General features: G+C 35.3%; 3 protein-coding genes across 10 annotated transcripts in view; 2 read left to right on the forward strand and 1 right to left on the reverse strand.

Annotated features, from left to right (window-relative positions):
* Dhit (regulator of G protein signaling double hit) overlaps positions 1-3,936 on the reverse strand; it is a 12,952-nt gene extending 9,016 nt beyond the window's left edge. For all 6 annotated transcript variants that reach the window (XM_018511664.1, XM_018511662.1, XM_018511661.1 and 3 more), the window contains exon 1: positions 1,425-3,936. In XM_018511664.1, coding sequence (XP_018367166.1) covers positions 1,425-1,433 — 9 coding nt within the window. In that variant the 5' untranslated portion in view covers positions 1,434-3,936. The remainder of the gene's footprint in view (positions 1-1,424) is intronic.
* Positions 3,937-12,359: 8,423 nt separating this feature from the next.
* Positions 12,360-23,444, forward strand: chn (zinc finger transcriptional factor charlatan). Of its 3 annotated transcripts, none has more exons than XM_018511652.1 (7): positions 12,360-12,518; positions 14,837-15,022; positions 16,961-17,283; positions 18,788-19,383; positions 20,545-20,847; positions 21,758-21,862; positions 22,841-23,444. In XM_018511652.1, exons 1-7 carry the CDS (start codon positions 12,431-12,433, stop codon positions 23,361-23,363), a joined length of 2,124 nt encoding a protein of 707 aa, XP_018367154.1. In that variant the 5' UTR covers positions 12,360-12,430; the 3' UTR covers positions 23,364-23,444. The 3 variants fall into 3 exon arrangements, with proteins under 3 accessions (XP_018367154.1, XP_018367155.1, XP_018367156.1); XM_018511653.1 differs by having other exon boundaries at positions 16,979-17,283; positions 21,749-21,862; XM_018511654.1 differs by having other exon boundaries at positions 16,979-17,283; positions 18,818-19,383.
* Positions 23,445-30,927: 7,483 nt separating this feature from the next.
* LOC108763784 (tetraspanin-4) lies at positions 30,928-88,993 on the forward strand. Its single transcript, XM_018511655.1, has 6 exons — positions 30,928-31,026; positions 53,406-53,669; positions 72,316-72,423; positions 76,874-77,011; positions 78,490-78,581; positions 88,665-88,993. The coding sequence occupies exons 1-6, from the start codon at positions 30,928-30,930 to the stop codon at positions 88,852-88,854; spliced, it is 891 nt and encodes a 296-aa protein (XP_018367157.1). The 3' UTR covers positions 88,855-88,993.
* Positions 88,994-127,671: the final 38,678 nt, after the last annotated feature.

A 127,671-nucleotide genomic window follows, 5' to 3' on the forward strand; every position in this document is an offset into this window, starting at 1 on the left:
GCGGTTTATACACGAAGCGAATTCCGTATTTCGTATCTCGCGGGTCGTCTTTCCCGAAAACGAGACTTCGGTTACGAGAGATAATATAACGATCTAAATTTCAATAATCTCTCGGCGATTTGTTTTGGCAGGCATTATGGAAACAAGAGCCGTTGTTTACGGAGAACGCTGCGAAATTTAGGAAACACTTCGTATTAGGTGATTAATTGTGATCTATAGATTTTGCATAAGTTAGTTTCAAGATAGCTGTGTGTAGCTTGAATATAATAATATCTTATATTACCAAGCCACATATCCGTAAACGCGTGCGTTACGGGAGACTAGTTTTTAATAAAAGTATAATTAAATAAAAACAATTACATGTAAAAATACTATTGTTAATTAATTCATATTGATTTTATAATGCTTGCTAAAGAGATTAAATTGGTAATTAATAATTAATTAATTAATTTGATAATTAATAATGCAAATGAGAATAATAAATAAATTATTTGCGTTCGTTAATTATTATCGGGTCATTTTCAATAATAGTTAATAAACAGAGTAGTACTTGGATAGGAATGTGTATTTTGGCACGGAAGATTATTGACATTTTTAATACAATTATGAACATTAGTTTCTTCTCATCGCGCGTATTCTCAGATGCAAATACTGTCGCTGTGTTTACAACGGTTCTGAAACGGCGATAGTGTTTACGCATAGCTGCGTGTCAACATGTCAATGGCCCAATGGTGTGTTGGCTACATGCAGCACGCAATCACGGAGCACGTGCAAGCTGCAACCCCCGTTTCTCTCTCTTCTCGCAAGCTCCGATAATCCCATGAATTTATTTCGATCCGCACAAGAGTGTATGCGTATGTCCATACAAATGAATTTGTTATGTCCCTACGTGAACATTGGAAAGAATGGCAAGCTGCAGATATTTCGAGCGAAATTCTAACCAGCGATAACAGAGTCCTTGTTCATGTTATTACAACACACTATTTCAGAATTAATTTGCAATAATTCAATTCTATACTGGGATAATTTAAACACGGTCGAATGCAATCGGTTTTCAATATTCAATCCAGCCACATTGTTTATTTGCATGTTATTAAATTAGAAAAGGTTTCGTAAACACCGAAAATATGACCGTTAATTAAGTTACAAATTACGTAGGAAATTTTTATATTGTTATATAGTTTTGTAAACTTTCTGTTTCACGGAAATTAACTATTTATCATGTATACTGCACATTTGTACGAGGAATATCATTGTATATAATGTGATAAGTCATAATCGAACTGGCTGCCGCAGTCATACAGCTTGCAGGGGAAGATGATAAGTGCGACTCCATTACTGTTCCGCGTGCTGAGTCTTTAATCCTTTCTTTAAGACAGACGGTAACGTAGATTAGAAGTACGTTCACGTCTCGACTCTCTTACCTCTATCATGTTCCATGCGTTCGAAAGCGAGCTGCGCTCGCTTTCCGCGTCTTCAGGATGAACCTAATCGGCGCGGCGCGGCGCCGAGACGAGACGCGGGGGTGCGGGTGCGGGCACGGCCGCGGGCGCACCGTGCCCGCGTTCGCGAGTGTCCCTTCCGATATGCGGTCGTTCCTTTAGCCCGGTCCTCCCGCGGAGCCGCCTCGCCGGGCCTCGCCCGAAACCCGCATGCTCCCAGCGCGCACCAGTGCCCCTCAGCCGAAACCGCGTAACAGCCCAGCGTACGAACCCTTCACGGACTCGCGGACGGACACATAGGTACGCGCACTACCAAACGATCAGCCGCAGGAAACGGTTTCCTCGCCTCGAGATCGGGCGAGGCGTTACTACGCCGACGATGATGGCGACGTCGCGCGACGACACTGAACAACGGCGGACCCCAACAAGCGGAGGGTTACGTCGATGTCGATGTCGCGCATGATATTTCATCCATTTCCCACCGTCTTCCACTTTCCGCTGCTGCCGATCGTCCGTCGTTTTTCTCTCGACAATCCTCTTCGTTAATACCACCCGCGCCACGATACCACTCCACCACCGTCACCCTCTCGCGGCACCCTCCACCCTTCTCTCTTAACGGGACAGCCGCGCGCGCGGATCGACTGGTCGGTCGGCCGAGTCGGAAAGGTAGGAGAGAAAGGGGAAGAGAGAGAGAGAGAGAGAGAGAGAGAGAGAAAGAGAGAGGCGAGAGTGCGCGGATGCGAGACCCGCTATTGAAAGGAACAGGAAGTGGAGATCCTTCGCTACCGATGGCGTTTGCTCTCAAGGATGAATGCGATACGATCGAACGAATTCGTCGCGTTTCATTGAAATACGCGGTTGCGTATCGTGGACTCGAAAAATTCGGTCAACCAACCCAAACCGAGACCCAAATCCTTGAACTTTAGGGCGACGACGACGTTGATGACAGTGAGGACGTCGCACGCGATCGACTCATCACATCCTTCAATTACACAGTTTTAAAAGAGCGGCTATGTCGCGCCGTGCCACGCTCTCGGATTAACGCCAACTTCACGTCGGCATCTCTCTTCTTCGCGGCTGACCTAGGTAGCCGTACACGATGCTGCAGTTTTCGTTCCCCGTTGCGTTTGACGGAATTATAAATAGATACTCGCGCCTGTTAAAGATGTTGCGCGAGACGCTGGCACGACCAGGTTTAAATGCCTGCGCTGCTGTCGCTGGCACGGACCGCTGCTGACGCTACCGCTGTGTCTGCTTATGTTCCTGATGCTGTTGATCGCGTTGACAGGTGCCCGTCCCGCGTATCCCGCACACGAGAGTGCGGAAGAAGACGCAGGGAAGAGAGAGAGAGAGAGAGAGGTAGACAGGGAAAAGAAAAAGGTAGGGAGAAAAGGGAAGATGATGAAAGGAATCGGAGAATGTTAGCGTGTTTGATTAAGCAGAAAGAGAGGAGCGTTGAAAGTAAGAGCGTGAGATAGTGGGAAGACAGATGAGGCAGAGAGACGGAGAGAGAGAGAGAGAGAGCGAGAGAGAGAGAGAGAGAGAGAGAGAGAAAAAGGAGCGTAAGCGAACCGATACGCCGGTTATTGATTGGCAGCAGTGGAGACCAGAGGGAGAGACGAACTCGCGCACTGTCACGCCGGCAAGGTAGACTGCTGAAGGCTATCTTCGTGCCAGCTTCTCGTCGATTGACCGCTTGGTATCCTGTCGGAAGACTTCCGATCGAGCGTTAATCCTTGCCTCCGCGAAATCGGTTGGATGGAAAAACTTCTTAGGAAGATTAGTTTCAGGAAGAGATTTGAATTTATTGATAATTATATTGGAAGTCGCCGATCTTTCCTTGCATGATTTCAAACGAGATGCAGTCCGTGCCGTTTTCGGAGCACACGTTATTTTGTAGAAATCTCGTCGGAAGTGAGAACCGAGAAATGTGATACAATGGAAGCGACGCAGAATCCGACGCGGAAGTTTGCGGACGAAATTGACGAAAGTAATCTTTGAAGGATACAGATCTGAGAGAGATATATACTCAGAATATAGGAAGATCGATATTGATATTTGAATGCACCGCCGCGATTGATCGCTGCGATTCTCCCTTGCCTTGGTTTATGTCACGCGTATCCGTATAACACTTGTCACTGCTATGCCGCGTGTTATATCTTATCCTTATCTTTCTCTCTCCTTTTCTCTCTCTCTCTCTCTCTCTCTCTCTCTCTAGCTCTTTTTCGCTGTTCGATGCGGCGTTCGAAGGCGTATCCGGTATTATCGCGTGTCCTTTCCTCGCCGCCTCTTTTTCCGCACAGGAACCGCTCGCCCTCGCTCCACTTTATGTGCTTCCCCCGTTATTATGACCGTACCGACGCGGGCAATGGTCGGAAGAGCAGCAACCGCGGAAGCTTTAAAGCTCCACGACCCGCGAGGTGCTATCGTCCGGAGTTCGGCCAATATGGCGATTACACGCGCTTACACGGTGCCTTGGCCACCACTGTCTGCCCGTTTCGCGGACGATTCCAGCGACGCCGACGCGAAGCGCCGCGACGCGAAGCTACCTAGAGCTCCGCGGACGCCGCGCCGACGCCGATGCTGTTACCATCACAGAACGCCGACTCCGAAGCTGATGCGATAGTCATCGGCCGATGTATACGAGTACCGCGGTGACGGCAGCGGTGCTCGTACTCGTGATCCTTGAGTGCGAATGACCCGCCGATACTCTCGTGATCCTTCATTATTACGAAACGTTTCCAGACAACACGTATGTTCAAAAACAAGACATAAGACGTCTCAAAGACATTTTTTAAAGATGTCTTAAAGATAACTTTAAGATGTCTTATGTCTTGATTTTGGACTTTTCTGGATTTTGTCTGGATTATTACATAATTCACCACGATCGCAATTGTATAAAGGATCGTGATGAAGGAAAAATCTGTGTACATCATCCGCCCCCGCGTGTCACTGAAAAAAAAAAACTTAAAAATTTATTTGTGAGATATTATATTTATTTTATTGAAATAAATCCTTATTTCAGTAAAACGATGAAATGAAACTTTAGCGAACATAAATTTCCTAGTAAATAAATCATCTATTTTGTTTTTTACAATTAATGATATATTTCACAGAAATGTATTTCGTTATCACAGTAGAATTTTTTTATAATTAATATCGCAGAAAACGTCACATGTAATATTTATTATTGCGAATATTTCGACTTTTTTTCTTAGTGTGTAATTTGATAGAAAAAAATGAAGGATACAGAATAAAGCGGGAGCATCAAATAAATCGGAAATATTCCAAAACGTTATGGTAAAATGATACCTTAATGATAAGTGATAACAGTAATAGATATGATGGGATTATCAACAGATAAATGTATTTTTATTGTAAGCACAGAGAGCTATAAAATGAAAACTATAACAAAATATTTGTTTAATAGTAAACAAGTACATACGTATCCAGCTAACGCTAAATTTTCACAGAAAGTTTGATTTGTATTATCAATGTACCGAATGTTCCGGAACAGTAAAAGAATCGTCACAGAATGTGTAAATGTCGATGAAATGTTCAGAATATTAAATACTCCTTGTATATTTCACGAAAATTGCGAGCGAGCGAGCAGTACACATTTTTGCTGACAGAGGGCCGCGACGAAGAGCATTTATTCGTCTGACAAGAATCACCTGCGAGAAAATATAAGTCTGTGAAATTTGGAAGATCTTCCTTTCTCATATTAAATGTCGCTTACTTAAATTTTTTACTCCGCTGCCTCCATAAGCTAGTGTTCTCTTCAGCTTGTATTATTCGTTGCTGTTTTACGTTTCATTCTGCCTGTTTTTTTCTTCGTATGCTGATCCACCTTCATTTCCTACATGGTATGTAACAATTACCTTGCTTTATTTTTATTTTTACAATTGTCGGGGTTTCTTTTACAAATTTTCCCCTTTTTCAAAGTAAAATTTTGTTTAAAAACTGATTCATGGACAAACTGACCTGGAATTCTTGGAAAAATTAAAATTTTGCGGAATATATATGGAACATTCTCGGAAAATGTAACGACCTACAAATAAATTTTTTAATTGACATTTGAATATTTCTTTTACATATCGTAAATATTCGAAATATTTTGGAGTATTCTTGAAATGTTTTTTGGGATTTTAGAAACATTTCAAGAATATTTAGCGTTTGCTGCGTATACAGTAACATTGAGAGAGAGAGAGAGAGAGAGAGAGAGAGAGAGAGAGAGAGAGAGAGAGAGAATTGCCCTACTGGATATCTGACCGAATTTTGGATATCCAGTGCCACATTCTTTTTGGATATCCGATATCCATAAGTAATTTTACGATTCGGTGCATCTTTAATAATTATGTTATTGCTATATTCATTGCTATATAGTTATATTATTGTTTATTTGTGGCATTGTAACTTTTAAGATAGAAAGATTCGCGATATTGAAAATTATCATTGTTTTTTTCTCCCCGTCGGAGAAATCAAATTCTTTCTCATTGGAAATTGTTTGGATTTAATAGGTAATTTTACGATTCGGTGCATCTTTAATAATTATGTTATTGCTAAATTCATTGCTATAATTATATTATTGTTTATTTGTGGCATTGTAACTTTTAAGATAGAAAGATTCGCGGTATTGAAAATTATCATTGTTTTTTTCTCCCCGTCGGAGAAATCAAATTCTTTCTCATTGGAAATTCTTTGGATTTAATATTAATCTTTTATAATTTCTCTCTCTCTCTCAAGTCATTATTAATGCTAAACCAAGAGTCCTTTTAATACATGACATAGTAATGAAAACGTAATTCTATTTTTTTAAATTATTCAATCTTTCTTGTTTCATTTACTCAGTAAAAATTAGTTTGGATTTAATATTAATCTTTTATAATTTCTCTCTCTCTCTCTCAAGTCATTTTTATGCTAAACCAAGAGTCCTTTTAATACATGACATAGTAATGAAAACGTAATTCTATTTTTTAAAATTATTCAATCTTTCTTGTTTCATTTACTCAGTAAAAATTTCGGTGAAAATTAATATTAAACAAGCGGAAAATTAAAACTGTCAGTTCTTAATAGGAAATTATCTTTCTCTCGATGAACTTTAAATCTTATATAAAGCACAGTTAATAATAGATTAATAAACAGCTAATAATAAAAGTGATATAAGAGAACTAGAAGAAAGCGAAAGCAAAACGCATTTGTGTTAACGACGATGTGAGGATATTTTTGCAAAATATGGATATAAGGCACTTTTATAATTATAAATATCATCACATTCTGAAAGGAGGCGCCTGTACGCAAAAATAAATAGACGCAAGCATTGTCGTGGTGGTCGCAAACCCGTGCTTAGATTTTTATGGAAATCCCCTGTCATATATATTTTAGGGATATAACGTTTTCATGGAAAATCTCATTTTCCTTCCCCTTCCCCAAACCGCCGCGGCCGTCCTTGGCACATCGCCGTTTTAGCGGCTTTTAAGTTAAGTAGTTCCGCGTTTGTGGTGCGAGAGCGGAAATTTCTCTCGCGCTAAAGTACCATCCTCCTCCTTCCGACCGCGGTGCGGCATCCGATCGATCACGCGACCGCGGCCAATACCTGACATCATCATCCCTCCGTCAGTTCTTTTTTCCACCTCGTGTCTACGTAAGGAAGAGACGGGCGACGCGCGAGCGTAAGGGAATGTCTGAACAGAGGTAGAGATCAATACGGGCGACACGTCGGCAGTGGCCCGATGCACCCCATCGTTCCTAAATTGCGACTCGGATGCAGATGCAGATGTATCTCCGGTTGCTCCCGTTGAATGATCCGCGCTCGTTCGTGTGCGAGGCGGCCTCCAGCTGCATGATAACGAAGTGACGGGGGCGCTGTGGAAGTTAATTTCAGACCCGCGTCACGGAACGTTACACATGGTAACGCCGGGCGGAATGTAAATGAAGGTTGCCGTAGTGGCGAATGCCGCTGCGCGCTGGTAGTGCTGGTACAACATCTCTCGTACTCTCGGTAGGGAACCAAGAATGCCGACCCAGAACCGAAACTGGTTCTAGGAACAGTCGGTTTGGTCGACTGCTTGCTTATCGGCTGAAGTAGACTTCTAACTGATATCAGTGTTCTTGCCTTGGGTATACTAGCTCTGCATTTACGCATATCCCGGCGGTGCTTCTAAAGACACAGAGCTATTAATGACATTAAAAATCTTCTATTCATATATATTAGTATCATTCGTCTATCTTGGAATAAAATATTATTTAAAATGTTACAAAAATTTTAATTTTTAGAATAATTTTTATTTGTATTCTTTATATAAAGGTGATAAAAAATTCGATTAACATGGCCTTGTTTAAAATCAATATAATCTTGTCTAGAATCAATACAGCCTTGTTCAATATTCTTTAGAGGTCAAATATAACAAACGATTGTATTAGCTGTACGGTTAAAATGCATTTTGTTTTTAATATCTACTACAAACTTAAAGATATCAAAATTTACGACCGCATCACGCGTGACTAATCCATTCAATCTTTTTTTCCTTTGTCAAGAAGTTCCCTGGCGTCTAAAGATTTTTGAACGCATAACTTTCTCTTCAGAAATACAGTAAAGTTTAAAAAAAGTTAAGGGCTACTAGCTCAGGTAAAGAGACCTTCAAAAACATACATCTATTAAATCTCTTTAAAGATTTCAAAGAAGGGATTTGAAAACCCCTCATAGAGATTCCCTCCTTCTCCGTGCTTTTTCCAACTCCACCTTTCTTACGAACCAAGTCGCCTCTAGAATAGCGTTGTGAACACGTGTAGGGAGGGAGGTGCCACCTTCTGGGACGTCGAGGGCGCGTATGCTCCTTGTGTAGGCATATCTATGTAAGACAGACTCTACACACACACGTAGAAACGGGTCTATCGTCGCCAGCTGTTGGTGTGTAGTGGGCTGTTGGGAGTATGGTGGGAGGGAGGGGAGTGAAAACAGGCTCGACTGCTCCCCCTAATACTGGAGGATTGAATGGGCGAGGAGGGTGGTATTGGGTTCCCTCACGCTACCACCCACACACCACTGCTCCCAACCCGCCTGAGCCACCCACTTCTGCCCGCCACCCCGCCTGCCACCCACTCGCCACCCGACAGCCGTCGAGGAAACAACCTGCAACCGAACCAGCATAACGTTTCCTCGAACAACGATTTTCGTTAGTGTCTTGCACTTAGTCTGGATCAACGACACAAAAAGGTGAGTGATTTAACGTAGTATTTCCAAACGTCTTTCTTCATCCGAGATCCGTGTTTACCCGTGTATATCTTGACGCGTCGTGTACTGTGGGCTGTCCATCGTGTTCGCGTCATCATCGTCCATCCAGCGTCAATACGACAACAGATCTCCCCATCAGTGTCTTCCCCGAGGATGTTCCTCCTGAGTCCGTACGTTGCTTCACTTCTTCTGTCGGATTAGTACCGAGTTGCGCGCCGAAAACGAACGATCGAGTGGAAGTACAAAGTGAGACGATGAGAAAGGAGACAGCGAGTGAATGAAAAAAGTAACAGCGAGTGAAGAACCGAATGTGAGTTACGACTACGAGTGTTAACGAGCTGTGGCCGCGAACGAGAGCAAGAGGATCGAGACCGCCGCCGTGGCCGACGTATTGTGTATCGCGAATAGGCCGCACGCGAATACCCATCGAGACGCGCGGAGCGCGCGGCTATATGTGCGACGTCTCGACATCCGTGTGTTCGTCGGTGTTTCGACGGGTAGCGCGCAGTGAGGCAGACGGAGAGAGGTGCCGGGACACCCGTCCATGTGTGTTCTCGAGGCGCGCGTGTGCGCGCGGGGGCGGCCATTCGCGCGGGTGCTCCGCGATATCGTACGCGATGTTGAGGTTGAGGGCGGCCAACGGGCCGCCGGCGGCGTTCGCCGCGACGTTTTCCGCGACGTGTACTAATACCAACGCCGATTTTGCGCGTACCGCCGCGTCTAGGAAACGTCCAGAGAGCGGAGACGAAAGAGCGAAGAGAAAAGAAGGGATCTTTCAACTCCACACTAACGATCGTGCACAACGTCTGTGCAATGCCATTACGTACGTGTGCACGATTGTACATGTGCACACGCGGACGCGGAGAAGACCTGCCTGACGTCCTTGGTTAGCCGGCAATAATTTCCGGATGGATTTGAATGGAGCACTGCGCGTGCCTTTTCTCTCTCTCTCTCTCTCTCTCTCTCTCTCCTACTTTATTTTCTTGATTATTTTTGTTTTCTCGTTCTCTCTTTCTTCGTCTATCTTCTGATATTCTCTCTCTCTCTCTCTCTCTCTCTCTCTCTCTCTCTCGGACTGTGAGTCTTTGCCTTTATTCCGACCGACCATGTCCCCGCCGCTGTGTCATCTCTCTTTCTTTTCCCTTCGGGTTTCTTTATTCCTTCTCTCTGCGCCATAAAGTAGAGGTTCTCAACCAGCGCAGAAATGTTAAGTTTCAATAGTACGTTCTAGAACACCCTCCACGTTCCACCATCTGTCGTTTCTAGAGGATGTGGCCCCGATCAGTAGAGGGGCATATTGATTTATTCTTCACAGTAACCCCTTCCAACGTTCTGGCTTCCCCTTCTATATACATGTACGCGACTGATCTTCGTATATGCGCACGCACACATAGTACAGGGTTACTAGCAGGGTTGCTGGTCATCCCCTCTCAGTTCTGCGAGCAGCAATCGTGACGATCAATAGACGTTCGTTCCTTCCTCTTTCCGGATGCTGCCGCCACCCCAACAGAACATAGTGTTAAATAATTGTGTATGCTCGACTCGATCGAAATCAATAGAAATACGGTATTTATAAAAGTAACGGATGATACCAATTACAAGACATGGAGAGGTACACATATTAATAAATCCGATATAAAAGTTATAAATATAAAGTTATATATATATATACAAATATATAAGATAAAATTTGAAAAATATAAAATGTATAATATTTCTCTTAAATAATTCTTATTTTTAAAAATTTTAACATAATAATAAAAATAATTATCTTATTGAAGGCAAAGGTATAATTCAAAGAGATAATTTTTTACGATTTTTACTAGAATTGATAAACATTATAAAAAATTTAAAAATAATTAACAAACAATAGCATGCATTATTCTTTTAAGAGAAATTACAAATTGCTTTTATTTATTTATGTATTATAATGCATAATAATTGTAAGTAAGCAGAAAACTTTTTTTATATCATATGAGATATCATTTAGAATTAAAAAAAAATTTACAACTAATGAAATCAGTTGACTAATGTAAAGAAAACATCTAATTGCAATTTCACGTTATAAATACGCATTTACGAAGAAACTAATGTTAACAAAAAGTTAGACATCATTATGCTTCTAAACTTTTTCCCGTGTCATATTTCTCTATTATCGATCGTAAGAGAGATATGGTCTGATATGGGGAGATATGGTTCGAATCGCGTGACTCACTTTATATATATATATATTCCAACTGCTCTAAATCTAATCTTGTAGCAACATATAAAAGTTATTAAGATACCCGTTATAAAATTTTGTACATTATTTTCATTTTCTCTACTATACTTCTTTTTCACATTTACATTTTATAAAACACAACTTCGATAATTCAAATATATTTATTTTCTATTTATGATATGCACGAAGAGAATGTACTCAAATAATGGCATAATGAAGTTTTTACGTTCTTATTCTCTTGTTATTATAATTTTTATTCAACTACTCGCCAAACGTAGCGTTTCATTTCAAATCTATATTTTAAAACATTTTACATCTTAATAATTGCATACTAATGTATAATCATATTTATATTAATTATTAAAATCTGTCATATTTAAAATTGCTATAATTTTTATAATTTTTTAATAATTTTACACTTCACGCTTCACCAAACACGCTTTATAATTGTATTAGATGTATAAGAGAAAAGTCGTTGAGTAATTTCTTGTATTTAGTCTCCTATACTCTCATTTGAACACATAAAAATAAACGAAGGAAAATAATATATATACACAGGTTCTATTTTCATCGAAGTTATTTGCCAAAATCAACCAATAAATATTTAAACTTGTTATCCAGGGACACGATAGTGTCCCAGCGCTAAGAAATTAAGTTTACCTGTAATTGTGAAAATTATAATAATGTAATATTCAAAGAGAATTACGAATAGTTAGAATATACAACTTTGAGAATTAGCATGTTCCACGATAATCCTTCGCAGTCTTTTCGCATTCGTCGGTTGCTGGTGAAATATAGAAATTTGCCCATACAATATACTAATATAGTATTATAAAGATTAATTTAAACAAAACACAAATACATGAAAAAATTTATATATTTATTATTTATAATTATACATATACAAAAGGAATGTTCGTTGATAAATGATGAAAAGCGATCAATATCTTTAAATATTGAAAAAAAGAAGAATAACATCGCATTTACAGAAAATATTTCTAGCGATAGTATTCAACAAAATTTGATTCGTAGTCATATATCGTACAAAGGTATTCAGTATAATCAAATAATCGCGTTATCACAGCTGAGAATTTTTCCGGATTTAGATCCAATATAACGCTTGTGAGCAATTTGTAAAAGAAGATTGTTATAATTGGATTATTTTATCGTATTAGGATAATAAATTTCACGATTACATTGAGGATAAAAAAACGGCTCCGATGAAAAAAAAAATTTTTTTTAATGTATCGAAGACTTGTAAAATTGTGTAAATAAATCAAATTAATAATTCTCCGAAAATAATATTCTCGGAAAATTATAAAACGTAAAAATCGTAAATTTCTGAGCTATGAGCTCCAGTGTTCATATTCATGAATCATGCGAAAAAATGATATTGTTAGCAAAGAAAAGAATGGGAAAGAAAAATTTTTTTGTTCAAAGGTCTATGGTGCCTCAACACGAAGGTCTGTTTTGAGGAACAAAGAAAAAGGTTCTTATTCTACGGACGGTGAGTGACCATTGTAGAACTTGAAAATGGAAGGAAACGGCACCAGAATAGACTATGAGGATATGTTTAGAGAAATTACAAAGAAACTGTATGGCGATGATCCTGATCATAGAAGTAAGATTTTATGTTGAATTTTCTAGAATATATATATATATAAGTTGAAAATAATATCGTTTTACTGATTGTCGATATATTATCAATTATTGATTGTATTTGTTAAGGCAAAATAATATCGGAAAATCTGCAATAGAAATAATTAAAAAATTTATTTATCTATAATATATTCAGTAAGTTTTCAATAAACTTTTTTTTACGCAACATGTATGCATCATATGAATGCAATTGAAATTGTGTGCATATTTTTTCTATTGATCATTCATAATTTGATTAACTCATTATCTAATTATTTAATTGTTTAGCGTTAACTGTGTTCAGCAATAAAAAAATTTCATTTATAATTGGCCATTTAATTAAACGTTTACGAAATTATATTTTTTCTCACTAGTTATTCTCGCATGATAATTAATTATTGACTATGGGATAGCGAGCCTGAAAAAGTAATCAAAATTCGATTTTGGAAAATAGCATGAGAAAGTATTCTGTAATAAAATGTAGCTTTTCTTACAACTTTTTTCAAATGATAATTAAATAATTACCGTTCATATAACAATTATTTGAATTTTTTAAAAGTGATTTTTATATAATTAATTTTCTTTGCAAAGAAAATTTTTAAGTTTGTTATATATTCAAGAATAAAATGCTGTTAATTTAATTTAATTTATTTTTATTTTTTTTATTTTAAGATATAAATTACTTTAAAATTACATTAGAACTTTAACAATAAATCGATAGTCAAATAATACTTCACTATTTTCGAATATATTGTAGAGAGTTTTACAATTATGGAAGCTCTTTCGAAACTTGATAACAAGCGATTGAAAATTTTGATGAATATTTCTGAAGAAGTAAAAGGAATCGTCAAAAAACCAAACAATATTTTCTTCTAAATAACAAAGTTATTAAGTTTTAAAGTTTTAAATAGAAATTTTTTTTTCAGTGTATTTTAATCGTTCACAATCCTAAAGAGTGTTTAAAATTTAATTAAACCATTCTCTCACTCCGATTTTTATTTTAATTTGTCTAAATTTCTTTTTCTGAAAATTCATTTTTCGCCACTTTTTTCCTATAAATTATGTAAATATTTTCTTTAGCGTTATTATTATTTATTTTTAAAATATTGTTATAGGATTTTGAAATAGTATAGACAAAAATATTTTTTTTAGTAAAGATGATGCACGAACGAAACAGGCACGTTCGTACAATAGCGTGCCGCTATGTTTCTTTAAGGGTGTATTCTACATCCGCTCATAACGATTACAAGCATCATTTGATAAATTTTAGATGTGCTATATTGGAACTTGCTATAGTTTTTGATATTTTCATCTTAAGTTTATAAGTAATCCAAAAACCTGGCAGAAACAAAATAAAGCAATATTAAAATAAAACTACTTTTTACACCTTCAGCAATATTAGATGCTCCATTGTTATTTTTGTAATTTTAACCTTGGATTTGTGTTCAGCAACCTTAAAAATCCATAAAAACAAATTAATATTAAAGTAAGACTATTTTTTGTATTTCGGTCCGATATTTTAAGTTTTGCATATCTATTTGACTTCAGATTTGCGAGCCAAACGGTTACTAAATTGTCTTTTGATAACAATTTAATTAATTTTCGAATTATGACTACTTTTTCCGACGTCTTAGCTAACTATGGAATGTTTTGTTTCATAAAAGAATGATGAGTTTCTTTCATCATTAAAGGGATTCTAAAGTCGTTCGTTTTACCGATGAAACATAATAATTTTCTCTGATGATATCGCATATATTACTTTCACAAATTTGAAAATTCTTTTCCAAAATTATATGTATTATTCTAGTTTGTAGCGCGGAATTTATGTTGAGAGGAACAAAAATTTTTGAAACTGAGATCTTTACTATTTTTTAGTCCAATATGATGTTAAAGCAGCCACGCCAAAATTTGCTTAATATAAAATCTCTGGAATTTGTATTTACAAAATATGAGCATCTAATTTTATACGATATCATTCTACGAAAATTTATGCATGTGTGAAATATTGTAGTAGCAAGTAGTGATGTGTCGATAACATGTAAATCATAGATAAACTAGGATGGTTATAAGGAAAAGATGGCCCTAGGCTGTAATTTCTTCAATAATTGCTAAATAGAGCATTTTTTTAGTCATTCTAAAAACCTATGGTTATCTTCCCCGTATGGCCGTCTTATCCGAGTTTACCTTATGTGTGAAAGTTGTAAGTCCTATTGAATCGGTAAAATACCGATTCCATCGAGTTTACTTTAAAATCTCTTTAAGAAGAGTTTAATATAATTTATCATAATTTCGTCGTTACAGCATCGAACGTGCAAAACGAGTTCGAAGCATCAGTTTCTTATAAAACCGAAGAAGATACGGGAAATGGTACCGACGGTAGTGACGATGGAAATTGGACGTACGAGGACGAACCACTAAAAGGAACCGACGGAAGTAGAATTGCAGCTTACCACGCCGGAAAAGCCATGTGGCGATGTGATGAGTGTGGTAAGTACACATGATTTACATACATTGTTAAAAATATTCTTACAATAATGTGCAGCGAATGAATTTAAAGACACGGATGTATCTAATGAACGTTGCATAAACCTACCTGAAAAATTTTTTGCGAGGCTAACTTGTTTACAATCTCACGCTTAAAGGTCTAGATCGATAGAGTATACAGAGTATAGTTGAGTAATTTTCTATCCAATAGTGTAAAAAGTTTAGCTGATGCAAGATAAAAATAAGTTGATTAGCAAGGGTAGATAGTGAGAAAGGTCCCCTTTCTAATTACTGATCGTACCGTTTTGAAGGAACAGTACATTTTTCGCTTGCATTTCTTCAATTTATACTGCTAGAAAAGATAGTTTATTAATTTTTCTTGAATACTGTTATATATTTACTCTTAAAAAACGAAAAATGAAGTGAAAAATTTATGTTTACACGTATCAAATAAGTAATACTGTCCGACACGAATTTTAAACCATGAACGGGACTAAATGATTCTTACAGATTTTTTGTCACTGAAAATAAATCTATAAATGAAATTGCTCTGTCACATCATGTTTTTGAGATTTATCTTAATTGAACTTAAAGATACTGAAATTGGCATTTTTGGGTACTTTTGAGATAAAATATCTTAAAAACGTGACATAATAGAACAATTTCATTTATAGATAAGTTATCAACGACAAAAAATTTGTAAATATCACCTACATTTATTGATTGCTTTATGCAAAAAGTATTATTTACAATGAGAAGAAGGAGCTTAAATCCGTAAATAAATATAATTCTTTGAGGATCGGTTATACAATTTGAATCACTTGCATGTAATGGTTTGTGAAATCGCTGATTATGAATCTGAAATTGTTTAAACAAATTTTCATATAATTTGTTTAAGCAATTGTTTAAACAATTAATAAATTTTAATTTGAATGAAAATAGCTATTAGATTCTATTGAAAAAAAGTGCATTATTTTTCCGCTATTCCATTTGTTGTAAAAAAAACGACAAATAATACACATACGTGGCTCATACCATTTTTTTTCCCTTGAAATACTACAAACATCTGGCTAAATAATGATCTATATTCTTTTCCTGAAAAACTTTGGCATCTAGAGAACTGTGCATTGCCGGCTTCTGTTCTTGCGAATCCTTTGATCAGGATAATTCAGAAGATAGAGTGTCGACTTTTTTTAAAATGAAAAAAATTTTTTTTTCTTTATTTTTAATTAATTCTCGTTTCTATTGCAGAAATATTTCGCGAATTATAAAAAAAAATTTAACCATGAGTCTGTTCGTGTTGATCAAATCTCCCAAAATTTTTGCATTTAAAACGAGATAAATATTTATTCGGACATTGAAGAAAAAGTGTCAGTAATATATACATATATAGCTTCAATTTATATCTACTCATGTATAAAAAAAACGTCATTTTACTAAATAATTAAACGTTTTAAATAGCTGTCACACTTGAATTATTTTTTTTTAGGCATTTATTTCCTATTGGTTGTATTCTCACATGTACGGTTCTATAGATTTAATATAATTTTTTTAGTTTGGAAATGTCAATTTTAAGATATTGAAACATATTTTTTTCTTTAAACATTTCTGTTTCAGAGTTTTACATTTTTATACGAATATTTTTAAATAAATATACAACTTTACAAATACACTTTCTAAAGATATTAAAATACATGTAAGAATCATTTAACGATTTTTATATACTTGTAAAAATGATAGAATAACTCAGATAGATAAAATTAACGCGAGAGACTCATCGTGTGTAGTAAAAGTGCCAAAAATTATCGTGTGTATTAAGGGTTAATTGTAATTAATTTAATTATTTTATTTCTATATTATATTTTATTTATATATTAATTTGATTTGTAATATACGGATAGTCTTATAAAAATTGAACTGACTTTATTCGCATGAATAAAGACTCTCTGATTTTCACAGGAGACATCCTAACGAGTGGTCCGCGAGAAATTGCCGAACACTTCATGGAGCATCATGCATCGAGAATCCTAGCTGATAGCAGGAATAGGCATCACTCACCACGCAAAGATTATTTGCAAACGGATTTTAAAATCGAAGATGTAGTCATGTATTTAGAAAGACTTCGTGAACGCGCTGAACGAGCGGCTCCTCCTACCCGAAGAACCCAAGAAACGCAAACTGTACCTGCGACTTTATTGACAACTACATCGAGCTTTCATTTGCAAGAACTGCCATCTGCCCCTGCGCTACAGCATTTGCAACAGGTATTATATATTCGCATTACGTAATAAAAAATATTATGTAATAATATACATATGTATGCCAACGTTTCGTGAACCTTGCCATTCACTTCATCAGGGTAAGGAGCGCACTGTATCAGTGCGATACTGTATCAGTGCGTTCCTCGCCCTGATGAAGTGAACGGAAAAGTTCACGAAACGTTGGCATTAGCAATGGATCACAACACGGCAACAACCCGTAAACTCTTTGGCACCTCTGAAAAGACATACCCGTGAAAGCCTCAAAAGTAATATACATATGTGGTATCATATACAAGGTGTTACAAAAACCATTTAGCATTTGTATGATAGATAGTACACACCATGAGTAAAAAAGTCTTAGTAAATATAGATCGAAAGCTCAACCGTTTCTAGAGAGATCAACAATTTTGTATGTTAGTATCTTAACTGATTTATTGGTATTCTACGTGTCGCATGCGACATGAAGATTTATCTCAGTATTTACAAACCGCTTCTGAATGTTCATATTCAACTTCCATACACACTTTATAATGAAAAATTTCACCGGGAATCAGTAAGTTGACATCAACTGATTACGATTGGATAGGCGTTATGAGAGATCACCTCATTGGACCTGTAATTTTTGCAAATAGGCTATCAGTGATTATTTCAATTTCTCTCTTTTCACATCGTATGTGACACTAGAGAAGAAGACAATAAAGTTAGTTATGACACTAATATACAAAATTATTAGATAGATAGAGATACGTATAGGTATCTCAAAAATTTCGATTGAAATTTCGATCTATATTTATTAAAATTAAATTAAACAAGAACAAAGGACTTTTAATGTACAAAAACAATCGAAATTAGAAAGGATATGTAAGAGTCAAATATTAAATTTAATATAATGATCTAAGATATAAAATGTATTATGCTCTGTAAATTGTACACAAAATCGTATTACATATTTTGGCATCTAGATTGAGCCATCTTCAAATAAAAAAAATTCATACAGTAGTTAGTAAAATGGTGAAGACAATAATGTGAAAATATACAAGTGTAAGATGAGGCCCGATGAATGTCTCTTATACTTGTATATTTTTACATTATTATCTTCATCATTTTACCAATACTACATTGTGTGAATTTTTTTTTATCTGAAGATGGCTCAATATAGACGCCGAAACATGTAATATGGTTTTAATTACAATTTACAGAGCATAATACATTTTATATATTAGACTACTATATTGAATTTAATATTTGACTCTTACATACCCTTTCTAATTTCGATTGTTTTTACTAAAATTCTTTTACTTATTATGGTATGTACCATCTATTACATAAATATGGAATTATTTTTAGGTCCTGTATATGTATATAATATTATATAATATAGCATCTTTTGGAATCACATTCCAATATAAAATTACTGCGGCAAATATTTCTACTAATTTTACCTACTCTTTTATAATATAACTGATAATACAAAAAAAAAATAATTTTATTTAATTCTGTTTTAAAGCCTAGTTTAAAAAGGCGTAAACTTTCACAGAATACGACCACGATGTCTACTACTGTTGCGGCCTCCACGAGTAATAAACGTTATAACTGTCCATGCTGTCCTTATGGCACGGACAGACGAGATCTTTACACACGACATGAGAATATCCATCGCGAACAAAAACCATTTCATTGCTACATGTGCTACAAACCATTTAATCGTGCGGATCACGTAAAGAAGCATTTCATGAGAATGCACCGCGATCACGTGTACGATGTATCGAAGATACGGAAACCAGTGGATACAAACGCTCCCAAGTCGTTACAACAGGATACGACGGCAACCGTCAACGTGAGCAGCCAGCAACAACCGCAACAACAACATATGAGCAATCAGTTCGGTTTCGCTAGCAATAAGGGCTATCAACTACAGCCGAACACTGTCGCATCGAACGCCAATGTAGGCACTACCGGTATCCATCAAGCGATAATCATGCCTTCTCCGTCGGGTATTGTGCAATCTGATAATAATTGCAATACAGGAAGACGAGTGCAAAACGGTGGGTGCAATAGTAAGAGTCATCTTAAGGGTGGCTCCAAAAACACACAGGAAAAAAGGTACGTTTCTGAAAATTGTTTCTCGAGTTTCATCACGCTTTGACGGTTATTTTTAATTTATATAATTCTTTTAATATGTATGTTTGAATATCAAAATTGTGCAATTAAAAATTCTCATATTTATATGCAAATAAACGAAACATGACGTTTTCTTATAAGAAATTCTTCATATACTCATAGTATTGTAAGTTGAATTTAGCGAAATTATTGTTGTTCGAAAAATTCGTTTCAAATTTTGTTAGCCTAAAATTGTATGTACAACATCTTTGTTAAAAACAAACAAAAGTTTTATAAATTTAAAAAAGGGGTTTTAAAGCTTGAAATCTGTTTCAAAAGCTTTCTAAAGCTTGAAATCTGTTTCAAAAACTTTCAAAAGCTAACTAAATTTTTTTAGTTTATGTGAGTTTTATAATTTTTACATGTAGAAAACTACGAGCTGAAAAAAAATGAAGAAACAATTTTCTCTTTGTAGGTTTGTCACATGCCTAACAGAATTTACGAAAATTTTCGATCGAAATTATCTATCGTGAAAATTTGAAATTTTCCCTACAAAAAATCGTTTTTTTGAAAATGTTCCTACGATTTTTTGTTCTTGAGTTAAATAATAAGGAGCATTTGGACTTTAATTGCTCATAACTCCGTTAAAAATCATCGTGTTACAATTAAAAAACCAGATTTGTAAGATTAAAACGTTGCTTTATCGAGTGATATAAATTAAAAAAAAAATAGAATATATGTATATGCATTTGAACTAAAAATATGATATTATTTTTCTTCTAACCATTGCGCAATGATTACAAGGAAAGTAATGTCATATTTTTAAATTTATATATATTCTATTTTTTAATAAAATTGGCAATATTGTATACCACTCGATAGAGCAAAGTTTTAGTTTTAAAAATTTGTATCTTTAATTGTGGTACGCTGGTGTGTTTAACTGAGCAATAATAGTCAGAATGTTCCTTTTTATTTAACTCGCGAATAATTCAGTAAAAAATTGAAGGAACATTTTTTGAAAACGAATTTTTAGAGAAAACTTTAGACTTTCAACGTCAGATAGTCGGAAACTTCGCAATGACTATATTTTGTATATCATTTTGAGCTAACAAAATTTGAAATGAATTTTCCGAACATTCTATGTATTGAAGCATTTCTGTCAAGATACAGCTGCATATACTGTCCATGGACCGGAGTTGATAACTGGTGTCTAAAACGACATATGAATACCCATACAAAACCCTTTGCTTGTACCCTGTGCGAGTACAAAGCAGCGCGCGCCGAGCGACTTGCAACACACGTTCTAAAGGTCCACAATAGGAGACAATGTTCGAGGTGCCCGTTTCTTGCAGAAGATGCCAATCAATTGCAAATGCATCAGGTTCATGTTCATCGTGCGAGTGTACCGTCGACATCGACTACTCAGAACACAGTACCGTCAAATAATCGACATCAGCAACCCCTACAGTAAGTTTTACATTTGGTGTATGATTTAGTAAAAGGAATTTGCACAAATCGAATTGGTTAAAATTTTACTATAATGTAGATCAGGTCCTGATCAAAAGTCCTCATGAGCATAAGGTCTAAAAATGAACAGTTTCCGAGATATTGGAGGTCAAATGCTGAAATTTATACGGTCATAATAAATCGTTTATTATTGTTTATAATAAACGATTGCTGCCTAAAAGATACTAAAAGATACTACATATTGGTTATTAACGAGAGGTCAAAGAAACTGCATTTAAAATAAGATTGCCAGTATTTTGGACTGTCAGTAATTGGGTCTTTTATATTTCTTTAGAAATATATTGCCGCAGTGTAATAATAAAATAGGCAATATTGAGTTAAAAGATCTAATTACTGACAGTGTCCAAAATACTGGCAATCTTATTTTAAATGCTTTTTTAAATATGAATTATATGATAAAAAATTGTATATAATTTTACTTAAATTTAAATTTACCAAATAGTGCCAATGAAATTTTCGGCACGAAGTTTAAAATGACTACAAATATGGTATATATGTATGTACATATATAGTATATATATATATATACATAATTCACATTGAATTATTTAAACATTAAACATCCAGCTTTGATCGTTATGAGCGTTTAATTCCTATTTCTTATTGGTTGTGTTCTCACATATGTCTAATAAGATTTTTATTATTTAAAAATTACAATCTTAATTATGCAAATATTAGAAATCTTTTTTTTTTATTCCTTTGCTTAGAGGTTGTAAATAAATAAATAAATTTTTCGTATAATTTCGCAAAAATATTCGTAAATTTGAATCTTTTTGTAATAGTCTAGAACACCTTCATTCTCAACCAAATAATTTACACGATTATCTATTACTCATTATTGGATTTACAGTCCCGTGGGAGGAGGACGACCGCCACCTGGGCCACCAGTTTTTCCAGCACCGGCTCCAACGATTGCACCTGCTACTACTGTGATACCACCAAGTACTATACTCGGGTAAGCATTATAACGTTTATCGTTGCTGCACGTTGACACTCGGCTTCCATTTATTTATTCAATTAATTGCATTTTGTTGCGTTTTCCCTACTTTTTTATTTACCATTAATTGCGCAATGAATACCGCACGACATTAAATGGCGAGCTCTTTCGAATTTTATGTTCGCTCATTTGGCTAATGTTGGCGCGCTCGACGACGGATCACGATTTGTATGCATTAACTTTTTGTCATAAGTTCTGATCGTCAGTCTGTTATCGTACGGATGATTCATGGAACGTCCAATGCTATCACATTTTCAATATTTAATGCGAAATCGATATACATCAATCGTTACCCGTTCATGATGCGATCCGGCGATTCGTCATCTCGCGCATCATTGTCCACTCCTCCTCCTATATTTTGTTACGTTCTAGCGTCATTTTTTTATATTATTTTTAGTTAAAAAAACAATATCTCTTCATCTCGTATGCTATCACGTGCACGCTTCAATTTGCTTTTTCGATGTCGTAGGCCGCGCGATTCTGATTGCGTACGCGTTGTTGTTGCTGAATGTGTTCTTGTCCAGTTACACACAGTTTTGTTTCTCTCACGTCGTGTTACGACGAACACTCGTACGTTGGTAGAAAAATGACGCGAACGTAACTTATGGAACAGTGCCGCGGTGGTTGCAGCCACGAGATGGTAAAGTCCCCTGCAACTGCAACGACTATGGCATACCCTACGGAGGAGGAGAAGCGGTCGCACCGTCACATAGGCGACACCATTGGTGACGACGACGACGATGACGACGACGATGATGATGATATCGTCCGAAGCAATGGTAACGGCCGCGAGGCACGCAGTCGTGACTTCGTCATATGTCGCGTCTGCGATTTCAAGAGCGATAGAGATGATGATCTTGAGTCATATTTAAATGATCACAATAACGGGAGTAGAAACGGCGCTATCGATACATCTAATAATGATTTTACATGTAGTTGGCAGCTACCATCGACGTCAAGAGCCGCTGATGAACTTTCGGAATCATCATCTTCGCAGGAATATGTAAGTATCCTAAATGAAAAGGAAAATCTAGGGATTGAAAATGGGAGCTCGCGATGTACAACATCGAGGCGGAAACAAAGTCGGCCTCGACAAGTTATACGGCAACCTGATTATCAAATGAGATATTTGATACCCGCTTTAGGTTTGCAAAATATAAGACAAAAGTTCAAAATTACTAAAACTACTAAAAGTGTTCAATCTCAAAAGAGATCGACAGCGCAGAGGATGTTTAAGTGTCATTTGTGCCCGAAATATGCACCCGCAAGAGGAAAGATTCATCGGCCATACCACACCAAAGCGTCATTGACATTACATATGTTGTGGCGACACAAGCGAAAATTTTGGCCAGCCAAGAACCTTGTAATAAGAAGATCTTGTAAAGAAGAGTCGTCACCGACTGTCTCTTCAGTTACGGTTACGGTTTTTACTAACAAGAATTATAGATATAACAGATAACAGCAAATCAGGCTGTTATCTACCATCACAAAAACTATAGTAAGTTATAATTTTTAACTAATTGTAAGTCTTCGAGTAAAATTCAGACAAATAATTTTTCATTAAAAAACTTGATAAATTTTACATTATTCTACTTGATAAAATTTGAATATTGATATTTTTAGTAATATTTTCTGACCTTCTCATTGCAGAAGATTAATGTAAGAATTTGTGATTCAAACTGTTTTCTCAATGCAGAAAAAATGATTTTAATTTTTGCAAGTTAAATTTTTGTACGTATACTTGCACAAAATATATCTGTAACATAATAATTTGCGTTAATGAAGTTTGAAAATAAATTTTATTGTTTTAAAATAACGTAATCTGTTTTGTAGAGTTGAAAGAACGAAAAAATATAAAAAGATGTACGAGGTCTATCTCATTTGTAGAACATTATCAAGAGTGATAAAATCATTGTGAACGGTAGATACGTTCCTAAGAAAGATATTCTGAAAGAGATTGTATATTTCCTTTATTGTGTATAAATTCAATAATAATTTTCTTAATAAAATACTCTTGTTACGTATGAGACAGATATCGTACATATAATTGAAAGTATTTTAATGTAACTTATATAAGAATATGTAAATATGTTTTTTCCACAATAATCTTAACTGCTTCAATATTAGATAAGATGTTCAGATTGATTATAAATGTTATATAAATAATTTTTTCGGAATATCGGTTGGACATGTGAAGTGTAAAGTGTAAGATTTCATGTAAAATTAAAGGGAAGGAAGTGAAAAATCGTTTTTGGTAACTGATATGTTAACCTTAAGTCCAAATTATCGAGTTGAATTTCGAGTTTTGAGTCAAACTTCATAAGCATTTCTATGATTCACATTATGATTTCAATTTTGTGTTTTATGCAATTAAATATACATGTGAGAGTTTGATTCTCTTGGAGCTCGTCTTTAAATTTGATTTGAGATTCGACTCGAGGTCTTCCAGACAATCTGGACCCATCTTTATACATACAACCCTCCTTCGAAACGCATTTCATAAAGGAAAAAGGTTAATAAAGTCGTTTTGAACGCCTTACAGATTTCCAGTAGATAATTTTTTTTTATTGTGCGTTCGTTAGGAATGTCAAAAATAATCATTGTACAAAGTGTCTGGAATTTAAATGTCAAAACTTCGGGAGCGTGTAGGAAATCGATAAACTAAGAAAAAAAGTCCTAGAAATATATAAAAAAACGTAGTTTTCATGTTTGTACTTTCATGGAAGACAGGACGTTCGAATGTAAAATAAGTTAAATACAACTTAGCTACACATTTAATCAATGTTTATGTACTAAGTACCGCACTAAATTCTCATTTTCCTGAATTTTCTATATTATCTCAATTTCGAAAATCTATAACTAGCATTTTTTGTTTATAAAAGTGTGTCTTAAATACATATTTTGTAGTTAAATTTTAGTCAACAACCAGAATGAATTTGGCCAAAGCAATATGATGACAGACTGATTCCAAACATAGACCAGACTGACCAAACGTAGACCAGATCTAGAGTTGGGTATCTGAAGTAAGTTAAATAAACTGCCTTGAAAACTTAAATTACTTAAGATATAAGTTAATCCATAATGAAATTAATTAAATTTAAAGTTAAGTTAATAAAAAAAGTAATTGAAAAGTTAAAAGTTAAATTTGGTTCAAATAATCACTCATAAGAAAAGAAAAAAAAACAATTTGACCGTTTTAGATAATTTTTTATACTTTTCCTTTCTCACAACATATTTATTAAAAAATCACTAGTTATTTTTTTACAACCAACGATTATACAATATAAAGATAAAATTACTAAATTATATACTCATCCCTTCGCACTGGTCTTACAATTAGAGTTAACTTCAAAAAAGTAAAATTAAAAGTTAATAGTTACCGATAAAATATTAAATTAACAAATCAATTTTAATTTAACTTAGCTACATTTAATTAACTATTTAACTTAATTTTTAACTTTTTTACTTAGAGCACTACCCAACCCTGATCAGATCTGTCGCCAAATACGTCGACAGATTGACGCTATATAAATATTATGTTTTTGAATTTTGTATAGAATATAATTGTATCAAAAATTGTATCGTTAATGTACATGTCACTTGCTTTCACCATGAAACTCTTTTTTAGGGACTTCACTTCGAAAAATTATTTTATTAGAATACGGATGAAAATTTTCATAATGGAGAGTTTTTATGTATCCAGATACGATGAACGCTAAAGTCACGTTAGTGGACATGCGCATTTCGACTCCCTAATACTGCATCTTTGATCACGTTCAGCAGAATGTTTATTTTGCAACTGTTGCAACTTTCCTTCTCATCCTGAATTATATTTTCAGATCTAAAAGTATAATCCAATCAGCACGAATAAAACTTACAGTTGCAAAATAAACATTCTGCTAAACGCAACCTTTTATCTTATTAAGTCCGCAAACACAATAGTATAGTAAACCTTAAGCCTTACCCCGCAAACACAATAGAGTAGTAAGCCTTAAGCCTTAAGAAATTGATCAATCACAGTCGAATGTAAGAAAAATAATTGACTATGATTGTCAATTCCTTAAGAGGCTTACTACTCTATTGTGTTTGCAGGCTTATGGAATTGATCAATTACAGTCGATTGTTCTTTTCATATTCGATTGTGATTGGACAATTTCTTAAGGCTTAAGGCTTATTACACATATTGTGTTTGCGGACTTACCCATATAGTTTTTTCAATTGACTGTGTTCAGCAAAACATTATTTTGCAACTGTTGGAAGTTTTCTTCGCGCTGAATTGAATTATACTTTTAGATCTAGTAGAATGGTCTTATTTTAATAGACAATCATAAAATGATTGCAAAACTGTTGTGTTGCTGAACGCAGCCATTTACGAGAAGTTGGACGTGGCACCGCAACGTTCACTCGCGGCGGTGCTGCGTACTGCTCACGAGTGTTTTGTTCAATCACATTTAAATTTTGACATTTGGGCAAATTTTTTTGATTTCTGCTGTCAATCTGTCGTCAACACGTTCGATAGACCTATTACCCTATTCTGTAAGTCTTAACGACAGTGTCGATATCGTTACACTGTCGTGGAGCAGGTATTTTATATGGTAAAAAACTGCGTAACGACATATAATGATATCGACATTGTCATTAAAAATTACAGAATAGGGCCAATCTGCTCACTGCCAATCTGTCGTGTATTTTGACTAATAAATACGTTCCTATGTGCTAATTGCTGCAACTCTCGCAAAACTGCTTGCTGTTAATCGCCATTAACCGTAACTCTCTGATATATAAGTACACATATATTGCCGACTGAAGTTGTTGCACGTTTGTTGGAAATGCAATGAATAACAAAGTATATGTTTCCTATTTGCGGGCTTTCAGCAAACATAATTTTGCGATTGTAGAAAATGTATTTGTAGGGGAACATCTTGTTTACTTAACTAATAAAATATGTCTATTATTAAAAGATAATTAATAAAAAAAGAGGACTTAAAAATGCAATTGCTTATATTCTTCTCCAAGTATTTTTACAAAGTTTTTTTTACAAGGTCCTCTCATTAAACTAATTTTTAATATTACTTTCAAAGCTTAATTTATAAAGTATAATAAAACATAATTATAATTATATTTTTAATTAATGCAATACGATAAAAAAATTATTAAAATAACAATAAAGGATATAATTTACATCTAATAATTTTTTTAGTAATTTATAAATTAATAAAAGAAATCGTATATCGAATGTCGGTACATAGTATATGAATACGAACGTACAAGGTTTACGTATGAACCAAAGGCTGTCGCCACGGTTCTTACATTTCTACATATAATTTATTGCATAAATCAATGACATTTTATTGGAACGTAATACAACAATAAATTCAATTATCAAGATAATTCAAAGAACTTTTAGTTCTTATTTTTTGTTTTATCTGAAATGATCAATATTTTATAGGTTTTGTAAAATAAATATTTATCTTACAAAAACTATAAAATATTGATCATTTCAGATAAAACAAAAAAATAAGAGAAAAAAGTATTTTTAATGTAATAATTATATATGATATATATACGTTCTATGATAAAGAAGTATGGTGACTGGTTTCTTAATGATAACCATTAATGATTAGGACTCAATCAGCATACAATATTAAAAAAATATTTTTTAATATTTATTTAAAGTAAAAATATTAAATAAATATTAAAAAAATATTTTTTAATATTTATTTAAAGTAAAAATATTAAATAAATATTTAAAAAATATTTTTTAAATGTGTGCTGATTGGGGAGCAATGATATTATTGATCAATAGTAACTGTTGGTCAACTGTAATTTGGCAAAAGTAACTATTGACGTGTAATAAAAAATGTTTCCTTCTGAATTCGGGAATTTCATAATGCTCCCAAGTGATCACTCATATATCCTAAACTGTACTCTGGCTAACGTTGGTTTACGCGGCGTTTACAATGAGATTTTAAGATGTAAATCTTAAGCCTTAAATCTTAAGTCGTAAGAAATTGACCAATCCAATCACAATTGAATGTGAAGAAAATAATCGACTATAGCCTAGTTTACATCGTGCACTTGATACGGGTTACTAACTAGTAACTTTCTATTGAATGATCTTAATTTCGGCGATACGTGTAAACATATATACGATATGTGTATTTAATTAATCATTTTGATGCATATTGTACCAATTTAGATATCATTCTTTGAATACATCGCTGAAATTAAAATAATTTAATAGAAAGTTACTACTTAGTACGTGTATCAAGTGCACGATGTAAACTAGGTATATGATTGGTCAATGTTTTACGACTTAGAGCTTAAAACTTAAAATTTTTGCCTTAAAATCTCATTGTAAACGCCGCTTTAAACTTTGCGATCGTACGGAATTGAGACTTTGATGATCCACGAATACTGTGATATTAATATATGTGTAACTGGAACATATCTGAATCAGTAGGTGTTAATACTTACAGACACACATTACAAGCAAAGAAGAATTATTTGGTTAAACTAACTGTTTCTGCTAGATATTATCGCATCAGGATTTATTTAATCCGCTTTTATCACGCAGAATAAGCAGCTATCTTTTATCGAAAATAATTTCGCCGTTGAATGATTATCCTAACGAACCTCCTGTTCAGTAACGTAAAACCTTGAGAGCATAGCTAAAAGAGAGAACGTCGACCTGATGTTGACAATCCGTAATTGGATGAAATTTAAAACCGTTCAATACCACATTCTTCGCTTTTCATTACAGAATAACGTTGTCTCGAAATTATCAACAAACTTCAACAAATTGATTCAATTTGCCAAATAAACAATACGAAAGAAATAATTATAAAGGTGTCTTGTATACAATGCAGCTGCAAAGCGAGTTTATCGAGTTTTTTGTCTTCTAAATTGAGTCAATTGCCATGGATTTACATAAATTGTTTATAAACATCTTATTTGGTTTTATACATTTCGAATTATACAAAGTTAAACAATAACATGGCATTTTATTAATGTGGCTTCCTAAGTTAGCTGATAGTTGATAGCTTCTTTTACAAGGTTTTATATTGAAATAATTATTACATGAATTGTAGTTCTGCTGTTAATCTATAATTTATGTTACATGTATTATAGATTTTTAATACTAAGTTGCTTATATGCGGAAGAACTAATGTATATACATTTGCATACATTTTATAATATTTTACTTTTTTTGTTAATTTTATAACCAAATACTATTTTTTAAACAAAATCAATTTTTAAAATTTATTTTTGTAGAAGGCCACATTATCATTCTTAGTTTTCTTCGAATTATTATGCAATATAGTCACATTTTTATAGTGTTCTAAGTAATAAATATTTCGTAACTTTGAATTTATAATCAATTGGACAATATTTTCACGAATGGAATTGTTAAGTTTTAAATTTAAATATTAATTATTAACGAAGTTATTGAAAAAATATAAATAGCCACAATATTACTTTTTTCTCTTACGATACATGGATGCACTAATAAAAGTAATCTCTGTTTCTCACAGAGATTAATTTTATTAGTGTTAATTTCAAATATATGCACAATTCACACACTCTTTAGCCGATAGACGTCCTGGGAATGTCCTAGGACGTTAAAAAACACAGAGATATTTGTCCTAAAGACATCCAAAAAGACATCTCTGAGGATGTTCCCCGGACATCCTCATATAAACTACACAATATTAAAATAAGTTATATTCATTTTAAAATGTAGTATATTTTTCATACCGCTTAGATACTTGAAAAGCAAAAAAAAAAAAATACTTTTAGCTTGATAACATATTGTACTTCCAAAAACATTTCACAATTTTAATAAGTAATTAAATTTCTGTATTTTTCTATATCTCAGTAACGTGTGAATTTTTACAAGGACTTTTATCACCCACTAATCTTTGTTTAAAAAATGATTAATTACTAAATATTTATAACATTAAAAAAAGAACAAAGTATTAAGGGGTTATTTCATCCTGAAACTTTCAAAAAATCGAAATTTTTTTTGCTTAAATCGGTAGTTTAGAATCTAAGAATATAAAATTTTTTATCTGAAAATGAAATACAATTGATTACGACTATGTTCCAAAATTCACTGCTAATGCTGAAAATGTATAATATACAGAACGGTAAACAAAGCAATCATTGTTTCTAGCAGTAGGTGTTCGATCTTGCAAGAGAGATGGCGTTGCAATATATTAGATAAGGACAGATGTATGCGTTTAAGTAAGATAGAACGATAATATAAGAAATGAATCAAAGACGTACATGATTGTACATAAGTTTTATATATTTATAAATGATATTATTATTAAATAAATAATAATACATATAATATATATACGTGTTGGGGCGGAAAAATTAACGGAGCCTATTTGAACTCGGGATCTCTCATTTTCAATCCTAATATTCAGTGTGCTCTCTTTATTTTCTTACATAATTATATTTTACTATATTATATATCTTTTTATTTATCTATTTTTGTTTTTTATTAATTAATTTTTTGATTGTGATTTATTTTGTAATTTGACTCTGTATATTTTATAAAATTATGAATAACCATACACTCATCGATTTTAATCGAAATTATCTGGGCAATCAAAAGGTTAATTTGTTGTAAGAGTTTTTCATACATAAATAGCTAGTGAAAGAAAGTTTTCGAATCTTCGGAAATTTTTTTATTTTTTCGCAAATCAACATATATGAAAAATACTTATCGTATATACAAATAAAATATGTTCTAAAAATTTTTTTTAATATTAATTAAAATTATTACTTGAATACATGCAGGTTAGAAGTATATGCAGCATATCGAGATATCAGAGACAGCTAGAGGGCTTTAGATTGCTCTCTTTTCTTACACAGTCAAGCAGAAAGATGTACAGCTTGCCGGATGCTATGATAGAGCTTGCTAAGAGAGACTATCCAATAACATACAATCGGTATCTCCAATCCTACAAATCTTTACTTTGATTTGGGTAACAGTAAATTGACCACGCGACATGGAAGCAACTTTGGCGAAGAAGACTTCACGTCAACATAGTGAAAATCGCGTTCTATCAAATCGAGCACGAAGCGAGCTAATCGTCAGAGCAAATCAGGTTAAAAAAATTAATTTACACAAGTAAATAAGGATAAAGTACACAAATATTCGTATCATTCGTATTCATATCATTTCATATGAATATAAATGATACGATTATTTGTGTACCTTATTTTAATTCATTTCCAAAATACGTGATTTATTGATTTATTATTAGTGTGTACGTATATATAATAAAATACAATATATACATCTACTTTTAGATGTATATATTGTATTTTATTGTAGTATGAGTCACATTTAGTACAATAATAATATATTTATTATTTTTCTTGAGGTATACATATAGGGTAGGATCGGATATTAAGAAGTATTGCAGGTAATATGAGTACCCTTTATATTTGTGTAACTGTTGGTACTAGTAGTGCCAACTGTTGTAAAAAGATGCATCTGTCTTCGCGATATTCCAATATGCTGCGAAGTTTTATCTAAATTTATGTACTTTGGATATTTATCATATTAAAATAGGTATGTTATTTTTTCATTTCGTACGTTTTTTCCTCTAGCTTCATAAGGTCCCCAATCTACATTGAGATAAGATATTTTGTTCTGCATATTAATATTTGTAAAGTAAACAATATTGAGCCATTCTAACTTCATAAAGTCCCGAAACCATTATTGATTTATTAGATACGGGAGTTTTTCGGATAGGTATGCATGATCGTGTATTATGAGCATCTTCATTATTCCTTATCGTACACTGAAAAAAGAATCTGGCGAGGGGTCAACCATTATTGCAATCAGTATACATTTCTTTAGAAATATATTGCGACAGTACAGTAATAAAACAGGCAATGCTAGCAGTAACAATACTAGCAATACGCTAGCAATATACTAGCAATAGTAGTACATAGCAATACATTAACAATATTTGGCAATATTGCGCGTAATAGGTGGCAATACATAGGATAACAATATTAATAATACAATAGCAATGCTAGAATAAAGTGTATTGTATCGCCATAATTAGCAATCACTGTACATTTGTGTACATTTTTTTAGCACTGGCCCCCCTTAGAGTTTGGTACCCAGGTAGCAAGGGTCGTCTATTTAACATCATTAATTAGTCATTCTTATGACGAATGTGATGTTTAAAATGACGTCCAAACATCGTAAAAACGACGTGGATTTGTCACAGGTACATAGCGTCATAAGTCGACGTCAAAAATACGTTATTTTTTTCGTATTATTGACGGTAGGAACGTGTTATCCATTTGGCGTCACTAATTGTTATTCTTATGACGAATTTATACGTCCTGAGACGAAGTAAAAATTACAAAAATATACAAATTTGCTAGGTGTTGAAGTTATAAATATCCTAGTAAATTCAATTACTTTTGTAATTTCCACCTAATTTTAAGAACCGTAACAAGTTCCTTGATGTCTAAACATCGTTTAGACGTAAAAATGACGTAAATTTTTATATTTCTATCACTCACACAACGTCATAAACTGACATAAAAAATACATAATTATTTTCGTGTTATTAACGAAATAAATGTATGACGTTATTAACTGATCACTAATAATGTTGCTAGTACGTCCACAATTGGCCATTTATTCGACGTCGTTAAGTATGACATTGTAAAGACGTCATAAATAAGTGACATTATTAATTGGTCAAAAAGATTACGTCATTATTATATCTTAAATAGGTCACATGACGTCAATTTAAAATGACTAACTATCGACGTTAAAATAACGACAGCTTGCTACCTGGGTAATAGCTATTAAATGTATGGTGAAATAATGACAATTAAATGTTTGGTTAATATAAAAATAATGTTACTTTTACAAATAATAAGTATTACTATTTGGTAATACTTAGTAAATATTTGTAAATGTGTGTGTAACATTATTTTTTGGTTATATTAACCAAACATTTGATTAGCATTTGTTCTAATAAAATTTTTCATACATATTGTATATACATATAATGTATATATATATATATATATTCATGTATGTATATATATCTATATGTATATATATATTATCATGTATATACACACATATATATATGTATCTCAATCTTTCATTTCTGTATAATTTCTTACAAAAAACTTTCTGTGCTTATATTATCCCTAAGGATGGTCATATTAGCCTATCCAGAGAGTAATATGAGCATTGAGCGGGTAATAAGAGCACTCGCCACCATTTCAACATTTACATTAAAATAATCAATTTCAATATTAAAATACATGAAACATCAACAAATCTATCAAATGGTATGCATAAGATTTTTTTATCCTTAGACTAAAAAATATTTAAATCTTTTATATTTTTGTAAGCAGCAATTACGTAGATAACAATTCATTTAATTGATTAAGCCTATAATTGTTTGTTGGATATTGGACTGATTAATCCATTCAACAAAAGTAAAAGCATTATGATGATTGAACTTTCATATTCGTATGAAGGTTGGAAAAAAATCTGATTGTCTTAATTAAAATTCAATAATTTCAGCTTAAACAATGCAATTACAAATGCATTAGGCATCCAATAGTTAAATCTATCATTCTAGTTGAATTATCAAAAATTCAATTATGATGACCAGATTTCTGATTTATATGATCAGAATGTATTTGTTTTATAATCTTCTTGTTAGTATAATTAGAATATTTTTCTCATAGTGATAACACAACGGATTAATAAACAGACGTAACACACTTTTCAATATCTTATATCATTCACTAAGTTCGAGGATGAGTAGATGTGGAGTTAAAAAATATCGCCATGACCTTGTTTTATCACACAACTGACCCTGGATATAGAAATCGATAGGTAAATAAATTATAAACATTTTTATCGTTCGCGCGTGAAAAAAGGCCGAGCGTACAGGTATATTCGTGAGAAAAAGCCAGACGTTTACACGACATGTTGAAACGCAAAAAATAAGAAATGGGCGCGCACGTTCATTATGATTTGCATCACATTTCGTTGCACGTCGATAATCAAACATTTGTTCATTCATGAGAACAACAGTAAAATATTCCCACGCTATTCATAATCTGCGAGATTAACGCGCACCGTTGCGCATTTTCTTCTCGGTTAACTTTTATCGATATTTAAATGCGATTATAAGGGCATTATTCAATTCGTTTAATCGCGATTTAGTCGCTCTTTAGAAACTATCAAAGCATGTGCGCGAAATAGAAAATCGATTAAATTATAATATTCCAATAATTAGGCATATTTAATGATAATAAATAGCTATTACAATATCTGTATACGTATAGAGAATATCGCATAATTTTGATAAAATTCATGCGGTGTTTGATTTTTGAGAAAAATTCTATATAATTGAATGAATAAATAAATCGGCCTATATAAATATAAGGCCGAAACATGTAATTTGTAGTCTGCGGTGTTTAATTTTCTTATTTTCTTCTGTTTTTTTATATTTTATTAAACTTTTGTTAAACGAACAATGTAGACTTTATATAGTTTATTGACTCTTATTAGTCTTTTATATCACATTTCGTATTTTTCTATATAATTGATATATCATTGAAAATTACTGAAATTTTTTTTCTCAATAATTTTCCTCGATTGAGATACTATGCTTTGTCATTTGTGCCTGGTACACAAACAAATATTTCAATCTTTCGACATCGGATTTGTTGTTACTAACATACATATATGTATACGTTCGGATCAAAACGAATCTGTTTCACGATAAAATATTGGCAATTACTTCATTTTTGCGCTTATTTGCTTGCAATATCCATTTGTGTATGACAAATAGTGCATTAATCGATTGATAAATCTGCCGTCCGAGTCTTTCTAATTTGTCATCGTAGAGGATGGTAATAGGGAATCGCGCTGTCAAAATCATGCAGTGTAATGCGTTTTAATTGCACGCGTTTAATCAATCATTAAAACTTGCGCTTTCAAATGTCTTACAACCGCTGTTGAGCGTTTCCAACATCGTGTTTAACATCTCGCTAAAACTGACCCACTTCAACTTTAAAGCAGGCTCAGGTCACCAAGTATAACGGAGTTGCGCACCTTCGAGCACATAATTAATCGCTTCCCACCCAGTAAATGAAAGGCAGCCGGGTCACGAGAGGGCCATTTTGGCCTTCTTTTTTTTTTTTCTCTTCACTTCATGCTCGCGCGTCGCTATGTCGTCGGCGCGATACAACGTAGATTTTTTCAGGTGATACTCCGCGGTGCTGCTCGCGGCAGTCGATTGCAACAGTGATAAATAATTACCTCGGTAATCGCGCAATCAGTTTGAAACACGCGCATGCTGGCACAGCGCTCGAGTATGTTCGTGATTTTCTCGGGGATTCCGCACGTTCTAGCGTGTGCCAACAGAGGATTAATCAAGTACATGTCACTGAAAAAGTTTTTCACTTTCCCCTTTTTATCTTTTGCAAAGTTTATACGTATTTCAACTAATCGAATTTCACACTTTTACGTTCAAAAAATCATGATTACGGATGAATTAGTATATGAATTGTTATGTAAAGAGATTGCGATTAGCTCTCCCTTTTTTTATGAGAAAATTCTTTTAGGGGGAAATTATATGACAAATCATCCACAACGCTCGCTTTTCCGCAATTGAGTTTTGATGTCATATAAAAGTAATCATGAAGCTTTGTAAAGTGTCGTTAATTCGGAGATGCAAGAAGCATACGCGGTCCAATGTGTATGCTGGGCAATTATTTTGCGAAAATTATGTACCTACGTTACGGTACACCGCAATAACCTCGTTGCGAGAGTTGCTATTTTATGAGAGAAGAAATTTGATCGCGTCTACGCAAGTCAGCACGTGTGAAGTTAACTTTATGTTGACGTAGCGTTATGCATCAACGTGGCAACTCGGCAGACCGTTGGGGATTTGCGACCGACGCTCCGCGAGAATCGATTTTGTTCCGTTCAGGAAGTCGTCCGTGTAATCAGATGATTAGATTCACATATTAGTGCTAATTTCATATTAATCTCGTAACATGCAGCGCGCCTATAGCGATTCGCGTGGTTCGGCAGTTTAGCGATTGTCGAATTACGTCCGCTATTTGAATCGGTTGCGCATAGCTCGTTAACTCTCACATGCGCGTCTATAAGCTCGCAGCCAACAAAGTTAATTCGTTGTTAACATTCCTACCCGTTATTTCGCTAGTGAGGTAGCGCAAATATAAAAAATGTATTATTATCGGTAAAAAAGTTTCTATAGTCTCGTTACAAAATCAAATAGGATCAATACCGTTTTATTAGTCGTTAAAACTTTTTAGATCTCATTTTCCTCATAGAGATTATCATTGAATAGTTTACTGGCAAACAAAAGCGAGTAGATAAAAATTTTATGATTGGTTCCTATTGTGATCATCATTCAATGAAAACTTCCATATATTATAATTGAAAAAAATCTTGCACTTATATGGACCAAGAGTCTCTTAGGAGAAATTACATAGTTCTCTAGGCCAATTTACGTTACGTTGCATCCGGGACTAGCATGTAATATGCCGCAGGCCTGGTTCGTTGAATATATTATTACGAACTCGTTAACTGCATCGTGGAAGTTAGTCAGAACTGTCGAAGATCGTCGATTCGCGATAGCGTCTTTGCGGAAATAGGGTTCCTTATCTTTTTAGCACCGATTTCCAATTTTACAGACACGGATGTAGGGGTGGCGGTTATTCGACACGAAGGTGGCAGTAAGCCGCAACCATATCCATAGCAGAACCTTCGTCAACCTCTTCCTCTCCTTTGCTCTAATCGCTCTTGTAGTTAACTTTCGGCTCGCCCGCTCGTGCTTCTTTTTTCCATAAATTGGGCGAAAGGTTATCCCTTGAATCAATTTTCATCGCGGACATCTAACTGATTTGCCGATTTCGCGATTGATTGAAGACTTTGCGAGTAAAACCAATTAACACATGCACACAGCATATCAGACGATATGTGCCGCTCGCAATGTAACGAGCGCATGCTATTTCTTGCCATAAGCCATCATTATTTTCCATTGCGAGCGGTAATACGCGACTACATTAACTCGGTCGCCGAAATTCCAGGAAATCGGCTTCAAATTACGTGAGGATTACGTAGGGTTTCCTGTATTGTTGAACGGATCGACGTACAGGTTTCATTTAATGACCGAACATGCAACACGAGTCGATCATCCCCCTTTTCACATTTTCGTTGGCTTAGGCATCTCGTCGTCAAACTGTAAATTAATTAATACCTAATTCGCGTCGTAATCCACCTCGAAAAGCACCACATACTCCATCGTGTGCTGAATTAGTAGATCAGTGTATGAATAATACGAGCATGTATTCGTTTAGTAGAATTCTGAAATTTTAGATCGTCATGTATTTTATACGCGATGAGATATTATAATTTACCTTTATAATATCTTATATAATTAAACTTGTTTATGAAAAAAGTGGAGGTAATTGTATCCTATTTTCAAAAAATTATTTTTTATTGGATTGAAATATCAAAAAATTTACACTTTATATACAAGATGGATACTAAGTACTCTAAAAGATTTTCATAATTTCTCACACAAATAAATCAATAATAGTCTCGTGACTTTACGAAGTTAGAATGATTCAACATTGTTTACTTTACAAATATTAACGTGCAGGACAAAATATTTTATCTCAATGTAGATTGGGGACTTTATGAAGTTAGAGGAAAAAACGTAAGAAATAAAGAAATGTACCTACTTATTTATGATAAATATCCGAAGTACATAAATTTAAATCAAACTTCGCAGCATATTGGAATGTCGCAAAGACAAATGCATCTTTTTACAACAGTTGGCACTACTAGTACCAACCGTTACAAAAATATAAAGGGTGCTCATAATATCCGATCCTACTCTATATATTCGAAACGATTTATAGTAAATTCGATTGGACACACTCAGTGCACACTACATTAAAGCCGTCATACATAAAATAACGTAAAAATATTTATACATAAATTATATAAAAATCGGTTAAATCCTAAAATATTCAATACATTTTATTGTACTAAAAAAGTTAAGTTGAGTATTAGGTAAAGTTTTGGGTAAAGTTGAATATTAGGTAAAATATGTATTTTATAGTTCGAAATATTTACATTTCACTTTTATACTTAAATTAAATCAGTGTATAACGGCTTTAATATGCACCAGCGCGCACTAGTGCTTCCAATCAAATTCGCCATTAGTTTCAAAAAATTTCGAAAATTACTCGAGTTATTTTGATAAAATTTTAAATATGTTTAAATATACAAGGTGTCTCTTCATATAGTGCCATAACTGCTACAGCGGCTTTAGCACATGAAAACAAGTCGAAAATGTCTAATAAACATATGTCCGATTCCGAAAGATTTTGCAGTTACGGGATATTGACCTAAGAAAACATGAATCATAGTAAATGTTGTCTAATATAACATATATGTTTATTATAACAATGACAGTTCCAGGCTACTTAGAGTCAGTCGGGAGGAGGTGCGCGATTATTGTAATGTAAAATATAAAATGATTACACCTTAAATGTCCCAGTGTCTTCTTTATTTAAAATTTTTGTACGTTTCGATTCACTTTGGAGTCCTCTTCAGCATTTTGAATTCTCCTATATTGCAGATGCAGTCAAATATCATATTTTATCAATCAAATATCATATTTTGGCTGCAAGATCAAATATCATATTTTGTATCTTTAATTTTATTTCTGCACTGAGAGAATTTTGTTTTAAAATTTACCCCGAAAATGTGGTAGTTGTGATACAATACAAATTTGGGAACTTGTGAGTGACTCTTTTTCGGCACACGTCTAACCAACATAGGTAATATAGGAGAATTGAGAATGCTGAAGAGGACTCTAAAGTGAGTCGAAATATACAAGAATTTTAAATAAAGAAAACATCGGGATCTAAAGTGTAATCATTTTATATTTTACGTTATAATAATCGCGCTGACTCTAAGTAGCCTGGAATTGGTTCAGTTATTTTAAAGAGAGAGAGAGAGAGAGGGGGGGGAGGGATGGAGGGAAAGAGAGAGAGAATCCTAACTATACATACTTATTCATTTCTATAAATATTTATTATTCTATTTAATGCTTTACAAAAGATGTTCAAAAATTCCTTCGTCGATTCCGACACACTTTCTAGCACGAATTAATAAATTGTTTCGGACTTGATGACAAATATTTGGAGTTTCGCGGATGATATCGGCAGCTTTAAGTATCAATTGCCATAATTGTTGTGCATTCTAAATCTCATTCTGATAGATCTTTCATTTGTCCCTAAAGAAAAAATCCAGTGGTGAGGTCGGGACTTCTCGTTGATCGTTTAATAGAAGCGTCCTGGCTTCTTCCAATCCAATGAGGATAGTGATCATGGAAAAATGTTCGCACAGGAAGTCATCCTTAACGTGTCTTTGTTTACATTTTGGAGACGAATGAAAGATCTAGTCTCTCTCTCTCTATCAGAAAAAGATTCAAGATTCAGAACAACAGAATAACGAACATTAAACAACATTTACTACGATTCGTGTTTTCTTACTTCAATATTTCGTAACTTCACAACCGGTCGGAAACCGGCTTTATGGAGACTCCTCCTTTAATCAAAATAACCCGAATATTTTTCGAAATTTTTGGAAAAAGCGAATTTTTTTTCGACTAGTTTCATATTTGTATCTTTGAAACTTTAGCCGTTTCGAAAATGTGATCATATTAAATTTTTGTCTTGAATTTGTATAAGGAATCATCCCTTAAAATTTTTTAGAGTACTTGGTATATCCATCCTGTATATCAAGTTTTAATCTATATTTTATATTTTGTATACGTATCTATTTTTATATTACATTTTTCAATTATAATTGATAAGAAGTTAGTTTGTAAGAAGTAGGTAACTGTGTTGTCAAAAAAGAAAAAAAAAATTTTTATGTTTAAGAAGTTTCATAATCTATGTATACTTTATTCAATTCATAAATTGAATGCATACATCAAATAATTATGCATTCATGTTCTAAACATTTTTTTATTGTAAGATAGTAGTAATTGTATTCATATGTCCTAAACACTTTTTTAATTTGAAGTAGAAATAATTGTATTTTTCTACTTGATGGTAATCATTACAGGCAATTTTTGCATATATGTCTGTAATTATTCAAAGGCGTTCTAATACAGATATGCAAATGTTCACGCATGATGGAGCACATTTAGTCACACTGCTCAATAATTTTTGAATAATAATTATATCAATAGGTAGATTGAATCACAATCGTACCTCTGCGAATTTTTTAACATCTTTAAAAATTTATGAGATGTCAATGCATTAATGCGGAAGAAAATTATTTCCAGTAATTTTGTTAGTAAGGCATTCTTACTAATCTGTCATAAATAGAAAGTATTTTTATAAGTTGGAAAGGAAACATATTATATCTTTATATGACTTTTGATCCTTATTATATATGTATAAGGACATAAATAATTTCATAAAGATGTTTTTATAACTAACAGCAAAATGTTTACATTTAAGATTGTATTTTTAATATTTAGATAATGTATACTCGTTCTTTCTTATTGCTAATTAAGAGTGACCCAAAGAAGGTACCTTTTTTCGCCCGTTTGAGAGGAGGGAAAGAGGGTCACGTTTACGCGAGAGAGAAAACTCGATTTTTTTTTACATTCAAAACAAACGTCATTTACAAACTCTGCAAAAGTGCTTTCGCCACATGAATGGGCGTTGTTTCATTAGTAGTAAAGTACTGTTTGGCCAGATTTGGAATAAGACCTAAATATATAAAGCATAAATATATAAGGTTTAAATACATAAGGCTAAATATATAGGGCATAAATATAATAGAGGGTACAAAACGGGCGATTTATCACTCTTTGACAAGAGAATTTTTATGTTTTACATTACGGGTTTTACATTAATAAGTATAGTCAATGTAATTTTATAATATTCGTAAAATCTATTGTGTCTATCACACATGGCTGTATACTGGCTGTGTATACACATATGATATTTTACTTATTAAAGCGTATTAGAACCAATAATGACGCAACAAGGTTTACGAGCCTTTTAGATAATAATGATCGCAATTTTTATATTTTTAATTGTCTTCCAATGTTTAGTTCAATATCTATAATCATTTTCAATATATATGACTTTATTTAACATTAAAAATACTGTGGTAGAAATCAATACATTGATTTTATTATTAATTGCAATCGTTATATACGTTGTTGTGTTTCCAGATAAATCTGGTATTAATGTAATTTAGTTTATTATTGTGTAATCTACTATTATATGTAAGATAAATTCGGGTAAGATGACCATAGGTTTTTAGGATGACTACAAAAATGCTCTTCAATAATTTATCAATTATTGAAGAAATTAGTCTGTAGCCGTTTTTTCTGTATAATCACACTGAAAAAAAAGATTGGCTGTTACAGCAAATTAGATGGTAAAATATGGTTGCAACAGTCAATTTTTGGTTGCGTTAGCTTATCCGCAATGTCAGTATAGGATTTCGATAGGTTAACACAGCCAAAAATTAATAGCCGTTTTTTCTGTATAATCACACTGAAAAAAAGGATTGGCTGCTACAGCAAATTAGATGGTAAAATATGGTTGCAACAACCAATTTTTGGTTGCGTTAGCCTATCCGCAATGTCAGTATAGGATTTCGATAGGTTAACACAGCCAAAAATTGGCTGCTGCAATCAATTAAAAATGCTATGCCATATTTTACCATCTAATTTGCTGCAACAGCAATCCTTTTTTTCAGTGCATAATATTCCAGTTTACCTTGTAGCCTATTATTATTTCATTTTGTATCTTATATGTTTTCATGTATTTGTAAGTTTGGATACAAATTATATTCCACGGTATATAATATTTTTAGTCTTTTTATTTAAAAAAATTCGACCTTTATACCTTTATCCTTCCTTTTAGCCTGATTAATTTCTTTATTAAATATTAATTTTATTAATTATATTTCTTGATATAATATGTTGATTAAATTGGCAATTATATAAGTATCTTTAAATTTTAATTAACTCTCGCAGTGGATTGGTAACCAGTTGCGCATTAGCAAACTACTCAGCGTATAATTAATATCTTAGCTTATTATTGTCACGTGACAGGCTTGCAGCTGGTTTAAGTGTGCTAGAGATAATTATCTCGAATAATACCAGTAGTACAGCAATTGCACTGAATTATTCTCATTGTGCACGGTTTACAATTGCATAGATATAAGTGATACTGTCCTGCTACAAAGTATACTGTGTTTTTATGGTGATGCCAGGGATAATAAATAAAACGTCATGCATGCAGTCACATGGTTGGCCATACGAACGTAACAGAAACAACAATTATCTGGTTCCCCCTGGCATCCGTTCCGGAAATGATGGTAACCGTGTCTCGTTTCCTTCCTTCCTTCCTACCTTCATGTGCCTCTCTATCTGCGCCTCGTGCGTGTAGAATCGATCGGCGATTAACGTCGGCCGACCGAGCAAAAGGATTACGGTGTGTGATTGTTTTATTTATCACACAAAGTATTTTTATCGTTTGCGCAACAGCAGGAAGCGGATGAAACGCGTCGGAGAAAAAAATAGGTGCTTAGAGAAAGAAAAAGAGAAAAAGGGTGCGGAACGCGTAGGTAGAAAAAAAAATATCGAGAATAATAAAGGGTAATCTGTGAGTACATGAGAGAACAAGGTGAACGAATGTTAATTATTCGCGTCCGGCGCGAATAAAATTGTTCACACATTCACCAGCTGACCAATCGGGACGTAAAAATATCGTTTCAAAAGAGAAATTGGTTCACTTAAGTGTTAAAGCGCTTAGCGGTTTTATGAATTTAAACATGAAAATTACGCGTTCGCACGGCGAAATGGGCTGGGAGGAAGTGGAAACATATGAGAGAGAACTGATAGCGAGATAATAAAGAATAGCAATTCGTTTCAGAGATGTAATAACAGTAATTATGATCTCGCATCGTTATTATCCCCTACATCCGTTTTCGGAGGGAACGTTTATGAGCGCGCGTGACTTTGCTTCCTCTCCTTTTATTACGAATCGATTCATATGAATTCCCTTAAATCAGCGTACGTGTCGGGATAAGTCTCTCTCTGCATGTTACGTACATCGATAAAACGTGATATCGGAGTCAAAAAGAGTCTTTACTGAGGGAACTAAATATTTCTCGAAGCAATTCAAAAGATAAAAATAATAATAATCTGTTTTCATAGATATATAAATCTTATATATACATGTATATGTATAAATCATTCACACATTGGCGGATCCAGAAAGTTAAAGGAGGGAGTTATTGACACGCCGCAAATAAAGTTTTTTTAAGGTCAAATATGAAAAGATAGAATATTAAAATTATTACATTGAAAAAGTATATTATTTAAATGTATAATTTACAAAACGTTTCATTTTTAATTATATTAACACAAAAAATAATATAATGAAATCTGTTTCTTATATCTAGGAGTTTCAATTAAAAAATATTTTTGGAATATTAAAATTGTAATTAAGCATTTTAGAATTTAAAAAATATATAAAAATATTAAAAATGTATATAACATTTTACAAATATTTTGAAAAAAGGAGACACTTTAAAGGGAGAGAGAGGTCATTGTCGCCATGACTTCTCTCATGGATTCGCCAATGTATTCACACATATGTTCAATTAATACATTTACGTTATAATCCAGTGTTTAACTAATAAACGACTAATGTTTCGTCGTTCATAACTAACATTAACATTATGCTAATGAAAGCATTGATATCCGTTCAAAATGGGAAAGCTATAGCAAACTCCAATTTAAATCACGCTTGGAATTGGCTGCATTCCCGGCTGCTTTCTCCGTTGAACGGTATTTCCTCTATCATCGGCGTTTACGGGTCGCCCGGCGCGTTTGTCAAAACAGGAACGCGGACCCCTAAGAGCTATCAGCAGCTTCCCTACGTGCGAAGGGTGCGAAGCCGAACGTCGATTAACGGACGAGTTAAAAAGATTATCGTGTCGGTTAACTGAGTGCAGCTGGAGTAATGTGAGAAACCGAGCATGTCATCCAAACGCTCGTCCACCCAGAAAATTACGGCGCCGCGCCGTCGTCTTCGTCGTTCGTTCGTTCGTTCACTCGCTCGTTCGTCCGTTCACTCGTTCTTTCGTTCAGTTCGTCCGTCCGTCCGTTCATTCGTTCATTCATTTGTCCGCAACCTGAATTTATTCCGCGCAATTACCGCGATAAGGGTCCACCTTAATAATCGTTCGTTAATCGTCATCCGCCCGTTTTCAACCTCGCCCGTTCCGTCATCCTGACTCCCAGCCGCGGCGGGAAATGGAGAACATCCTGCCTGGGCATACATCACCGACCGTTTGGGAAATGTATTAAGAACGTCACGGTCGGTTAACGCAATTTAAATTTACAATAACGTACAGTATGATCTTTTAGTACCCGGAACTGCTTTTCAAAAGTAATGTGTTACCTATGTAGAGAGAGAAACTTCATTTCAGATGAATGAAATAATTAATAATATATTATCAAAGTCAAATATACCGTATATATGGCACATAATATCTTTGATTTTTCTAACATGTATATAACTGAAGAAATTAAAAAATCCAATACAGAAAGCAGCGTATACATAGTGCGCTTTTTTAAAGTTTATAAAAGATAAACCTCAACTTAAGTTTCTTAATTTTAAGACTATTTTTCTTAAACTTCTGAGATATTACTAAAATATTGACGTAGTGAAGCCTCCTCTCTCCTCTCCCTCTCTCTCTGCAATTAAAAATATTTAATATTTATTTCCAAGATCGACTGAAGTATGTATACATAAATCGAATAGCAGCTTAGTGTGTATACTGCATATACACGCGTGTATTATACGGATATCTGGGCTTCGGGTTCACATGGTTACGTCAGAGTAACAACATTTGCGCGCAAGAGCGTAACACGAGTAACCCTTTAAGGAAATGTCGACCAAAGAAGTGACAATTAGCGTCGTATATAGTACATAAACTGCCTGTGGTTTGGTGTCTCAGAAAAGCCCTTTGAATACGACGTAGTAGCGTCAACACCTAGAATAGGATGATCAAAGAACCCGAGCAGCGCATATTAATCGGTAATATTATTCGAGACAATGTCTAGTTGTCAGAAACGCGATAGAAAAAAAATGTAATCCTGATATTCTTCGGAGGATATCGGATTGGAACTTATATAACTTTTCTTTTCTCTTTTGTTGGATTCGATTAACTGGCGAATCTTAATTGCTGTTCTTAATGAGCGATATATATACACATTCCCGATAACGGTAACTTTGATTTCGTCGTTAATATTTTATGATCTACTATAATTAGCAATTAACGAAGTCGGGAATACTCACGAGAATACTTTGATGCAAATGCATGAAACAAGAGATATACCGTACTAGAGATTATTGATTCTAGGTTGTTATACATGTATATATACGTATATACTTAGCTAGAATGCAAGTCTTTAGTAAGCTATTCAAGAGACGGGTCTTTACATTTAGTAAGCTATTCAAGAAACAGAAACAATCTTAAGGTTTACATTACAATATTTATGATTACATATTTATCATATCACAGTGCATCCAGAAATAATGATAAAATTCTATATTGTATAGAAAATAAAAAAAGTCTATTAAATATTTTAACAAATTTAAATTTACTGAATATTATATATAAAATTCTATTATATAACGATCTCTTTTCCCGTGAATTTTGAACGTAAAAATTTTATCTTACATTATTAATCCGCAATTTCCATAAAAATAATAAGTGTGAGCATACACGTAATATTATGGAAGTATCTAGTCCTTTTATCATTATGAAATATTTGGAAGCGTAACAGTAAACATGCGATAAAAATCCGTGAATATTAAACGAATTGCCCTCTACGGCCACAACTCCTTGTTTAAAAATATCAAGACGAATACCTACATTAGCGAAACGATTATGCGGTTGTTGCAACGTGCTCACGTGGCATCGCATGAAAGTGCGCGCGTGCCATAACAGGTGAAGCGTAAACTTCGTACTTTGCACCTGGTAAATATTTGACGAAGTTGGCGTGCGGAGCACGGCAGGGTGGTTGATACGTGTACAGTACCGATACGCCAATTTCTCTCTCTCTCTCTCTCTCTCAAGTTCAGAAAGCAGATGTGCAGCGGTTATACGTTTCTCGCGCTTGCAATCGGGCTAATCCAATTCGGCCGCGAAATCGGAATCAATGTCAAATACCCATAAACGCGACGTAACAGCTTAGGGACGGTCCTATGTTATCCGCGCGACAGTCGGCGGGAGATAGAGCTGTTCTCTCGAATCGCCGCGCCAATCCTACGTGATATCCTAGCGAGAGAATCGATATCCGAAGCACAGACTGCAGCTGCTCGAGCCGAAAAGCTTCGCCGATAATTGAACGCGTCGCTCCTCTCCGCGCGCCGTGCTTTCCTATGAATCGATATTATCTGTCTTATATATCCGGCGAAACGTCGAATCACCCCGCACGGTCTGTCGGAAGGTTCCGTTTTACAATCTAAACCTCGACCTAAATCTCTCCCGACTTTCGATTTTCAGAAACGATTTTAAGAAACATCCATGAAAGAAGACGAGCGTAAAAAGTTGCATCCATGGCGCGCTAGTTGTTTTTTATGTCCGCATCATCGCGTTGATAACCAACCCCGCCTTGGGATTTCGAGCGTTAACCAAAGCACAATCTTTACGATCTACTTGTTTCTCGACTTGGAGAAACCGTGGCAAGCGAGGGAGCTAATAAGAACTCGCATTTTCCGTGAATGTTCTTTCTCTCTTTTTCTCTCCTCTCCGTCGCTTTTCTTTCATCAAATTTCGCTCAAGCGTCTCTACCGCAGCAACTTGCGAAGTAGTATGTTTGTTTCTCCACGGCGAATTCCCGACGTCTTCGCTCTGTATCTTACCGCGTAACTAAAACCAGTCGCGGCCATTCTTCGTCCTGGCCGATTTAATTTCGAAACATCTAATTCGCACACTGACTACAGCTTCGTCCGCTTCGTTCGAACAATGGGTAATTCAGTCGAGAAGAAAGGGTACTAACTAATGTACAAAGCTCAGTCGATCGCCCCACTCGAAGAAGTACGCTCGATGATTGTGAGACAGAGAAGAAACGCGCATTCTGAATCTCTCTTTTTTTTTCTCTTTCTCATACAAACTTGTAAACATCCTTAATTATTTTCGCGACTTTCCCAGTTTGCTTCAGTCGGGCCTGTTGCAATTGGGTTTTACATCGCTTTACGTTTCTCGAACTATGATTTCGCCGAGCTTGCCGAGATGGAAACATAAAATTGTATTCATGACTGAAATAGAAATAACGAGGTAAAAAGTATAAACTACGTCGCTTTGTGCTCTGTTAACTGAAAGCGCGTGCATAAGTATTAGTTATAAAATGTTTGTTTAAAATTAAATACACAGCAAGAGTTGTTCATCAAACGATTTTCTTCTCTATTATCTAGATAAAATATACATTTTAAGCTTTGAAAAGTGTTCGAACAGAGCAAAACTATAGATCACAAATGAAAAGGAAGATGTTAAAAGAGGAGCTGATTTCTGCCTAAAAAGGTGTAAGTGAAGGAAATAAGATTTTTTTTTGCAAATTTTGATCTCCTGTATACGACGAAGTTATTAAAACTTTCGTGGCGTTGGTAACACCTTGAAAATTAAGCAAGAATATTGAAATTTGGATAAATACATCATGTTCGTACTCAATTTTCAAGGTGTTCCTCAAACTTTTTAATAACTTTATTTATCGTCTAGCTCGGAATATACAAAAAAAAAACAATGCATCTTTTATTTATACCTTTTTGAGTGTAGAAATTGGCTTCTTTTTAACATTCTCTTTTATCAGAATTTATAAAAATATTATTTATACACCAATAATCGCGGATTTGTGATTTGTAAAATAAAAATAAAAGCAGTTTAGTGACTCCAAGAATTAATTAAATATAAGTAAAACACCTATATGAAATATTTCACTTATATTTGATTCATTCTTGGAGCCACAAAACTATTTTTACTTTTATTTTATCAATCACAAGTTCGCGATTGTTGGTGCATTAATAATATTTTTATAAATCTGATAAAGGGGAATGTTAAAGAGGCCAATTTCTATACTGAAAAGATAAGTAAAAGGAATAGTGTTTCTTGTAGATTTTGACCTGGATAGGACAAAATTATTAAAAAGTTCGGGGAACACTTCAAAAATTAAGTATAAAGTTCATAATATTTTACTCTTCCATAACGTTTTGCTTTCGTTATACGTTATACGGCTGTAATAACACTCGCGGTAATTAAAATAAAGTAGATCAAGTAAACTTACGTATGTGCTGTAATAAGATTGCACATATTGTTCCCTGCATTATTAAAAGTGCATTAATTAGGGAGTTATTAAAACGCACTGTAAATTGAGTTTTGTCAGTGTCAGTAATTAAAAAAAATGGCATTTTTTTGCGATTGAAATAATCTTTCGCGGGTTATTTTATATTGCGAGGAAAGAATAGCACACTGAGCGAGATGGATCGAAGCATAATCCAGATCCACTCGAGAAGTGAATACTGAATACATTACAGATCTAATGCAGTTCGCACATAAATTAACATACATCGTTGAGGAATAGCCGTACTGCGAAATCTTCTTAAAGTTTCAATGGGCCGCGAAAACTTTTCGACGAAATGAAAATTTGCTGGAACTTTTCCTAGTGTAGGAGAATCGATCGTCATATCTATATCAGTGTCGGCAACTTTGGCTCTCCTACGTTGTTACGAGAGTATTGTAAGATTTGTAAGTAACGAAACGCGTTAACTCTATACTTATCTATTTTATCTATGGATCTATGTATAAAATCGCGAAAAAATATGTAATCGCACAAATATTACTTAATGTTTATTAAGTTGGCATAGTCACTGCAGCACAATCAAATAAAACATTAATTTTGTGCTTTTTTTATTGCTTATTATTAACTTGTAACTTTATTCGCGATTTTATTGTTTTAGTAGACTTGATAAATAACTGTTTTTTAAATTTATACTTAGCACAGTCACAGAAAAAAATCAAAGCATACATATAAAAAATAAAACATTTCTTTTGTGCTATTTTGTTGTCAAGTTCATTGCAACATTCTTAATTCGGAAAAATCATTCGTCAACTATCTTGTACTAACACAACACTAAAATATTAATATCATTAAATATCTGAATGGATTATATCTTTTTGATTTTGTTACTCGATATTCTGATTTAATTCGATTCTGTTGCTTCACCTTTAACCTTTGAAAACTATCCCCTCCTAGCTATTCCGCATCAACGATATTTTAGATTTGCAAATTCAACAAAAATTTTGATACTTAATAGTTTTGAAAGGTAAGTATGGAGAATATTTGATACAATGCAACGCATTTCACATGTCATCTTTTAGTTTGTAGCGTTTGTTGCTTGGTTGAAATTTATAATGTATATATATTTTATTTAGTTTATAAAGCTCTTAATTACGATTTTAGAAGCAATGCTCAAACCTCACTCGCGTCTCGTTCAAGACTCCTGTTTCGTTTCGCATACTCTATTTTTCTTAAAGTCACGTTTATACACCAAGATAGTCGGCAAATCATTCCCTTTTCTCATTGTTTTTAAATTTTCAATATTTCAGTCCTATCATGGAAGACTGATGAATTTTTGATTGGTAATCTTATATCTTTTTTTATTTAGTTCCTTTCGGAAATGTGTTGCATTTGGCATTGCATATTTGATTCTTTTGCCCTAAAAATTCGCTTATCCAAAAATGATTTGTTCTTTTTTTTATTCTTATAAAGACTAGGTTCTTAGAAGCAGTGTTCATATCTCGTTCGTGTCTTGCCTACAATGCGACTAATTCTTTTTTCTGAAAGACATGCTCGTACTGAGATGGTCTATCATGAAGACAGTGATGGATGATCCACAGCTTCACTTTCTTCCTATTCAATCCCTTGAAATTAGGGTTACCAGCCGTAAGTGCTCTTTTAAGGGTATATGTACTCTTTTTGAGATCATAAAACTTCTGTTCATTCATTAAAATTGTATACTTATAAAATTACATTAATAAAAATTATCGATAAAAATTACATTGTAGAAATTCTATTTTATTAAATACCTACATTTAGCGCATAAAAAAATTATACCCTCTCCTTTCAGCCCCTGGGCTGTGTGATTCCCATTCGAGTGTCACTCAGGTGTCGTTTTATTCTTGTTGCTCAATGAATGTTAAACAAGGATGACATGATATCAGGAGAGTACTTGGGTGGGAATCTGAACGCGTCCCTAGATGCACTCGAGTGAAGTTTCTGAACGCAGCGGTAGTGACATGAGTCGATACAAATGTTGTTTTACCTTTCTTGTTATTTTATGTAATAAAGAACGATACTTGTATCGACTTGTGTCATCTAATGAAAAGTCCTCAGGTTCATGTTTACGTGACGGCTAGTTTCTCTGAAATATGCAGTATGTGCACGTACAGAAGTGGCTAGTGAGCCATTTCCAATCGTGTGTCTTTCCATCTTACCGTCGAAAATGAATATCGCGTGTTAATGAGTGTCGAGAATGTCGAATTGAACAAAGGGTTTTAAAGTGATTGTTTTGATATGTTCATTATCCCCTATATGAGATTTGAAACATGATGACTCTGAACAATATCGCATTCACGTCAAGTACGGGGAATATTCAATATCTCGAAGTACGTCCCACTTGGCATACTGCATGTCAGTTCCCGTAGCATCTGTCGCTTACCTAAAATGTTCTCTGCACTTCATCGTTTCATCGATGTAAATCGTAAATAAAGATTAGGCGTTTTCCAGCAGACACAGTGTAACAACACAATGAATTATTTCATCTTTGTTTAACGTTAGTAAACAACAAGAATAATGATTCACTATGTTACATTATCTTTACTGGAAAACACTCATTGAAAACTTAGAGAAACGATGTTCGAGCCTCATATTCTGTCTACACGATTATTACTTTTTTTTCTCGACAAATATACTCGCATCGAGATGGCCACAAGCTATTCCCATCGGAATTCACTATTTTCCGTATTGTGCATCTTTCCGTCCGTTGAAAGTCAATATCGCGTGCAAACGAGTATATCGAATCGAACGACAAACGGTTGTCTCCTATACGTTTGTTAGTCCACAATATCATTTGTCAATGTCATTAACGTCTTATAAAATTCAATAATGATATTACGATAATCTAATCTATTTCCTTATTCATCCGGTTGGTTGCGAATGGCGATGTATGCCGCTCGAGTAATAGCGCAAGTGAATTATAAAGTCATTCAAGTGATAGAGATAGTGCGATTGTGTGAAGAGAGCGAAGCTAGAAGGATGCATACCAACATAAAGGAAAAAGATAGCAAAACAATGCTAAAAAAAGTTCGGAAGCAAAGAAGAACCAACACACGGTTTATCTACATCGCCCGATAAGTGAATTATTTGTTGCATTCCATTTATCATCCACTTATCTTATTCCGATCATGGCATATATATTCTTAAGCATATCGTTTGTGTGGAGAGCAATTTTGTACGTCCTACGTTTGCGTAATATTATTATGTTTTATATGAACAAATTGTTGCCTTTTCAGCAAAGAAATTATTATTAGCTATTATTTTTGAAGTTTAAATTAAAAAATTGACGAGGTGTGCTAGTGTAGAATAATTGAGATATAATTTTTCTAAAATGGTGCCACCAACTGAACAATGTAGCAATAATTAATGTAGTAAAATATATTTTTGTTATAACAAACGAAATATATTACGTTTTTTATATTTTGATTTTTTCTGTATAAGCTGTATTAACTATAAACATAAGTTAACACAGTTACTATTTTTATCAAATCTATTAAAAACACAAAATCGTGAATAAGATAACAAATAACGATCAACAAAAAAGATACTAAAGTTATATGTATGTTTTATTCAACAGACTGCAGTAGCTGCGTCAACCTAGATCATAATAGAAATACCTATTTTTGTAATGCTAAAACGAGTATGTGAGTTCTTGAAAAACCTACTAAAGTTTTTTTGTTATTAGTTTTAGAAGTTTTAGAATTTTCAACTATATAAAAAATTGTAACACTCGAATTTAGCATAAATATAGTATTATAATTAGCCTACATGGATAAAATGAAAGTGAATTATTGCCTTTTAAATAAGATTATTAGAACATAAAATTATTTTAAAACATTATACTATTAAAAAATTAGGAAAATGTCCTAAGATTACGACAAGGGTCACAAAGACCGATATGTTCCAGTTACTTAATAGGATTAATAGACATGTTACTTTTAATGAATTATTAATCCTTCGTTTTTTTTTCGAGTAAGATAATTTGAAAAGAAGTAGAATATATTAATAATTGTTAACTTTAATATTAATAGAAATGTTTATTTGTGAAACAAGGATAAAATTGATTAAGGCGTATATTAAAGGTATTAGAGAAATCTATCAATATAGTATTGTAACAATGTAGAGGTAATAATCGACCAATCATTTCAACAATCCATAACACGAACGTAGTACAGTTAGATGAAAAACGATCGTAATCAACGATAAGAAATCTACTGACCAAATTATTGATTGAACACAGAGAATTTCTTGAGACTTTAATATTTCGCTTTTCACAACAGGAGTATGATTGCTTCTACTTTAGTGAGCTATCAAAGAACGAACAATATATACTTGTATTATAAAAATAAAATGATCTGTGGACCACTAATATAATAGGGGCAATATAAATCAAACATATATAAGAGAATTCTTCTTCAAAAAAACATTAAAGCAAATTTTTAATAATTCTATAATGTAGAATTTATATAATCATCTGTGTGACATTTAAGAAATTTTACATTTGGTGTATATTATAATATTTTCTGAACTTATAAAAGTATAAAGTATTTCAAAAATAATCTGTGTGTGTGTGTGTTACTCGAACTAGCGTAAGTGAAAAAAGTTATATTAGTTATATATTCAAAATTCGGAATCTCAGTTAAGATTGAAAATTAAGTAAATATTTAAATTTTGCGTTACATAAATAATAATAAATAAAACGCTTTAAACATTTAATTAATACAGTAAAACCATTCTAATTTTTTAAAACCATTTTAATAGCTGATATGATTGTCAGATCGTTTAAATTAAAAATTGCAAAAATCTGATTGTTTTATATTACTTTTAATCTATTATTCTTTATCGCTGCGTTTCCGAATTTCTGAAAGATTCCACCTGGGACATTCTGTGAAGAAATGTCCCATGAAGATTCTCTCACGAGACGGAAATTCGGAAAAGACGAGATCGTAACCGAACACCCTGTAGATCCTCCGGATTCTTTGCCGTAGAATCACCAAGGGACTGCATCCTATACGAGCTTCTACCTCTTCTTCTCCGGCACGTTTCTGTTTACCATGGCGGGCACGTTGCTGTCCACCGGCGTCTGGTGCTTCCTGGTTAGGCTACCCATGATCCATCTGGCACGCGGACCCTCGAGGATTGTCGTCGTCCTTAGTGGTTACGTCTTCGCCGCCGGTGCACTCACGTTGCCTGCCTCATGCATCCTGTATCGCGAGCATAACGTGACTCGAGGTCGCCGTACATTACTTCCGGTAAGATTGTTCATAGTAATTATAAATCGTAGTGATTACACGACGGTAATGCAATTAAATGATGTGTATTTCAAAGGAAATGACGCATTATAAATAGATTCTTCATTAGAAATTCTTCTTTTAGAATCAGTCTTTTCAAAGAGAAAGAGCGATCTTATATATTTAATTCGTATTATTCCTATCATATTATAGTGGTTTTATTGAGAATTTAGAAATGACTATTAATTGTCATTGTTTTATATTGTAATGCATTCATCTTTTTCCGCTGTTATAAATTTTCATTAAAAAAAATGAATATTTATATAAAATTTGATTTTTATTCTAACTAAAATCTAACTCAAAATTTAATTTTAATTTTAACTAAGTTGAAATTGTAATTAAGATAGAAATAAAAATATTCGTGAATACGATATGTATGTGATGGGATAGACAAACAAGGAAAATAATTTCAATCTGTCTTTCTACTTCGTTAAATGCAAATCGTTGATGTAACGACAAAACAATTCGAAACAAATGCAAACAGAATAAATGACCGAATTTTTATTGTTCCATTCTGAACACTGTTATATAACAACGTACATATGTGCGGCAAGTGAACGAAGTATTCAGTCTTTTCTCTCTATAATAAAAGATCGTCTTTTTCAAGGGTCCTTAGGCCCGACGTTTATTGATCGAATGGACTAAAACGGGCGTATCTGAAAGTATGCTCGCACGATGACGCGATCGACTTAAGATTTAAGAGAAAATCCTCGTAACTCGTTCACTGCGTTACAGCTCGCAGCTGCGGGCGCAGATCGACCATTTAAATCTTAGCGGACGATTTCTCCATGATCTATGACGGACACAGTGTACCCAGCGGCCGTTCCGAATAAAGTTTCCTTGACTTGGTCCCTATTACTTCCTGAAAGCTCAGTTGCTTGCGTTCCATTAACTTTTCCTATGTTGAAGGGTCCTTAACTCTTTCTCCATGATTGATAACAACAGTCGACAAACGTATTTCTATCGATCAATATTAACTAAAAGCTTCTTTATTTTCTCTCTTTCAATTTTTAATATAGATTTTTTAAGTTTTATATTCTTTATGTTTACATGCAACAAACTGATGTAAGGATACTGTAAGCAACTGATTTGTAGTCAAACGAGATCCCTCCAATATTGGGGATTCATTTTTTGTCCAAAATTGGCTATACATTGTTTTTCCAATATTACCCCAATATTGAACAAAAATTTAATCCCCAATATTGACCAAATATTGGAAAACCAATGTATAGCCAATATTGGTCAAATATTGGGGTCCCCAACATTGGCCCAATACTGGAAAACCAACGTATAGCCAATATTGGTCCGCTATTGGGGCCCCCAATATTGGCGAAGTATTGGAAAGCCAACGTATAGCCAATATTGGTCAAATATTGGGGCCCTCAATATTGGCCCAATATTGGAAAACCAACGTGTGGCCAATACTGGCCAGAGATTGAACCTCCAATATTGGTCCAACAAGATATATCCAATATTGGAAAAAAATTGAATCCCCAATATCGATGAAAAATTGGAAAAACAATGTACAGTCTACATTTGGCAAATATTGAATCCCCAATATTGGGGAATCCCGTTTGCCTATAAATCGATTGCCTATAGAATCCTTTGCCTACATCACTTTTTCCGACAATTCATTTGCGCACAAAAATTATTGTTTACAGCTCGATTTTTTACGTGCACTTTTGCACACAAATAAATGTTTCAAAAAGAACAAAGTCACATTTGCCTTCAAGTACTATTGCCTACAGATCAATTACCTACATGTATTATTGCCTACAGCTCGATTGCCCAGAAGCACTTAATTTTATACTCGCGCACAAATATAAATTTAAGATTAAATTAGGTAAGAAAGTAATTTGTATTTTTAAAGCAGATTATTTGTGTTTTAAAGCAGAGAATTTGTTTTAAAATCGAGAATTCGTGTTTTTAAAGCAGAAAATTTGCATTTTAAAACAGAATTTGTGTTTTTAAAGCAGAGAAATACATGCAGGCGATCGAGCTATAAGCAATAATATTTGTAGGCAATAATACATGTAGCGATAGCCCTTACCGTAATTCCAAAATAAAGAGTCAATATTTATTCAATATTAGAAAGTATGTTGGTGAATTTTTAGAGATTTTTTGAATTATTTTGAAGAGGTGAAAAAAACGAAGAGATTCTAGTAATCCTTGATAGTATGGATGAGGCACCAAATTGTACATGGTACGGTAAGGGATAGTACATGTAGGTAAATGTAATTATTTCTACAATTTTGATTTGTGCGCAAAAGTGCATGTAGGCAATCAAGCTGTAGGCAATAATTTTTGTGCACAAATGACCTGTTGGCAAAAGATGTAAACAATACAGCAAACAATACTGTAGGCATCGATTTGTAAGAAAAAGGAGCTCGCAAGATAAATCAAAGTATGTCACTCATATATGTTAGATATAATATTACACAAATGTATAATAATAATATGAAACCGAGATTACATAAATTAACTGTCTGCTATGGACGTGAGCTCGCAACTTTGTAAAGCTTGACAATTGTCAGAACAAATATCATTTCTAAGACGATTGTTACTCTCTGAAACCCGAATTTAATATTATCTTAATGTCGTCTCGAGAGAAACAGAGAAACACCAACAGAAGAAATATCAACAGTAAAGTTAAAGATACAGTGTCACAAAAGCGGTACATCTTATACGTTAGCGGAACAAAGGGAGCAGAATCTATTTTTTAATTAATATTTCTCTATTCAATCATTTACAAATTAGAGATACTCCAAAAATTGTTTAAATACTTAAAAAAAAAAAGATACATATAAACACTTTGAGATATTTAAAAAATAATGAATTTTGTGATACGTAGAAACGAATTGAAATAATTATTATTATTAAAGAATCAATTAATATGTAATATTAAAACCATAATATAAAATGTAATCCTTTTCTCTCGTTCTCTCTCTTGTATGTAATTTTCTGTATATTCATAATAGGAAATAATTAAATTATATGCACATAAAATATCAAGTTTTAAACCATGTCACGCTACAATATAGATGAAAATAAATCCTATTAATTATTACATAATTCGCGCGGACATAATATCGAACACGAGAGAGAGGCTCTATCGAAACCCGATTATCGTGACGCTGCGGCACAAAATTATCTCAAATATATTATACGAAATAGTCATACGCGAATATAATTAGAGGTACTCACAATTCGATGCGCTGATGTAACCATTGTTTTTCCATGGTGTCCTCACAGTTTTAAAAAATAATGATACCTGCAGTTTTTTTCACGAGCCCAGCAATCTGAAAGAATTCAAACATTGTCAGTTATAATCACTATCGCTGTTACTCGTATCGCACTGTTAAATGTACTTAGATTACTGTCTCTTTACGAAGCTTACAAGACGTCATTCTGTTGCATTTTACTGTCACAGACGAACCATTTAATTTTTTTTTGTAAAGACAATCAGAGAAAAATCAAAATACCATTCGTCAAAACATGTCGAGCGTGTCAAAGCTGCCACACATTATTCTGCGTCTTTCTCCGACAACTGCATACTTCACTTTACTGTGTTACAAACGTGTCGCGGACGGTTAATGTGTTATCATTACAAGTTACGAGAAGAGTAATGGATCGCTCCTCTTGTTCGATCAACTTCGAGCGCAGGTATAGTATAGACATTCATAACAACCAAGTAATATAGTACAGACATTTATTATAACTTTGGGTGCGGTTAAAGTCTTACTACCAATGCTTTGAAGCATTTAACTGAACAATTAATAGAAGAATTTTACTAATTGATTAATCAAAGAATATCTACTTCAAAGCAATATAGCACCGTAACGTTCACGAACACATATTAATATATCACTTTACCCTCGTTTATCAAATGTTAAGCAAGAATACTCGCGAACACCACCTCAGATAATTTCATACAAACGACACAAAGGAACGTTTCATTTAACGTTCACAACGCTCGCCAGTATCATTTCATCCTTGTTTAATATTAAAAACATCGACAATGAAACAATGGCTACGTTTACACCGTGCATTTAGGCTGCGGACTAAACGCACGGTGTAAACATAGCCAATACTCGCGAACGTTAAGTGAAATGCACCCAAAATACGGCGAGCGTGCCAAGGTCGCCACCCGTCATTTCGTCTTTCCCCCACCAAGCGCGTACTTCACTGCGTACGTAGTTACGTTAATTACGTGCGTCCAAAGGCATAGAAAATGGACTGCGCGATCCGCGTGTCAAAATGGTGATAGGGATGAGAGAGAGGGACCGTGGCAGACGGCCATTTCTCTTTCCATTCAATGATGTAATGGGAGAGAGAATGAGAGGGAGATTGGCCGTCTCCCACGGTCCCTCTCTCTCGTTATCGTCGACCACATTTGATGCATTACTTAGATACGGATCGCGCAGCGCCGCGACGCGTCGACGTCGTCACTGCCAGTTACTACGGTCGCGAGTTATTGTGTCATAATTTTTGGAAAGTGTGACCGGTTTCGAACGCGCAATTGAGTTTATGTTACTCTTTTAGACTTTCGTATTCTGGATATTGTTTTTTGTTACCGCATAAACGGTATTTTCGATTCTGCCGTATTGACTCTGTGTTAGAGTCGGGGTCATTCTCACGCGAAAATGAAGAAGATTTCGGTCGCGAAAGCGGAAGGATTGAAGGATATCGAATCGCTCCCCTTGCTCGATCGACTCCTAACAGATATATGTATACACGTTTATTACATACGATTATTATACACTTAGGCTGCGTTCGGAAACATCACCCGAGTGCCTCCGCGTATCGTTTTATTCTTGTTGTTTACTCGATGTTAAACAAGGATAAGATGATACACGGAGACACCTGGGAGACGCGAAAGCGGAAGGATTGGAGGATATCGGATCGTTCCCTTGCAAATGTGGTCGACTCCTAACAGATATACAGTGAGTACAAAAAGTATTTGTACAAAGAAAATATTTTTTTAAAAACTTCAAAAATTAAATATTATCCAGCGAGAAATGAGTCATCGAATTGATGTCGAATCGATATCGAGATACGTTGATTTCAATACCAATTCAACTTCGATTCGACGTTTAATTGATGATCATTTCTTGCTGGGTAATTAATAATTTATTCATAAAGAATGAAATAGACTGTATGTTTCTTAAAATTATATATATCAAGAAGAGATGTGTATTAATTATAGAAAATATATCATCTATTTTTCAGATGATAAATTTTCTATAATTAATACACATCTTTTTGGTATATATAATTTTAAGAAACATACAGTCTATTTTATTCTTTATGAATAAATTGTTAATTATCCATCAAGAAAGGATCGTCAATTAAACGTCGAATCGACGTCAAATTAGTGTTGAAATCATCGTATCGATATTCATTCGACATCAATTTATGACTCATTTCTCGCTGGATAATATTTAATTTTTAAAGTTTTTTTAAAAAACATTTTTTCTGTACGAACACTTTTTGCACTCACTGTATACGTTACATATGATCATTATACTCTTAATACGGCACGGCAGAGTAATGTATTACTTGTCGCGATACTCTCTTTCCGCATGACTCCTTTCCGTAACGAGTTTGTGATATAAGATACGATACTCTCTTCGATAGTTTAATTGAGATTTTGTGCCTTCGAGAGAAAGTTTCATATAAGCAGCATGCAGCATATCAGATAATTTTGTACGTACAAAATGCGGCGAGCGAACTAATTGTAAGGCGTCGTCTACAATACACGGAGTAAGAAGTAAGAGTAAGAAATTGACCAATCACAGTCGATTATTCTTCTCACATTCGACTGTGATTGGTCAATTTCTTACTCTTACTTCTTCCTCCGTGTATTGTAGACGGGCCTTAAAAGACGTTACCCATCGTTTCGCGTTTCCGCCACCAAGCGCTCACTTCACGTCCTTCGCGAGGAAACGGCCATTACGGGATTACGGCCGACGCGTCATCATTACGAATTACGAGTCGCGACGCGAAAGCTGAAGGGTATTGGATCGCTCCTCTTGCTCGATCAACTCTTAACAGATGTGGTATAAACATTTCTTACATATATACGCTACATATGGCACGGCAGAGCAATGCGTTATTTGTCGCGACACTCCTCTCCGCGAGATTCCTTTCCGTAGCAAGTTTGCGATAGAAACACGATGTTGAATTTAATAGTTTGAGTAACATTTCACGCAGTTTTGATGAGAGAAAAGTTTTCATAGGCAGCTAATTACTACTCCGATATTTTGATTTAATGTTACTAATGTGAGTTTGATTCGCCGTGTAACGCAAATAATACGATATATGTTTCCAGGTTATGTCCCGTAATCGAGAAACTGCTAATTATGCGATTTTAATTCAATATATTACAGAAATATACAGTCCGATACTTGTAACGATTTATTATTTATTTGCACGATATGCATACTGATTGATAAATCGTATGAATAATAGTGTACTTGTCACGATCGTTGCTTTCCACGATAGTGATAAATTCGAGAAATGATCCGTATGGATTATAAATGGAATGTGTCGTTTTTAATTACTCTAAATCGTTAATTACCACTTTTGGCGTATTGCTCACGTTTATCTCAAAATCTCACCGCTCGATTACAGTTAGGTATAACTCGAAATTTGTCCCATGATTAGTAGTTTATACATGGTGTGGAATGAATATGGTTAATTATAACCACTAATTAACGCGGCACGACGATTATACCACGCGCAACATACTCTCGGCGCTTATTACATGCCTGTAAAGTGACAAATATATAATAGATTAATAGAATAATCGCGAATGCGACGATTCGCCACTTTAACTGCCACAACGTTCAGCGGCAACACTCGTTTCGTAAGTGCGTTCGCGATGAACAATCAAAGCGGTCCTCGGAATAACCGAAAATCCGAAATGACGCACCGAGGGCGACAATGACGTCACGACGCGACGCGCCGTCCGCGAATCGGTAATTATCGTTATGCCGCGGTCTAGCAGCTAATCGCTATCACGCACCTTAATTAATACCAAACTCGATTTTACGCTGCGTTCGTTTACGCAGCGTGCGATATACCTTGAATGATTAAATGCGTCGTTTGCTCGCTCGATAAGTTGCTTGTCCCGTGCAATGTTCTCAAGAAGCACGAATTCAAAAAATGTATATCCGAAGGGGATCGCACATTATAAAAAGAAACACGTTCGTCACGTGTACCGGGTTTAAGGACGAGCGATCGTGATAATTAGCGTGATAGGGATTAACCGTAGTTCGCAGTAAATTGGAAGAGATTAAGAGAGGATATCCCGGAGATGTGTCGCAGTGCCATGTTACGGATAGTCCTTCCTAGTAACTCGTGAATCATGCATTACTTTCCTGTTCTAAACTATCGCATGTTGCTCTTGTAATCGGGCATCGGGAGTTTCGAACGACGATCAATGGCCGCCTGTACCGTATAGTAGCAATTGCGATATTCGCACGGCGGATCGGCCGTTTCATTGGTCGTTTATCGCCGACCGAAAGTTCTATCGTGCTCGCGTTAACGGGAACAGAAAAATAACGTTCGATCGCCGTTTCTCTCAGTTATTTATTCTTTCGAGGTGTATTGTGCGCGTATAAATCAGAGTCCGAGTATGGACCTCCGTACGATCGTGGGATTAATTAGTGCGCTGGTTCGTAATTAGCCGCGTTTTCCGTTCGGCTTACCGATCGATTTTAATACTCGCGAGTGTGTACGCGTGTTGTGCGAGTTCGTCGAATTACACAACATTGCCTGCAGAATAATAACAACGATGCATCGACCGGTGAGTCAATTTTTCATCAAATTTATGCGATCGATTGTTTATCCGCTCTAATCAATATTTGGATGTATCTTTATATAGATCAGAGTTGTTAATTTTCAGATATTGCTGCTGCATTCTGCAATATCGGGAGATTTATTTCAACATGTCTTTTATTTATGGATTGTTAACTCGTAGCAAAAGTTCCTTATCTCGTTTAATTTTGCAAATTTGCAGCTTGCAGCCACAATTATTATTTTTTAATGTACATCGTATTTCATGACAATATTGGAATTAATTTTCGGAATTTCGTATTTTCTCTATTTTGATTTCTCGTTAAAAACAGATACTGCATAAAGATCGTCAAATAACGTTATGTTTTGATTACGAGAAAAATACAAATCGATATTAATTTGTGGATATTTCAGTTATGTTTTGCAATGTTTATGAGACTTGTTTCATTTTTTACTTATTGCTAACTTTTTGCGGCAAAATATTTTTTATCTCCTTTAATTATGCAATCTTGTGATTACTGCAGATATTTTTTAATATATGTACGTTGTATTTTATAATTTATATTAAAATTAATTTTTATATAATTTGATATATTTTATTTTGAACTCGTTAAAAATAAATACAGTATAAAGATATTGCTAAATGACATAATGTTTTGATTACGATAAAAATATCTTTACATAGACCAGTGTTAATTTTTGGAATTAATTTTCAAAATTTGAATATTCTATTTTGAACTCATTGAAAACAGATACTACATAAAAATACTACTAAATGACATAACGAAGAATGTTATATCTTTACATAGATCTGTGTTATAATTTTTGGACATTGTAGTAATGTCTGAGAGAGAATTATTTAATCATATTTTTTATTTACATAATTTTAACTCCTCGCAATGAAAGTTCCTTATCTCATCTATTATAATTGTGCAGATTTGCTGCTTCACGGTTACAATTATTTTTTTTAATATTCCATGAATTATCCCCACAAGATTAGTTTTTTAACTTTTGTATTTCTGTTTTGAATTCATTAAAAACAGATAACTGTATAAACTATAAAGATATCGCCAGGTAGCGTAACACCTGTCGTGATTGCGGGGAGAATATTGTGCTTGTAAATTGAGTTAAGAAACTCAATGGTGCTTCTACGCGAAACGATATTGTATACGAACCACCGAGCGAACCACATTGTCACGTTGATCTTTACATGATGTGAAACTCGCCGTGTTATTAGACGAACATAAGAATAAGCGTGAGCAGGAAGCGATAAATCGCACTGTGAATTTAATAACAAAAATGTAAGGCACACGACTCGCTTAACGAAAAAGTATAGAACTGGCGGTGCTTACCGATTATTTTGCAACAACACTCAATCTTAATATTTGTATGTTCGTACGTGTTTACAGCCGCGTCATATTACGCGAACGGATCAATATGTATGCGAGGGATATTAATTCTATATGGACCCGGAGTCTGATGTGAATACGTTCTCGCATCGTCATTACAAACATATCATACACGTAAATCGTGCGATCGATGCATTCGCGCATGATGCACCGGACAGGGCGGTGCAGTTGCATCACCCTTTCCCTCCCCTTCTTTTTTTTATAATCAATTTAATTAGATCTCTCACCTTGCATGTTCGCACACGAAGCGATGCCCTTTGGGTACAATTTACATGCGAAATTTCGTACGTACCTGGGCGAAACTATGTAATGCATCGCGCGCGCGAAATGTCTGCCCCGGAATTCTCGCGTTAATATGCGGCCAAATCAATTGTTTCTCGGTGTCGACTTCGAGATCGCGTTTCGTCCCACGTGAAATTTCAACATATAGGTGCGCGCGATTTCCGCGATTGAAATTTCATGAAGCTACGCGCCAAAACTTTCCGCACAAACTCACTGTTTTCGAAATCAAACTTCCGTCGACGTGTCGGCGCGCATATAATATTGCAATATTTCACGTTTTGCTTCGGGTTCGGTAATCTGTAGAATTCTTAGATTTATCGTGACACGTACGTAAATAGATAGCTGTTGTAAAATAGAGAGATTTAAGGTCAGAATTGCCCTGCAGTTCGAACATGTAGAGAAATTGTAGAGAAAATACACGCGATTTTCAAACGTCTATATTTAAAATTATTAATTAGTACAGTTATTTAGGATTGGATTAATTTTTTTTATTGAAAAAAATTGAAGTTATTTGTATAATCTCGAAAGTATCTCTGCCAAACGTCATTTTACAGTAATTTATATCCACATAAATTCTGTGCCATAAATTACTTTGCTACACTTTCTACCCATAAGCCGTCACACATTTCGTCGTTAGCAGTCAATCGATTGCTCGTTTATTTGCTGTTTTTACCGCGAGCTAAGGCATAGACGGGTGCTTTGTGGAGTGAAAGATAGCGTGAAAATAGAGTAAATGAGAGAGAAAAAAATGGGATAGAACTGGATAAAGAAGGATGTGCATATCACGGGAATAGAGGTAAAATAGCGCGGAGATGGCGTTTATAGTTCGCACACACGAAAGCAATTTTACGATCATACGCGAAAAGAACTGGATGCGACGTGAAACGGGAAAGAAGGAATCCTCAGATCGACCGATGTTGATTGACGAGCTTATTTATTGTAGAATGCATCTGTTAATGATGAATATCGGGAATAAACACGTACGTTGCCTGCAACGTTTGCGTTGCAGTTTGCTCGACAGTTCTGAGCGCATCACTAAAGCGTTTTCAGCTCAATGACAGGCTTTATGAAATTTGTATGTTCGTAGCGATTAACCAGTTATCGTTCCCATTCAGATTATCCACGTAACTCCACAAATGTAATTCGCGGTATCGTCGCGCAACTGGAATTGTTTTTTTCTTTTTTTGCAAAATGATGACAATAAAGAGAAAACGAACCTACACGTCTATAATCATCTATAATTTTTATTTTACAAGTTCGTGTTTCGGTATTATTATTAATGCACGTTAATATTGGTTATAATGTCTCACTGAGAAATCCATTTAGTTGAATTAATTAATTTCTTGTTTGGATATGGGCAAATAAATCCTTGATTGATGCAATAAAAAGTTGTTTACAATAACCACATGTTTGGCTCCAACTAAATAATTTTATTGCATCAACCAAGGATTTGTTTGTTCATATCCAGACAAGAAATTAATTGATTCAACTAAATGGGTTCCTCAGTACGTAATTAATGCGTGAAATCAAATAATTATTGATATTACTACATCTCGAATAATTTAAAACAAGAAATCCAATGCTTTTCCGGAAAATTTGAAATCTTGGTGCTTCAAGACGTAGAAATCTTTCAATTAATTAACTTTGAGTATGATTAGTTGAACGTAAATCGCGTTTTTTTCATAGCGTTGAAAGGTAATTTTTTTCTGATGTATAAGGAAATCAAACTCTTTTCTCCGCAATAAATCCTTTTCACAACAAGCTTCAGGCGTTCTAACGGTATTTGCAACTTGCAGTGATGTTGAATACACTCAAAACAAATTTTTATGTATTACCTTGATTTTGTGCATTTTTTGTAAACATTATGCTACATTGTTGGCGATTATTATTTTCAATGTCTTCTCCACACACTTATTTTTTTAGAATATGAATATTAACAGCAATTCGGTTATCTTCTTTGTAATATTATATATAGTTATCTCTCTTTTGAAAACTTTATCAGGATTCTCTGGGATTTACGTAAAGAAGCTTGTAGGACACGAGACATATGTCATCATGAATCTTGTTTCCAATTAATATAATAACAATATATCGAGATTCATTGTTGACATTCACCTACGATATCGTTGAAATAGTAGTCGGATTCGGTTTTAAATAGAATATAACGAGAAAACTGCAAATCTGGGTCGCTCAGATTGGAAATCGTTGACGCTTTTTCATGAAATTGTGAAAAATCAAATTCTCCGAAAATTGGGAACGTTGAAAAGTTATTTTCAACGCAAAAATCAACGGGTCAAATTCGGTCCCGATTTTAGTCGATTGTCGAGGAAAGCCTAGGATGGTCTTCCGATTGGTATCGCCTTTAATAATGATAAAATCGATGACGCGCGGGAAAACGACGAATACGTTTCGCGCTGTTCACCAGCGGTCCTGGTATCTCTTTTAATAGTGCCGATAAAAAATCCGCGCCGCGAAATAGTGCGACAGCGGCGTGGCCATCGCTCGCCGATATCGTCAATCGAGAAGGACAAAAATTCTGACCGCGTTCGCTATAACCGTCGGTTACAAAGCGACCTCCAGTTGCACGCCACAATAATGGACACGTCGGGCAAATAATAGAATCGATCCGTTGGTGACATATCGATTGGCGTGCGTTACTTATTGCTTCCGTCAACGAGTAATTTCCTCTTTATCCAGGACCGCGGTCCGTTCGTACGGATAGACGGCATGGGCATGATGACTGGGTAATATGTTCGACAAATTGGTAAAGAGCTAATTACCGGCCGACCGCGGAAATTATGGCTGGCGTGCCGCGATATGGTAGCACGTGTAACGCATTCGATTCGTCGTTCGGCTGTGGTATATGCCTCGCTGTATACAAGTACACACTGCTGTATGTGAACGCGATAGGATAATAGTCGAATAGTGCTATTGCGGGAAAGGAGAATACACACACTAATTTCCTTCTCAATATCTCATTTCTTTCTCATTTTTACTCTGCCAAGTTTCATATAAAAGTGAAGTATTTTTTTAATTTCTTGGATTTATTGTACAACATTTAAATTTGATACTTTTTAGTGACATTTTCTCATATTATAAATGTACGTCGATATGTGAATAAATGAAAGATTTTTATTGTATCTTCTATTTCGAGCTTTTTATGAAAGCACTGACGTTTGTGGTATTTGTATATAATCAGTAATAAGATTTTTTTATTCGGACTGATAAGAATTAAACACTAAGTATAAGCGTATTCAGGCCTATGACGGTCAAAGCTAGATCTTTTTTGCAAAATTGTGTTAGCCAGGCCATCAACCGAACCTTCAAATTTGATATCTTAAAATGTTATAATAAATACCAGGTACGCCTCTTCCATTTGATTACCTCTTCGATTGTTATCGTCGACATTAATTCCAATAAATTGTACATCCATAATGCTGTTTGCACTGTAAATGGATGTTTTACCAATATATTGTTCATAGAAAACAGCAAAAGAATTGATTTATAAATTTACAAAAAAGCTTTACTAAACATACAAATAAAGCACATTGTCAATTTAATTTAACTTGTGATATTATTGCAGTAGTTTAATTGCGTTAGATAAAGTCCTGAAAAATTTCGGCGTGCAGTTTGAATAACTACAAAAATATGATATATATGCATGTACATATATAGGATACAGATAATTTACTGGGAATTATTTAGGCAAAAAAGATCTAGCTTTGACCGTCATAGGCCTGAATACGGTTATACTTAGTGTTTATATATAATAATAGTGTGTGTAGAGAGAATATAAAATAATATTATTAGAGACCCCTTATATTATGACATTCTCTAAGTATATATATTGTTTCTTTATCTCAGAGGTTATTTATAATAATAATGTCTCTCACATATCTCATCTACATTTTGTACTTTGACACGTTCAGATAACTTATTTCAACTTCACTTATTTAAGGAACATCGTTGTCCTGTTCTCAAGTAAGTTTTAATAGTTTAATTTTGATCGACATTTAATTGTAAGACTCATACATATTTTATATTGTTACTATTTTATTATAGTAATTTCCATCATTGTTTGAGTATCAAACTAAATACTATAGACGGGGAGAACAGTTTTGATATATATTAACGATATTTTATATATAATCTCTGTTCAATTATTTTTTAAAATTTAACAATTTATATTTATAATCCGTTTCTGCGCTTCACACTTGAAGAGGACACAATTATGTTGTCGAAACATTTGTAATTTTTATTGAAAATATATAATTTTTTCACGGAAAAATATCTTGTGACGGCTCACATAGGCAATTCTTTATATTATTGTAAAATAATACTTCGATAATTCGCAATTATAAACGCTAACAATAATTATTCATCGATTCTTCGAGAATTATCCTAAAGATGAGATAATATTCGTGACTTAAATCCGTTCTAATAGTGACATGTTTACTTAACACAATTTCGCCACAAGCAAGGAGGATTTGCTGTTGCAATGAAAGCTTAGCTTTCCACTTCACGTCCCACTTGCCTTCTCCTCTCATCTACTCTCCCTAATCTGCTTTCGCACAAGCAAGGACAATGCTACTCATTGAGATGTATCGCATTGGAACTTAAGCTATCGATCCGCCAATAACGCTATTCTGTGAATCGTTACGCTATCAGGTTAGTCTCACGTTAATACTTTTTTAACTACCTCTCTTTATAGTCGTACATAATAATCACGACTTTGTTCGTTACTATCGTTCGGATTGATATTGACGTATGTGTCGTGATAATCTCTTTACCTCTGTAATATTGTGCTTACCTCTGTGTGGTCGATATGAATATAAAGTAGATGGCTGATTATGGATATTACGTGGAAATTACCCTCGCGTGTATTTTCGTCGTTAATACGTAATCATTTATTGTAAGGAGAACTGAGTACTTCTCGCTTAGCGAGTAAATTGTAGGACAAATTGCCGCGACTACACGAAACTTAAAATTTGCATACATTTATACGGCGAAAAAAACATGCAGCACTGGAGGTGCAACAATTAAATGCACTCTTTTACATCGATCAATTAACACAAATATTGCAATTGTACACTGAAGTTACGATTTGTTCAAAGTAACGCATTAAAATGTCGCGAAGAAATCCTTGCGACCTCCTGCACTTGCTGCACATAAATCTGTAACTCCTGTGTGTTTACCGTACATCTCTAACCTTTCTTTTGTCGTGCCGCGAGCGAGAAAACTCCGCAAACTTTTTCTCCCGATGCACACGACAACCGCTTCATGCATCTTTGGTGCACTTTACGGGCGCATCGACAGAACGAAGTTCTCCGTGTTCACTGGCTCCAAATCCGCGATCGCCATACTCTGTTACTGACACTCGACTAAAAAATTCCTCCTTCTTTTGCGACAACGTTTAGGAATTTACTCGTTCTTTTGCAGTTAGTTTGGGGAATTGTTTATAAATTAAAGTATAAGTTGTGCTTCAGGTCAAAAGTACCGTGAATTTAATACTCGTCTTCAGTATCAAAATGTCTATACTCGAATTAAGAGTCAAGCAATTCATTTCCATATAACTTTTTCACCATATAACAAAATTATATTTTTTTCTAAAGAGAAATACTATATCTTTTTTTAAAGTCTTTTTTCTAACCTGGAATGATAAATGTTCGTTCATTTATCATGCTTATACAGACGATGTCTGGTGTCACGTCTCCATGCATTGTGCGATTATATAATTCATGGTTATTACGCATCGAAAAAAAGTCTATAGTCTTAGAGCATACAAAGTTCATCTCAAATCTTGATACTATATAACTTAAAATGCTTTAAAGTAATAAAGTACCTATAAAAAATAATATTACAAGATGTTGATTTCAAGAAAAATTAATTCTTGTTTATATAAATCCTCGTAATAATTTCACTGACGCGTCATTTTGTGTTATTTTAACATGTGTTATTTAAAAATGTCTAATCTCAAAGTACGCGTAAGACATCTTACATATTATTTTCAGATGGCATATAAAAATTAGTTGTGAAAAAAATAAGAAGCTGGATGCGCGCAATGCACTTCCAAATATGATTCCGGAACTAGTAGACGAATAGGAACGACATTTTCCAACGTGAAAAACATGCCAAGTGAAAAGTGTCAACATTTGCAGTGCTTTTAGCATTATGCTTGAGCAGTGCGCGTTCTTGGGCACTTTATGCGCATTGACACATGCTTAATGCTCGCTTCACTCTGAATACACAGTTTTATCATACTTTTTCGAATCCTTTTATCGTACAAATCATGATTGACGTGGATATAAATGGAGCATATAGGTATCACCGAATAAACTCTAATTGTTCATTAAAAAGTGAATTCGTGGAAAAGTTACTGTACACAATAGCGCCCTAAAAAAACACAGCTCGTTTAACTAGCAGATATGAACGAGATATGAGAGACTACAATAATGTTTTGATACACGATATATCAAAATTGTGAACGATGGTATAAACTATAAACGAATTATTAATGTATCTTCTCGTCCCAATACTCTCTTGACGTATGCTTCAAAGCGGATGAAACGAGTTCTAATGAAAGAGCAGATAAAAATTTTCTGCTGATTGAAAAGTATTAATCTTTATGAAGTCGATTTTCGATGTACAGCAAAAGCATGATAAATGTATAAATCGGTATGTGCGGTGGATGATTCCATATACAAATTTAAATTATATACGATATCAATTTGAATGATTAAAACAATAATAACAGAAACTGAAAAAGAACAGACGGATTTTAATAGAGATATTGGATTTTAATTAAATTACGTTTCAACGATTCATTTTAGTAAAGTACATGTACAATTTGATTAGCTTCTGTTAATCTTTTATATATTCAAACTATATAATAGTAATAGTATCTTTGAGACTTTAATTATTTTATTCTGAATCTGAGAGTAAATCTTTATTTAAAATATTCAAAACATAATTGGACGGAATTTAATTAAATTTTTGTTTGCTCTCAATATTATACGTGTACATATGTGTTTTAACATTTGAATTTTTTTTTAATTAAGTATTTTGTAATTGTATTTTGCAAGAGTTGATAAATAATGATTGATAACGGGAAATATTTTTGCATTACGAAATAATATTTTTATAAATTATTATAACCAATTTGCATAATCAATTTTTGCATGAAATATGTTTATAAATTATTATAGTCAATTTGCATGTGAATATATACAATTTAATATAAAAATTTTTCTTAATTAAATATTTTGTAATTGTATTTTGTAAGAGTTAATAATAATTAATAACGGGAAATATTTTTGCGTTTTACAATATTTTTATAAATTAATGTATAATCAATTTTGTACATTCTCTATTCTGATTCGTATTCGTTCATTTCTCTGCATATAGTAGGCGCTCGTCATCGACAACAGGATTATGCAAAGTTGCAACCTTGTTAGACCGAATGCACCTGAAAAGTTCTAATACTTCCGTAAACGACGTTGAATTAAACAGTTTCGAGCCAAAGCTCCTCAGGAATTATACGTTGGCGCTCAGCGCCGCCCGAGATCGACGAGGCTAAAATTTCTCCCGGGAAATTGGCGACTAATCCGTTCATTTCCAAACAAGAAATTAGTTTAGGAAGTCCCGGAATGTCAAACTAGGTTTACGATACTTTTTAACAATACATGATTCTTTTCTTTCTTTGATTATATTCTCTATTACTAGAATAAGAATCATTTTTATTCTAGTATCATTCTTTTTTACGTGCACAAATACCAATCATTTATACGTGACTGTGTAGTTACAGCAAATAGTTTGTGTTCTGATATTATTTTTACACATCAATTAATAATAAGTACAAGATAACTTATTTTTTTTTGTAATAAATCGAAACTCAACTTGAAATGGTTATAACGATGCACGATTACGAGACCGTCAACCGACCTGCGTAATTTGCGTAAAAGGCCAAAACTCGAAATTCGTGGTATCTGAACAGCACGAAGTGCGATCGACAGTCTCTTGCAAAATTGACAGCTGAAGCTACCCATCACAGGGAACGCAAAACTCGAGCGTTTGATTTAACCAAGCGTTACGATCGGTAGCGATCAAGCCATCGCGCTATAGTGGAGCAATGGAAATTCGTCAAAAGCGAGCTGCAAGTTACAACCTCTCGAATCCGGCGACATCGATCGAAATAGTAATAGCTCCGCTCTATTTCTTTCTTTACCGTTCACCGTTCTTCGTACATTCCTTCCTCTCTTGGCGATTATACCCGAATCTTTTCACTGCGATTCCCCCCTTCCCCCGTACTGAAAAACCCATTTATCTGTGCACGAGTGCCCCTGTGTCGCTGATAAACCGAACCACCGGCTATCCCGATGAATATAAATCCAATTGCTGTACCGACGTATTATCCTAGCTATATTTTTAACAGCGTGATAAACAGCCACGTTACGGTGAAAATCCCCAGAAATTTCTACGTTCGACCGCACTAGCGATCGCGATGCTTTGAGCATCGACATAGAAAGCGATTGTACCATACAAGTAATTGTTCCTGCACGTGTTCCTGTACTCGGAATTTTTTAAAGAGCGTTTCTTACATTTGTTTTTACGTCCATCCTCGCCAATCTCTTTGTGATTAAATTAAACAGCGAAAATTATTATTAGTATAAATTGCGAAATATAAAAAGTATAACCAATTCTTTTCCTATTAAATAAGCCGTTTAATATTTTAATATTATTGTTTAATTTGATTTCTCATTTGCTTAAAAAACATGATATTTGATAAGAAATAATAAAAGGGGAGATAACAGAAATGACATATTGATTTTTCATTGGAATTAAAATTAAAATTATTATTAAAGTTATGTACATATATAACTTAGAAATGTAACCATTGATGTGTGTTTGAAACAATATTTTTAAAAGATGGGTTGCTATTACAAAGAACGTTACTGAAAATATTATTCTCTGCAGATAATTTTTATTATGCAAGTCTATTGTTCTCTCATTTATTTACATACAAGTTATAAAAACACACATTATTTCCATTAATGTGTTTTTTTCTTATTTTAATATATGTATATATATTTCAAATAGCTATTAAATATATGTTTCAGATGATGATAATGCTGTGCATGAGTATCATCTTCTTAATTTGCGGCGCTACCCATGGAATCATATATCGTAAATCACATCTCTTTTCTCAAGAATTCGCACCAGCGCAAGTGAGTACGAATGTAAACTAGATGATAAACGCACACGCATTGCGACACAATAAATTGGCAGTGAGGGTCAATATATATTTTTTTTTATAGGGCGCGATGATAAAATGTATGTATATATATATGTACATATATTAATCCTGTTCTCTCTTTCAATTCTATTTGCGCTACCTTAATACCGAAAAATCCCCGAGATTTTCAATCGCTTATAATCCTGGAAACGAGTAATGTCGTGACATTTTCATCATGGAAAAATCAATATTAAATTGCTCAAATTCTTTCCCCTCCCCATTTATCAAACTCTCTTAGTACATTGTAGACATTTAGCTTCTTATTGTACAAGTAGTTTGTATAAGAATATATTACGAGAGCTTAATAATCTTTAATGACGTTTCAAAGTAATTTGACAAAATTGTTAAATGCAAAAGAATCTTAAGAATCTTTGGGAAAACAACGAGTAGGAACATGGCCAGGTAAATTCCTCTCGCAATATACGTTTTCATTACGCTTGCTTGCTGGAGAGTCTAGGAGCCTAAGTATTCTCTTGCTTGCACTTCCGGTTCAACAGGCATTAAGATGAGTATCGTTGACATCGTTTCCGCCTGGAGACGTTGCGCCCGGCTCACAAGGTAGAAACTTAACGAACAAGACAAAACCGAGGGTTTTAGCAGGAAAACGGGGAAGGGGAGGAAAAAAAAGAAAAGCGCTGGCTCCCTTTCTGATGTATCTCCCGAAGGAAAGTTCTGCTCGTTACGGGAACGTTCGCGAAGCGAAGTCGTGATTTATTCGCTCAAATATATATGTCACGCTCTTCTATCGGGAAGTTCGTAAAACTTCAAAGAGCTTTCATTATTTATCGAAACTTGTAATTTGTGGAGAAAGAAAGAAAGTTGGTTGATTGATGAATACGCGTAGACATATATTCGCGAAATTCTAAAAGGATGGATTAATTTGTAAAAGCGAAAAATATCCATTGTTAAGTTCAATTAATATCGATATCCTCCCCGATATCTCTACTCAGGCATATTAATTAGCGCAGGATGAATGTATCGAGCTCAGTCCTTTGACGAGAGTAACTGTACGCATAGCTCCTGCTGTGAATTATAATCATAGTGTTCCTTGTAGCTACTTTTTACGCTTTTTACGCTTCGCTATTAAATTACAGGTACTGCTTTATCTCTCATATCATCTATATTCATTATTTTACAATATTGTAATATCTTCGGTTATCTCGCGTTATTTCTTATCGACATGTTTATTCTTCTACGTGCGGCGCGATGCTCGTAACAATTTGCATACAAAGAATAATTAATTTAGTGTCGCAAGTTTGCTCGCGACACTTGATTTTAATCCTTTCGCCGTACATAGGTTCCACTAAAGTGCACTTACACCATACACTGAAGTTTCCACTCGCGTCTGTGTATAAACTTATTTACGACTGTGTCCCGATATAAGAGCAACATTTGTCCTCTAGCTTTCGAAACGTGTTTTATTTCTTCTGTAAAATATTTGAATGAAATTATACTAATTATCGCTGCCAAAAAAAATAGCAAAAATCTATTTTAACTTATTACGTAAAAACAAGGTATATAAGTTCAGATTTAGGATATACATAAGTCATTTTTCGTGCGGTTATAATTCATGTCTCGACAATTTAGATATCGACATATTTATCGTGTAAAGTAGACATACTTTGCGATTGCAGAAGTGACGTGCAATATTTGAAGCAGTAATAAAGTGGTATAAGTCATATTTATGAATAAGACTAATTTGAAAATACAAGAATTATAATAACTCGAAATTATAATTTAAACAGATATCAAAGCTATATTATGCCTGTGAATAACATTTACGCCTCGTATAACCCTTTGTGATCTTAAGCCGGGATATTTAGGATATACTTGCCAAAATATCTTGAATATCCCAGATTACAACCGCAAAGAGTTAATACCGACTCCCATTACACAGTACTGCAGGACTTTCAACCAAGTCACGTCAGTATTCCGCATAAAATACAAACTAGAGTTATTTTCTCGACTAAAAAATTCCCTGATGTCATAACATTAAAATATATATTTGTACGCGTAATATTTTCACGCGAGCCTTTTCTGGAGGAGAAAAAGCCTGCTTGTGTTTGGGAAACACGTTGTCCGGACGCGAGCTAAATTCTCTAAATGAAGAAGATCTGATTTATACCACTTTATCTCTCGTTCGTGCGTCCCGGACGACGAGAGAATTAAACTCGACATACGCTCGTCGTCGGTGGTCCAACAGAAAGTCGTAGATCGGGGCATCTGACGGCGATAGCGGTGGAGTCCGTCGACGACACGCGGAAACGATGGAAACGGGTGCAACGGCGTTAGCCTCGTTAGCGTCACCGGCTGCGCGAACCTACAGCAAACTTTCCACGAGAATAATCTCGTTTCTGCTTTCCCAGTGGCGTGCAACTTTCGTCTTCATGGGCGTTCATTCGCGCGTCAAAAGCGCGCGCCTCCGCGGTTACGAAATACAATAAGTGTTGGTCAATTAGCGGGATGCATCAGCCCCACGTGCCCCCACGGGGGTTAAGAGACAGACGGGCGGGATGAGTCGAAGTGTGAATTGAAAAGGTGTGGACGGGAAAACGAAGCGATGGCGCGAGTTAAAAGTTTTCGGAACGTCGGGTAATTTGTATTCATATTACGGCACGTTGGAAAGGGCGGATATGTAAGGGTGAATTTTCGTCGGCCAACAACTTCGGAAGCGCGCCCGTGCCTCTCGCGTTTACGAGTCTTGGTACTTAAAAGCTCATTTCGCTGATTTGTAACGTCCGCGGCACGTTTGCGAAACTCGCGTGCTTAGCTTCACTGATATCAGCCGACTTGGGAGGAAAGGAGAAAGAACGACGAATGCTATTCTTCCTCTCTTTCGGGGTCTCTCTTGCGCTCGTGAAAGGTCTTGAATATTATGAAACACCGCCACAAACGAGCGAAGCTTCGTACTTCGTTCTTGACGCCGGCGATTAATATCGTCGTTACTGTAACGCTTTGCGTGGGAGCGAAGTGCCGCTCTCATAATTAGATAATATTGAAAAAGTACTAAAACCGCAGATTACTTTGCGCTTAAGACGTGACATTATTATTAATAAGGAGCCGTCTCTGATTTTAAGTTTGAACGAATTTTTATGAATGTATAAAATGAAGAGGAGGAATAATGTTACTTTCTTTTTATTCTCATTTAATCAATTTTTATCAAAAGGATTAAATATATTTATTTTTATGAACATTTTCCCATATGGGTATTACAATGAAAAAAATTGTTATATATATTCTGTTGTTATCGTAAAAAAACTGGAATTTATTCCAAAATTAACAACAGAAATTTGTTCTGAAATTGTCTTACAAAATAATTATGAAGGTAGAAAATCTCACGCCGCGCACATGTTGTCAAGTATCACCTTAATTTTCACAATATTCAAGAATTTAATGAAACGAAGCCTCGAAAATTATGAAAAGCTAGCGCGTTTAAGGCTCGTGCTTTGTTTTCACGATCGTCGATTAATATTACGAAGGAACAGTTACGCGGTGTAATTGAAAGATATTACGAAATTTATGCACAATAATATGAAGCAGTGACAAAGATAATAGGAATCGCGAACTGAGCACGGTCAATTACATGACGAGGAGGCGTTAAAATTGGTATGTCGCGTCGAAAACACTCGCGTTTTGCAATTACGTATGTCGTTACGATCGTGATAACTGCTAAAGACTCGAATCAACCGCATAATGTTGTTTATGTATTCCACTCAACGGATGTAGTATGACATAAATATAGAAATGATGGAAAATCATGGAAATCGAATAGCGAATTATGAAAGTGTTGGATACTACGGAAAATTGTCCACGTAAATCGCGCGACGTGGACAATGGATGGACAATGAATCGGACAGATACCGTTACGATCACAGTGAAAGGCAGATGCTGGGCAAGCGATTCTCTCGGGCTCAAATATCGATAACTACTGCTAGATGAGAGTGCAGAATCACGAGAATTCGATAGACAAGCGGCCACAGAATCGAAGTAGCTACAAAATTTTTAGCGGCACTCAGTGCTGACCGTAAAACTTGTACGTTTAACCGTCACCGGTAAATTCCCGGGCATTTCGGATTTTCGGATTAGCCGTGAGACGGGTCTGTGGCATATATATCCGTTGTCCTTTCCGACCACTACGCGCCCACTGCTGAAAACAATCCGTTAAAAAAAGAAACGCGTACGTGAACGACGCGTGAACGGAGGACGCAAATTTTTTAACGTCGGAAACGACGGACGAACATCCGCAGGTGGCGTCGAATATTTCGCAGCTCGTTTCGAAGTGGGCGGAGAGATTGCGGGTAGGAAGAACAATAGGAAACACCCTGCGCGTAGTACACGTATGTGCTGTAACCCGGGATTATTGTAACTTTGCCATTTTCCAGCAGGACAAGGGTTTATTAATATCGCAGCAGGAACGCGCAGCGCTTCTGTTCGGGACACTGCGCGGACGGATTAATACCGCGCTTACTTCTCGTTTACGAGATTACCCAAACTACTCGTCCGCCTGGGATTTAATGCAGGTACGTACCCTTCGTCTGTCGACGTTTCTCCTCCTGGCAAATCCACCCCGAACCACTTTTGCGACGCGAACTTTGCAAATTCCGGAATCGGTTGGACCGCCCGTGACGGCGCCGTGAAAACATTTATCGACAAATTAATCCGTAGTAAATATCAGGCCGTTACGGACTCTCGGATAGTAGTCAACAAGCTCCCTGGCAGTTTGCCGTTGCGAATCTGGTCCGCAGCCTCGGTATCGACCTACCGGATAACGGTGTTTTTCAATTTACGCTAATTGCGCGCTTCGTAAACTCTGTTTACCGGTGACTTTCGGTTTCACGGCGTGCATCTTGTCGGCATGGATCTTCTCCCGCGTTAATTCCGGAATCTCATGCAATTTCTCAACTAATTTGAGGAATTACGGAATTTAGTTGACTACACTGTCGATTTTATTTCTTTTTTTTTTTTTCGGATATGACTTTTTGTATAGTACATGATACTTTTATAAACTGTTTCCAGCATATATTTCATTACACGGTTTTAAAATTTATGATAATAAAAGAGATGGAGATTTTCTCTCAATATTTTAAATTTAAAACTTTAATTTACATGAGAATTCAATAGTGGTTATAATATTTTTCAAGTCTTGATTTAATAGAAAATAATTCTTTTATATCTATAAAATTGATAACATTTTAGATTATTAGTATATTACAATTTATGCAATAGATTCTTCTTAAAGATTTTTTTTTACCTTTATTCATTTTATCTTGAAAATATTAATTAGACGATACTTGATTCTACTTTTGCTTTATCAGAAATTCCAAGCGCTGTAACGAGTAGCTACATAGTACACTGAAAAAATATATAGTCAATTTTAATAAATATTTAGTTTAATACTGCCAACTAAACATTTACTCACAGTAAATAAATATTTGTTCAGTAAAAAAAATGATCGTTAAATCAAATTAACATTTCTTGCACATCAAATAAATATATCTTTATATTTAATAAATATTTAGTTGGCAGTATTCAATTAAATATTTATTAAAATTGATTATATTTTTTTTCAGTGTACGATATAGTTGTAATTTGTAAATAAAAATCTTATTTTTATATTATAAAAAGATTGATTGATTGGAAGGAGTTGAAAGTAAATAAAGTATGCAGTTTATTTATTTTTACTTTTATTGAAGAGAATTACTCTGACTTTGTGTCAGTCAAAGACGTTAAAAATAAAAGATTTCCGGATATATTTTCGAATACTGTCAATATTTAAATGCTGCTTTATAATACACGCATTTAAATAATTGTAATAAATGATTGACATTATCCGTCTTCAATACTAAATGCTTTTTCCAATACTCGCGAGAGAAAATCCAACGTTCGCGGTTGCGTCCCTTTTATTTCGAATATCTTGATCCGCAATTAATTTGTCTCTTATACGTATATATAGCGTAACGTGCGAGTTGTAATGAAATCGTTTGTCGCGTATCGACAGACACGCCTGCAGTGTTGCGGAATTAACGATGCGAGTGACTGGACCAGATATCCTGGTTTGCCCGAGCTCCCTCAGTCCTGCTATTCCACGAGGTTCGTACAACACCCTAGAAACACCTCTGAGTGCTCGAGACGGCCGGCGGTAACGCAAGTTTCAGATTTAGTACCGAGAGTTGCCTCGAGGACTCGTCTCAGATGAGAATCCAACAAGCCCGCTAAGCGGCGTCCCGGTTTCTCTTTAAAGAAACTCTCCCGGTGCCACTTAATCGATCCCTACTCGGCTTTTCGGGTACGAGGGCGCTACATTGCTCTTAGGTGGATCGCGTTGCTCGCCAAAATGCTTGAGCGCGACTTGTAGACGATCCGATTTATCTCACCAGTCTGATGAGCAAGTTTCTTTAAAGCTTTGCAGACTGGGAGAGATATTGTTCACGAAGATTTATGTGTCGAACCGTCTCGTATCATCTGCAAGATTGACGAAATAAGAAAGCCTGAGCGATACGAGAAGAGTAAAAAATAATTCTCGTTAAAAGATAAAATCTATCTTACGATTGATTTTCTTTCCGCTGTACTTGAAATCAGAGTCGACGATGTATTAAACGAATGATCAAACTTTTAAACCGCACGATGGAGTTCACGCTCTTCAGAAATTGACGTCTGCCGATACCTTTTATCACGTAGAATTTCCTGCGCCTTCAATATTCGACGTCGCTTCAAGTTCGATAAGCCTTATATCTAGGGCGTGATGAGATTATATATCTATTTAAAAGTAACAGTAGCGAGAAATATATACGTATACTTGTCTGTCGTAATTGAAAAGTGACACGCTACGAGTGTGTTGAATTTCCGCAGCTGTCACGAGAACGTAGTATATTTCGTTGTAGAAAACTGGTAGGGGAAAGTTCGTGTCGTCCGTATCGCAGCGTGTAACAGACGTCTGTTACCACTTTTCGCATATTTTCGAGTTTCCAAAACGCTCGACGGTTCCGTATCAGCGGACGACATAAAGGAAAAAGAGATGGCTTTATCGCAGTACGACAGCCCGTATCATGGTACGATTACGCGTACCTTACGTACGCCGGACATATATCTGGAGTCATTTATCGCGATCATTATTCTCATCCGGAAGGGAGGAACGGCCTATTGTGATAATGACGTCGAAGGCCTTTCATGGAGACCAACCGGTAATGCACACGTACACGTGTCCCTTCGTCGAACGTGATGTTGTATGCTTAACAAACCGCGTTTGGTCCTACGCTTGACAAACCGCGTGTACGGTCATAAATTGGTTTAAATATTGATTCTCATTTTAATGCGAAGCGAATTGCGCTGTGCAAATTATATCTGATTACATCATGTCGGATTTGTCGCCCGCAAGATACGCAGTGCGGTATTTACCGCGTTAATAATCGATATGGAATCTTGATTGTTCCGGCTATATATTCTTTTGATCACTGATTTCATCCTTCATTCAGTATATCGGAAATGAGTCGTCGTTATCACTGATTTCATCCTTTATTCAGTATATCGGAGACAAATCGTCGTGAATCGGTGAATAAATCAATTATGAGCATTACACTCTAAATTTCTTGGAATAAAATCTCATTCCAAGGGAGTGAAAAATGCAGTCACCTTTGAAAAAGGGAGCTGTATTTTCACTCTCTTGGAGTGAGATTTCATTTCAAGGAATTTAGAGTTTACGATACATTACGAAGAGTGTCACCGGTTGCTGGTGCGGTTTTTGCGGTACCGCATGAAATTTATGAGTTCGTTGTCGACATTAAAAAAAGATACCTTCCGCCTGAAATTACGAGCAGAGTACAATCGCATGCTTATCGTCTTCGAGCAGCATGGACAATCTGGCAAGGAACATTGAGTTTTACACTCACAATTCTATCAATGGTTTTTACTACGATCACTGTATGAGCCGCAACCGTGCTAAAAACGTTACGGTGAATAATAATTTGAAGTCGAAACCTAAGCCCATACCAGCGAGACCACACGTCCTGTGCTATACTTTTGCCATATATATTTTTCATGAAAATGGAAAATCCACTATTCTCTCATGCTGTTCTACGTTTCTTTATATACATACATTTTTCATTCAAAGCAATATACGTCCGTTTTACATTTTTCGCGGTCTATTTTATATAGTATTTATAAAGAAATATTGGCGGAGAAGAAGAAACAAAAAAAAAAAAGAATGCATTTGATACATTTTTGATAAGTGAAACTGTTTAATTTACCGAATGCAGTAGATTAATAATATTTTTGTGCTTAATGAAAAAATTGTAATTTAAGAAAAATTTAAGGAATTTATAATTCTTAGTAATTATATTACGAAATTAGATTAAATAATAGTTTCGTAAATTTTAAAATGGAAAATTTTCTTGTTTTATTTAAGTGATTTATTTATTGATAGCAGTGCTCTAATTAGTAGAGACTATTAATTATTTCATCCGCAGAATCGTTCAAGCTCTCGCAATATAATGTAGAAAAAAGGAATATTTTTTTTGTTACATTAATTACTTTTTACTTAACATAGAAGTTTTTTTTTAGTATAGAACTTTCTACGTATTATCGCAAAGCTCTATAACATATGTGATAATCTATTTTAAAAAAAAGTTCTTCCATTGTAATCAGCGAACCGTATTTTTTCAGTAACAACTTTTAGTACAGGAATAAGTTTTGTTTTTTCATTCTTTTTTTACGTTTTTTTTTACAGATAAAGTTTCCTCGCAGAAATATACTTTGATGTGATTGTTAATCTAATTTTTATTTTAACACACGTTCGAATTTATTTCTGTTTAAAATAACTTTTTTTTTCCACTTAAAGCTCTTACTTGGATTCTCTAGGCGATAAGTATTTTTGTACGTCAACAATTTTTAGACAAATTGTCGAAAAATTAAAAAATTCACTAAAAGTAATTTTAATTATGATATTAATATATTTTTAAACTCGTAGAAATTTGAAGCTAAATTAATTATCCGAATACGTATTTCCATTGTCGTCAAATCTGAGTCCGTTCACTTAGTCTCGGTTAAAACTGATTTCTTGTTCAGGCAGCTACCTATCGATCACAGTAAAGTAAACGTCGGTGTGTCTATCTAACGGACAGGAGATAGTAGCTATTAACGTATAGGTATTATATCTCTTGTCGCGCGAAGATTAAGTTGCGTCCAAACGTAATTGCATTGTATACGGCGATCGGAAATATCGTTTCAACGTCAACGCATCTTTTCCCTATTAATAATTCCCACGGATACTTATGAGTTCCAACGAGGCCGTGGGCAAGGAAATTTATTTTTATCTGTCGTACACAAAGAGTGTGCACACGTATCCGCGCATATGCGCATATGCGATGTCCGGCGCGGACAAACGAGGGTGCAAACAGGCCGGCGGAGGAGATCGATGCTGCACTCTCGCCGGCAAAACGTCACGCAACGTCGCTTATGCATATGACCCACGTTGGCGGAGAGAAAGAATGGCGAGAGAGAAAGAGAAAGGTAGTGGAAAAAAAAAAACAAAAAGGAAAAAGAGTGATCACCGCCAAGTCCGAAGCACGTTTTTCCATAGACGCGGTTACGTACCCTGTCGCAACGCAACGTCGATATTTTTATACATATCAGTGATGCAACTGTCATACGCTATGCGTTGCGATTCTTTTCACGAGAGCAATGAGTAAGCGCATCAGGTCAGGTGGCATCTCGTCGATGTTGGAATTGATTCGAAAGTTAAGCCCCTCTTTCGTAGGCGGAGGAGCATTGGAAAACGCCGCCGTTGCGAGCGAATTTATCACGGGATGTTCTCGCGTGACTCGCGTCCCCTTCTGAAAATATCTAGTCCGTGTATCTCCTCTCCGTTTGTTTCCTCTCGCGCTGTTTGTGTGCAATCGTACACGCGGTCCCTTGTATTTCTTTTTTTTTTTTTCATTGGCGCCCATGCACATCCGTCGCGAGGGAAATCCGGGCGGCTCGCCGTGGCTTTTTTTTTCCATCGCCGATACGTGACTGCAATGTTGATATGATATTTATGCGATACGTTATGTCACATTACATTACGGTATTTCCATTCGCGCGTAAAATGATTTAACTTTGATATATGAATGATGGTTTCAATCGATATGTACGACTGTTATAATTGTTACCCGTACTCGCGCGTCGCTTGACAAATATTTCAATAAATTTTCGTTCTGTTCGTATCGATGTATCAAAAGAGCGCGAGTTTATACAGCAGTATAAATATTTCACTTTTTAAGAGCAAGAACGTTTTATCTCCACAGTCGCGTTGTACATTTTCACACATCCGATCAAATGAGATGATCGTATGGAAAATGAAAGCGTTAATAACTTCGCTCTTGAAGCTTTTGATAATAATGAGCATGTAAAAAAACTAGAAAGATGATCCACAGATCCATTGCGCATAATGGCGGAGATCCCGTGATCTCGACCAATCAGAAATTGAGTTTATTTACGGCGTGAACGAGTCATGTGAATTTCTGCAAACGAGCACAAAATTTGATTGACTGACAGATTCCCCACCACCTTCAATCCATCGGAATTAGAGAGCCTCCGAAGGAGAGAGTGGCAAACTGCTCTTCCTCTGATTGGATGCGGTCATCAAAACTCCATAAGCATAGAAGAGATTGGAGAAATCTGGTCACGTGACCCCCGTCTTGATTGGACATGGTCATTCACGTGATCAATTTGCAACTCCCTCCTTCTGAGGAGCTCCAGTCGGAATTAAAGAACCTTACAGGGAGAAAGTGGCAAACTGCATCACGTGATCCGTCTTATCTGATTGGGTATGGGCATCAAAGCTCCATAGGCATGGAAGAGATTGGAGAAATCTGATCACGTGACCTCCGTTTTGATTGGACACGGCCATTCACGTGACCAATTTGCCACTCCCTCCCTCTGAAGCTCTTTAATCGGAATTAAAGGATCTTATAGGGAGAGACTGGCAAACTGCATCACGTGACCCTCTCCTCTGATTGGGTATGGGCATCAAAGCTCCATAGGCATGGAAGAGATTGGAGAAATCTGATCACGGCCATTCACGTGACCAGTTTGCCACTCCCTCCCTTTGAGGCTCTCTAATCGGAATGGATCATTTTTCTTTTTACACCATAGATAATAAGAATTTAGAAAATCTGTGAATTCCGCGAATACTCGTGTATCCGGGCAAAGACGTTAACGTTTGTATTGACAAGCGAGGTCAGTGTGACCATTGCGTGTATTTCGCGCTGCAGTGTATTCGCAAAGCTGCGAGAAAATCACGGATTTCCTACTCGGGGCATTTTATTCTTGCCGACGGGTGACCCGATGCGAGGATAGAGATGAGCACAGCAGCCGGAACTGCCATAACGTGCAGCGCGTTGATACTTCTCCCAAGATGAACTTTTCGCTACTCGCTCTGCCGTGAAATACACGAGCTCACGGGTCGACGTCGCGGTGTTATATTAAAACTTTCTGTCCGATAGATAATCTTATTAGGACTTTTAATTTTCGTTCAAAGAAATCATCTTGTCCTTTGTCTCGAAGTTTTTATTTAATATAGGTACACACTGAAAAGATTGGCTGCTGCAGCAAATTGGATGGTAAAATATGGAATAGCATTTTTAATTGGTTGCGGCAGTCCACTTTTGGTTGCGTTAGCCTATCTGCAATATCAGGGATTTCGATAGGCTAACGCAATCAAAAATTGACCGCTGCAACCAATTAAAAATGCTATGCTATATTTTATCATCTAAGTTTGCTGCAGCAGCCAATCTTTTTTTTCAGTGCACGCTCATCTATCGTGGAGTTCTCCCTTTTGCACCGAACTCTGCGACTTCCTTGAATTATTAGAATTAGTGTGTTTTCGAATAATAGCATTTCTCCAAAGTGTTGCTAAATTTTTCGGGGCTAATGACCTCGGAATTTCAGTTCCACTTTGCGTTTGCATAAAGCGTTAACGTGTACGATTTATAATTTTTGTGCAGTAGATAAAACGCGCGATCTCTTGCGTACTTCCGCTAATGTACGCGAAAAATTAGATTGTTCGTAATGTCGTTGTTGCAACGCTAAAATGTATTAAAACAACACCAAAAACCTTGCTTAAATATTCGTATATGATTACAGCGGAATAAATTCGCGCGTCATATGCAAAACCATCCAAACCATTTGCAAATTTATCTCGTGTTGAGTAATAATTTCATTCATACAACACAGTAAAATCAATCTGTAGATTGTGATACCATACTTAAAAAGTTTAATTATGATTGACGAATTAATTTGTAAATATCTTGTAAAATTATGATTGAGTGGATTCAATTTATTGGAATAAATTATCACAACGCTGCAATATGGAAAGGTTATAACATGGGCATGTACGGGCATCAATTATAAGTACATTATAGGGTCACCTGGAGTAATTGTGACGATATTTAATTTTACGTATTAAAATTCAAAAAGATTAAATTTTAGATTATTCCATATTCAAAGATAATTTGAGTTTAAGTTGGCACAGGTTCTCCTAAGTACAAAAATTTTATGTTATAATAATTATCAAATGTATAAAAGAAAAATACTTTCAAATGATAGTTATTGGAACACGTGGTATAAAACGTGATAAGCAGAAATAGAGTAGTTTTCCTGAAAAATTTTTCCAAGTAAGGATAGAGTCCAAACTTGTTACAAAATTTACTACCAAAATTAATTTCCTGGATTCTGTAACATCTTATATAACACTCTCTTTCGTGGCCGCTCGTGAGAAACGAGGCAGCTTCGTAAATCCTGAAACGCGGCGAAAAGTCGCCGCAACGACGTCGTTGCGTCGCGTGCTGATACTCTTTCCGAAGTTTTCGCCTTGGCAAAATAGCCAGGGATAAAGCAACGCCTGGCGAGAGAAATTCACTGCCTCTCTCTTCCTCTCTCTCTCTCTCTCTCTCTCTCTCTCTCTCTCTCTCTCTCTTTCTCTTTCTCTGGTAGTACCGGTCCGGAAGTACAACCACGTCTCTTGAGCGCGTGTACACGAACGGTTTCGTCGTTCCCTTTCCTTTTGGCTCTCTCGTCCTCTCTTCTGCCTGTCTCCTTACACCCCAGCCCCGTAATTCCCCTTTAAGCTGCTGTGGGAGGTCCGCTCGCGTGTCACACGTAGCGCGAGGATGAATATACAAAGGCGCCTTAAGGAGAGACGCCGCCCGTACTGATGTTCTCGATATTCACGTGCACGTTCACGTACGAACGCCGTCGTCGTTCGTTGGTACACGTGGACCGTTGGCACATACTTAACTGAGTGTATGTGCGGAAGCTTAGAGTTGCGCGTATGTGTATGTGTGTGCGGGTTTTCCTCAGCAGGCTTACAGAAGACTACCTACTACACCGACCGCTGACGTCGCGAACAATGGGGCGATTAACGCGACGGGAATGTGGAAAAGCGGCGACGTCTTGCACGCCGATAATGGAAACGCCTGGCGGCTTGAAAGACGTGAAACGGGACGTGCTGCACCTGGACGGACGTTCAGCGGTTCAATGAGATTTTTGCCAGGTCGAGCAATGTTCTTTTTACTGCTAATTCGTTCTTATCGTAACTTTGCGTTAATGATATATGATATTATAGAAAGAATAAAAAGTGTAAAATTTAAATTTTAAATGCTGAAGTGAAAATAATGAGACCTAATTCTTTAATAATTCAGTAAATTTCATATTTTATTAAATAGTAAAATGTATAGCTTTTTTAGTTTAAATTATTGCAGTTCATTGATTCAAAATAAGAATGTTTTTATTTATATTTTTTTATTTTTATTCATTATGTATATAATTTAGCCACATTTATAAAACTATTTAGCCGAACATGTTTTGCATCAAAGGGATTATACTGGAGATTATTTAATGCTCTATTAACCGAGGAAAGTACCTAATTATTATTATTCTCAAAAGAGAAGGCAAATGGGTAAATTATTGTGCCGAAAAATTCTATTTTGCGAGGTCGATCGGATCGCATTTTTCTGAGATCGTAACAGTGGATTTTCCAAGCTGATGTAACTGTGGCATTATTGCCTCGGAAGATATTTCAACGTTACGATTGCCCTTTAACCCCGACAGTATATATTTCCCGATTTTTGATACGTATCGCCTCAATAGCTTTTATCGCAGGATATCTTTGTGCGCGCGAGTGTGTATTTTGCTCTTCTTTTATACTTTCGCCTCCGTTAAACACCTTTTGTATCTTCCTGAAGGAAAGTATTCCTCTTCTAATCTTAAGAGGGGATCACGAGACGTATATAGAGAAACTTTCGTTGTCCTTTTCTAATTGAACGTACGCGATTCAGAGAAAACATTTAGAGAAATCCTGATAGAAATTTCATGCATTTTTTAAACAGTTCATTAACTTCTGTTTAGTAACTGATAAGTAAAACTATTTGGAATCCCAATCAAGATGTAAACCTTTGCTTGCAGTTATATATATTGCGCTCAAAAGATATCCTGCAAAATCTGAACTCATTTACTAAACAAAAACAGAATAAAAATGGACTACGTATTCTAATTAATTATAATCTATTAATTTTAATTAGAATAATTTATCAATAGTAAACAATAACTGGGCAGGTCTACGAAAATTGTACGTATTTTTACCAGGAAAACTATTTCCAGCCACTGAATAAGACTTTATCAAGTTCTTGTCTATTTCTTATCTCTATTTCGCGATATTATTACAAATAACGAGAATACAATAATATTAGACAGTAACTGAATGAGTGTCTAGGAAAATTACATACATTTCTATTTTACCAGGAAAATTCGAAAATGTTTTTCTTGTATGAGAGTTTTGTGACGCGTAATCTTAGCATTTTATTTTTGAATATTGTGAAATAGGATTGCATTACTTTCTACAGAGAAAAGAAAAAACTCTATTTAACAGCGTGAAAGCTGTAAATGGTTGTCTAAGTCAGTAATATTCATAAATTTCTTGTAGCAACTTTATACTTGTTAATTATTTTAGACAGTCGAGTCATTTTTTAATATTCTTAAATCATTGAATAAAATCATCTTTTAATATTATACAAAATTACATTCATTAATGATTCATTGAAAGGATACGCAAATCCCTCCTGTCGACAACGCGCGCGTCAAAAAAAGAATCTAAATCACTCGCGATGTACCTAAAAGTTTTCTATAGCTCCATTATTTTACTTGTCATTAGCGCACGTTCTCAACTCATTAACGAACGTTAAATGTACCGTTAACAATGAAATAAGCTGTGAAGTAAAATAGACAGTCGGCTCTTTCAAGAAATTCCGCCTTAATGCACCATAAACGAGGAAAGGTCGTGTCGAGGTCCTGAACAACGAGTTTTGCCCACACTTCCAGCCACATTTTCTTGAGAATTCCTCATCATTTCGAATTTCGCGAATAAATCTTCGCCCGCCCTCGAGAGTGTACAGCGGCTATCGTGGCCGGAAACACTTGGAAACGGTCGTGGGAGAGGACGAGAGCAGCTTTTCCGCCAGAAAATTGAATTTCTTAGATAAGGTTCTTCATCCTCGCTTTACAACCGGGACATCAAACGCGGCCCGCCGCATTTTCTCTCGATCTCTCCCCAACCTGATAATTACAGCGAGGAGCCATCGTGTAATTTAAATTTGTTTCTTTTTTTCGTGGGAAAATAAATTGTCACGCGATAAAGCGTTGCACGAAAAGCAAGAGTAGGGTACGTTAGGACGGTGTAACATTACCACCGTTGATAACTGGAGGATACACGACACGTGAGAGAAACGACGTTTATTAATCGATGCTACAATGTCGTCACCCTTTAAGCGTTAAAGCCTTGCATCTTATTAATGTGGTACCGTGAGAGAATTAACAATAGACGGCTTCGTTGATTCTCTTCGTAATTCTGTTGCCTCTATCTTTTTGTAGACGAGGAAACGGGATAAAGCTCTGGGAACTTCTCATCAAATTATATACAGATGAGGAGGCCATACGATTGTAAAATCAGAAAACAAAGACGATAATTTGAATAGGCCAAAATATAATAATAACAACTCGAATTACACTAATTAATATTAGACATTTATTTGCTCTTTACGATATTATTTATTTGTATTGCTATGTACGTTATTTATTTGTATTGTTATATTCTTTTGCATTTCATTTGAGATCTCCATGTCGAATACGTCTTTCATGCTTTAGTCTCGACGAAGACGGTAAAAGAAGCGTGTGGAAAACAGGCTGTCTCGATGCGATAGCGTTGGATTTAGCCTGGATCACCGCGTATATGGTGGGACTGTGCTTCATGTCGATTCCGTCACATATTCTGGCTATTGTATCGGCGGGAATACTTTTACGGATCTCGAAACGAACATCGATCTCCAACGGCTGACATTCTTTCACGATACACCGTAAATGCCGTGGTGATTTTATGCGTTCGCGTTACATCTCTCAGTTCAATTCACGACTCGGTTCAATTGGTGAGTGACAACCTACCTTAAATAAAACTTTTTCGTTGAACGTACTTGATTGTATATGCAACTTGCGAGGGGATAACCACTTAATGTAATCTTGGGACAGAGTCCTCGAAATCATTATAAAATTCGTATGACATCTCTACGTATAATCCGATAATTATATATACAACCCCACGAGAAATTATTGTATAATATTAAAATTAATTAAATAAAATTGTATATTTTATCAAATTACTTCATATGTAGTGAAAAGAATTATTTGTAATCAGATGAAATCATGTAATCTGCGGGACAATATTTCAGGTAGTGGTTACTCCCTCGGCAACTTGCATCGTTCTATTCTGTGAAAAATGCATAATTGTTAAAAGCTTTCTACTGCAATAGTAAGTTATTTTAAAATGTAAATTTGAAATAAACCTTTTACTTTGTTATATAAATGTATTAATTTAAATTCATTATTAGTAAATGATTTTATTTAGTTCGCTTTTGTTTGCTCTGTGTGACAATTATGAATAATTAATTATATATTTAATGCTCTAATATTACAAAATTTAACAGAAAATATATTTTGCACGTAATGCTATTATTACATATGCCTGATATAAAGAAGTAAATGCGAAAATTTTCGATTACGAATGTCCACATAAATATTATACGGCGTAAATTGATTCTGCATTTATGCTTTTTAAGGGTGTTTATTATTGTCTCTCGTTATAAAGTAGCGGCCAGTAATTTGTATTCCAAGCAAAAAAAGTTTCCCTAACTGTGCATGGCTTTTGTAAGGGAGGAAGAAAATGAATGGAAGTGGCGATAGGAAGAGAATAGAAGTTCTTATTGCTTCCGCTTTGCAAACCCAGTGGCCATCAAAGGGGGAGGGGGAGGGTTGAATCCCTTAGGGAAAACGGGATGTTTCGTCGCGATAACAATGGTCAGACCACTTTGAACAGAACTATTCTCAATCGCGCCATACGTTATCGGATTGCTCTTTGTGATGATTCTGACCTATGCTTCTGTTATCACCTTTTAGTAAAGATTCTCGCTCGAAGCTTTAACGAAAATCAAACATGTATGTAGAAAGTTGCAAAATTGATGCTAGATTTGCGGTTATCGAATTAATTCTGCATTTGCATTATTTTAGATAAAATCAGTAGTTTTCCTCTGTAAAAGAGCGCGTAAAATGAATTAATTCACGAAATAATTCACTTACACCGTCGCATATACTCTTGCATTGTTATGTTAATTCCCCAAGAATTTACATACACAATATGCCGTATGATTTACGATACTGAAAAGTTACCGTATAATTGGAGAAAGATTAATATTGAAATTCCCGAAATATGTTAATCTTCATTTTAATGATATTAATTCTCACATAAACAGGGCCCAGAGTTTCCCTCCGAAATTCAGGTTGCAAATTAACAAATTAAAATATTTATTATTTATCATTTATCATTTATCACTTCTTTTCGTTCGACTAACTCGAAATAAATAATTATTGTAACAAAATAAGTAACGAATATCGTTTGCCAACATGCACAATTGCGTATCGTAACGATATATGTTTCATCAATGAAAATAAGCTAGTTGGAATTCCGCTCAGAGGAATGATGGCAGAGGAAGATAGAAGGGGCTGCGCAATTCCTTTATATTTTCCGTTCGCTAACTGGGGGGGCTGTAGTTGTACGGAGAGAAAGCTATGATAAACGAGTTGTCTCGCTGCGATAGCACCAGACCTGGCGTAGATCACGGCGCGCGCCGTTATCGAACTGTGTTTCATGGCGAAGCTGGCCCACATTCCGACGATCATACTAGTCGAAGTTCTTCTGTGTACGAATCGGATCGGCCGCGGATTATCGTCGGCTGATCCGTTTACATTGGTGCTCCATTATCGCCCGCTGGATTAACGCGAGCGTTCGAGAATGTCGGACAACCGACATATCGCATATATATGCATATGTGGCAAAAACGCGGAAAATCATTTCCCCGGATAGTGTTCCCTGGATAGTCACGTATGACAAATATATAAAAAATTCAAATATTTATACAAACATTTATTCGAATATTTTGTTAAATATGTAACCATTTTTGGAATTGTCCTAATAAATCTAACTAGAGCTGAAGTTTGAAATAATAAAAAGACTTTGTAAAAGAAGATGGATGTTAGTGATTTTTTGTCAAATAGGAGCACATTTTAAAGCTCTGTATAAAATAATAATAGAATCGTAATATGCTGCTTGGAATTTTTCCGTTGCTTTTCTTGTGACAATGTGTCAACGTTGTGACAATCGGACTATTTCTGCGATAATATTCAGCCGGCAAAAATTATGCAGCTCCGAAGGTACATAGATTTGAACAGTGTGACGAGCAGTTTCCTTTTTTAACTGCGAAATAAAACAACTATTTACGGTAGTGTAACTGTCAACTGTGATCTCGCAAATTTTAAAATTGGTTTATCGCACGATTTAGTATTTATATTCGGATGCACACCATAAACGACAACACAAACGCCGCTGTTACATAGCTCTTCGCTATTTACTGGCGAAAATAATATCTGCCTCGGGCAATTTTAAACACGCTCTCTACATAGTCTCTTATAATTTGCACGCGTAGTTACAAGATGATCAAACGAGATGCTGCTGCAAAAAAGTTTCTATTTACGTCGTACGTCTCCGGTGCGGCCTAGAGACGGCGAATATTCGAAGCCGGATGCTTCGTAACGCAAGCTCGATTATATATCGAAAGCCGATCGGTTTACACGGATGCTCCATTATCGCAGCCGCTTTGTTCCGCACCGACGGAATCGCGAACGCGTTCAGACCGTTCGTGCGACTGGTCTTAAAAGATTAAGTGCGATCTTGCGTTCGTACTTCCAAGAACGACGTCAAACTCTCTCTTTCTCTCTCTCTCTCTCTCTCTCTCTCTCTCCTCGCCGGAGAGTCCTCGACGAAATCATGTTGATAGAGAGAACGAAATGCAAAAGTTTCGTTCAGCGAAACGACGAGAGAAAGCCTCGAATTTAAGTCGAGCGGTTCCACAAGCGACCGGCCGATCCCGGATTACCTTTATTTGATCCGTTTATGTCGATGCTCCATTATCACGGATTCGATTCGCGCAATAACGGATTGACAAAGTGGCTTCGCGGAAGCTCGACGCTCTGAATCGTCATCACGCCCGTGAGAAATCGAACACGCTGTTTTACCAATTCCATCTGGTTTTCTGCATCGACGAAGTATATCCGGCTGCTGTACTATAACTGCCGCAGATCGTGATTATACGCACGACCCACTTTTTCCCTCTACGTTCTTTCTATCGCGTTGTTTTGACGCTCCTCGAATGGCCGGGGTAAGTGTTATTGAACAACAATTTCACGTTTCGTCGATCCCCATGCAATGGACAAATCTATGACAAAGTGTCTGCGAAGCGTGATCGCTATCTAAACATGGGACTATTGCAATTTAAAACTCGTTACTCTGTCAGTTAATCTATTCAGTCCGCTATACCTTTTCATCATCAAAATACAATTATTTTTCTATATTCTTGTGCGATATTCATGTGGATATGACTGAAAAGAATTGCATTCATCCTTATCAGGAACAATTCAATAGCACAATCCTAACAGTAATATGAAAAGCAAATATGAAGATTATATCTACGGTTTCAGCAATTATACACAGTAAAAAAGAAAATGTTAATTTTAACATTTTTTACATGTCCCAGAAGATCCACTTTAAATTTTAAGTTAAAGTAACTCATTCATCTTGTGTTATTTGTTAACGAATTAGTAATGTTAAATAATTGACACAATACTTTACATTTATATTTGTTATTTTGACTTTAGGGATGATTTAAAACTAACATATAAAATAAGTAGAGTACATAGAAGAGTAGTTGCAGTAACTCGTAAGAAAATGTTAATAAAACATTTTTGTTCGTATAATGTAAATGAAAAAATTCTTAGATGTTAAATTGACTTTGAGCTATATAGATTAATTGAAACAATTGTGTTAAAAACACTCAAAATAATATTCCATTTTTAATTGACATACGCAATTGTTAAGTTAGAAAGGTGACATGAATCTAACACATCAAAATGTTACAAAAATAATAACATATCAGTTGTATGTTTATTTTACATTGAAGTAATAATCAAAATGTGGTAACACAAGAAAAATTCTCTACATATGGACGCACGATTTTTTACTGTGTAAGAGGAGAGAAATATCAAACTTTTTTTTATAATAAAGTAAATTCAATGATAAATATATTAATAATCAAGTTAGTTTCAGTCATTAAGTTTTATGTAATTATTTTATTTAAACAAAAAAATATCTTATTATTTCATCTAAATAAAAAATCTTTAATTTTTTATTTTAAAATAGCTTTATCATAATAAAAGATTACATTTGCTAATGAGAGAACTCGTTAATGGGAGGTTTAAAGAGAATGTGAGAGAATAAACTAAATAAATTTTATAGATATATTTTTATTGCTAGTAATTTTAAATGCGCAACACGATCACAAGAATACCACATGCCGTCTTTGAGTTTATTTATCGTGAGAAAAAGTACGAGCCATTGATCCATTAATAAGTCGCGACATACCTCGTCGCATTTCTTGCACTACATATATTCTCAGCACATAAAGCAAGCGTAGTTCATAACGTCAAGTACTATCTACCGCTTAACCCGTATATATACTTTTCCATGTAGTAGCGAAATAGGGGAAGCAGCGGATCCGGTATAAAGCAGCACTCGCGTTGATGCAAATATATAGCCGACGCGATTATATTTTCATTAGACGGATCATGAATAGAAATTACATCGTTACAACTCAAAGGTAACCGCGGACATCAGAGATCTTGCGACGAGGCGCTTCCGTACGCGATACTTTTTAATCGCGGTGCTCTTCCCTTCTTTGGACCTTTTTTCTGGAGGGAAAGATTCCGCGAGAAAAAGTACGAAGAAACAGCGAAAGCGTGAGAGTTGCGAAAAGGATATATGCATAAAAAGTACACTACTGTAATCCTCTGTGTTTTCGAATCAATAGAAAGAAAGAATTTCACGTTTTCTTAACAATCTTTTTGCAGATATATATATATATATGTATATATATATTCGTATATAAAAGTAATAAGTATTTATATCGCGAGAGTACTGGGATAATATTAAAACACTCATTTTTCGTTCGACAAACATTTTTATGAAAATGATTAAATGCTCAAAAATATGTCATGGAAATTTTGTACACATATTCATGTAACGTTTAATAAACATTTGGCCATGCAGCAGTTATTGAAAACGTAATTCTGCGGCGTATGGAAAATTGGAATATTCATATGCGAAATTATATAATATATTCGCAAAATAAAGAATCTTGCTGCTATTCATAAATCGTGATTTATCTTTTGTTGCATGCAAGTTAAAAATATCTAATTAAATATTAATATTTTTTATTATAAGTAAAAAATGCATAAATATCTACGCTTTTTATATTCATAATACGAATTTTAGTCATAATTAAAAATTCAGAATCGCGTCTATTTTAATCGAAAAATATAACATTTTAAAGAAATCCGGCAGAGCAGGTGTTATATAATCAATACTTCCTCCACAATCTTGTGGAAAAAGTGTTTACTAGTTGCGGAATCTTGAAAATTTGAATAATAATTTTCAAATTTCCTGTGAAACAGCATTAGCTAATATATTTTGTTTTATAATAATTCGTAATGCTTAATTCGCGACCGATTGTAATTAAAAATCACTTTTTCACGTTCGTTCAGCTATTTTTCTCGAATTTTTTCCACCGTTAATTCGCCTCTCATCCGTCAAAATATAATGGAATTCTAAAGCGCTATAATTCCGTCCCGTTTGCATCCGAATTCCGTTTTTGAAAGTTGATAACTCGGATGCTGAGTCGGTAGTAGCATCGACGCGTCTCCTCAAAGCATCAAATTCGCGATTTGTTCGTCGAATGGATTCTACCAATTTCGAGTCGAGTCTCTGTGCCTGCGGGGCTCGCAGAAATAATCGCTCGAGGGCTGTATTCGTCGACCGTACGAGCGCTGACTATACGCGAGTGCGAACGCGTAAAAATCTCTCAATCGCTGTGCTCCGCGCGACCACTGATGAAGTTCCCCTTTTCGACGGACGTGTTGTCTTTTTTCTTCCTTTTTTTTTTATTTTACCTGTTTTTGCAACGCGCGCGCTCGGAGATGCAGCGAAAGAGTTTCGAAAAATAGCCGCCTCTTGCCGCGGTCGTTACTCCGCAGTCGATGTAAAAAAATGCGGCACGAGAACGGATCTGGCCGAGTGGGTGGGCGATAAATCGACGTCGCGGCAATAATTACGAGCGAACTCGATTATTCTCGATTATCGGAAAGCGACAAATATTTCCCGAGCGGAATAAAGCGTATTGCTTCGCCGTGCCGTCTCTTGACGCGCCTTGCTACGTTCGCGATAATTTATCGGTTGTTAATAAATTGCCTCTACACACTATTGTTACCTTTATACATATAGTCAATTGGTTTCTCGCACTTTTCTTGTCAGGATCGAGTGATAATTCACCTTTACTGATTAACGACGAATTTCGCCGACGACGACGATGGTCGTCAATGATTGCGAGCTTCGTTCTCGTTTGAGGTCCGAAAATTACAGACTGACACGGGGAACACGATGACGTTCGTCGGACGACTCGTACGAATGTGCTTTACAATTATAGTGTCGAGAGAGGTCCCTTGAAATTGCGAGCGATGATTTGAAGTCTAACTCTGACTTCGTACGCGCGCGTATCTGTGGTCCGACCCGCACCGTGCATTTTCAAGAAAAATCGATAATCCTTTATAGGGCATAAAACTAGGTAGTCTTTTTTATTGCTTATCGACGCTGTTGTACGTGTCATGCAATGCCCGCTCGTCGCAAAGTTCCCAAGCGTTGCGGGAAAGTGCGATAAATCTTTTCTCTTTTAGCGTATAAAACTTTTTCGTTAAATCAAACTGGGTAATCGAGGCACTTGCGAGTTTGAGTTATTAACAGCGAATCGAAGTGAAACCTGTCGAAAGAGGGGATGCGAGAACAATTTCACTACTCCATTAAGTACGTTCGATAACAGGGGAAGCTTAAATTTCAGTTTCGTTGATAGCTACGGCTACGTTTCGTGAACTTTAGGAATCAGAATGCTTTCAAGATTTTCGGTCAGATTCGAGTAGCATCCGCAAAGGCGAGTACTGTTATCTGTGTAATCGCAATCTCTTGAGGTAACCGAGGTATTCGAAGCTCCGTATCTAGTATAAGTCAAAAGTTATTTCGTGTTGGTGATTTATGGCCGAAGGAAATTTAATAACAACGGTATTTCACGATCTCATAGTTGAACATTACTGTCAAATATACATCGGGAGTATTAATGTCGATATGTTTGTATTACGTATTTCTTTGTAATGTTTGAGGTCTTTATCTTTTAATATGTAACTTATAATAATATGATTCAAATATTTTGTTTTATAAAAAAAAAAAAAAACGAAAGTGTTGATGAGTCACATGTCACAAGTCTCTTTGAATACAGCAGCACCGGACGGTATTAATGCTTCCGATTGTACGAGCGCAGTCGGATTGCATCATAACGAGCATTGCATCTATAGTGATGCATTCATCCGAAAACTATTTTGATTAGAGTCAATTGGAGTAATAGTGAGTGGGTAGAGTGTAACTCAATATTTTCCAATTATAGTGGAAAAAAAAAAATCAATATTCACGCTGAAAATATTCAAATTGTATTTTTCATTTACAGGCATATATATCAAAATCAATATTTGCTATAGTATCGTTAGAAAGAAAACAACTTTTAATTTAATAACATCACGATGAATTAATGATTAATAATTTGGCAATAACAATGATTAATGTATCGTTATGCATGCATCAGTTACAAACTCATTACTCCCTTCAGCTTCAGTTTCTTCATTAATTTAGCGGTTACCGCGAAATCATTAAGAAATGCCATTGGTTAATTTCGGCGCCGGGAAAGCCATATTTATTGCATCAAATTTTACGTAACTTTATTACAAACTGTTAGATATGAAAGGAGTAATGTAATTCAATCCCTTAGGATTGAGTAATAAAGTAATTCAATCCTTTAAATTTATTATAACATTTTGTTATTTTTAACTGCCATGTATGTCAAAATGTAAATTAATCCATTTCTGTAGTTAGTTTCAAAGTAAACTTCGTCCATATTAACGTATACATTTAATGGCAAATTAAATTTGAGCCAAATTTAATACATTTAAATTGGTAACTCTATTGTTTTAGTCAAATTAACATAATGAATAGGAGCAATGGTGATTTACAAAAATAATTAAAAATAACTTAAATTGTGAATATAATTTGACATTATGAATTGAACAGTGCAACAGGAAATGCGGTAGCGTCTCCCGTCAAGTATATTTTTGAAATTTAATACATTAAAAATATCTTTTTTATATTATTACGAAGGGATAATACACAGTGTCACGAAAGAGACGCTAACGGCGTATCCTTTACAGGAAGGAGGATACTTATGTAATTAAAAATTATTGTTTTGTTTAAACAAATTGATATTATTTAAAAAATGCATATATTGGGGGGGGGAGAAGAATATAGATTTTTACAATTAAAATGAGATAATGATCATGTCCGTAAGTGCACTTAATGCGTAGATATGAATATACATGTATTTTTCTGCCCGATTTATGTAATTTAGTCATTTAGATACGTCGTCGTCATCGTCGTCGTCTTCGCAAAATCTTGTCCCCTTTTGCACCTTTTTTTGCACTTTCTACACTTTTTCTGTATCTTTTTTTTTACATCTCTTCTGCACTTTTTGCACTTTTTCTACACCTTTCTGCACTTTTTCAGCACCTTTTCTGCACTTTTTCTACATCACTATCACATCTCTCTCACACCTCTCCCGCATTAATTTGCGCCCATTTGACGCCGTGTTTTATGGGACTTTTTAAATAGCGATACTTGAAATATTATTTCGATTTCATTTCCTTTTTTATGGCATTATTTTTGTCATGTTTTTTTCTGCAAAATATACTCTTGACGTCTTTTTTTTTAATTTTTCATGCTTCCCCGGTAGATATATCTTACGCAAACTTTATGTTATAATTGGTTAGACTTGGAGTACGATAACTTGCGTTCTTGCATAACCTGGATAAATAAATTCCGCGGTACTGGGATACTAATTATAAATTACGCCGACAATTCGACCGCGAAATTTCGCGGTCGCGAGCGTTCTGTGCGATGCGCCAGTCTCGCTGACAGCAAATGTCATTATTCGGCGCGCGCGCGTGACGCAAGCAATCGAGATGGTTGAAACAACGGATGGATAATGTTTGGATCACGTTGTCGTAGACGCCGCGGAAATGCCGACTTATTCCATTGTCGCGTAATATTATGATGGATCACAGAGTACCGAGCGTACCAGCGCAATCTTTGTTAAATTACGAGATGTCGTTGCGATGAACCCCATAAGTCGCGGTGCTCTCAGGAAGTGTTGCAAACGTTTATTTCGGACTTAATTAATATTGCCGGTATCTAACAAGAGCACGAGCGAGCGAATATTGTTTGCCGTACTGCTGACGGATGTCGTAATGCCTGAGAGAAATTACGTATATCAATCTTGAAGAGCACTGCACGATGTGAAATGCACGCACTGCACGCGAGCGGTCAATCACGCGAGGAAAAAAAAGAGGAACGAAAATAAAAAGAATATACCAAAACGTTTAGCGCTCCGACGTTCGCGTATCTCACCGATAATAATAATGTGTGCGATGTAAAACGCGCAGGTTTCACCGGCCTGCGTATTTCTGAACTTCCTCTAAGGAAACAGCATGTAATATGTCGGAATGCTCATGCATCAGTGCTGATCATATTTAGATGGAGCGTTGAATTCACACAAATATTTGTGTCTCGCGTACCTCGCACGCGATGCTTCTCTATTAACGTGGTATGTGTTCTGCGTGGCCGTTTGCGTGTATATGTGAATGCAACGGACGCGATGTATTTTAGCAACGATGCCACATCGCGTCACGTTTAATCTGATGGCGTTTTTCCCCGTTATTAGATCGCCCCGACGCACTTTTTTCCTCTCTTTAGTTTCCTGATATACGATACGCTTTTTTTTTTTTTAGCCGACGTTAAAAAGCGTAGTCTCTCTTCTCTCTATCTCTCCGCGATATTAGGATATTCTGAATTTTTAGCTGTTCCCCCGAGTTTCTCTACTTCAACATCGATCACAGTTTCCTCTTACAATAACGCGAGAGAGATGAGAATAACTAATTAAGTTTAAAAGAAAGAAACCTTATCGTTGCTTTACGTCCATCAATAGCACTGAAAATTTTATTATCGTAATTTTATTATCATGAAACAAAGAGGTATGAAAAGAATAATCTTTTCATGGTACGGTAACGAACGTATATTTTTTATAAATTGTCAATAATTGGTAGAAGATTTAATTAAAGGAAATTTAATTCTGTAAAATACACCAGGAGCAAAGTAGCCACTCATTAATTTTTTGCAATTACAAAAAACACTATCTGGCGCGGTCCGAGTGGAACTTGAAAAAGAAATTAACGATTTGTAGAACCTGCGGAAGTAATTCTGTGGCAAGAGGCATACGGTGCGGCGTGTGGCTGCCGATGCGAGACCTGACCGAAATTCCGAGACGGTTTTTCGCGGTGTAGTTGGTCGTTTTAACTGCATGCGCGCGAATCGTCGAAAAAGCGGTTCGGTATTTTTTCCCCCTCTGAAATCGATAATTGGTGCCGTATAAGCTGCGGCGAAAAAGCCAGCCTATCGATCCGTTCGATCGAGCAGTTAATTGATAAATCGCATCGCAAAAACCCCCGCATTTCGACGGCGGATTTCAATGGTGGAATCACCGGCAGCGACGAGCTTGCGAAGTAATGTCGAGTTTTTAACACGGTCGTATTTTATATATATCTTAAATTGAGCGAAGGATCGATTTTACATCGATTGTACTATACATTGTATCGATCCTAATAGGCGTACATTTGGACACTTGAGTTGTAATGTTTTCTGATTGTGCGTTACACTGAGAAAAAAAAGTTGCTATTTCAAAAAAATATTAGTCGATTCAACTAAATGTAGCGGTCACGGATTGTCAAGCAAATATTTGTTAATTCAAACAAATAAAATATGTTATTTGTTTGAAATTACAAGATTTTGTTAATCTAAATATATAAATATTTGAACTAAATAATCATTACGAACTACACGGAGAAAATTTTATATTAAGTTTTAATACAATTTTAAATTACACTTTACTATGTCTTGTATTTTCGATGGAAAACAACATGATTCTCACAACATGATTCCGACTTAACTTTTACTATGATAATACTAATTTTTATCACATAAATAAATTAATTATTTTGTTAAGCCATATTGAAAACAGTTAATTTTTACTAACATGAAAACAGTTAATTTTTACTATGGTACTCAAACAAAATTTGCTAGGTATACTTGATTTTGTAATAAAAAATTTTTACTATGAAAAAGTGTAAAAATTACGTTATATTATTGTTTTAAAAAAAATAACTATAGCATTTAAACTTATAATTTACGTAAAGACCGCAGCTACTACCACATTATAGTAGTTTTAAATATAAAATTTTCTCCGTGTAAATGCATTTAGTCAAGTTAACAACTTTTTTTTCTCAGTGTACATACCGTGATTACATGTTATTGTAATCTCATTGGCTTTTCGTGAAAAGCGATAACACATGCGGAATTTATAGGTTTATTAATGAAATTGATATAAAATGCTGTAAAATGAGTAAACTGTAATACGATACAACAATGTTCAAATTCGCGACTAACATTTTAAACTAAAAGATTTTGACACTCTTCTCTCTCTCTTTCTCTGCAGAAATTCTTTTATAACATATACATACAAGTTTATAGTTGCGTATACATATTTAAATCTCAATCACTGTGCAGGTTACAATTTAGGCAACCGTTTACAATAAACCAATTTGATTTGAATATAAATGAACAGCGTTTTAATTTATAATTACTGCAGTTTTGAAAGGTAACATCAATATTGTTTTTCATTGTTTCATACTGCATGTAAAAATATTACATTACATGTGCGTAAAATTATGAAGAGTTGTAGTGAAATAAAATAATAAATTAATAAATCAAACTTTACTTTATTGTAGTAATTTAAAAATTAATTACAGAAATAATATTTATTCAATATGTATATTTATATAATTATATAAAGTATATCAATATATGAAAAAAATAGGGGCATTGTGGTCTTGTATGTCTTGTTATTGAACATGTTTTTAGTATCGCTGAGTTTCCTAATGAAAGCGCGAGCTTCTCGAAATTTATGATTCGTACGAGCGAGTCATTTATATGTAGTGGCGGTTATCTAAACAAATAACTCTGCTCGTCGAGAGGGAAATACACGATAAGAAATTTTCGGCGCGCGTTGCACATGCATCTTCGTTGATCGCGCCAAACAAGGGCTTCGGGAGGATGAATGGAGCGTCCACGAACTTTCAACAGAAGACAGAACATGGCAAGTACATACACACAACATTTCTTAGTGGCAAATTTTTGCCTTTTAGCGAAATGTACCCTGTGAATAAGGAGGTCTTAAAGCGGAGTTCCGGTGCTTTTTTCCAATGTACATTCCGCGCTGTAAAATTGGTACATATATATGTACATACATGTGTTCTGAATTCTATGTTCTAATAAAACAGAACGTACAATTCCAACTAAGATGTTACAAAAATAAAAGGATATCTTTCAAGTATATCTGTACATATAATATCTCTATGAAACTTTTAACTCCTTAGAAACTTTTCATCAAATATATCCATTATGTTGATATATATCTGTAATGCCATTGACGTGTTTTCGCGTCCTTCTTTAATACGTAAGTCGACTAAGTTTTTTTCCAAGTTATCGAAAATGGTTAAAGATGATAAGTCAGACCAATTGAATATAAAGTAAAAATGTTGTTTTCGTCCTGCTTTTCGTGCACAGGGAGAAGAAGGTAGTCGTATGTAAAATTTTAATCAGATTTCGTCGAAGGATGCTACATTTCGAATGCAACCGGATGCGCTCAACGGAAGCGGAAAAATACGAAAACTTCGTTTTAGCAACAATTTGTGTCAAACGAGCGGCGCGAGCCGACAAACTTGATGCAAGCGAATAGACCGGGCTTCTTTCGTCAAACTTCGCGCAAGCAGAACGAACGAGAGGTTGTTATCAAGTTAGAAGGAAGTTTGTCGCGAGTTCGCCGATGCAACATGCTGTAAACAGACTGCACCGCTTTCTTTGTGTCGCGGTAGTTGGAAAATGTGTATTTACTTTTATATGAAATCTGCTGCTTTCCTCAAAAATTGCTTCGCATATACCCTTTGGTAATAGCTCGTCTCTGTTTTATCATTTTTGTGCTATGCTGCTTCAAATGAGAGGCATGATATAAATACATTCTCGAAAGAATTCTCTTTTACTTTCAATGTTGATTCAAGTTGTCATAAAAGTCACATAAATTTAAATTTATTTTCGGTTGATAGTATAATGCTTTTAAAAAATTTCCCTTAATGTTGGTTCATAACCTTGCTTTAAGAAGCCGTAAACCGTAGGCCGAAAGCGTTAAATCCGAAACACAATAGATATAGTAAACTTTAAGCCGTAAGAAATCAACCATTTATAGTCGATTATTTTCCTCATGTTCGAGTTATTCGACTGTGGTTGGACAACATCTTATTACGGCTTAAAGCTTACTGTACCAGAGGTCTCCTTAGGAGTCACTCCTGTCAACCCTTTAACGTCACTTAACTTTCGGCCTACGGCTTAATGGCCTTTTAAAGCAAGATTGTGGACCGATACTTGTCGTCCTACTGATAAAAAAATCTATAAACTCTTGTCATACTGATATTAAATATCTATAAGAGCTATTTGCACTTACAAAAATGATTATATCCTTTAACATTTTTAGAGAATTACATTATATATTATTTATGTATTATATAATTTTTAATATTTTCGTTTTATCTCGTAAAACCGTAATATATAAAAAAATTTTTGCTTTTCAATGAAATTTACGCTAAATTGACCTTTTTCAATTGCTTACATTTATATTAAGTTTCATTAAATTGTATAACTCCTTAATATTAAAGCATATAAGTAAAATTTATTATAAATTGAATATTTATGTTCAATACTCGCTCGAAAGCATCGACAATTTCTTCCTCTGTCGCGTATATAGCTGGCGTTTCACAATCTTGCAACGCCAAGAGTAACAGAAATGAGAGCACACTTTTCGTTCTGATAGAAATCGCACCGGTTGTATGTAGCGGGGTGGAGCGGAGTGAGAGCACGTGCGAACTCGACTGGACATCCCTCGATTACGTTCATCCGCACCCTCGCGTTTCCTCGAAATCGGTAAGGAGGCGCCATCGCCTCGTTTCCTTTCGAGAGCACCTTCAACTCCCGTCTTTTTTATCCTCCCTGCCGCACCGTCCCCGCACATTCACTCCCCTGGTTTCTTACAAGTCCTGTCTCCGGGGTTAGTAGACAGCAGGAACGGCGTCGGCTCTCTAAACACGTCATTTGTATGCGCGACGGTTGCATAAGAAATTCGTGCGAGTGTTTGTCTTCGCCGTTAGCACGACGAAGGTTCGAAGAGACTACGGTGGTAGAAGTAGGATAGCTTAGAAGGGACAGAAGGGTGAACAGGAGGAGGGAGGGGAGAGGGGGAGGGCGGGGGGTGACAAAACGAAGTGGTGCACGAGAGCAATCACGTCGACGAGAGAAAGGATGACCTCCAGATAGCACCTTCCTTACACGTATATCCTGTAGATAGACTTCAGCTGTAGAAACCAGGCCGTGGCGAGGAGGTCGCGTCCCGGTGATTAATGAAATTTCGATCGGTGGTGTAAGACGAATTAGACGTGCCTTATGAGACAGATACACGGGCATGTAGTTCGCATGAAGGAGAAAGAAATCATCTCGAATATGACACCGTCTTGATATTATCTTGAATATGTCAAAGTACTCTTCGGTTGTATTCTCAGTTGCGATATTTATTACCTATATGTCTAAATCATTTATTTTTCAAACATATATACGTTGCGTGAGAAAATGCATTTTACGACATATTTTGTTTCAAGTCGCTACTAAAAAAAACACATCTGTATGTCATTTTAAATAATTCCGGTCCAGCTAAATCGATCGCGATATAGTGTATGTCCTTTTAAATGACATAAACAGGAACATCATAGCGTCCACGCTTCAGAACACAAAAGTTATCGTTATTGCTCACCTTTTTTTCCTCTTTGCTTTGTGAACGACTACCTCTTTTGTATTATGCGCGTCAGCAGTTTCCGTATGTAGGTCACATCATGCCACTTTTTTGCCGTGGTAAGTGTCCTCGTGGTTATTCAAGAAGTTCTTTGAGAACTAGAAACTTGAAGAAAATTGCTAGTATCGTGTCTGTCGATGGTTAGTGGTCGGGGAAGACTGTAACGACGGAGGCAAAAAGGGTTTTAGCGAACGATGGCCGTCCGGGGATTCACGCGGCTTCGACGGCTTGTAGGAAGAAGTGTCATAAAGCTTCGACAGACTGGCGTTCGCTGCACCACCTCGACTTATGGTAGCATAGACATCGATAATCCATGTTAAGAGAAAAGTCGCACCTAAGTTGAGCACGCTTCCATGGCAACATTAATAGCTTAACTTTCAGAGTCGATCGCTCGTTAATATCTTAGCAGTTTATATACTTTTATATACTTTTTTTATTTTACACGTGGAAAATAATTATTTTAAAATTTTCCATTCTCTAAGTGAAAGATGAGAATTTTAATTTGATATTAGTTGAACCGAATAACATGATATTTTTGAACGAATGTATTAATTTTGGAGGAGTACGCTTCGTATTACATATTTCGAACGAAACATTTTTTGAGAAATGAAGATTTTTTTAAATATCACAGTTAAATGAATTTCAGTTTTTAATGAATAAATTTATATTACATATATGTATGTATTTAATAATATATTTTATATTATATTTAAATATTATATTTTACGACGTAAATTAAAGAATGAAAAGATTAAAAGTTTGTAATTTCAGCATTTAAATAAAATAAAAATAGCTTTATGATTCCAAAAATAAATCAAATATAAATAATTGCCCATATGTGAGTCTCCGCGGTTGTTAAGTGCGTAAAGAATGTAATTTAAGGCGATAAGATATAATTCATAAATATAATAATTGAAATGCATTTATCAGTAAAGTTTATTGCAAACGTTTTTGATTCTGGATTTAAATCATTTTCAGTGCGGAGTCAAATACAAACTACAATAGTACAGTACTATATTCGTAGTTTACACTTGACTTTCGCACTGAAGAAGACTCGAATCCAAAGTCGAAACGTTTGCAGTTAACTTCGTTGGTAAGTACAGTTCAATTGTTAGCTAAATATATTATTTAGATATTAACAACCGCAGAGACTCATATAGATAATTTAGTTATATTTGAATTAAAGTTGTTTCTTTTTCTCTTTCTTTTTCTTTCTATTGACTTAACAATTTTCTCAAATACCTACATATACATTTTTTGAAGTAATAACACTTTTCTTTCTAAAACGAGATAGTACACGCCAAGTATACAATATGTAATATACAGTTACTGAAACGACTTTTCGATATTTAAACGATTCGGAAGAATATCGCGATTCTGTCAAACGGAAGCCACTTATTCATTGGTTTCTCTAACATGGCACAGCTATTTGCGCCAATGTACATACTTGGGCATGAATATATGTACTGATATATGTAAAGGCATATGAATATACGTATGCATGTATATATTGCTTACCGGGTCGGAGCAGCTGTGGGAATGGACGGAAAGTAGGAAAGGAGAAAGAAAACGACTGAGATTAATGAAATTTCGATTTCCCAGGATCGATCAGCCTCCCATGAGAACGAAAATCCGTATTGCGTAGCTGTGAAGAAGCAGGTACAAAAATAGGGATATAAAAGACGAGGATAAAAAGTGATCTTTTAAATTAAGAAAATTAGGATTCTGAAAAAAAAAAAACTCGTATTCCACGGAAAATGCAAAGAAACAAGCGCGACAAAAACAGATTATAATTGATTTTCGTCGATGTTACAATAGGATAATTTCGAGAATGTCGATTTAGCGAAAGGTTTCGCAGTTGTAACAGTGCCATTAATGGAAACCTGGGCTCAGGTGCGCCGGTGCTAGTTAACGTTAAAATATTTATTCTATTTACCGGACGAGAGTTCGTGGGGTCAACGAGCAGCCGTGGAATAGGCCGTTTCAATTATGTAAAGTCTCAGCGTCGAATATGTTAACAATGCAGTAATAATTCACGGCATAATATCGCAGCTATAGAAAGGAATAAAGACAAAATACTATACTTTTTTTTATAGCGTTTCTGATCGTTATACTATACATATATCAGAGTTTATGTTATTTTCCACCCACGGAAAAGAGAGGAATACTAACGCTTTTTCTGACAGTTAACAATCTAATTCTGACCAAACCACATCTATTTAATTAAATACTGCCACGCTACCTGGAGGTAGTTGCTAATGAAAAATATATTCTTCCGTTTAAACGAGATATTTCTCGTTGTTGACGGCTAGTACGAAAGTAAAATGTAATTGAATCTGTAAATAGAAAAGCAAATTATATTTATTTAAAAGATATTATATTTTAACAAATATTTGCCACGTACAAATACAAATTGTATTTAAAATCGTATCTTTGATTATACATATCCACGTAGTAATGTAAATGAGAGTTGTGACTTGAATAGCATACCAGTCACGCTACTTTATATTCTTTTGTGAGCCATTTATCCATCGAAAGTTTCGCGGCGTCGCGTCGTTTGCAAACAAACTGATTACGAAAACCCAAGGTTCCCAAGGCGGCGTCGTCTCTTGTCGCGGCCCTGTTCCTTATTCTGAGTCTGTTAGTCTGGGAATCGTGTCACTTTCCCTTTTTCGTGTAACTCGGAAAAACGAGGGAACGGGAAAGGAAAGTTGGACACGAAAATCGTAGAAAGTAGTCGAGGAAATATCGCACGTGCGCGCGTGGAGTTAAATGAAATTTCGATCCGCGAAGGCCATGAATACTTGACGAAAAGGGCAGTAAGCCGGAAACCGTAGTCGGCAATGGGGTAGCATCGTCACAGCAATGTACCGTGGCTGATAGTACATAACATGGTGCAGTACGACGCAGGATCGTATGGAACACCTGAATAGAGGGAAATTACCTTGAAGAATCGAAATTGCAGCTGCAACGCTGTTGCGAGAACGGGCCCTTTGATTTCGTAACTACTACAGTCTCGTTCTGCTACGTCAACTACACCGTAAAAGGGAACGCGCCCGCGCGCGCACATGCGATGTTCTCGAAACTTTTCATCGTTCGCCCAATGCGATTCTTTGAATCGCTCGCTCGCCGAAATGCTCCGATAGCCCCGAGGTCCTCTTGCGTTCGCGCTCGTTTGTTGGCGACATTTTTACGCACACAAACATTCTAGTACATGACGGGGAAAAGGACAGACAGGAAACGAAAGGGTCGACGAGGAAGGAAGAAAGAGAGAGGAAGAAGGAGAGAGAGAGAGAGAGAGAGAGAGAGTAGGAGAGAAAGAGGTAGACGGAGAACGTGGAACTAAATAGCGGAGGAAAGCGGAAAGGAAGTAGCGCGCGGTGCGACGACGAGAGGAGGGGAAGGAGGTGGTGGTTCGCCGGTACGTAGAGGCCACTTCCGCTTCACTATACATTTCACGTGCGGGTGGACCGGATTTATACGCGTAACCGGACGTGCACACATGTGGGAGTGCCCGCGAACACACACGGACGGCGACCTGGACACGAACGAATTCGAGCACTTCCGCTTAGCTTGTCGCGAAACTCGCGCAAGAGAAACAGAAAGAGCAAAAGAGCGAGGATCGTAGGTACGCCTGTGGCGTGGACAGTGCTGATCCCGCAGCTTTGGGAATAGAGATCTGGGTATTCTTTGAGGAGACGCCGTGATGTCGTTGTTGAAATATAACGGTAGTGATATGGTACCATACCAGGCCGGCTTGATTTATAAGTGTCGCACCCGCGTCACGGCGACGGGTGAAAATCACGCTTGGGTGCCCCTATCCGCCACTATGCGCGATAACACAATTATGCACTGCTATTGTTCGATTTTAAGGAATCTTCATATAGAGCGTAAAATATTTCCTTTTTCATTATTTTTCTACAAACTTATTTATTCATTTTATGTGCAGTATGTTACGCACAATTTTCTTTGTTTACGCAAAACATTATTTTTATGTAAAATTATTTTTATATAAAAATGTGAAAAATAATATCCGTGGAAAATTATAATAAAATTGACGTTGTTATTATCGGATTCTGAATTAGTAGTCAAACTTTATACTCGCTTAATATTTCTCTCTTCTCTTTTTTTCCATTTTTTCTCTTTGCTTATTTCTTTTTATTTAATTACATTCTACGTATCATTTCTGTATATTCTGTATATGTTATTTTATTCTGTAAGGTATCCATAAATAATGATATATATTTTTATTCGCATTTTTATCTTTGCTCACGTGATGGATTTAGAAATTACGAAATGTATAATATTCGTTTATGGCTTCAACAAAACCTCGATAACGTCAGAAATTTCTTGGACCTTCGTATCATTAATTACTCTGTACATATTTTTACACGCATGATAAAAGTAATAAAGGGTGTTCCATGATTGCCAAGAAATTGCTTCGTACCAAGCTGGAGTTAATCGCGGAGCCAAATCAGGTTGTAAATCGCACCACGACCTCAACGAAGTTAGTTCCTCAAACTTTCTCCTGACACGCACTATAAAGATCAACATTTTTTAAAAACGGTTTTCATACTGGCTTCGAGAAATATTTATGTCCATATTATTGAACGTAATTCTATAAATAATATAAATTATTTTTAAATGTAATATTAAATCAGGTTTAATCAGCATTAAAGATGTACGTATTTTTATAAAATACTATCTGAAATAGAATTCATTCCATTGAAATACATGCAACGAAATACAAAATACAGACCGAATCTTTTGTAACGTTAAATATTATACCATGAAAAACTGCTCTTCGAATATCATACCATTCTTCTGATACAAAATATGTTAGTTTTATTACGCATTGATCATATATGCGTAAAGCGTATTAGATTGCATATACGAAGCTCCTGAAAGAGTAACGAAGTTTTTCACGTTATAATGGCTACAATATTAATTAAAACGTTAATTCAATCTTGACGAGTGGCGTACGGCATTGTTCCTTCATTTGTTTATTGCACTCTCGACGTTTCCGTCGAGCGAGAATGAAATGCGGGAATTTAGCTGACGCGAATTCCTGAAAGAACAGAAGAGAACATCGGCAAAAGAGAGAAGGAGAGAGAGAGAAAATCATATTCGGGGAGAATCGTACGCCAGAAAAGGCGTTCAAGGGCCGCAACGAGCAGCCAACCACTCATTCGTACAACAGCGTCATCGGAGCATAATGGACAACGACGCTGTTTAAGTGCGTTTGAACAAACAAAACGAAACCGCCGAGCAAAACAAAGACTAGTGGGTGTTACGGTAAAATGAAACAGTGAGTGAGAGAGAAATAAAGCAAACTGGAGAGAGAGAGAGAAAGAAAGAAAGAGAGTCCTTTTGGGAAGCCGTCATGTATACGGGGGTCACACCGGAAACTAGGGTGTTCGTTCGCGAAACGTGGCTTGTTTTCCTTTGCCATCACCTTGGTGCACAAAAGGCCTCGGGTTACACGGAGGTGTAGATCTCCGCGGTGATGTACCATAGTGCCAAGAATGGGATAACGTCGAGCGAGGAGCTTGCTTTTATATCCCTACATTTGAGATTTTATCTTGCATATTCTCGTAAGGAAATTTCGACAGGATAGAAATCAGTAAAACTTATACGCTGAAATTTGCTCCAGCGATGACAAATAATTAATTATCGCCAGTGAAAGATTTTCGATATGAAGACTAATAAATAATTCAGTACTTCTTTTGTTAAGGAAGAAAATATATAGGTGAGTGTATAATAAGTAACAATTCGGTGCGCAGAAAGACTACAATATAGTATATATGTAAATACATATATGTATACAGGGTGGGGAAAAAGTATGGAAGCAAACAATTATTTCCGAAACTATTCATTTACGCGCAGAAAGACTACAATATAGTATATATGTAAATACATATATGTATATATATATAGTAATTCAATTAATTGAATTATTTAAGCAATGAAGATCCAGCTTCGACCGTTATAGGCATTTTAACTTTTTGAGGACCGGCATGTTTTTGATCGACTTTTTTATTTTATGGGTTAGAACTTTTTTGCCAATGTCATGGGGTTGAGTGGCAAAAAAAGATGGCGCCACTGTCGAATCCCTAAAGGGGCCTCCCCGGTCTTCTACAGGTTAATTTCTACACTGAAAGAAAAGGTTGGCTGAATATGGCATAGCCATATTTTTAATTGGTTGCAGCAGTCAATTTTTGATTATGTTAACCTATCGAAATCCTATACTGACATTGCAAATAGGCTAACGCAACCAAAAAATTGGCTGCTGCAGCCAATTAAAAATGCTATGCTATATTTTGCCATCTAATTTGCTCCAGCAGCCAATCTCTTCTTTTAGAATAGTATTGATTGTGTTCTCATATATGCGGTCTAAAATAAAGATTCTTATAATATCGTGTATAAGTAAATTTATTAAATTTTTCTTGAGATTTTCCCTCAAAAATCAAGGTGATGTATATTAACGTTACTTATATTGACTCATCTGCGTATATAAAGCATATATGATGCATTAGAATTTGTATTATATATAAATAAATGTAAACTTTTCAAATTAAACAAATTATGCATGTTGCTTATCATTACCTCGAATCAAAGAGTTGAATTAGGCGATCAGAAAGGCTTCGCTATTCACGCGGTGAGAACCGCGCGACGACTCGTGACGAAACGATTTTATTGAACGTTGTAATTTCGATCGGAATGTCTCACGAGGGACGAATGCGAATTACGCCAACGTTCCTTTTTACGCTTCATCGAACACGACCTTTTGTAATACGATCTCAATCGTGGAATTACAAACTAGGCTGCTAAACGAACGATGAGACTGTATAATCAGTCGACGAATGATAATTCCGAGATTAAAGCGGATGTGCTTTCTATGTGTGTCGCATTGCGTGCTCGTTCTAACATCGTTTTGCGATCAAAGAGCTGCGCGCTTGAGAAGAATCTTTCTCTGATCTTTATTTTCAGCCAGGGGATTGTCGTATTTACCTGATTAGCGAATTCGAATCGTACGGTGGTATCACGCAAAGCGAGAGAACAGAAATAAAGCGCAAGATTTTGATGTAATTTGATTCCTTTTGCGGATATTCTATCTCGAGGAGTAGAAATATTTGCGGAACATTTCGTGATCAAATTATATTCGAGTATCGGGAATGTGCTGGTTTAATCTATAGAATAATACATTTATATCTCGTATAAATATCTTGGTAAAATTTAATATTTATGTTCGATCATACAATCGTGTCTTGCGATTTAAGTACAATTAGCAATCGACCAATCAGAGAAAACATCATTTTCCTCATTTTTATTAAAATTTATCGTTAGTCTATTTTTAGTCTTTATTTCTTTTGATTGAGAGAAAAGTTGACTCGAAATATCGAGAACTGAAAAATAATCCGATACATTGTTTGTTCTATAAACAGATCGTATCAGGTGTGAGCGACTTAAATAAATACATAGAAAAGCAAGAGTTAAGAAAGTATACTTCTCTTAAGATATATTTTTGCTGGTTACGTGTACATGAACATATTTGTACTTTATAAAATTTTTCTCTGTTATATCCTTTGGATCGATACGAAAGTAGTAGATATTTCTGTACTAGAAAAACGCAATATTGACTGTCGAAGTCAATTATTCCATTACAATAAATGCGAAACTTTGAAAACGTACGTGTTGGTAGATGTCTATTCGGTTGTCAGTGCCACTAAATTTGGGAACTCTAGTCGTCAAAAGCAGAGGTTCAGTGAATATTTTAAAGTGTTTTTTTTATTGCGACCATCTATCGCGAACGTTGTAGACATAAAAGCATGCTTGAAAATTGCTGAACTCTATGATTTCATTAATCCGTCAATGCCGACACTATTGAAAAATCAAAACTCGCGGAAATATGCGAAAACGATTACTAACGTAACCTACCGACGTATTAAATCTACCGTAGGTCCTCATCTACGATGAGAGAGTGAACGTAGAGCATACGGACGTGCCATTATTTTCTCGTCCGCTCCAAACGGCGAATGTATTTTCAGGTGAAATGATTGTTTGCTCCGCGAATTACTCGCGTGAAGAAATCGGAAGCGAACACGGATGTTTCCTATAACCCACGGAATGAATTTACGGATCTCTTTTAGCTCAAAGTTCAATTTGCTGCGACCTTACCCACCTCATCGCCGCTCCGATTATATGCCGGCTATAAACGGATCGCTTGAGTGGATTTCACATCGGCGGGCACAACACTCTCGAAACGGTCAATTTATAAATTTAATCGGGCAATGCATTGCAATTGAATTCGCGGAGCCGCCAACAGCGAAAGGGCGTCGCATTCTCTGCCTCGGCAACGAATATACATTCCCATTCTTTTCCCCGGGTTTACCCGTGCGCGCGGCCACTTCCGCCTTATAGTTTCAACGAGAAAGCGGAGAATGAAAGAGTAAAAATGATGGCTGGTGCGGCAAACAAAAAAAAGAAAGAGATGAAAAAATCCGTTGGACATCGAAAGAATGAGAGAGCTGAACTGAGCTACCTCGACCCAGCGATTTTAGCCGCTTTAACGTTTTCTTCCAGAAAAGCGACGCGCGCGATTCTCGAAGTAGAAACGTTAGTCGCAAAGATCCAGGGAGAAAGCACGATTCTCATGGGTTGATGATTTCGCTCTTAGATAAGGACATGGAAACGCTGCCGCGACAAGACGCTTCGACGCCCGTTCTTAGACAAATTAATTAACGAAGTAATATCGAATTTAATTAATATTCCGAGGTACTACATCGGGCGCGCCCGCTCGGCTTGTGCTTCGCGCAAAAGCTACTAACGTAAATTACGAAGTTTTGATATTCATGAAACAGTACACCCGAGATATTACCGTAAGACTAACAAGCCGCGATTGCTTATATAAATGCAAATAAATTTAATAATCCGAAAGTATTAAACACACGGACAAGTGTGATTTACTGGCTATCCACTCTACATCTTATATTTCAATAAATATCAAGAAGTTTATGCATAATATACAACCATACTACTTGACGTAATGTATTACAATGCCGAGTGATTTATGTGCACAATTAAAACTGTTTGTTATATTTTCAATGTATTGCAAAAAGCACCTTATTATTATGGAGTTTCTATATCGTTACAACTACAACGTGAAAATTTTTTTTAACACTAGAACCGCCGATGATACCATTTTCGTTCTGTTAATTATATTTTTTTCTTTTTTGTATTAAATATACAGTTCAGAATATTATACAAATAATTGTAATAATATACAAATAATATGTAATATAATACAATAATATAATAATTGTAATATTATACAAATAACTGTAATAATGCAAATAATATCAAAATAACTTTATTTTTAATTGGCATCTTCAGCAGTTCTGACAAAATACTATTGACGGTTTTGGTATAAAATTGTAACATTGAAATTATAACGCAATAATCATATAATATAAATTTACTTAATCCTACTTAAATTTACTTAAATTATTTTTAAACTTCTCTTTGACTCTCTCTCTTCATGTTGGTTTCCTTAAACAAGTATGTTACACATATATTTTTTGAAACACACATAAGTATATTATACCGCATCTTGAATGCTTCATCGGTCGATACTTTAACATGAAATAGAAGGCGAAGGTTTCTTTCAGATAGACGCCGGAAGGTACAGTTTTCCCTTATTAAATGGTTGCGGTATCGGAAACAGAGGAAAAAGGTACGTCGTGTAACGTTGCAACCTGGGGCAGCTTGTGTTCCTACCCATTCCAATGGCTTTTCACCCTCGCTTGCCCATCCCTTTGCTTCCTTTTCCCGGCAGTTTATCCGTGTATATCGGATACAATGAGCAGTTATTTCCCGAAACTCGGTCTGGCGCACGTCACTACTGGTCCCAGAGAGGAAAGTGAGAGAAATCGCGCGATTCCACTAGTCGGTGCACCACCGTCGGAAGTTGAAAGCCGGGTATATGCGAGACTTGAAATCTCTGGTTGCGCGCTGATCCGATCAGCCCAAGTGCGACTTGGTATATTTCTAACCAACGTTTTCTGAGTAGTTGATTGGCTTACAACCCTTGGCTTTTACCACTCTCTTTTTCTCTCCCTTTTTATTTTTTTGTTTTTGTTTTTTCATTCGCGATCTTGCAAGGGAGTGTATATATACAAGCGAAATTGTTTACCGTTGCAGCAGAGGGTTGTTTGTGGGTTCGTTATAAGGGGTATTAAATGTATAGCGCGTATAAGTTATCGTCGCCCTTCGGCAAGAGAAGTTTAAACAAACAAAGACTTGTTGTCCTGTGATAGTAGTATGTTGGGTTTTCAAATAATTTATCTCAAGATTTTTTTTAGAAAAAGGTTATATTTTTAAAGTAAAAAAAAAACAGTGAAACATCTTATTAGTAGAGAAATAGCATTTTGAAGTAAAAAGACACAAGCTCAGTATCTTTTCCTTTTTCTATTTTTATATATTTATAAATATAGATTATCAACATTAAATGCTGCAGTTTTTATTTTTATCTTGTACTATTAAGAAATATGATATCAACAATAATATCGACACTTTTATAGCCGTGTCACGCTCGTAAATTTTATAATGGTAAAAGACTGTTTTTTAGCTATAAAAAACTCTCCTTTTTTTATCTCGTAATAATGATATAACATCAATAGAACGAATATAGTATAATGTGAAATCTATGACAGATATTATTATAACCTTTGTATTCGTGCCGTTTAGTTGCTTTCAAATATCTGCACTGACATTGTATCTCTATTTCAATTATAATATTTTTTGGTTTATTAAACATATACTCTAATGCACGTATCTAATATAATGTAACGCGATATATTTGGACCTTTTAAATTTTATTTTTATGAAAATTGTTAAAATTAAACTGATATTTTGATACCTTCAAAATATAAAATTTACATTATGTAAAATATACAGCTTTAAATCACTACACTAATTCTGCAATACTTTCCTTCATTTTTATCTCCATTACAACACGAAATGACGCTTCTTTCTCGATCCACTATAATCTGAAAGGATATAGGTAAGCTGTAGTCAGACATCCTCGCGAAAATCGAGCTTGGCGTGTCAACGTAAAAATGTAATTACCGGGACAAAATCGCGGCAAATTCTCTTTTTTCGTTCCAGTAGCGACAATCCTCCCGATAGCACAAATCCTTAGCTATGTCTTACATAACGCTCACGTCTCGCAGAATTGTTCTGAAGTCGTTTGAAAGCGATCTTGAACTGATCGTTTCGAGCCGGTATTCGGTTCGTTAATTGCCGGGAAGGGGCAAACAATTCACGCTAATTATCGCGACGACGACGCCAAGTGACATCTAATTACCAATGGTAACCGATCTCTTTCTTTCTCTTTAGTTAGGTTGTTCGACTTTTTTTTTCGTTGCAAAGATGATGTATTAGATGCTTGTGGCGCGTGGGAATCTCGTCGTTGTTTCGAGCTGATGAAAACAAGACAGAGAGAGAGAGAGAGAGAGAGAGGGGGGGGGGGGAACAGAAGGCTGATCTAGTGAAGGAGATAGATAGGCAGTTACATAGATAGATAGGTGCATTAAATCTTAAAGGCCGGCTTCCCCGAAGACCAGGGGAAATGCAAACACGAAATAACCTCGTGCAAGAGCAAAAAATTGGATGCGTGTATGTGGGAATCGAGAAAATATGATAGATATTTACATATCCGTGTACTTACGTTTTATACAGACATTCTCGTCGGTACAAATGCATGGATATGCAAATATGCATAGACATCTTGGTCTACAACATGGCTGATGTCAATAAACCTGAGAACTTGGAGAAGAGATTATTCCAACAACAACGTTCTACGTGTTTGCGAACGTAAATTATTGCCGAGAATATTTTGCTTATATTTATCATACACTTCACCGATCTCGCACATGTTTTTTTTTTTTTTCGATAGATTCGTATTAATTTGATCAGATCTACCGAATTCTATTTACTCCCAATCTAGCTCGATATATTTTTTTTTGTTTTATTCGTTTCTATATAAAAACTAACTAATGAATATGGATGTCAATTTTTTTTTTATTTTTACGTATATATTTCTGTTGTTAATTATCTTATATCTATGGGGAAATCACTCAAATCAGTCAAATGGATGGATGAATTGAGCCCGTATGCTAACGTCAAGTGTTGGTTATATCAAAATAACACGAAAAGGTCTGATAATGAAAAGAATTCTAAAGAGAGAGAGAGAGAGAGAGAAAGAGAATGTGTGTTTCTCCATGTTAGACAGTACGCGACGCGGATTAAAGAGAGAAAAACGGAGGTAAAAACGATAAATGGCAGGCGGGAAAATGAGAGGGGACGTGTCCACAGCGCCGTCGTCACAATCACCTGAATCACCCGCATTTTCCTCCATCGGCAATTCAACATCCTCGCGTTGCACCTCGCTATCCCTCAATTTTCTCTCACTTCTCGCTCTTCTCTTGCACTTCTCCCGTTCTCTCTGTTGTCTCTCCTCGCGTTCGTGTTCCACGCGTCATCTCACGGCCTCCTCTCCGCTGTCTAACCACTCATCGCGAAAAACTCATTCGAGGAACGATGGCGCGTTGAGCCTTTCGCAGCGTTCTTCTAAACGTTCGACGTAATTTTCCCGCTTCGTTTCCTTGCAGTGCGTAGTCTTTCAAACGGCTTCCTTTTTACTGAAAGCCATCGTTTGGTCAAGGAGAAGTTGAGTAAAGACGAAAGACACAAGTACCTCTCCGCTTCGTGAGCTCGTTAATGAAATTGAGATGTGATAGACGATTCGATTAAAAATCGGAGGTACAAAGATAAATGCGTTTTATATTTCAAGTCTATTTCAGTGACACTAACGAATTTCAGATCGATAATTAAAGTTGAAAAACTGGACTACACGACTTCTCGTTTGGTTGAATTTCTAATTAACTTCATGGAGATGTCTTCTACGCTTCTCAATTGAGCTATGCATATTGACTTATTAAAAACTCTGATAACGCTGGTATTCAACGCTCGTTCCATATTCCAGTATCTCGTGTTGTGGTGATCACCTCTATCAAGGGACGTAATACCGCGGTCGTTCTCGCCTAGTTACACTCGAGGCGAGGGAAAATGGGACTTTTACAAAGAACGACAGAAGGAAACGGGTGTAATCCCGCGACAGCGAGGGTGCAACGAGCACAATACTTGTTATCTCCTTCTCTTTTCTTCGTTTCTCCTTGTCGTATCTCGCGTGCCGATCAATTAATTTTTCTCAAGTGCGATCGATGCGGTCATCCTATCCGCCGTGGTTATACATAAATGCATGAAGGCTCGTGTGCCGACTTTAAAGACCAATATTTTCCGCACCAATATATTTCCATGGTACAACGAGAGAACGGCAAGTCGCCGCCGTTACAAGGGCGGAGCGGCCGTCTGGTGTTTCCGGTGCGGTGAAAATTTCAGAAGGGTCCTCGAGAACGCTCGCACTGACGATGAGAGGCACGACGCGCGCTGAGCGCAATCGTACAAGCGTATTCCGCATATTTCCTCTTCCGGACACGTTTGTAACGCGACCGTAGCCACGCTTTATAACGAGGTTTGCTGACGTTGTTAGTCCGACACGTACCACCACCGAGACAAATGAAAACGAAGAACGGTCATCTCTCTTGGTGTCGTGACGACGTTGCATGTAGGGTACGAAGAGTTATCAGAGAAACGAGTGAACTAGCGTTGTAGCGTTGATTACCGATCAATCGGTGGTTAATGAAGCCATACAGTATCTATTAGCGGTACGCCGCCAGTTCGATTAGTTCACGGTGTGCTGTCGAGTCTTACATCACGTTCAATGAGGTATCTGCATCTTCAATTACACTATATTGAAGTGTATAATAAAGAAAATTAAAAGAGACAGTAGATAGAACAAATATGCAGGGACGAATTAATAACTTTGCACTGAGAAAAAAGTATTTGTATTTAGTATCTGTGACTGTGTAATTGTATGATAAAATAATTATGATTCGACACTTCATTTTCATTTATTACTGCTATAATGTTAGCAGTAATGATCATGTTGTATAGTTTTCTCAAATATGAAAAAATTATTCTATAAATTAAGAAATAGTTTCAGATATTAATATAATAAAATATCAACATATGGATATTAAATAAACATTTTTATTCAGTAAACTTAATCGCAAATATAATTATTGTTTAAATTAATTATTTATATGGTAGTAATAAAAAATATGTTAAGTAAAAACTAAAGATTTTCAAGAAGTGCGAAGTAAGATACTAATAGCATAATTGACTATATTTGCGCGGTTAAGGCAACTATAAATAACGTCTGCCTAGCTGACCCCCCAACTTAACCAAATCTTAATGAATAAATTATATAATAATGAGCTATTTATGCCCTTTTAAAATCCGCAAAAAAAATTTTACCATTTGAAACAAAGAATATTGACAATCGTAATCTTTTCAGTGGTATAACTACGAAACATTGTACTTTCAATACCTATCGTATAGCGTCTGTTAATGTAGATCTTATTAAAGTGACATCCAATGTTACCGACCGTCCGAGATACTTTTACGAGATTTTCTGCAAACCGCTCGTTACTGCATCTTATTCTCTTTTCCTCCTTATTTGGCTACGTCGTATCTTCTGAATACGGGCAGCCCTTTGTTGAAATGCGTTATATCCTTTAAAGAGGTGATGTTGAATGAGGCAGACAGTCGCTTTATTCCAGAATAAAAGACGTAGAACGTTATCTTATATATTGGTGGGATCAACTATCCGGCAGACGTCATTACGCAAAATTCTATTATTACCCATTTGCATTATGTTTTTAGAAACGTTTATGCCGTATTATTGAAACAAAATGTCTTTTCATTTTTACAATATTTTAAATATTTTTATACAATTACAAATTTTGAAGTACACTTACATCTTTTCGTCTAAAATTAAAATATTATAAAATTACATTTTCAACAAATTTTAATTCATATATTTGTCGTAATAGCTATTTTCAGAAATCACATTGATAATATTACTTTTGTTGTAATGCAGCGAAAAATCTCCTTTTCAAAAGAAGATGACAAAATTGTATTTTAACTCGTGAAATAGGAGAGGTTTCTTCTTAGAATGGGGCAAAAAGGACAGGTCAATCCCTTCAGCACTAATGAGGAAAATCGCTCGACCGAGAGATATTAGCTTCACGTTATTAACGTTTTTGTCAAACAAAGTCATTATTATGGTATTAAATTGCAGCAATTACAATTACGTGAAAAGTTATATTATTGGGACAAATGATTCAGCGCAACAAAATTACAATACAAAAAATTTACATAACGGTACGTTCTATTAAGTGAAACAATGAGGTTGTGAAATCGAACCAATTGTTTTTTGAATAATGAACTGAAAGTTTTGAAATATTAATTTATTTTAGCTCGTATAAAAGAATATTATTTAATCCTAGCAAAATGAAATTATTGATAAGTGCATGTAACAATTGCACTTTTCTGTTTTCCGAACCTTCGCACGTAGGGCGGTCTGAATGAATTAAGATCGCACGTCCGCCAAAACTGAATTCCATTTCATTAACGGAATGTGATTGGCCTAGTGCCCAGTATCAGACTATTGTTACAGTGCGCTCGATAATATGGCCCCTACACAGAAATTTCCGCTCTTACAATTGCACAAATTCGATTGACTTTCTCAAGCAAACAAAATTTTGAAAGTACTGTTAGTTTTATTGTCGATTCGAACGAACTATTAAATGAAAGACATATATGTTTTAATTCAGAAACCATTGATGGTTTTTTTTTGCTTGTTTTCATTGCTTCTTTTCGTAATTTCGAATTAATGATTTTTCTCTCAAATCCTTGTGTGCATTCACTGTATTAAATTACATTGTATTTTATACGAATGATTTCGTATCATTCAATAATATTTAGTCGCTTCGTTCATTTTGTTGGAAGCAGCGAAATCCAATTCAATGAGCTGCAGCACGTTTTATTATTTTTCTAGTGTTACAAAATATTTGTTAACTCAAACATTTATATGTATAATTTTCTCAATATTATCAATCACAGAATTATTATCCGATACCGTGAACGAATTTTAATAAAATTTGCACGTGGAGCGAATAACTACGGATGAATGAATACTATAGTACTGGCGAATAGATTGTGTCTACTCTGGCTTGTTTCCGGGAAGAGTGAATACCGGCTAGTTACCGTTTCATTCCCTTGGCTCGACAGTCCGGATTGACGTTGCCGTTCAAGCGCGATGCGAAATAGCGCGCGTCCGAACGCGAGAGTGAAGTGTACCCACGGGTGTATTCGTCCGTGAGAAATTGTGGTCTTCAAAACGAAGACATTCTCACCGTGGAGAATTAAAAACTCCGACAAAAGATGGAACAACAAGCGGTCGCAAAAGGTACCAAAAGTACTCGTCACAATGCTCTTTCTTTAGAAAAAGATGTACGAGATGTAGCAAAATAACAATTTTTCCGTATCAAAAATTTACTGGCGAACAGCGAGAAACAGGAATGTTTAGTTATACGGCAGATGTTTTAATAACAGATGATAAACAGTGATAAAATCAATCGTGTGGCTTGATGAACGGTTAATTATTAATTAATAGATTTAATAATAGATATATTTAATAATAGATTTTTAAATAGATTTATTAATAGATTATTATTATTTATTTAAAAAAAAAATAGATTATTAATTGATTCAATAGATTTTTTGATAGATTTTTGTCTAATATGATAGAAAGAAAGGAATTCTTCTCGCACGGAGAATAGAACGCGATTCTCTTTGTATGAGATCTGTTAGTTTTACTTAACATAATTTAATATCCGCGTGCTATAAAGCCTCCGAGAGGTGAGATAGACGCTCTTTCAAAATATGAAAAGAAGCGACGCGCGACTGAAAGATGGAAGAGCAATATAAATGCAACAACGCCGCCGGCGTAATTCCGCGGCGGGTGATGTATGATGATTGCCGGATTAAATAAAGGCAGAGTTGGAGAACACGTCCGCAACTGTGAAGGAAAATTCTGAAAATTTTCTTCCAGTATTCCGACATCATCGATGCTTCGTCTGTCCGTGTCAAGGTAGGTATACGCTAATTTCTCGTGTACTGAAAGATTCCAGCTTGGTGTTAACGCCAAGATCGATTATCCGATCGCTCATACGGAGTAGCTGGTTGGTACAATATTTGCTGTAATTTTATTCGGACCAGCATCCATTATCCCTACCCTATGCGCACGATCCATCTTCGATTCTCGGCTCGATCGTGCGTACCTACGTATCGGTTCATTCTTGAATTTCCAAGGAGCATTAGATCGTACTCTCGTCATAGCGACCGTCACGTTTCTCGTGTGCGCGTTCGTATCCCGATCCGATTTGCGAAATTGGCGCCGAAGCGTGCAACACGAATTGTCTACGTGACCGTTATTACTAAATGAAGAATGTGTAGCGACGAACAAGCAACGTATATTTTTCTTCAATTGGCGTAACATGATATTAAAACGATACGTTATTATTTTTATACATTAGGAAAAAGAATAGAATTTTCGCTAAACGGTCTTTGCGGTAAAAACATTTTTTTCTATTCTATTGTGACATATTTTTTTTTTTTCGGGCGCACTTTGTATTCGCGACATGGTTTATCTGAATAGCGAAGACATTACGAGCGACATTATGGCCGCCAGATGCAAACTCGGTACGCGAATATATCACGTGTGTCTTGAACCTAGAAATGCATCGTGGCCTTAAAAAAGGAGGATTTAGAGCGCTAACGAGATTCCGCAGGTCTCATTGACGTGCACAGCGGGATGCATTGTTTTCTCCTGGGCATCTCGTTGGCGTATGTATCTCGACCTCATCGTATCTCTCACTCACTCACTCACACTCTCTCTGTCTCTCTGTCTATCTCTCTGCAAGTACATGTGCAACGCCTATTATTATCGCTTAACGGTGGAGTGGAGAGCTCTCTCGTACTGCGCTTTCCCTCGGTCTCATAGGTAGTGTAGTGTAGCTGCCACACGTAACATTTATCCGCGAAAAGCGAGCGAACGTGCTCTGCCGTGGTAAAACGCTTTTCGATAATAATGTCATCGGATGAGTGCGTCGACGACATAAGTGTGCGTGGACGACACGAAGCGGTAGTAATACGCGCGCGATGCACACAATGCCGATATTAAATGCGCGAATAAAGTCCGGTTACTAACCTGCGCTAATCCGCGCAGTAAACAAAATCTCTCTCTGTATATCGTTTCCGCATACATGTGACGGAATTTAATAGCTCGCGCTATGGCGCGAGTCCATTAACTGCGGAGTTTCGCAAATTGAAGCGTACTTGGCTTGGTACTCCGTGCGAGCCTTCACTAATCCATTAGCGACATGGTATCGAGAGTTGTTGTAATTTCGGTGAAAAAAAAAAAAATTGTTAAAAAATTTCTTCATCCCTATGGTATTAATAGAAGTGCCTTTCTCTCTTCTCCCCCACGTACCGCGCGCGGATTGATTCGCACGACTTGACTGTAATTTGTAAATCGTCGAGATGTAAAAAATTGGACCGCGTACCATCGTTTGTTAATATCGTTTACCGTCGGAGTAGCAAAACACATTGCGTTTTCCTTTGGGCAATATATATCGTGTACACGAATGTGTTTGGCGCAGCGCACTACGGCTTAAATCCAATTTCTTTTGCATCAAATTTTCATGCCATATTATATAGAAAGATTCTCTCTACACTCTACCACGAAGAATCCATTTGCGAAAAATTGAATCTAAGACGTTTTACCCGCATACCGAATATTCGTACTCATCTCCGGAATTCAAATAACTGTTGTAGTCTATGACTGTTCACAAACAGACAGGAAATGCTTTGAGAATATCTATTTTGTGATTAATTCTAAAAATTTGTTTGTGTAATCCAGTATGAGGGGATTAAATTTTTCCATAATATGTACATTATTTACACATTAAACAGTAAATATTATATTTAAATTTTTGTTAACATTGAGAATGACCCGGATCGGAACGTTTGTTTTGTTGTTTAATTTCATATTTATAATTAAAATAGACTCTCTTTATTTGTTTTGTGTATCTCTGGTTCGTAGTCCTTCAAATTATTGTTTTTAGTAAATATTATTTTATGCGCATAAAAAAGTTTAAAACTGTTTTTAATACTTTGCACGTATACTTCATATTATTACTGTTTATTTATCATATATTTGAATAAATTAATTAAACAGAATTTAAATAATAGAAAATAAAAAAAGAGTACAATTCTCTCTCTCTCTCTCTCTCTCTCTCAATGCGATATTATATCTTTTATTTCTATCGCTATTAACATTACATAATAGCACAATCGATATCCTTCCTCAAAACGTTGTAACGTTTTACGTAAAGTTCGAAAAACTTATTTTGTAAATTACAATAATTTATTTAGAAATCTGTAGAGATATATGTTATAAATATCGATAGCAGCGCGATTAATTAAAATCTATTTTGATAATTTTATCACATATTTTAAAAATCAATTGTAAAAAAATTTGAAGTTTTTTGTCCAATATAAATAAATGCATCAAATTAAGGGAGAAAAAAGAAAAAAGTAGATTTTATTATCTTTTAATGACAAAATAAATTGGCGTTTTTTCTATGTAACTGCAGTATGCATTTAAATCCAATCTCTCTCTCTCTCTTTCTCACTCTGAATTAAATACGTATTAAATAGCTATATATTTGTGTTGCATTCACCAATATATATTTTACACAATCGCATGTACTCACGTTGCGATAATGTACAATCAAGTAATTGGTCATATAAGTTAGTATATGTAAAAGCATCATGATAAAGCAAGTTGACCAAACTAGTAATTTCACTACGATAAACAATAAATTTGGTTGGTTGCAATATAAGCTCAATTTTATACATTATATGGGTACTCTAAATATACACATGTATCAAAGAAGCAAAGGTTATGACGCTCGTATTAACATCCATAAACTGTTATAAATTTAAAAGAGAGTTTATAAAATTAATAATAAGAAAAATATCACTGTTATATAACGAAGACCCGCACGGCAATTGCAATACGCATTCAATAATCGAATTCGTGCAAAATAAAAAATAAACTGAATGATAAAATTTCTGCAAGTCAATATTTTGAACCGCGCTACGAATCTATATGCAATATTTGCTATTTCCATATTTCAGCATTTTGCTATTTTTATATTTAAAAAAAAAACTTGGAAATTGAACTCTCTCAACAAGTTTGATTATCCAAAGCTGATTATCGCGAAAGTGTACAAACAAAACGATATTTGCTACAATTTACATGCTTGTGTGAATTTATATTCCGGCATAAGGAGAATTATTATTATTATTACTGCTATCGAGTAGTTATTTTCTCTCAGTTAAATTTTTTTCACATTTTTCGAGTTTTATTTCCCTTTATAATAATTTGTTAAAAAATTGAAAAAAAATTTTCACAAAATTACAACAAACTTTTCACTCACACATCGTCTAAGTAATAATATCGCGGTTTCAACGAATAATGCAAGCGTTCTGCGTATCAAGCTTTTTATATCCTGCATATAAATCAGAAGAGACAAATCCTTATAAGAACGAATATTAGAAAAATATAAATATAAATATAAGAAAGATAGGATAAAATCAGGGATTATGGCATAGGCTACTAATATGGAATAGTGGGTTATTTTTTAAACAAAACATTGCAATCTGGCGGTAATCGCTGAAAGTTATTGCAACTATTACCAAACATGTTATAACAAGCAATGAACTCGGTCCGACCAATCGTTTTGCTACAATTAACATTTATTCATTTTCGTTACGTCAGAAGATCCGGCAGCTTTTTCCAAAATGTGTTCTCACAAACTAAAGGTAAATTTTTTTAATGCTTATATTGCACAGACGCTTTTAATAATGTTGCATGAACAATATTATGCAGATTAATTGCTATTTCAAACTTGTTCATTGCTACGGAAAGACTTTATTTGTCATATGACGACATGCAGGTAATGTGGAATACATCGGGGGTTGAGAGTATGGAATAGATTCCATGCATGTAGCAACTTATTCGTGATCAGATTAGGTTAGATTACAGCATGTATTCTATATCAGTTTATTTGCAATTTATCAGCTTATTTGCGATTTTTTATTTGTCCATGCCTAATAACGTTCGTAATGATGCTATTATATTTTCTGTGTTATTGTACAATATATATATATATATATATAAATTGAACAGTTTTCTATTTTCTTTGATCAGTTTATATAAATAAACAAATTTGGACTTCATTTATTGTGTTATTTATTACTATGGTCAAAATTTAATCAGTATTCCATATTACATCCCATTTTTTAGACCCCATTTTCTCACTTTTGACTTTTTTGTTAATATTGACGTTGGACTTAAATTTTGGCGACTTTCATTTATTGGATGTTGTAGCTAACATATTTCTCAAGAGTTCTGTGTAAATTTGAAGTCTTCATATGCATTTATATCAGAGCAATGTTAATTTAAAAAAGGCTATTCCATAATCCCTGCTTTTACCCTACATACACATGATTCTCTCTCTTCTTCAAATCTTTAAATATTTTATAAACTTGCATATGTTTTTCGAAACATCTACACAGCGTAGTAGTTCGGAAAATTTCCCACGTACATGTATGAAAATGTAAATTCATATTTTAACTCTTCTAAAAATTTAGACTAGAGGGAAATCAATGATATACTGCGAATTCATGTTTAAAAACGCGCACATCTTGCTTGTTTGTTTGAGATTAAAATTACGCATGGAGAAAATTTGATGGCATATGAAAAGAGCAGTAACAAAGAGAATTAGCACGCAGACCTGGAGAAGATCAGATAAACCGCAGTTCAAGTGACGAGAAAGAGGGATAAAATTAACGAAGGTTCTAGTTCCCTTTCATCTCCATTTGAAGGCTTTCCTCCGACACACGTTTCTTTCTTTAAAAAACTATCTCTGTTAGACTTTCGTATCTGACGCGACTATAGGGTGAAACATGGAAAGATAAAGAGGTAAATGAAAAACGTAGGCAAAAATTGCTGTGTGCAACGTGAAGAAAAAAAAAAGATAAAAATGGAATGTTACGCAGGCTAGTATGGAAACTCGTAAGCACAAAGCTGAACTCACTTGTTGCACTTTGCAAATGAAAGATTATTGTACGTGCATCTGGGGATTACATGTGTCGCGTTTCTAATTAAAAACAACACAGATTTGATGATTTGCCATCTCGTCTCGCCTTTGGGTCCAATCAGGATATTTCTTTTCCTGTACGATTTTAATTTTATAAAGCCAAGTAAGTAAATACCTGCAGGTCGCTAGTTGTTATGCGCTACACAAAGGGCAACAGGCGGATTGGAAGGTCTGAATACGAGAAAAGACTCCATTTTTCTTCAGAATAAATCGCTGTTGATGGTGCACTTGACTTCGAACGACATTCCGACTTTACGCATATTCAAAATCAATCTAAGCTTCACCTTTTCACCTGACTTTACCTACCTCATCGCATTATCCGACCCTTCGACACAAGCCTGTCGTTCGTTTCAGACTCGCAAGAAGCGATTGCGTGACTCAAGAACAAAGAGGTTGTTAGAAGAGAAAAATCGAATACTTTATCATTTTAAAACAAACACTTGACAATGTTTGTTTCAAAATGATTTGCAGTAATAAAAGAATGAGAATAAATATCCTCATAATATTACAATATAATAATTTCAATACAAATTTCAATTAACAAAATTAATAAAATAATGAACGAAGATCAAATTTAATTGTTAATATTAATTAATCATTGCGCAACGTAGAATCTGACGCCGATTCCTAACGCCCAGTTTAATTAATATTTTATTAATACAAATTTGTTTGAACGGGTCACAACGGACAATTTTAAAGAAACACCACAATTGTTGTGGACGCATTACAAATAGAATAAAAAAAAATCAAAATTGCATAAAAAAAGAAACCGGTTGGAGTAAACTTCTATAATCATATGAGCATAGAAAAAATCGCAGGGAAAAATCGACTCTATTAATCTTGTTAGAAGAAAGTGAGAGGGAGAAGAGAGAGACAGTAACAGACTCCCACGATAAGCGCAACCGGCAGTAGCAGCAAACAACGAAGAGGAAGCAGCGCGTGCGGATACGCTGCGGAGTGAAGGCAGAAAGAGAGACACCGGTCTCTCGCGTTCAATACGCATGCGAGGTAAAGCGTGTGCGCGGGCGCGTACAACACGGGCCTCTTTTCGATCGACGGTGTCGGTGGCAGCGGCAACGGTGGTGGCGG

Source organism: Trachymyrmex cornetzi, unplaced genomic scaffold (genome assembly GCF_001594075.2).
Source record: "Trachymyrmex cornetzi isolate Tcor2-1 unplaced genomic scaffold, Tcor1.1 scaffold383, whole genome shotgun sequence".
Lineage (NCBI taxonomy): Eukaryota > Metazoa > Arthropoda > Insecta > Hymenoptera > Formicidae > Trachymyrmex > Trachymyrmex cornetzi.

Bases quoted from the DNA above. Each gene is read 5' to 3' on its own strand.
- chn (XM_018511652.1), top strand. From the start codon at position 12,431: ATGGAAGGAAACGGCACCAGAATAGACTATGAGGATATGTTTAGAGAA. The intron at 15,023-16,960 runs GTAAGTACACAT...GCATGAATAAAG, and splicing joins GTGGCGATGTGATGAGTGTG to ACTCTCTGATTTTCACAGGA. The intron at 21,863-22,840 runs GTAAGCATTATA...TTTTACATGTAG, and splicing joins CCACCAAGTACTATACTCGG to TTGGCAGCTACCATCGACGT.
- LOC108763784 (XM_018511655.1), top strand. From the start codon at position 30,928: ATGGAAGCAACTTTGGCGAAGAAGACTTCACGTCAACATAGTGAAAAT. The intron at 72,424-76,873 runs GTGAGTACGAAT...GCCATTTTCCAG, and splicing joins AAGAATTCGCACCAGCGCAA to CAGGACAAGGGTTTATTAAT. The intron at 77,012-78,489 runs GTACGTACCCTT...GCGTATCGACAG, and splicing joins CCGCCTGGGATTTAATGCAG to ACACGCCTGCAGTGTTGCGG.